Source organism: Xiphias gladius, chromosome 16 (assembly GCF_016859285.1).
Source record: "Xiphias gladius isolate SHS-SW01 ecotype Sanya breed wild chromosome 16, ASM1685928v1, whole genome shotgun sequence".
Lineage (NCBI taxonomy): Eukaryota > Metazoa > Chordata > Actinopteri > Istiophoriformes > Xiphiidae > Xiphias > Xiphias gladius.
Genome location: NC_053415.1, coordinates 16,654,398 through 16,786,062, shown reverse-complemented (window position 1 = coordinate 16,786,062; position 131,665 = coordinate 16,654,398). Strand labels below are relative to the sequence as shown.

General features: G+C 41.1%; 7 protein-coding genes across 10 annotated transcripts in view; 4 read left to right on the top strand and 3 right to left on the bottom strand.

The window, feature by feature from the left end:
• Window positions 1–10,094: 10,094 nt before the first annotated feature.
• casq2 (calsequestrin 2) lies at window positions 10,095–15,351 on the top strand. The gene is made up of 11 exons (XM_040149501.1): window positions 10,095–10,633; window positions 12,174–12,258; window positions 12,417–12,517; window positions 12,633–12,744; window positions 13,256–13,329; window positions 13,406–13,536; window positions 13,672–13,717; window positions 13,820–13,874; window positions 14,456–14,556; window positions 14,751–14,825; window positions 14,922–15,351. The coding sequence occupies exons 1-11, from the start codon at window positions 10,397–10,399 to the stop codon at window positions 15,180–15,182; spliced, it is 1,278 nt and encodes a 425-aa protein (XP_040005435.1). The 5' UTR covers window positions 10,095–10,396; the 3' UTR covers window positions 15,183–15,351.
• A 2,468-nt stretch (window positions 15,352–17,819) lies between these two features.
• LOC120801516 (vang-like protein 1) lies at window positions 17,820–34,021 on the bottom strand. Of its 4 annotated transcripts, none has more exons than XM_040148620.1 (9): window positions 33,951–34,021; window positions 32,768–32,939; window positions 29,908–29,916; window positions 26,907–27,335; window positions 25,957–26,132; window positions 25,067–25,200; window positions 21,601–21,751; window positions 20,532–20,766; window positions 17,820–19,912 (listed from the first exon to the last, which is right to left on the bottom strand). In XM_040148620.1, the coding sequence occupies exons 1-9, from the start codon at window positions 34,019–34,021 to the stop codon at window positions 19,652–19,654; spliced, it is 1,638 nt and encodes a 545-aa protein (XP_040004554.1). In that variant the 3' UTR covers window positions 17,820–19,651. The 4 variants fall into 4 exon arrangements, with proteins under 4 accessions (XP_040004554.1, XP_040004555.1, XP_040004551.1 ...); XM_040148621.1 differs by lacking the exon at window positions 29,908–29,916 and adding an exon at window positions 32,186–32,197 and having other exon boundaries at window positions 32,834–32,939; XM_040148617.1 differs by lacking the exon at window positions 29,908–29,916.
• Window positions 34,022–41,969: 7,948 nt separating this feature from the next.
• On the bottom strand, window positions 41,970–42,817 carry LOC120801784 (helix-loop-helix protein 2-like). The gene has a single exon (XM_040149019.1). It carries the CDS (start codon window positions 42,815–42,817, stop codon window positions 42,449–42,451), a length of 369 nt encoding a protein of 122 aa, XP_040004953.1. The 3' UTR covers window positions 41,970–42,448.
• Window positions 42,818–54,578: 11,761 nt separating this feature from the next.
• Window positions 54,579–56,101, top strand: LOC120801106 (ribosyldihydronicotinamide dehydrogenase [quinone]-like). Its single transcript, XM_040147649.1, has 6 exons — window positions 54,579–54,713; window positions 54,875–55,039; window positions 55,126–55,256; window positions 55,353–55,466; window positions 55,548–55,649; window positions 55,729–56,101. Exons 1-6 carry the CDS (start codon window positions 54,710–54,712, stop codon window positions 56,026–56,028), a joined length of 816 nt encoding a protein of 271 aa, XP_040003583.1. The 5' UTR covers window positions 54,579–54,709; the 3' UTR covers window positions 56,029–56,101.
• A 9,284-nt stretch (window positions 56,102–65,385) lies between these two features.
• On the top strand, window positions 65,386–71,180 carry ackr3a (atypical chemokine receptor 3a). Its single transcript, XM_040147659.1, has 2 exons — window positions 65,386–65,500; window positions 68,583–71,180. The coding sequence occupies exon 2, from the start codon at window positions 68,652–68,654 to the stop codon at window positions 69,780–69,782; it is 1,131 nt and encodes a 376-aa protein (XP_040003593.1). The 5' UTR covers window positions 65,386–65,500; window positions 68,583–68,651; the 3' UTR covers window positions 69,783–71,180.
• Window positions 71,181–94,738: 23,558 nt separating this feature from the next.
• Window positions 94,739–98,934, top strand: rpe (ribulose-5-phosphate-3-epimerase). The gene is made up of 6 exons (XM_040147626.1): window positions 94,739–94,920; window positions 95,308–95,387; window positions 95,522–95,661; window positions 96,837–96,971; window positions 98,035–98,121; window positions 98,221–98,934. Exons 1-6 carry the CDS (start codon window positions 94,799–94,801, stop codon window positions 98,341–98,343), a joined length of 687 nt encoding a protein of 228 aa, XP_040003560.1. The 5' UTR covers window positions 94,739–94,798; the 3' UTR covers window positions 98,344–98,934.
• A 7,666-nt stretch (window positions 98,935–106,600) lies between these two features.
• Window positions 106,601–131,665, bottom strand: part of igsf3 (immunoglobulin superfamily, member 3) — a 72,569-nt gene continuing 47,504 nt past the window's right edge. Inside the window, exons 6-10 of the mRNA XM_040148978.1 lie at window positions 129,263–129,670; window positions 125,424–125,849; window positions 113,113–113,523; window positions 110,808–111,254; window positions 106,601–110,114 (exon numbers count right to left, since the gene is read on the bottom strand). Coding sequence (XP_040004912.1) covers window positions 109,864–110,114; window positions 110,808–111,254; window positions 113,113–113,523; window positions 125,424–125,849; window positions 129,263–129,670 — 1,943 coding nt within the window. The 3' untranslated portion in view covers window positions 106,601–109,863. The remainder of the gene's footprint in view (window positions 110,115–110,807; window positions 111,255–113,112; window positions 113,524–125,423; window positions 125,850–129,262; window positions 129,671–131,665) is intronic.

Sequence of the window (131,665 nt, the reverse complement as noted above, 5' to 3'; positions counted from 1 at the left end):
TTGTCAGTGTGACCTGTAACACCTGGTTTTCCTCCTGTGAAAAGTCAAAATGTCTGGCATAAAAAAGGTTTACTAATGTCATTTAGGAACAGCCATTATCTTTTAAGTTCAAATAAACATTATTACTTTAGTTTATTTACCTGTTACTGCCCTCTTTGGACATTTATGAATCTTGCAGTCTATGCTCTTGACTTTAACGAATAGTTTCACATTATATAGCTCTTTAGATACTAAGCGGGGGGACGGACGACAAGTTGTGGTTTTACAGGTAGTTGGGTGTGAACTAGACTTCAGAGAACATAAAATAAGGCATTAATTATCATCATTATACATGTACATGAATCACAGAAGTAGCTTGTGTGTGTTTAATACGAACTATGAGACTTTAAAAATGTGGAAGAGAGGTAAAGGTTGTAGGTACAGTATATCTCTATTTTGGGACACAGTCCTATCAATGGTTCGAGACCTCATCTGGTGGCACCTAAATGCTATAGAGGCTGCTCTTGAGCACAGCCTTTCTTGCATGCAGGGATTTCCTGGAAAATAGGACGTTACGTCTCAAAATCCTTTCCTGTTGACCGCATGTGAGTGTGGGCTGGTGGTTCACCTAAGCAGTTCTGTCTTGTATTGGGGGCCAATATGATGCGCAGGTTGGATTTGAAGACCATTATTGATACAGTTTAATTCTGCTAACTATGCTGTTAATACCAGCCATTTGGAGAAGTTGTAGAAGTCAGTTTTGGTATTGTATCAGGGTTTTACCTGTCAAAGGGCATGCCGCTCTGTTAGACATGCAGCTACCGTTGTTATACCGGTGATGTGGATCCATGTTCCACGAAAAGTAAACAGACAGCATTTAAGATCCAACCATCATCCACCTCAGGGAATTTTATAATGAGCATATTGATAATTGGAGGTGCTTGTCAGTCAGCTCACTTGGTGAAGTCTGTGTTTCAAAACATAACCTGCATATCTTTGCATTTCCACGCAGATGCCTGTCAATGTCTGGCCTGTAGAGGAAGTCCAGAGGATGTCCTCAGAAACCTTCCAGGACCCCAGCACTTTGCATCTACAAAAATCATTAGAGATTAGAGTGATCAGTGAATATTGATGCACAGTATAATTGAGTAGTACTATAGAAAACTGAATGTTTGGTTTGGTGTATTCCTATTAATTAAAAATTATCTTACAAATATCATTGCATTTAAAGTACTATATCATGGTTATTAAGTGTGCTTTGCAAAATACATATTACATATAAAAATCTATCTATATATCTGCTTTTTTGTTTGTTTTCCAACATGGCTAACAACTTTTGGGGATTTTCTGACCCAAGCCAAGGGGCCCCTGGTTAATCATCCATTCTGAAAGTTTAAAAACATCACTGTTATTCATTCTTATTGGGGTGACAACGGAAGCAGCCATGTAGGGAATGCGGTGTGAACTTTCAAATATACAGCAAACACATAGTCAATGCATTCCTGTCATTCCCCATGCACAGCCCCAACTAAACTATGGCAGCATGCCTGGGATTCTGGCATTAATCCATGGAATAGGGCTTCAATGGCAAAAGGAAATATTTACCTCCTTTAGTCATAACAGCAGGAAGAATAGTGTCTAGGGCTGCGACATGATTAATTTAATCAATGAGGCGTTCACCAGCGAGGCCTTTTCCTTTCTTTCTGTGTCAAACTGACCATTGACAACGACATTCTTGATCAGTGACAAATCAACAACGTGGCAGCTTGAGTGTCAAGTGTAAACTGCTGAAAGAGTTTGTCGATATGGAATTATTGATATGACGCAGAAAGAAGTGCAGATTAGTTTATATGTAAAGAAGCAAACCTTATCAAGAGTTATCATTCTTGTAAGTCATAATCAAAGTAGACTAAAACAATCCTTATCACTCTTCTGTGATAAGAAGAGTAATAAAATGGAACTATGAACTCATTGCGACAGAAAATAGGTGACGGTGGAAAGATTTAAGGCGGGAGAGAGGGAGACAGTGACGGCTCAGGTTGAAAGTTGAAAATGTAATGTTTCAAACCTTCTAGTAGTCTTGGTTAACCCCTACAGGGCCTGAATTTAATTCTCCTTCCACTATGTTTTGCAGTTTCCCGGGAGAAGTATTTTTCTCGGAGAAGTTTCTTCATATAGAATCATGATATATTGCTGATGAATGATCAATAGTAGTGTTACCATGCTAGTGGCAATGTAATTAAGGTTCATATTAGAAAGAGCATAATTATGCAGACATGTTGGTGATCTTGGTCAGGTCAAAAATGACAACATATTTGACCAGATCCGAATCAAAATGTAGTCTCCTTAACACTAACCGCTACAAATTGATGGCGTCACTACCTCTTTATTAAATAAAGCCTTCCTGCTGAGTTGTGGTGTCTTCACAAAAATGAATCATCATGTATCACGTTACCAATGTGTGATACAATTTTTCTGGACCTAAGGCAAATGTGACCGTTCCTTTGCACTCTGGTTAAACAGATGAATCAGCCTGCAATGTTGAAGTGTTCAGTACATGAATGAATGAATCTTCAACATTTCAAATTGAAGTGGCTACTGATTCTCCGTTGTTACTGACTGAATCTGTATCTTTTAGCTTTTATTTTACCATAGGTCCCTTCTCTGGTGACTCAGCTGTGATACACAGTACGAAAGCCACAGTAACAACTGGATAGGCACTCAGTGGAGCGCATACCTCCGCCAAGGCCAATGTCAAACAACATAGACCGGACTTCAGATAAAAAAATTCAAATTCATGGTAAATTATCCAGATCTGCTCTAAAATGTAATGGGTTCTTCCCTGGCTCATGCCCCATCCCTCCACCGAGTTCGGTGCAAATTGGTTCAGTACTTTTTGTGTAATCCTGCTGACAAATAAACCAACAAACAAACCAACAAACACACAGGGGTGAAAACATAACCTCCTTGGCGGAGGTAATTGTGATGTGATAACTCGCGAATGGTTGGCTAAGCTATTAATGTCACGTACAGTGTTTGTAGAGGCCTAGTTTTGTACTGGACTGAACGAAACAGCTTGACCCAGTAAAAGACGTAACATACTACTAAACTGAAGCCAGGATCAGCACTAAACGTTGCGGTGGTATGAGTGGTGATGTGTTTACTTACTGTTGTACTACTGACGTGCAGTTGAAGGTGGATGCAATAACTTAATTTAGAAAATTAAACAAAAGTATACAGTCAGTAACTAACAAATCTGAATGAAATGATTTGAATCAACAAAGTGATTCATAATTTAACACTTTACTGCATTGCTGTCTACCAGATTATCTATTTTTTTGATACTACTACTGGGCACACTAAAATCTAGCCTTTTTAAACTCTTCGCACAACTTTAACAAATTAATGGCAGACAAACTGTTGATCCGCAGTTCAGCCTACTGTGACGTGTCTTTGTGATATTGATTGAATTATTGATTTAGAGACTTAAAACTAATGTAATTAGCTGTTAACAAAACAAAAATTTTGTGTCTTTGTGTCTCAGCTAACATGCACTTGGCTGTAGGCCCATGTTTTGTGCCTTTAGCATGGGTCGAGAGATTTGCAGAGGCGGCGCATGGGGAAAAAAAATTCTATGCTAAGCATAACTGAGCCAGCTAAAATCCACTAACTAGTGCTACCACAAATACCAGGAAGTGTTTTGTTTTGAGCCAAGTTGTAGTCAAAACATGAAGTGGCTTTGGATTTATCTGTGTCACTGTGGCCACTCACAATATGGCCTCACAAAGAAGAAAGTTCAACGTAGCACAATGTGCGCTGATTAATTCTTTTGTGATCTCTGTTTTGAACATGCATAACAGATTCATCCAGGTTTGTCAATTCCAGAAAGTGTGTGGAAAAGTACTGCTGTATTGTCTCCCAACTGAAAACCAAACAGAAGCGAGAGATATGGAGGAGGATTCCCATCGCAAGCAAGTTGCTACATGTGATATTATCACTGAATTGAAAAATAGATTAATCATTTGTACATTTGTATGTTGAATGTTGAAAGCGTCACATCCTGGAAGACATAAATCGTTTGTCATTATTTTTCAATCTGGATTTATGGCCGGATGGCTGACTATTGTGGCCAACCAACTGAAAACTCATCGAAGTCGTAATTGCACTCATTTGCATAAATAAAGACGCTGACTCCTGTGACTCGCGGAACACTGATTTATGAATGGAATAACCTCAGTGTTCCACAAACACACAAATATGCACATGAACAAAAACAACAGAAGTAAAAGACCATGCTTTGCATTAGTGTGTTACTGCCTGTGTGTGTGTGTGTGTGTGTGTGTGTGTGTGTGTGTGTGTGTGTGCGTGTCTGCTTGTGAAAACCTGCATTTCAGACTTTATGTAACATTCGAACCTAGCAGGGGGTTTATGGTTCACTGGCTCCGGTGGCACTGCCCTCTTTTGCATATGTCAGTCTCGCCTTGGGGTTGCCGTCGCTGTTCTGGTCCATTCTCTCACCCCTGATGTTCAATCCAGCCAGTCTTGTGATGAAGTCAGATGGCCGTTGGTTATTTCTGTCACTGCTTTGCTGTGCTTAGCTTGTTAACACCAAGGGGAGGTTGTACTTCACAACATTCCCAACATTTTTGAAGCACTTTGAATTTACTCTAGTATTTGCATCATATCAAGCATTTCAGGCAGACCACTGAAGTCCCGCTTGTATTGGCTGATTGGCATCAGCTGTTTGCGATGTTTCACAATAATTGGCTCACTCACAGCTGTGGTTTACAGCGTGGACATTATAACCTTGCACTTATAACTCTTAATCGGCTGATTATGCTCATGCTAACACTGTTCACTGCTGCAGCTCCTTCCACCTTCCCAACCTCCTCCTTATGTGGTATTTGGTATTGTTAATATAACTAAGATTTAGTGTTCACGTATGTATCTATTGCGGTGGATTAGCTCTCTCAGCAGAATCCGCACTGCTCCTCACGGATTCATTTAAACAGCAGAGCCTTTTCTGTCAAATCTAACTCTCTAACCATTTGTTGAATGTACAAATTGCATCACCTGCAAATATAATGATGAAGTCTCCAGTTGGACATCCATCTGAAATAGTGTGACCTAAATAGATTAACAGGTACCATTTTTAGGTAAACGTGAAGATATGCATTTAGTGCAAACTAATCTGGCTTTGATGCATTATTCAGTAGTATAAGAAGGCACCCTTTAGTGAGGGTGAGCTTGACCCCCTACTTGTACAAAATTCCATTTATTAACAACATATATATAACAGCAGACTTTATGATTTAAAAGTCTTTATTAATGCTTTATTAACATTCATAGCAGCAGACTAGATTGCTTATTAAGAATTGAAAACCCATGAAAATGTATTAATGGACCACCACTATATAGAGCTGCGTTATTACCAAATAGAAAGGTTAAACACCTGCCGAGGTATTAGTACAACCTGGTAACCCGAACCTTATTCTCATTGGTATCTTATAACTGATCCATTAAACAGTAGTAAGTATTGAAAACGGTACTGAATAATGATTCAAGGCTGGAAAGCAAGAATGCGATACTTTTTTGTGTGATTTTATGTCATCAATAATACAGAGAAATATAGCAAAGCTGTTTTGCTTGATACAGTATCCCTCTCTATTGTGAAAAGCAACCAATGTTCTGGTCCCCTGCTGTCACTTCATTTCAACACATGTTGTGTCGTAACATGCATTCATCACACTGAGCCAACACATAAATTCCTGTTGATTTGAAAAAAACACTAAATTGTGAAACATCTGATCACTGAGATGTCACATTATCAAGATGTGCAGATGCTGAAAACTGATCAGAGGTTGAGAGAAACAGCAGTGGAGGAGACTTGTTTGCACTTTGAATTTTTGACTATGCAAAATCTCCCTATTTACACATGGAAATTCTATTTGCATAAGACACCAGCTTGTAGGTTTTGCATGAGGAGAGCCCTGTATTTGCAATGTAGATGACATTCCGTTTATTTCCGTATGATTTTCATTTATTTTACAAAGTATAAATTTATTTACCCAGAACAATTTATACAATTTGCAAGACATATTGCACATAAATGTTATCAGATTATAGTCTTGTTTCCCCTTCTTCTACTTCTGTCCTCTGTCTCTTTCTTCCTAGGCTGTGGAAATGTACCAGTTTACATTCAGTTCCACTTTTGTGTGTGTGTATGTGTGCATCTGTCTCTTTGTATTCGCACTCTTACTTACTGTTCCGTTTTTCTCGTTTCACTTTACAGAGAGAAAAGTCAGCACAACGTCCACCCGCTGGCACTGCATAGCAAGACATAAATGATCAGAGGTGGTGGGAGTCATCCTCTCCAGCAGTGTGGCTCTGGGGGGGGGGAAACGCTGCCCCTTCAAATGCAGGATCCAGTTTTAAACATTCTTGTCAACAAACAGATACCACGCTGAAGTGTCCTCGACCAAGACAACGGAGCTTTAACGACTCCAGGGTGCTGACAGTGATACCTTACATTGCCTTAATTGAAGACCCCATTCCAATTCCTTACTTTACATAATAGCACACATTTGATTTTTTACAGAACAGGAAGACAAACGATGTGGATTTGATAATTTGATAATGAAGCAATCATTGACATATTTCATTGAAAAAAATGCAAGTGCATGTGTGTGCATGACCCAAAAATGTGTAGCATTAGACTGCTATCTTTTGGAGAGCTACAGTAAAATTACCACAGACCGGTAGTCAATGCGCCCTTGTATTGGGCTCCCTCTGTGTGGACAGGTTCGGAATTACAAGTGAATAAACACACTAGCCAGCCACCCTGAAACCAGGCAGGTCAGTCTTTAATTATTCCATTCCCTGCCCTTTATTTCTTGCTGTGTAAGTGTGTGTATGCATGTGTGTGGGCGATACTGACTTCCAGCACTCCTTTTTCTTTATCAACTGGAGGTGATATCGGCATATTGTATGCATAACATTTTGAAGGTCATGCCGAAGTATCTTTCCCTCTCACACATACACGCAAACTCAAAACCCACTGTTCAGCCAAGCAGAAAGGTTAAAAAAGTAAACAACATATGAGCAGTGGTTGACTGTGCTCAGCAGCCAGCTAATGATTTTGCAGCTTACTCTAACCAGCCGACTTTGTTTTGGTCTTTTCCCACTCTGAGGTTTCCTGATCTCCTGACAAATTCCATGATGTGGTCTTCGAAAAGCTGGCAGAAGGTTGGTGCAGTATGGAAAGGCTGCTGTTCCTTTTTCTCTTGGTCTTCATATGGTTGGCCGTAGAATTGTGCTTGAGTTGGTGGATAAAACATGAACTAAATCACAATGGTGCAATGATAGTTGATGATAATGAAATCAATCTGGGCACTGATAACATGGCCTTTCGGAGTTGTATTATTTTTTGTATGTTGCTTTAATGCCTTGCATATAACAGTTCTAATTGCCAGGCCTCTTTTACAGCTGCAAAATGTTCCCAATCTGTATTCGGACCAACAGGACCCACGTTTGTAGCAGTGTTTACCGTGGTCACTAAATTACAGCAGAGTTTAAAGGCCATAAAAACCTATTTTCTTAATCAGTTTATTACTGTGAACGACGGCTTCCTACATGTATACAAAACTTTCTGCCAAAGTTAGAAGAGTTTTGTTTATTCCACATAAGAAATGTGTATGTGTTTTTTTCTGTGCTTTTCTCATTGGTTTGACTGGGATTGGTTGAAAAAGGAGATATCACTGTACTTCAATGCACCAATCACAATTCAGCAACATTTAAATCAAAATCGGAGGCAGTTGTGGGGTTTTTTGCTGAAGTAACCGGGCCACCATCTATCAACTCTGATGAAACCACACCTGCACAGTACTGATGAAGCAAATTAGCTGAGTTTCCAGTGTTAAATTCTTAATAGATAATGAATAAAGAACACCTAAGTATGTTCTCTTAACTTTAAATGTGATTGTTGCTTATTTAGTTATGAGTGTTTTATGTTGTAGAGAAGTACTTACAATGTGAAACCAAGTTTTCAGGAGACTTAAGACTTTTCCCAGTAAAATGTTTAAATATTTGTTTACCCCATTTGGGGTAATTTCTTTAAAATTGCCATTTACATTATAGGTATCTGGTGAAATTACTTTTGATAAAAAATGTGTTTAAATCAGCTTTTTCCTCTCTTTCTTCTTATACAGCTGTGGAACTGAATTTGCACAAGTTTAAGTTCTGTAGTTGTATTTATAGAATTTGGATACAATACACTCAGTTTGATTTATAGACAAGTACAATTTGCCTTAAACTTTCAAAATAGCAGGAAACCATCCTTTGTTTTCCCTCCCACTAGATGAGTGCCTCGGATTGGTCCAACCTGACCCTTCACCTGGAGGAGTCTCTGACCAGTGCTTTGGGTCGCTATCTTGACAAGTGGAGGCGTAATGCGACAGCTGCAGCCAACGCTTTAGACAAGACAATGGCTGAGGAGAACGTCAGGGATGTCGTCGGGTATCTGGCGGTCATGATTGGCTTGTTTGCCTTCATCGTTGTAGCCATCTTGGTGAGCACGGTCAAATCCAAGAGGAGGGAGCACTCTAATGACCCCTACCACCAATACATCAAGGAAGACTGGACTGCTCAGTTACAGCAGAGTGAAGTTATTGCTAACTTTGCAGCATGATAATGTGCATAGACACTGTAACTCACAGAAAATCATCATTATCATCAGTTACAGAAGTAGCAGGGCAAATATACTGTATGTCTTTTCAATTGCAGTGAATGTGGCACATGCTGGTCAAACTTGTAATCAGAATAATAAAGTCAAATCGATTTTGTATATTTAACTTGTGGTTTAGCTCTATCTTTAATCCATTACCAAAAATAATACATTAGGAAAATGTTTTTTGTTCCCTCACAACCATGAACTGAACACCACCCATCTCATTCCAAAAGTGTTCATTTCAATCGATATTAAACTGCATGTTATTTAACATGATTAATTAGATGTATATATATGTTGAAGTTGTTACAGGATATTGTTAAATGCAAGATGTAAAGATTATGGTATTGTTGATGTTTAGGCTTGGTCTCTTTTTTGTTTGTTTGTTGTAAGTAGGTATGGTCACAATTACAATGCTTTTTACTTTCAATCATTTATCTATCATTATTTTTACTTAACTGCTCACTTGCTAAATAGCCTTCATGCAGTCTCAATCGCAACATCGGTGTTCAGGTGTCACAATTGCCTTGTCCCAGGCAACTGACCCATCGTAAGCCTGTAGTTTATTGGTTATAGGCCATTTTCACAGGAGATGCTTTTGACATGTCCCAGCAGGAAAAGCACAGGAAAGAATGATGGAATTAATAATGGCTGAATTCCATTTAGCTGCTTCAGATTCAGGGTCCTGGTGTTGTGACTCGGCAGCTCATACATGGTTCTACCTGCAGTGGGCGGCAGAGACCCTATCAGAAGCTGCCAGGGAACTATTGTATTGTACTTGTATTGTGAGAGCGGAGATGGAGACTACAGAGGGAGGTAAAAATAGAGGTTCAGCTGCTGCTGTTCTGTCAGCAGTGTAGAAATGTTGTGTGTGGCCATTAAATATAAAAGTATATGAAGAGGAAGAAAGCAAAAAGTATTATTATTATAGTGGGTGGGATAGCACATCGCACATGCTAAACTCATAAGACCACATCTGCAGGACAACCATTACAGACAGATTATTTGAATTGCCCTTTGCACACCTATTGGCAGATTGTCTCATGAGCTGCCACTTAAAATACACCACCATTTTTTACTCTAGCACCAAACCATGCATCCACTTAACCTTGGTCCTCATTAAACAACTCAAAATAACTGCACCCCCAAATCTTTGGGGCTCAACTCTCTCCTCCCTCATCGCTGACTCCCTCAGAGAGACATCACAGGGATAAAGAACTGTAACTCACTATTAAAACCCCCACTGCTGCCCTCTACTATCTCTCTTTCGGACTTGCCATTTTATTTTTAGCATTCAAACAACTGGTCTCCTAAAAATGGGCCTGTTCTGCATGCGTAGCGGGAGAGGAGCGCTGCTATGTATGGTCTCCACCCCCCCCAAGTACCTCACAGGCCCGACAGTGCTCCTGTTTCGCCTTTGTGTCTGCAGAGAGAGGGAGTGAAGGAGTGATCACACTGGGAGAAGGAGTTGTTGGGTCCTGAAGATGCTTTAGAAATTGGATTTCTGTGGACAGCTTGAGATGCTTGAGAACTGCCACTCACGGACCACTTTTTAAGTCTAAAACTTTCTGCAGCATTTTCTACTCTGCGCTCCCTTTTCACAGGGCTTAGGTGACCTTTCTGGTTGTCCAGTTTTATATTTTGAAACTAAACCATACTCTGACTTTTCGGGGTGTGTGGTAGGTCTGGACCATGCTTTCCTTGTGGTTGTTCCTACTCCCTTGCCTGAGCCTTGTGCGTCTGGCCCCGGCTGAAAAAGGCCTGGAGTTCCCACAGTATGACGGCAAAGACCGCGTCCTAGACATCAATGACAAGAACTACAAGAAAGCCTTGAAAAAGTACAGCATGCTTTGCCTGTTCTACCACGAGCCTCTACCAGACAGCAAGGAGCTACAAAAGCAACACCAGATGACTGAGTTGGTGCTGGAGGTAAAGTATTAAGAAGATGAAAAACAAAATAGGGAGTAGATAGAGAAAAAATGCAGGGAGAGGAAGAGAGGGAGAAGAGCAGGAATACAAAACAAATAGGTTGGGTGGCAGTGGATTCCTCAAGGTCAATGTGTAAGTGTATATACTCTATGAATGCACAGTAGTCTAGTGAGATGCAGTGCTGTCACTTAAGATTATTCTAGCCTACTTCGATGTGCGCGTTAGTCCCGTAAAATGTATGAGGCTAGTTCTCCCTTTGGCTCTCCTCTGCTCGCAGAAATAGGCCAAGAGCTCATGTGTTTTATGTTTTCGAGCTATATATGTGAAGGGCACAACTGCCTTCTCCTCTACTGTGGCTAAGCAGCTGGATACACATGTAATTGATAGATTAAATGGATCTCTCTGTATGAATCCCATACTGTAGGAAAAAGTGTGCCCTGTCTCATGTTACACATGGCTGAGGGTGTGTTGCTCTTTGATCCACTTAACGTAATCTGAGCCCAGTTGTGCAGTCCTGAGATTAGCTTCACTTATTTTACACAGCACAGGTGGGCCATGTTACTATAGAGTCAGGCATCCATGTACAGTAACCATGTACAAAGAATAGTCTATTGCACGTTAGTGACTGCTAGTGTGACGTGAGCAGATACAGTTTACAACATATTTGCTACTTTGTCCAAAATATCTACAATTTTCTGGTGTTATTATTATTTTTTTTTTGCAGTCTTACAACCAGTTTGAGCTCTGTTTACTTTGTCTTTGTTAATTGGTGTTAAAAAAAACTTAAATGTGCCCTGTGAACTTTATAAGATATAATTCAGACAGATCATGCATTGTTTGTTAACAGTTTTCTTCTTCGCTGCCACTGCTACATTTGTTGATGAATTACCGCCACCTACCGTAGATCAGTGGGATAGCGTGAAAACCGATGGCAGCGCACATGTGCTCTGCGTGTTCACACGTGCGCATGATTGTCCCCATAAACAATGCAAACAAAATGGGAATCAGCTTGTAAAACCATTGCCACAGAGGGCTACGGGTTGTCAAAAACTCCACTGGGCACCTTGAACTGTATTGGTCCATAGCTTTTCCCAATGCACTGAAGACAGCAAAGTAATGCTAAGACAAACAAACTTGATCCATTTGCTTGAGAATCATTTGTGGCAGCAGAGTCCCAATCTCACTCAGCTCACCTACTGTACTTCATAGAACAACTGCCAGAATAATTATATTATACTCTCTGGTTATATTTAGAACAGTCTGGGGCAGCTTGGGCACCTCTGTCAGTTTGCCAACTATGGTATTATTTTTTTTCCCCCTAAGACCATACCCAACACAATTCAATTTCTCACAAAGGCAGCTTCAATGAATATCTTAACTGAACTGCGAGTTTTATATCTGACAAAGTCTATTGAACTTTACGTTTATGTTTATTTAGTTTACGGAATAATTTTCTGTTTGGCTTGTTTCTTTGCATGTTTTGTGTTCAGTGCTGTTCCTACCATTTACTCCCACAATGATCTTTCTCTTTTGGCTGCAGCTTGTAGCTCAGGTTATGGAAGAGAAGGAAATTGGGTTTGGAATGGTTGACTCCAACAAAGATGCAAAGGTGGCGAAGAAACTGGGTGAGTATTTGAATACAACATAACCTTTACTTAGCCTCCTATATCTGATTGGGATTTGGAAGTCATAGCCTTAATCACAGTTATTTAGTCAAGGGTCAAATAACTCTAGGAACACTCTTTAAATGTATGCAATGATATCTAATCTCCTTCAATCACAGGTTTGGAAGAGGAAGGCAGTGTATATGTTTTTAAGGCCGATCGAGTGATCGAGTTTGACGGCTTGCTCTCTGCTAACACCCTGGTGGAGTTTTTGTTGGATGTGAGTAGACTGATTTAAGGGCAGATTCCCAGCTGCTAGCGCTATGCAACACCAGCCTTGCCAGAGTTACAAGCTTACCCCAGAACTTTTCTCTCCTCTTTCTGTCTGTCTCTAGCTACTGGAGGATCCGGTGGAGGTGATAGGAAATGCTCTGGAATTGAGAGCTTTTGATAGGCTGGAGGAAGACATCCGACTCATCGGTTATTTCAAGAGCGAAGACTCTGAGCGTGAGTGTGTGAGGCTGTCAGCATGAATGATATGTTTGTAAGATGTGTATGTTTTTTATTGTCTGGACCCAGCTCACTATCTTGTTAGATGGGTCTATGGTGGGCTATCTGTGGCGCTTGCCCCTCATTATAGCATGAGTGCATTTTACCCCCCTTATCTCAGTGGATTTACAGATCCATTTTTACCGGTGCCGCACACACAGCTGCCACTGCCTCGTCCCTTCTCACATGCTTTGGAAGAACTGAGTATAGAGTAGTTTACTTGTGGTGATGAGCCGCAGCTACGTCCCATCTGACCAACTGTGGGAGCATAATGTAGAGGTCAAAGTTCAGCTATTTCCGCTCCCTGATGTGCAAATGTCATGTATACAACAGCCAAAGAAAGCACAAACAGATGTTTGATCAAGAAAACAGGAGCAAAACAAAATGCTGTTGTGCACAAGATAACAGAGCATAATAACACTGTACTCTACACAAGTCCTTTTTCCTCCCTGTTCTCTTATATTCTCAGACTATGAAGCATTTAAAGAAGCTGCGGAGCAGTTCCAGCCCTACATTAAATTCTTTGCCACATTTGAGAAATCCGTAAGTAACAAACAAACACACCATTCAGTCAACGGACTCATCATTATTCTTGAATGATCTGTCATTGTTGCTTCAGGTGGCCAAGGAGCTGACGCTGAAGCTGAACGAGGTGGATTTCTATGAACCCTTCATGGAGGAGCCCGTCACCATCCCAGGCAAACCTCACTCTGAGGAGGATCTGGTGGAATTCATAACTGAACACAGACGGTAATCAAAGAGCAACGTTGAAATAATACTCTAACAAATGTGAATTTAATCAACTTCTTTGTCACCTTTAAAAAATATTGGGGTCTGTTGTACAAACACATAACGTAACTGCCAATGTCTTTTCTGTGCCACCAGGCCAACTCTGAGAAAGCTGCGTGCAGAAGATATGTTTGAGACCTGGGTGAGCGATGACCACCATGTTGCAGAGGCAACATCTTTAAATTTAGTTTTTCCTGGCACTTAACAGTAATCTCACATTTATGTTTCTCTTTCGTTTTCTCAGGAGGATGATATCGAGGGCATCCACATTGTGGCTTTTGCAGAGGAGGAGGATCCTGGTAAGAGCCTGTTATATGTTATACCACACTTTTTTTGTTTTTGGAGGGGGTGAGGAGCATGAACCTGGAGAACATATTTGCTTTAGACAATGGAGTTTTACTTGTAACTGTTGTGTCTTGATGCTCAATCAATCTATCAGTCAAACTTTGTATACCACATTTCACACATATTAGAGATGTATTAGACAATACAAGTAAACAGTAAAACATTTGGAGGCTAAAGGCAAATGTAAAACTGATGAAAGTGAAATAATGAAAAGACAATAAAAATATATAACAAATAAAACAACTGAACATTTTAAATGAAAAAAAAAAATGCCCATGAAATATCCTAATCAAAAGCTAAGCTAAAGAGTTAGGGTTTCAGTTTTCCATTAAAGATGGATACTTTTGACCGCTCTCAGGTCTTCAGGCTGGTGCAAAACCATACAATGCGCCTATTCACGTCGTTGCTGAGTCTCTGCTCATGGCCAAGAAGTTGTCATGCTGGATATAATGCGTTCTCTTCTTATGGTCCTAGTCAACCCTCAGCTAGCAGGGTTTTGAATCACTTGATGTTGTGTGCTAATACTTTCTTCCAGATGGCTTTGAGTTCTTGGAGATCCTGAAGGAGGTGGCCAGGGACAACACTCACCTACCTGACCTCAGCATCGTCTGGATTGACCCTGATGACTTTCCCCTGGTGAGCTGTCACACCTCTAGGTTTAGACAGGCACAGAGGCGGGCAGACGAGAATGCAGTGAAACATGAAACCAAACCCTGCAAATAAACATTTAGCTCAGAAGCCGCAGAGCTAATGTTATCTGCTTTTTTTTCATCTGTTTTTTTGTTGTTGTTTGTTTGTTTGTTGGTTTTTTTTTCGCCGACTCTCTTCAGCTGATCCCCTACTGGGAGAAGACCTTCAAGGTGGACCTGTTCAGACCACAGATCGGAGTGGTCAATGTTACAGATGTAAGTCCATGACAACCTGACAACCTTTTTGACATGACATGATTGTTGTGTTGAGTTTCTCCCGATGCTGTTTGACTGCTGCGTGTTTGTGAGCAGGCCGACAGCGTGTGGATGGAGATGGAAGATGAGGAGGATCTGCCCAGTGCTCAGGAGCTGGAGGACTGGATTGAAGATGTGCTCTCTGGCAAAGTCAACACTGAGGATGATGATGATGAAGATGATGAAGATGATGATGATGATGATGATGATGATGATGATGATGATGATGAAGAGGAGGATGATGATGAAGAGGACGATGATAATGAAGAGGATGATGACGACGATGACGACGATGATGATGATGATGATGATGAGTAATTAAGGAGAATAATAAATCTTGACTCCTCAGTCTTTACTCTTCAAGCTGAGTTGAACATGGACTTCAAACAAATGTAAAGTAACTTTTCACTAAGAAATACTACTTTAAAATTTGTACTGAATATGTGCCTGATACTGATAATGATAATAATAATAATAATAATAATAATAATAATAATAATAATAATAATAATAATAATAATAATAATAATAATGATAGTAATAATAATAATAATAATAATGATAATAATAATAATTATGACAAGTCTATTTAATATCCAAAAATATCATTTTTTGACAGTGTAAATAAGCCTGGAATGGGTTTTGGGATTAAAAATTAAAAAATACATATATTAAAATGTCTGGACCAGACATTTACCTCACATTACATGACATTCATTTATATCTATAAATGACTGTTCATAATAAAGCACTGTCGATGTCAACAATCATGTCAACAAATTAATTTCTTCTTTTGATCCAGTACACTGTGAAAGCCTAAGTCCTCAATTAGAAACACTACTTACTCCAACTGTGGAACAGTAAGTAGATTAAAACTTGAATACGAAGTAATAGTAATTAAGTATATTTACATAAATACTGTACTTTTACTGTACAATTACTGCACAATTTTGAGTATTTTCATTTAATACTACCTTATACCTCTACTCCACTACATTTCAGAAGGAAATAATATTGCACTTGTACTCCACTACATTCATTTACATGTTATTTTTCCGATTCAAGGTTTTACATAAAAACATATAATTAAAATACAATACAATGTAGTGTAGTGTTAAAAACTAAACCAGTGGTTTCTAACATTTTTGACATGTGGCCTCTTACGGGAAAAAAAAACAATGTCTGATGTAGGTTCCTTGTCAAGATAAGAGAAAAGTCCAAAATATGAAAAAAAGTTTGTGTGGCAGAACTTTCTTGTCCTTGTCTCTTATCCCATTAATCATCTCACAACCCCTCTATGTCATATCTGTCAGAAAAAGTAGTTTTATTTGTATCCTTCGTCTGTACTTTTACTTACATAAAATGTAGAATACGGGACTTTTACTTTGGGAGTATCTTCACGTTGTTGTATTGGTAATTTTACTTGAGTAAAGGATCTGAGTACTTCTTCCACCACTGAGCGACACTTTCGAAATGTTGTTATCTGTTCAGTCAAATAAGTTGTGGGCCATTGCCCTCAGTGTCTATCAACCAAACTGGGTGGTAAATAAGTGTTTCCAGTTTCCTCCATCCTCCTTTCAGGTAATATGACTTAAGCTGTAATGTTTGGTGTAAAGGTACATTTTCTGCCCAGGGGCATTACAGCTTTGAAATCGTAAAGCCACATACTTACACTCCCTGTTATCAGTAGCAAACCTCTAATCTCGTCTTTCATCTCTCACTACTTCACCTGTCTTCATCAGGTTTATTTCTCACCTGAATTAATGGGGCAGGCAGCAGCTGCACAGGGAGATCGTATTGTCATCACACTATTGGACTGATGCAGGAAAGCTAATTTGAATGCTAATTCCTCATGTTTCTCTTCCTCTGCATTCCTGCACTTTTACTGTGCTTTTCTCCTGTGACTCATTGTTTGCTCCTCGTCTCTCTCTGCACACAGTCAAAGAAAACACAATCTACAATGACAAGGGAGGTTTCCTGATCCATTTGTGGGTGGCAGGCTTTACATATGCATTCACACAGACCTGCAACTAACTCGGTGTTTGGTTAACTGCTTTGAAAAAGTATCACAAGGAACCAAATATATCATACTGGGAAATTAAAAGCATCAGAATCAGCCTCAACAGAAACCTGCATTAAGCCTAATCTTTAATTTTTCACTCCAGCTTTGGAAAGAATCGAGTTTTAGAGCCTAAATTATTGTAATTTATTATATAGATGTGATCTTCTCTCTAACTGTTAGAAAGTCACAACTGCAGGAACATTACTGATCAATATTATCAAAACACACTTTATTTAAAATAAAGTGCAAGTGATGTAAAGTGAATTGTGTTAATTATGGCAAACACTGTAGCTGACAGCTGCATGACACAAACTGTGTAGTGTAAGAAATATTCATGTTCTTTTCACTGTTAATATCATCAAATTTGCAATCCATGCTTGTTTTGTCTTAAACCCCAACACAATTACTTAAATTTAGTGTATTCACAGACAAAATATGTGAGAAAACCCTAAATACTCACCTTTCTGCTGAATAAAAAATACAAAATTAATCCAGTTGAAAAACTCTAACGAGAATTAAACATGTAAAGAAATAAAAGGAAATATATTTCCTATTTCTATATGATCAGAATAATAAAAAATCAATATAACTATAGGCCTAAATGTAGTTAACTCATAGCTAGCTACAAATATAGCTATCCAAGTAATAGTTATCATCACCTAGCCACTGCAAAATGTAGTTAGGCTAGAGTTCTAGTTTGTAACAGTGAAACTACTTTCTGAATGCCACTGAAATACCAGACCAGACTTCTAAAAACTGACCATTCGTTGTACTAATAAAAGACAGGGGTTGAAAAGCTTATCTATCACATTACATAAAAAAACAACAATAATCAAATACCTTGAAAAGGGCAATACAAATATTTATTTTCTACAAATGTGACTTTGACACAGCTGCTATGATTTTACATTTTCCGTTGTATAAAAGAAGACAGGGACAACTTAAAACTCATGACTCGTCAGCTGCATGACATTTGGGAAAGCAGTATCTTTTCTTAATTATGTTCCCTTCTTTCTCCTTTCCCCTCTTTCTCTCTCTCTCACCTATACACACACACGCGCGCGCGCACACACACACACACACAGAAGCACACTTAAAAACTTCACATGTATACTGAGCAGATCCTAGATATGTATAACTGCGGCACATGTGTAGTCAATAAGTATTTACAACCACCAACAGTCCTAAACAGCCCTAAACAAAACTACACTGTAAGTGACCACAGCAACACTTTTGTGAATATAAATTTACAACATAACATGCCTCTCACACACAGAAGATCTAAAAATCGTGATCAACTACTCATAGAAATTAACAGTTTGATTGACGCAGGAAAGTTCCTGTACCGGTGTTGGTAGATAGGTGGCAGTAGTGTGACACTTGGGTGTCCACAGACAGAATACTGACAGCAGAAATACTGACACTGGGTTGAGCTAACTTACACTACATAATTCATTTGTAACACTTGTTTAAACACTTGCCAGCATGGGCTAAGTGCCCATTAATTTTAGATAGGGATTTTATTTCAGAGAGAAAGCCAAAGCTTTTGAAACAGCTTCTGAAATCTGGGTTTGACTATTCATATATTTGATGCATTGTCTTATGCAGCTGAGAACCTCATGGCTCGGTATGTTTCACTTGTGAATCACAGGATTTATGGCACACAGAGAGGTGCTGTAATAATCCGCCCTCTTCACGGTGAGTTAAGATCCAATTCAGGGGCATATGTTCTGCAACTAAACAGCAAAAAGGCGTCAGTTTTAACATGGGATATAAAAATGTCATATCGCATGAACCTCAAAGCCGTCCAAACATTATGTCCCCCTGCTGGCTTACAAAAAGATCAGTGTACACTGCACACACCTAACTGTAAAAACGCAAACATAATGACTAGTCAGATGTGTTCGTTCACAATCTATTGGCTAGGCCGTCTGTGTTCAGCTGTGCTGTGGTTGGCATTTAGCCCAAGAGATTCCAGTGACATTTACAAACATGTCTTCAGCTATTTACAGTCCAGTTATCTCCACAAATACAGCACTGACAGACAAGCTAAAAAAAACAACAAAAAAACCCCCAAATCATTCAAACCAAGCACAATTTTGATATAGAAGTGTGGAGGGATACAGTATATTCACATATAAATACTGTACAAACATCTGTAATACAGGACAGTTAAATAATCATTGCTAAGACTGAAAAAGAGCAGTTTTGGTGAAAAGGGTTCAGTTTATGTTAAATGTCCTGGTCACTATAGTAACGCTAAGGAGGAAGGGGAGACAGGTTGAGACAGACCCCAGATGTACAGTATATTATACTCAGCACACACACACACACACACACACACACACACACACACACACACTTTTGCATCCTAAATCACACATTCCTCCTAAACCATGAACTCTCCCACGCAGGCACACACTGGCACATGCAAATAAAGGAAGAAGAACATATGTGAGGGTCATCTGAAGTGCATAGAGGAGTACCTGAACTGTGTTCTGCAAATGTCAGGACAGAGAAATCCAAGCATATTCCCTCATATTTTCTGTCTTTTATTGTCTTTAATGTCTCCCGGGACATTGACAAGGACACAAAGATACTCTATGTGAGAAAATAACAAACTCAAGTACAAAAAACGGTACAAAAAGCTATTTTTGAAAAATTCGGTCAGATAATTGTAACAGTCCTGCAAGTCCAGATCAGCAGCACTGGTCCACTGGGTCTGTTAAACTGAAGTTTCTGATTGAAGCAGCAGTATAAACTTATGAGACTTGGGGTCGATGTACTCCTCAGTCAGTCGGATGTAAGGGATGTTCTTGACGGTAACAGCTAGGCTAAAGTCGAGACACTTCAGCAGGAACTCTGTCCCTTCCTTTATGCCGCTGGTGACAGAAGCCTCACTGACCAAAGTCCACTGATCAGCCATCCAGCGCTCAGGCCCGTACTGCAGGGTCGGACCGGGGGCCAGGTAGGCCTCAAGGAAGGCCTGGCCACACACACAAACAGCCAATGATTCTCCAATATTCACCAAGAAAATCATTTTTCAACAGCATGACATAAAGAAGTTTACTTTAAATCTACTGAATGATTTACAGGGTGTTTCCAGTTCATTACACCTTGGGTGGGTCTTATTTGCTTAGTTTTGCCACCATTCTTAATTGCAAAAACAACATGATTAACTACAATGTTAACTGTTGAGATCTGAGAACATGGCAACAGCACTAAACAGCAGTTAGACGAGGCAAGAAACACAAGTTGCCAGATGCTGATGTTGCTCGAGGAAGAGTGTTAAGCTGATAATGTGTTGCAAGAAAAAAATAGCTCCAGATCAAAGCCTTCTGTGTGTTCTTCATGCCACTGTCTATGCACTGTTTGTGCAAAAATATCTAGTGTATAAAGTTTATCACCTCTCTACATGTAACAGCTCCCATTCTCTTTTTCTGTGAACCCCCACGTTAGTCAAAATCATTTCAAAGCGAAAAACTTAACTGGAATTTATCCTTAAGGTCTGAGGAACACTGACTTTTGTGGTCTGAAATATTAACAACTCCACCATTCTTATGCGAATTTCAGCTATGATAACAAACATTAAAAGCCAAGCTGACCTTAGGGCTCATGTTATTGACGAGGCAGAAAGCCAGGTGCTTCTGGATGCTCTCCATGCTGTGGCAGTGCTGCCTCCTGGTGGTGCGGAGGTACTTCTGCAGGGCACGGGCCATAGAGGGAAATATGGCCAGAGCTGCTTCACGCACATCCATAATGTCAGAGGGGGTTGCACGCTCATCCTCTTTCTTCATCCGGCGGACATGAGTGAAGGCCTCTTCTACAGCCACCACCAGCCTGACGAAGAAGGAGCTTACTGTCAGCTCTCGAGCTTACAGCTTTTAATCCATACTGTTCAATAAGCAATACATACCACATGTCCCAGTGCAACTGTTAAGCCCTTTCCAGGCATTTGAGCAATACATACTATAGCTGGCTTTGCCCATCATCTGTTAAAGTAATGGCTTCTTGTCATTCAGATATCGGTGTCCATAAATATTTCTTACAGCTTTATTCAGACATGCACACACACACTTGGAATCTTCAAATTAAAAAAAATAAAAAAAAAATCATTTTAATCATATAAGATAGTGAATTCTGCTGCCTATTTTGTAATATCCAACAGTGCACGAACGTAGAGTGATAACATAACATAACATGTTAGGTTCTCTTGTATGTAAAGATTTTTGCTGAATATTTATTAACTAATGCAGTTGTGCACAAATGAAAATATAAAAATATAAGGAAATCCAATTATTATTGTACAAAGAAATTTTTTCAGTTCTTTTGGGGAAAGACCATTTTCTGACATGAGAAACACTGGGTTGTTTATTGTATTTCCTGCCAATTTCATTTGCTTTGTGCATAAGAGATGATCATTAAACGATAAATGTACAGTGCTACCGAGGCAAAATAAAGTCACAATCGTGCAGTGCTGGAGGAGTTACAGAAATGCTAGAAAGACTGTTGTCTTGACTTGTTTGTGAAAGCGACTCCTTAGCTTATTCAGACATAGACTGACATGCAAAATTGCAGTCACATTTACAGTATGTCCCGAGGTGCATGTCTGATAGAGTCTATGGATCATTAATTCACCCTCTGACATGCTGTAATTTCTTCCATGTGACTCACCTGGCTCTACGCTTGCGGACCCTTCTCTCGTAGTCTGCCTCTTCGTAGTACAGCTCATTGTGGGCACTGTCTTTGCGTTTGGTGGCAGCTGTAACCATCGCCCGTGACTGATTCCCATTACCAGGCTGAGCCCCCGCTGTGCTCCCCGGGGCTGCACCGAAAGCAGGGGACAGAGGCAAATTGGTAATATCAGTTGGAGCTGGAGGAAGGGGTCCCTGACCCCACCAGACTCTGATTAATGGGCTGTATCTCAATCTGAATCATGGAAGGAAAAGGTCAGATTGGAGGAGAGCTAAGATCTCACACATCACTGGAGGTGTATGACAACTGTAAATCAACCTAGTTGGTCGGCATTGTGCCCATTTACATACCCTACAGACTTTTGACAAAGATTTGAGGGCTCTCTGTGTTAATCTTCGTAACTTATCTAGGGCATCCCGCCAGATCGTGTGTCTCAGTCACAGGGCATGTTAATTATAGCACTGAGAAAAGATGCGACTTCCACTGGAAGCATCCACATTTTTCGACAGATAGTCTGAAGCAGAAACCTTTTCATTGGGTGTGTTGGGGGCGGGGTGGATTAAATATTCATCATTTTACACTTCAAAGGCCATAGTTCTTGTCTGATCTGTGAATTTACTGATTTGTGTGACAAACCCATATAACTAATGGAGCTTGGACAGCAGTTTATTACAGTTCCTGGTATTTCATAGTGGGGGAGTAGGATCTGGTCCATATTCGTGAAGATAAGCACAGTTTGGGGGAGGCTATAGAGAGTAATCGCTGCAGGTCAGGTAAGGATATAAATCATTAATAATCTAATCTGCATATGTGTGTGTGTGCAGGTGAGAATGAGACATTGAGTCTAGTAATAAAATATGGATGAAAACCCTCCTAGTGGACCCTGTGGAAAGAATGCCATCAGACAATATGCAAGGGGAGCATTGTAAATATTTTGAAATATGCTGAAAATATGGGTAAGCACTAGCCTCTTTAACTTCCTGGCCTACATATTCATGCTATGAGAGGAGTGACTGTTGATGACTGTGAATGAGAAATGGGGGGGGGGGGCAGTTGAAGTGAGAGAAAAAGGATATAAAGAAGGGGGAAGAAAAAAAAGCGAGAGTGAGCCAAGCTCGAGACGGGCTAAGCGGGAGGAAGGAGAGATGCTGGAGTATGTGAGAAATGAGCGTTACTCTGATGAATTATTTAAGGCCTGAAATTCCACAGACCTCTAGAGGCCTTCTGCTGCACTTTGATAGGGGAGGGGTGGGGTGAATGTTAGGTGCTATGAGGACACCCTAACCCATACTGCACCCCTGCCATAGATCATCAAATCCACTGGGCTGTGTGGATGGGGGATTGATGGGTGGTGGTGAGCTGAGGACCATTTTAACTGCAGGAAAGGGTGCAATACCGGCATGTGGCATTACAGGATGTGCGTATGTGGCTGCAGGGAGGCAATATATCAAGAGCATTGTAGCACCACAGTTGGAGTATGTGTGTGCACTGTGCAGTAGAGTGCTTTCTGCAGATGCAATATATACATAATGTCGGGGACGGAGGCTTTAGAGTGCGGTAAAGATGGAGTCAACTGAACCGTGAAATTAGCAGCTTCCTATGATAAAGTGCTGTGTAGAGTGATGCTTAGGACTTTTATCTGTACTTACTGTCCAAAAGGTATGTTCTCAGTTTGTTTCTAAAAGCTGCTCATGGAAGACATGAAGATGGAAAAAAAAAAACAACAACATCACAACAAGAAAGCAGAAGGAGCAGGAAACATAGTAAACCAGGGGCTGGTTTCACAAAGAAAGACTGACTGTGGCTTAGATCTAACTAATAATCAGACGTCAGATAAGTGTCTAAATTTATCCATGGCACAAAGCTGTGCAGGTAGGACTTATTTGCCGTGGATTCTGGGTAAGTTAAGGGTGCAGAACAGCTGCATCAAACCACCCTGCTCCTTTCACTCCACTAAAAAATGTTTGCCCCCTGGAAGAGTTCAACAGCTCCGAGGACATTTTACGGGGAAAATTCAGTGAAGAGTGTCACAATACAAATCCGATGGCAAATCTCTTTGCAGCGCAGACCTGTAGCAGATCCGAGACGCTGTGGCTTCTTAATGTGGCAGGGCTCAGTGCTTGTGCTAACACATCAGTCAGGCTCAGGATAGTTTTCTTGGGGAAACAGGATCAACGATGTCCTTCACTGCTGTATATCTCCAACAGATTACTATGGTCACTAAAAGCATTTCCCCTTCTCATTGCTAAATCCACAACACTGTTAACGAACCAGTCATCCGATGCCACTGGTTAGCCGGTGTCGTTGAGTGTTACCATGGAAACACTGGTTAGCAGGTGTCATTGAGTGTTACCATGGAAACACTGGTTAGCAGGTGTTGTGAAAGTATAACTAGTATGAATCATTTGTTATCATTTATGTTTTGAGGTTATTATGGAATATAAGGGAAAATGATTATTCCCTTTGAACAGATGTGTCTAATATGACCTACATGATGTTACGATGTTTGGGCTGCCATTGGGAAAAACGAAATACAAAGAAACCTCATAATAAAGGGAGTTAAGCCTGGAGGGAGTTGAAACCTCTTCCCTGTGTACTTGTGATCTGAGAATGTTGAAAGTATTCATCTGCCCAACAAGAGGATACGTATCTGTAGCAGTTTAAGGATGATTTTTGACATGTGGTGACTTACGAGGCACAAGAGAAGAACAACGAAGTCTTAAGTCAAGAAAAAGCCAGTACCAAGTAAGGCCTGGTCAACATGACATCTTGTGTCTGAACGCCTGCGCATCTTGTGCTACTTACATTTAGAGTGTGTTAGGCTCCAAACACTATAGTAACTGAGGTCAAAAGGATCACGCTTTCATAGGGGAGGATGCATGTCACATAGTCCAATGTAAAAGTTAATGCATGACTCTTGTGCGTTGGTCAGTATTATATTTTTTTTGGGCAAGTAGCCGATCATGTTAGGTTTCTTTGTCTTCAAGAAAATGATAAATTGTGTCTGGTCCTTTTGCTCGATGAGAGATACTCCCCTTGGGCCCAAGGTGGTAGGTTACTTTTACAATGTACTTATTTTTCCTCAACCATCAGTGTTTGTGTCTTTATTTCATCCAGAGTGCTTTTCTCTAAACAGAGCAAGTCTTCCCGTATCAGTGTCACCGACTGTTACCATGGAAACATAGTTCTTAGTTCTGAGTTAGCCTGGGGACAAGGTGGCTAAGTGTTTAAAGGCTTAAGCTAAGTCTGGCTTTATTTTTGTGAAACTGTCTAACTTGCATTAGACTAATCTAGAAGCAAACTTAAGACTGGTCTAACACTACAGACTAGTCTAAAACATCTTTGTGAAACTGGTCCCTGGGAACCCATGAAGGACTTTGAGGGACATCACCTAAAAAGTTAAAAAATATAGGAGGAAGTGATTGGGACAGATGAGGCGACTAACCGTCTACGTTGTAGACCTTTAACCCAGCCAGGTGTTTGGCAGCACGGTGCTTCGCGGCAGAGAGAAGTGCTGGGTTATGGAGTGGAAAATCTCTGTAGTAATACTCCAAAATGGACAGAGCAGCCCTCTGAATGCTGTGCAAAACGAGAGAAGGACAGAGAGACAGAAACTCAGAGACAGTAGGAATATGATTTACATTATGGCTGACATATATTATGAATAATGCCCTTGAATCCATTAAATAGTGAGTCTTTAGACGAACAAGACGTTCTGTTGATTCTTTTGATCTTTTTTTTTTGCCTGATAAAGCAGCTGATATTGATGCAGCAGAACCAGAGATACTGTCTTTTTTCTTTCGATGTGTACTTAGTCCGTCTCTGCCTCCTGAACAGGTCTTCACACCAAGAAGAAGACTGTAAATTAGAAACTAATTATGTTTTTAGCCGCATGACACAGACTTTTATCTAATTACCAATGTTGTCTCCTTGTCCGTTCGTAGTCACACACTTGTCCAGAGCAGAAACAAAGTAAGACAGCCATAGGATGAGTGCCTGTGTCCGGCACTTTCTCATCCCTCCCCCCAGACTCTTAGAATAGCACGCCTTGAGCAAACTACATGAGGAGGTTGATGCGTAACTCAATTACTGCCTGTGCCAATCTTCCCTGTGGACATGGGTCTCCAATTACACACATACTTCAGCATGGTAGAGTGTAATGACTGTGACCAAGTGCCACTGTGTGTATCTCAATGTGTACTGTACACAGAGGTTATATCCACATGTAACATTGTTAAGGCTTATTTTATATCTTCGGCTTTCTTGGGTTTCGTTAGGAACTGCATAAATAGATTACACATAGACAAGGTCATTAAAGCGAATGAGCATGCATACCTGAGCTGTCCTATGTTGTAGTGACGTGTCTCTCCGTCTGTTGAGCGGATAACACACACGCTGTAGCAGGGCTGGAGCTGGCGGAGCTCTAGCAGCACCACGGCCAGGTAGTGGACAAACAGCTGGGAGTCCACGAGGGACACGGCAAACTGGACGATACCGTGGTAGTCCTCATCCTGCTTAGACCACATCACATGTTTAATGACACATTCACTTTGGTTGGACGAAAATGTCTTCTTTTATTTTATTTCACCTGAATTTAACCAGGAAAGTGTCACGGAGATGAAAAATTTTCCCTGTTATCAAAACAGTCATGGGTGAGATAGGAAGCGATAACAGCAGTTACATGCAAAAAAAATAAACAAAACATTTATAATAAATTGAACATATAAAAGATTGTATTGTAGAAAAAACCTAAAAGGCCACTTTAAAAACAATCCAAGAGCTATCTAAAATGGTGTTTAAAAAAGTCCTCTTATGAATTACACTCTTATTTGTATCAAAAGTCCTTTTAATGTAGGCTACACACTGCACAATGCACGATTTTGCTATACATATTAACTAGTGTCTACGAATGAAAGTCATAATAAATATCTTTTCCCTTAGCTTAATGACGACCATTTGTTAGCTCAAATAAGAAGAGATAACATAAAAATGATCATACAATAGCCCCAGAGAGTGACAGATTCTAATTGGTTGTGAATTTTTTTTCAGATAACTACACAGCTCTGATGGACCAGCCTCACCATTGTTTAAAATGAATCCCTTCAACTTTTGAATGTACTCTAAAATTACAACAAAAAAAACCCAAAATTTAAAACCTGGAATGGCAGTAACATGAAACAAATACCTAAAAAATAAAAACGTAAAAAATGACAGAGTACATGTAATCTTTATAGCCATAAAAAATACTTTTGTATAACTCTATAATAGCACATTCTCAAACCCACCTGTGCATCCAGGATCCTGACCCCATAGAAGAGCCAATAGGACATGGTGAGCAGGAGTGTGAGTGTGGTGAGGAATGCACGGTACACACACACCCTGGGCAGGCTGGCGCGGCCTGATCGGAGAAACAGGGCCCAAATGGCCACCAGGAGGATTAGGAGCTTGAAGGAGATGGAGAGGAAGAGGCCCTCGCAGGCCGCACCACAAGCCTGCAGTCTGTCGGGCCACATTGCAGCTGGAAGGAGCAGGAAGACCAGGGGTGTGGCCAGCACCAGCAGCCCCACGCACGAGCCCACAGCTAGGGGAAGATAGCGACGGAAGCCTTGGGTCCGGTCCTGTATCCCCTTCCCCAGTCCAACCACTTCCTCCTGTGAAACACTCAGCTCTGAGGTGCCTGTCACTGCGGTGGTGGTTTCTCCCCAGTTATCATCCTGAAAGGGGAAGTAGAAAAGAAAGATGAAGGAAAGATGTGCTTTTGTGATGTCAATGTTGGCACTTAAAGGGTCAGTTCACTTAATTTGAAATCGAAACAAAACAAACAAAAAAACCTGATTTTTGAGTCTTTTAAAGCTGCATCAACTGATTTTTTTTTTTGAAAAGTTGTGAACTTTGTCTGTATGTCTTTTGTTGCTGGGGAGGTAGCATACAGTAGGTTCACCAGAACTTTTTTCTAAGAAAAACAACTATTTCTCTCCGCTGGAGACTGATGAGAACAGACTTTGTGGTCCAGAATACCCAAACAGGGAGCTGAAAGCTGCTAAAATGCTCTGTAGAGCTGAGGGGAACTGCAGATTTTGGTGATAATTTTCTGTGGAATTGTTTCTATTGGCGACACCTTTCACATTTCATATAGTCTTTTAGTCCACTGGCACTAAAACACTGCTAAGTGGAGCTTTAAATGCCTTTTTTAATGCTGTGAGCACCCCAGAAAAAGAAAATCTGTTCACCTCTTTTGTTTTTGGTTAGAGGAGGAAATCTGAGACAGATATCTCAAAACCTAGGCAAATAAAACACCATTAAAATAACTAAAACCAGAATAAAATTCACAAGAAACTGGCAAATCAACTGGTAAATATAAACCTAAAACGGACAACAATGCTTCAATTTTCCTATTTTACTCCCTTCTATGCATGAGAAAGCCAGATGCACCCCGCACATTCTTCATGCTATTTAGAGACATTTTCTTGGAGTTTTGCCTCATTATGACAAGCCTTCAAAGTCCCATTGAAGTAATATGGGATGACAGGATGGGATCTGCAGTAATGCTCAATTTGGCAGGAAGCTGCACATGCCGACATATGAAGGTACACACACACACAGACACACACGCATACACACACTGAATCACAACAACAAAAGCTCAAGCTTTCCAGGCCCATCATTGCAAATTAGAGTCACAGTTTTGTTCTCCCTTGCCAGTGGGGTCATTTAAAGCATAAATCTTTCCAACAAAGAAACGAGGGAGAATAAATTAATGACGAGTCTGTTCTGAGGAGCCATTTATTTTTTTAGGCGCCTGTCATCAATTCATGTAATTAGCCATTCATTGTCCCCAGGAGTGTCACTGTATTGTATGTATCTCCAGCTACAACGAATGACAGGAGTAGCAGCTGCAGAGAGAGGGATGAGGGATAAAAAAATGACAAGCTGAACACACGTGTGGACACGTACACCTAAGCCTGTCAGTCGGTAAAGCCTAATACTCAAGCCATGTGGGCCTGAGTATCTGATGAACCTGCAGGGAAACAACAGTGACATTAGTTTTCACTTGTCTGTATCCCGATGTAAACTGTGCCATTTCAGGCTATTTAGAAGTTAATATGAAGTTTGTCTGATTGAGTGAGCCCTGCTGCTATTTGTGGAACAAGAAATATGAAATCAACGTTGTGTTTGCATATTTCCAATCAGGAAAATGCAAATTAAACATAAATATAAATTCCACCCTCCATTACTGCTCACAGCCAATTAACGGAGCCAGGCTCTAGCGCGGGATGCCAACAGGAGCCAAAAGATGAATGAGCATGAGAAGAGGAGATGCAGGAAAAGGGAGAGAGGGGGATGGCAGTGGTGAAGGCGCAAGTCTGTCTGCCAGAGTAATGTATGATACCGGAGGTCAGCTTAGTTAAGTGTAACGTCAGCTCCATTTACTGCTCGGCCTCCTTTTTATTCAGCTCCCCTTTTTATTCAGCTCCTTTTCTCTCTTAAGCCAAGTGTCGTCAACAGGGTCCCAACCTTTAGAACAGGATCTGTGAACTGTCATGTGATCTGTGCCATTCCACACTTCAACAGATGCTGAATAGTCCTTTTAAAAACAAAAAGCCGGCTAAATTTGGAAATAAATTCCTTTTCTCTCCACACTAAGCTGAGCTTTTTTGTCACTCAAAATCTAAATAAATCTGAAATTGCTCCCCTTGGCTTTTTGTGCGGAAGGGATATAACAAAGCTTTTAGAAAATTAGGATCTAATTATGCTCAGACACAGTTGGGCACTATTTGGCAGCAAAATTAATGTAAGTAGTATTTTCAGTTGCCTCTGTCCTCCCATGATCACTCATTTTAAACATCAATTTAACCAATCACATGGCACAGGTGTAGTCATTAAGCCTGCATTCACAACCATTCCTCAAGATGACTTTCTAAATCACAAGTTAGGGGCTCACGCCGCAGGGCAGCAGCGTAGCTGAATTGACTTTGGCAGTATTAAACGAAACGGCTCATCATTTTGAGAAATATGCCTCTTCACTTCATTGGTGAGATTTCGATGAGAAGATTGATATCACACTTACGGCTGTACGATAAATACGAAGCTGGAGCCAGCAGCCCGTAGCTTAGCTTTGCCAGAATGGAGAACAGGGGAAAACAGTTTGGCACCTCTAAGGCTCACTATTTAACGCATTATATCTCCTTTGTTTTATTTGTGCAAAAACCAAAGTGTAAAAACGGCAATTTGTGTTTTATAGGTGGTTTTGTGTGGGAGTTTTTCATGGCTGGGTGCAGTGACTACCTGGAGTCTCTGCTGGTTGTCTGGCAACTAAACTAACCTGAGTTTATATTGAACAGATAGATACAGTCTGAGACAATCTGCTCATCTAGCGCTCGGCAAGAAAGCCTATAAGCATATTTCCCAACACGTCAAATAATTCCTCTAAAGCACAGAGAGCAGGAGGGAACGCTTCATAGGTTTAACTAGCTCAGACTCGGCAGAGAAACCAGACTTGCTGTGCCACTCCTCACCTGATGTTGGCCATGAGGCACCGTTTTATTGTTCATGGACTGAAAGAGGAGGAAGACGAGGATATATTTGATTTTGTTTTATTATCGTTTTAGTATGGTTGCAGATGTTTACTAAAGCAACCTCAAAACAGTAGTGTGGATGCTTCTCCTTTGCACATGTAAAAGGCCGCCTTCCAAATCAGCTAGCCTAGTGTGCCTTGCTCTTAAATAAATTTCAACTACAAATTTTATACAGTTCACTTAAACATATGCACCAAAATAGTTCATAGTGTGCGTCAGCCTCCATTTAGGTGCAGTCTGAATATTTCAGTCTCCACACAATCTCTCTGCCAAAGCGCTTACACAGACAAGGTTTCACTCTACTGTCTCATTTAGTGGAACAGTGTATCACTGACTGAGCTAATACACTGCTAAAACCAGCCATTAAAACCCAGTGGATTACTCCCCGAGATTAATGCTACACTAATCAGACCTAATCTCCATATACAGTAAAGTGAAGAGAAAGTGTAAATAACTGAGCGGGAATGAAGCAGAGAAGAGTTACAGGAGAGAGAGAGAGAGAAGCATGACTGCTGCCTGCTTGCTTGGCAGTCTTTTCATCTGGCAGAGGGTGAATATGGATTATGGTTAGGCCTGTTCCACTGTCACAAAGCACAACACAACAACATACTGATTAGCCCTGCTCCCAGATACTCACACATAAACACAGCCAACCGTCCGCCAGCCACAAAACACAATGGCTAAGCCCCACTGGCCTAGGGGGGAGGTTGGAATGACACTTCCATGTTGGTTTGTGTGCGCTGGTGTTGGTGAGGGTATTAGTGTCATTGTGTGTGTGTGTATTTTAGCTGGAATGAGTCTTAGGGCCTGTGAGACAAAACCACTGAAAAAACGTCTGACAGGTTTGCTTCAGTGTACTCCATTCCTTTGATGCTGGGGGTTGTGTTTACCTCAAATTACAAGCTGTTGGTGTGTTAGCTGCAAGTAGGTGTGTCTCCATCTTTATGAAGAAACGGGAAAGGAGGAAAGTGTGAAACGATAAAACAAGAGTCTGTGCTTCTCGCCATACGCTCAGGTGTTGCTAGAGCTAACATTGTGAGGAAATTGAAGCTGCTGCCTTCTGGCACAAAGTCAGAGCATCTAAGTCTCACAAAGCAGCATGGACAATCACAGTAACAGATTTGGCGCTCTCTGTATGACTCACACACACACACAGAAGCCGTGGTCCAAGAGCATATCCTTATGTCATAGGCATGCATGTAAACATGGAGAATTATTCATATCAGCTTTCCTCAATGTGCCATTTGGCTGGATGTTGAGGCTAATCTCAGTCTGTGGAGCCGGTTAGTGCACTGGAGCCGGTTAGTGTTTCAAACAGAGCTGCTCCAAAAAAGCACTGGCTGGGGTGAACTCCGGTGATGGTGGTGACGGTAGTGGTGGTGCCGATGTGCCATTTGGACACATTTGTCTGGAGGGCTAATGCAATACAATGGCAGATTACCTTACACTGCCGACAATGGACGTAAGCTACGATCTGACAATCACGTGACAGCGTGGAATGTGGCTGCTCAGAGAGAAGGGGGTGCTGAGGAGAGACGGCAAAATAGGTCAGACCTCTTTGAAAATGTTAGAAAAGTCTGGCTGAAGACATGTCCAAATCCTAATCACGTTAAATAACACTATCGGGTTTGGGGAAGTACACGTTCTGCAGGCAGCTCGTACTCAGCCACTTCACATGCACACACTTCTCTATTTTTCTTACACACAAACTAACAGTGCATACACAAAGATAAAATGCTCTCTTCTTTCTATAGATTTCAAGTAGGTCAGAGAGCCTGTGAAGGCAGCCTCAGGCAGAGTTCTCTCTAAAGAAGAATATCTATAACTCTTTTTTTCCTCCTCTAGATGTCTTTTTGCTTCTCACTTAGCTTTCTTTAACTTCAAGTGCAAGTTACCTGGTCCCCTGCATCGAAAAGAGTAGTCTGAGATTTTGGGAAATACACTTATTCACTTTCCTGTTAAGAGTTGCATGAGAAGACTGATACAACTTTCATATCTGTCTACTGCATATGAAGCTTGAACCAGAAGACAGTTAGCTTATCTTAGGGCCAGAGAGTGAGACTCTTCTCATCTACTGCTTGCTTTCTTGGCAAGAACTATTTCTTTAAACAATGATCAAACTACTTAAAACCTATTTTGCTTGCAGAGCTCAGCAAAATCAGTTTTATGGGATGACTGGTACCAATTTGCCCTGCTTTAAAGCTATCAAGCATGACAGTTATACCCAGTATCACACACACACGCATACACACAGCATTGTCCGTACACATCCGTCCAGGCATACAAGAGGGATGCTAATCCTCTGACCGATTTGATCCCTTGTCAACACTGTTAGTATGCGTCAGGCGCTGTGGCAATGGGTGGCCAGCTGTGTGGGGACGAGTTTATAAGGTCATGGTTCGGAGTTCATAGCTGGATTACTGGGCCTTCTGATTTACTCTAAAGGAATGTCATTCCTACAGAGACTGTTTGAAAGTATGCTTCTCAAAAACACAGCCTGCACTCATTCTCAGGTTATACACTTTTTGTGTTACTCCAGTCTGCACTTTAACCGACTTCAGTATCAATACCTGGGCTTCATCTCCATGATCTGCTGCCGTTGTGGGTTCTCCGGGCAGCGGCTCTCCGTTGTGAACAGGGGAGTCCTGGGATGGCGTGTCAGGGGGGTTGATGATGACGGACCTCTCAGAGCGACTGCTGTCTTTACTGCTGCTGGCCTTGTGCCGCTCACGGCTTCGATCCCTGGAAAACAAACACATGAACACACACACAATGAACACAAAGTATGGTACAACAGGAATATAAACACATAAACATAAGGTCGGAAACGTATACTAATGTACTCAAATATTCATTATTGATTAGTGTGGACATTATTTTCTTGATTAATTGTTTTGACTATCAAATGTTGGGAAAAACGTTAAGAATGCCACACAATTTGCTAAAGCCCAAGTTGAAGTGGGAGTTCAAATCTCCTGTTTTGTTTAAGAATCCATATCCAACCAAAATTCAGGTTACTTTTTTATTTTATTCACATACTGTATGTCAGACAAAATCCGAAAATTCTCAGATTTGAACCAGCAAATGTGGATATTTGATTAATTGTTTAAATCTTGTTTGACGCTGAGATGCCAAAAAAAAATCTCTAGATCCAGCTTGTGAAAATGTGTTGCTATTTTATGTCTATGAAAAGCTGAATAGTGGGTTTTTTACTGCTTGCTTAACAAGACATCACCTTAGACTCAGGTCATTGTGATTGGCAGTTTTTATTATTTCCCAACATTTTATAGACCAAATGATTCATCAAAAAATCAAGAAAGTAATGGACAGATTGAAAATGATGGAAATGGTGGAAAGGGAGGGCAATGAATATTCCGACAGACAATCGCAGGAGTGAGGAATGGACATGACGGGAATCAAATGATTCTCTCATTTGCAGAGTAGACAGAGTAAATCATTGAAATAGGTTAGAGCCACTCATCTGTGACGACCCTAATCCATGTGCTCTTTCTGTCTCAATCTCTAGCATCCTCCTGCTCTGTCTCTCTCTTAGTCTCTCATCTCATTTATTTCGCTAAATCCAACATGTGGCCCGCCCGTACTTAAGGCAAACACAACAAACTCAACGTGCACCAAAGGCATTCCAATAAAAATGCCGTAGCAAGGGCTGGCGTAGCAAGGGAGGTATAGACAAGGTACAGTGGAGAAGCAGACAGTCAGTTTGATTGAAAGGCAGACAAACAGGAAACATACCCATGTCGGTTTGATCTCCCGGAGCGGCTGGAGTGATAGGAGTAGCCCGAGTGGGTCGACTCAGTGTCCATTCCGGCGCAGTTCAGAGGCAGTGATTGGCCACGGGGATGAGGAGAGACTCGTCGTGTGGCAGAGAGGGTAAGTTGGCAGCAATGCTCCGGAGGAGGAATGGGTTGCTATAGAGACGAGCCTCAGGAATCCACGACGACTGACTACTAACCCAGAGAACCGCTTTAGTAGCCACATTGACCTAAGAGATGGAGAGACAGAGGGTAAGAGAGGGAGGTTGACTTCAAAGCTTGCTTCGACTAGCAAATAATGCATTAGATATCATAGCCAGGCTAGCAGGCGATGATGCATTAGTGTACAGCATCGTGCTGATTCTTATCATTCAATGCATTTCCAAGGAGAACAGAATGACCACTGATCTAAATATCAGCGTAACCACCCATTTTTATTATACTGTACTGTAGGGCTGGTAGGGAAGGTAGACATTGCACATGAAATTATCAATCATTAATGTATGGACCAGGCAGGTTGATTTTTGTCTACCTCTGTATGCTTGTTCCTGTCTACAGCTATAAGATGGATAATGGGTGGATAATCTTCAGTGTCCCCAGACTCGGTTCTGAACTTGGCAAAACTACATATTCCTTCCTCACAAGACAAACTTTATTTGGCCTTCATACCAGAATGTAACTGTTTTAAATGGACAAGCTCTCACTTTCCTTAACACCTCTTTAATTAACGATGTCTGTTTTTCTGACTTTGTCTTAATCCTGCCATTTTGGCCAGGCCTCTCTTGTAAACGGAATAATACATCTCGAGAGACTTCCAGGTTAAATATAGGGTAAATAAAAAGTGAAAAAAATACAACTCTTAGTCGAGAAAACTATACGACTACGGACATATGCGCTGTAGAAGCTTTAGGGAGACAATAGAGGCCAGTGCAACCAGTTTCAACTAGCGCTATTAGATGATGTGACAGGAAATGTGTGTCAAAATATTTGAAACAATATATCACCTATTTTTACAAGATCCTTGATAGCCAGGGCTGCAGCCTGGATTTTAGAAATTCCATGTAAATGTTCTTTATGATTTGGAAGGCTAAAAACAGTGGACTGAACTCACTTATAATATGCCCTGCATGTGTACATTTTTAATTTCACATGTGAATTATTCCCCGTATTAAACCCTACAAATTTACAAAAAAAGTAAATAAAAATAAAATAGAATGAAATAAACAAACATTCTCAGTTCCCTCGGTGACCGCTATGGCCCGGTTCATAAAATAAAAATCTAACAAAATATGGTTCAAATTCTGAGGTTTATATCTATTTGAACTACCTCTCAGTCCTGTTGTTATGAAGTTGGACTGAAACTACCAGACTCACTTCCTGGGCCTTAATGTATGCTGTGGGATGCATGAGGATGGTTTAGCGCTTCACCACGCATGACCATTCATTTAGACCTCAATCTACACCCTGTCAACCTGCCAATCACCATCCCCGGCACAGTCTCATTTCACTAACTCGGATTATTCTCCCCCTCATTGTTTACGGGGCTATTTGTTATCTCTGCAGCCAATGGTGCATATAAACACTAAAATAGCCCGCTCAGCACTTTAGGATGTGAATCCCCACAGCGGCGTTGAAATCATGCTCTGGAAATGATGGTTAGAAGAAGACAATGCAATGTAGCTGATTTCCATTAAGATGATATGAACGTTTTTTTCTTTCCTTCCATTACCCATCATGGAAAATGTGGCTGGTGCATATGTGAAACCACAGATTTTCCATTAAAGATTGTCATATAATGCATATAAATGATGTATTAACATTGCCACTACCTATAGTATTACTTATGTCAGACAGACGTGAGAATTTGTATTATCTCACAGACCTGTGGCATTCCAGGTGTAAAATGATGCGGTTGACAGAAAGCACAATTTCTCTGACAGTGAACATGACTATCATTCTCCACTGATGCAGTTGCTTGTGCTATTAAACGCAGGGGAGCATGATGTTGAAGAAGACAGGGCTGTAGATACGCAGGACTTCAATAAATAATGCACTTGAACACACTAGAACATACCGCTAGCGGCATCAAAGCTGACGTTGGAGCATCAAATTTTAAACACAAACCAGAATTTTGACAGAGCACAGTCATATCGCTCATCTCTTACCCACATCTGGAGCGTCCACTGTTGCCTTGGCAACATGGGAGGCAGGAGGCCCCATCTAGCAGCAATAATCAATCAACCCTGCCGAGAGTAAATTTGCTTGATACACTTATGTGTGTGTGTGTGTGTGAGTGAGAGAGTGAGGGCAGGGGTGGGGGGGCACAGGGAGAGGGCACAAAGAGCAAACAATGGCTTCTCATCACACCCAGCACCCGTACGGTTAAATGAATAAGCCTATGATTTGAATAAAAGCCTTTAACCCCCTGAGTGCTGATCTCTGAACGCGTGGCAGTGGTATGTGGGCCAAGAGGATCCCCCTGAGAAGCCACTCATCCACGAGACGAGCATGAAGAGGCATGGTGAACCAGGCCATGTGGAAAATAGCTGCCACAGGGTAAGAAAAACTATCAGTTACAAACCAACAGATAACTATGAATAAAGCATGTGGAAATAACATCGTGTGTCAGAGATATGTGGCTGCCCGTTCACTGTGAGTGGGTCCATCCAAAAAAATTCAGTATTCCCAAATTCAGTGAGGGAGTCTGTGTAGAAAATATATTCTCTGGTGAATCGTAGTTGCATCGCTGTAGACCGTTCTGGTTGGCTGCACCGATAAGAGATTCACGGGGGCAGGAAGTGACACTAATGTAAAACAAACACTCATTAACGTGTTTGCTTAGCGGATGGAGGTTCTTGCGCAGTGGGAGCTACTGTAATTACACATGGTCAGACTCAGATGTACAGGCTCCTGTCGTATTATGGAGTCATTTTTTCAGTTTTTTTCCACAGAGAAAAGATAAACCGACTGCACTAATGCAACAAATATATGAGTCTCTATGGGGAGAGGTGTGGCATTTGAGATTCCGACAAAGTGCGATGCAGTGTTGGCACCCTAAATGACACAGATGACTCTCATAGCTCATCTAGAGCACATGCTTAGGCCTGGTTACCATGGCATCTGTGCCGTCCCTTACACCCATTAGCCCTCATGCCTTCCCTTCCCTCCTTCATGTGCGCCCTGCCCTGGTGGCATTATGCCAAAATCTGCCAGATGCAGCAGCTGTCCGTCTGTTGTATTATTTCCTTTATGGGTTGTTTCAAAATTAAAATAAACTTCAAACTTCCCATCTACTGCACAAAATATACAATAGAGTATATTGTTAGGGCAACTAATGAATTTTCATTATCGATTAAACTGCTGATATTTTCTAAACGAACCTTTTGGTCAATAAAATGTCAGAGAACAGAACAAAATGGCCATCGCTGTCCCGCGAACCCAAGGTGACGTCTTCAAATTGCTTGTTCTGTCCAACCAATGTCCATAAATGTCAAAATTGTTGCCAATTCATTTTCTGTTGATTGACTAATCAATTAATTGAATAATCATTTCAGCTATATGTTATTTTTCTGTAATTTTACCATAAAACACATCCTTTGATAGCAACAAATGAAACCTACTATAATGCACTCACACACATACACACACGTAACACGGTAAGCTGGGCGAAACCTCTTTGAAATAGAACAAGGGTTGACACAATGATCGCCAATATTATCACTAGTGATAGCAATCTCCAATTCCATCATGGCCTCCAGATAACCAAAAGGAACAGCTACTGAATAACCTATTATAGCATCGCTGATTGACTGAAATAACTTAAACCGAGACAAGGGCCCAAAGACATGAAACCCACATGGAAACAGACATTTAGAACATTTTCTTTTTTTTTTTTTTACCTTTTTCATTGAACTCACCACTAGGACATATGATGTAATTAGGAACCTGTTACCTATGTGTCTTCCTTTCATTGTCTGCTGTGACAATCTGACATTCGATTCTTGGAGCAAACATATTTGTTTGGTGTGTGCGGAGAGCAAACCTGTGACCTTTGAGTGACTGGATAGTCTCAGCCAGTCCCACCCTGCCGCTCTTATACACACACACACACACACACACACACACACACACACACACACACACACACACACACACACACACACACACACATTCATGCACGCCCACAGAGTAAGAGGAGAAAGTTGAGACCTGACACAGTTCTCTGGAATGCAAACTTAGTCGCCTCTGATCCGCTCATGTGGAACTAAGTAAAAGTACAGTAGAGGGAGAGGGAGCGAGGTGATGCTGGGTGGGAGGGTTGTGGAAGAGATACCTCGGTGCATTCCTACCTTAAGAGCAGTGTCTCAGTGTCTGTAAATACACCACCGTACTCTACTCTAGAATGGCTCATGCTTTATACCGTGCTATCCAAGCTTGGCGGGATCCTAATGCTGCAGCCTAAAGGGTGCTGAGGGGTAGCTCCATTTCTCATTGCACTTGTGACACACTGCCCTGCCAGCGAGAAAACGTCGTTTAAAAGAGAACAATAACTAAAGCATTGCCAACAACACTTTCTTTTGATCATTCATGGCGAGAATAGCTTCCAGGGGATGACTCACCCATTGAGGGGGTTCCCATACCACAGCATCCTTCAGCCTCTGTACACAGGACCTATCAGCACTGTTCAATAATACATGGCTGTAGGTGCTGCACGGTTTCACTGCAGCATCATGCCTCTGAGTGATACAGGGGGAGACAGTTTCAGAGGAGACACGTGAAGCGGCTTCGGTCGTAGTAGCGCCTCATCCAGCTGAGCACAGGCAGCTGCTGCTGATGGCGACGCACACCATCACCCTGCAGCTGTAGCCTGATCCGAAACGCCCTTTATTTTATAGGCTCCTGAGTCTGAGAGAGCGAAGGGATGATGATGTTACCTCTCTATTACACAGCTGCAGTTTCGGTTACAATAGATCTCGTTTCAGCCTCAATCCCCGAAGCCCATTAACCACAGTGGGCTATATAAACTACTATCACCTCAAATAATGCATGCATTCTGTTGGTTCAGTCTATCAATTTACACATACGAGGTAGAGGAGCAGATCAAATAAAAAAAAAAAAAAAAAGCAAAACTACAAGGTTCACCTCCACATGAATATGGGTTAGGAGGACCACAGGCTTAGGGCTACATCTGTCTGGTTGCAAGGAAACCATTTTTTTCCACGACGACAGCATTGAACTTCATCAGTAATTCTTGCGTGGGGTTGTGTCTCAGGCTTTTGGCCAGGATACGCACGGTGTAATGAACACACAAAATCCCGATTATCAGTTCATTAAACCTACCTTTCTCTCGGATGTATGTCATGATCCCTCACTCGCGTCTCGGTGTGAGTCTGTCGCCGCCGCGCTGCCGCCGCTGCTGCTGTGAGGCGCGCCTGTACCGTTCTGCGAGGCAGCTCCCTCATACGAGCCTGGCAATCGTGATAGAGCAGGAGCCGAGAGGGGAAGGCGGCGTGGAGGTACAATACACTCCCGAGTGCGCCAGAAGGATTACTTTCAGCTGCAGCCCACAAGAGGTCGTGCTTCACGGTCGTAAGCAGAAGCGTCAACGCGGTGAACTTGGTTCCGTTTGACCGGTAACGTTTCAAATGCCGGTCCCTTCAAAAGTATGTCTTGACTGTTACTTGACTTGCATGTTTGACCCTCGCTGTGCAAACTGGTGTGTGTGTGTGTGTGTGCACTGCAGGCTGTGTCCACATGAATCTGCAGAAAGAGGACATTGAATCACTATTTTGGAAGCCAATGCTGGTCCAATGTGCAACTTAGGGGGGTGATGTGAAGAATGGGAGCCTCCACCTACAGTGGGGGAGTGGACCTTTCATTCTGCCATGAAAAATTTTTGATCATTGTGCACATTAACAAACACTGCGGGGAAAAAGGAGTACGTGTGTTTTTAAGAATTTGTAAGAACTTTATCAGACTTCTTTTGCTCAGCCACAAACTATTGTGCAAAACAGAGAATGTCCTAAGTGGATCTTAAAGCTTGTGATGTTTGATTACATAATAATCCACCCAGAGCCATTCAGTAACCTAAACTAAAATCTCAGCAGGTAGCTTGTAAGAAAACTATTGAGCACCTGTAGGGCTTTGTTACAAACCAGGCAAAGCTGGAAACTTCCCGAGCCCCCCACACCCCCATTTCACTGATAAGGGCTCTAAGGTGGATCTTGCTTAAATACCTGATCATGATGTCCTTTGTTGTGTGTTTAAATCCAGCTTTAACACCTTCGTTGTTTTCCGCCGATACTATGCTTGAAAGGTCAATATTCCTCAATTAATTTGTGTGTGATCATATTAACACACACACAATAGGGCCACATAATATACTGGCATAGAAATACAAGAGAGTGGGAGGAATTTTTTCTCCCAGGAGAAAAAGGCCAAGAAAGACCATAGTGGTAACAGGTTGCAAGAAAAAAAAAACAAAGAGAACAGTTCAAGAAATGTTTGCCACATTTTATTTACTGTCTGCAGCAAGAAGAATGACAAAAACAGCAGTGATAATGATATTATTAATTCACGAAATAGCTGTGTTGAGTTTTAAAGTTCATTCTTGACCCTGAAAACAGCAGCTGACTAAACAATTTCACCTCAAGGTCCATTTAGTAGCTGTCCTGTCTGAGCACTTCTTTCTTACCCTTTCTAAATTTCACGTGATATGATTGAAAGGACCAGAACAGCGACTAAATGCAAATAAAGCAGTGTTTTCAATGAATAAAGGCACAAAAAAAACATGTAAAAATAAATAACCAACCCTTACCCAAACCCGGGCTTAGAAAGTTATGGGCACCTGAGACACCAGGTGAAATCAAACAATTATTTTGCACAATGAAAAAAGAAAAAGAAAGCCACACAACATGCAGTCATGATGCCCATACAAGCAAGATTCCCTCCAAAATATGTACCAGTGATATAGAAAAATGGATATGAACTTCCTACAGTTAAAATTTCCTCTGTGAAACTCCATCAGAGGGCAGTGTTGCTCCTTCCAAACACAAGTCTGACAATTCTTTATCAAATTGAAGAAGGACGTCTGGAATAACATCAAAGCACAGCTCCAGACCTGTTCACACATGAAAGTAAATTTAACTTCAAGAAAAAAAATCGAGTCTAATTTCCAGACATCGTGGTGTGTGACAGAGCTGTATGCAGACTGTTCCAGCGTAGTTTTAGTAGTTTACCCATATTTGCTAAAACTATACAGAAAATTAATATGTATGAGCTTTATAACATTTCCTGCCCCATTTATCTTAAAATATGTTGTTAGGTTTGGCCTCTATCTCTCTAGTCCCCAACATACCTATTGTAACCAGTGTGTAGACCAGTGTGTGGTGTGGGTAATGTGCAGTGTGCAGTGTGTGGACAAAGGGCTGTCACTCTTACTGCTGGAGTGGACATGAACAATACCCAGAGCCCCTTGGGCCACATTACACCGCAGAGGCTCACATAAAGGGATGAGAGAGGGAGCGCAGACAGCCTCTGACTAATGGAGAGAAAAAGCAAAGGGACGAACAGGAGTTCACATTCACAGCCTGATCTCATACATATCTTTTGGTAATGTGGAAAGACAGGGCAGTGTGTCAAAATACTGAGAAAAACCTCAAATGTTCAATGATTGATAGATTGATTGATTTGACTGTCGACTATTTATGTTCAGTTTAACTAAATTAAATGATTAAGGGAGTAGGCCAGTCGCATTAAACATTATTGATGGCAAAAAAAAAAAAAAATAAAAAAATCAAATTACTTGCAAAAGGCTTTCAGAAGACGCATTTTAAGCTGAAACATAAAAAGGTCTTATAATCAGATTTTGCCCTTGCAAACCCATATGGCTTCAGAGATATAGTAATATACTATAACTGGGATCAAAACAGCAACAAAGAGGGTTCTTAATTATTTTAAGCTGCCACAGTTTATTTTCAACATAAAGATTTCAAATACAATTTCAGCTGCAGCTGAATCCATCGTAATGACAGCACACGAAAGACTTTTCTTTTGGGTAATTGAAATAAATATACTTACAAAATTGGTGCAAAAAGGGAATCTAAGTCACAACAGAGAAGCATTGCTATGTTTTAGTGGTTTGGCTACACAAATATCAGAAATATCTCCATTCTTTCCATCGTTTTGATGACGGACAGCAAGCCTACAGCAGTCCTGCAGCTGTTTCCCATGGTGAAAAGTCAATGGGATATTCCCATAACAATCCTTAGGGTGCACAGGAGGCCACAGTTTGTCTGTACTGTTTGGGGCAAATTCATTGGTTCGATGTAACCCTAGAACCCCACACATGCAGGGTCTCCCTCAGATCTTGTATCAGCAGGCTTCACGGTTGCTTCCGGAAATCCTTCACCTGTCGCGTCTGGTTACACACAGTCATCCTGCCTCGGGCCCTCCTCCAGCTGGAGCCCAAGTTGCGGCTTAAACATCCAGCACGTGGTCGAGGTAGGAGATGTAACAAATCGCGAGTCGTAGGATCTCAATCTTGGACAACTTTTTGTCCGGGGGGATCGTTGGGAGCAGCTTCCTCAGCTCCGCAAAGGCCACGTTGAAGGCCACCACGCGGATCCGCTCCCGGGTGGCGTGCGCGGATCGATACTTAGCCGTCGCGCGCCTCCTCCGCCTCTTCTCCTCCCTGCTGGGCGCGGGCACGTGCACGGAGCGCGCCTTGCCCTCTCCACCCGCGGGCTCGGCCGTCACGGACCCGCACTGGACATCGTCCAGGTAGGTCCCTGTGTCCGTCTGTCCCCAGGGCAGCACGGGCTCGTGCTGGTCAGGACTGAGCATCATGCCCCCGTCCTCGCGCTGCAAACTTCCTGAGACCAGTAGAAGTCAGTAAAAATACATCCACAGACGTTTGGAAATCATTGTTTTAACTTTATGAGCAAGTGCCAGGAATTGAGACGCAAATAATGACGCGATATTATAAGGCAAATCATTTTTTTGCAGCACATTTCATACATGCCAACCCATTCACTTTGCATTGAAAACCTGGCGTAGATCCTATCTCTGTAGTATTATTTTAGGAACACTGTTAATTTTTCTGTTCTATATCTCCGCTTTTCTTAGCGGTCAGATTTGGGTTCCTTGTTGGCAAAAGGATGTGGTGGACCCGTGCTGCCGCCCTGTGACGGAACTGCGTGGCCGCGACCCAGGTGCCGAAACGTTATCATCCCTGCACAAACAAATACGACCTATCGAACCATGTAGTGAAAATCATGGATGTTTAAAATCCGACTTTGGGGTCTTAAGACAATGGAATCAAAAGGTCGAAGCAAAAGGCACTGGAAAAGAGAACATTATATCCTGCCCAGAGAAAGAATTAATCTACAATGGAAATGAATGAAATTGTATTATTATTATTTTATTTATTCATGTATTTTTTTGGCATTTCTCTATTTGTTTCAAGTAAAACGTTTTTCAACAACAAATTATCGACTCGCAATATCTTTCTTTTCTGCGCTGAGCTTGTTATTTATCAGGTCAGCTCCGAGCAGAAGGAGTAGCTCGACGGCTCAGTTCTGTATCCTTTTTTTTTTTTTTTTTTTCCTGTTTGAATGTCGCTATGGTTCAGCATAACAAAACTTCTGAACAATCGCTTGCGATCAGCTGAGCCCGTGCGGAACAGACCAAACCTCCGAAACTGCGCCGCAGAGCAGCTCATTGAGCGGAATCACCGTTTGGCCGACGGGCGGGATAAGTAAACAACATGAAATCGGAGCTCACCTTGCGCATCCAAAGAACCAGAACCAGGACAAGCTGATTCAAAATGTCACATATTAAAGCTGCACCAACAAACAGTCAGCGCAGGGAGGTAAAGTTTTCTCCCTCCATGCCTCCATGCCGTCCCGGTTTCGATTCGTTTAAGTCGAGTTAAAGAGCTGAAAGCAGGACCTGGGCTCGGGTCTGACATCGGGGCAAGCAGGCGCGGAGTCCGGCTCGTCCTCCTCCCTGTCCATCCCGCTGTCTAGTGCAGTTCAGGGAGAGACAGTTCTGGCTTGTTGCTCTGTCTTTGTCTTCCATCAAACCTCGCCTGGATGTGCGCAAGACAAGACACCCCCATCTCTCCATAAAACTGCAGCGAAGTCACGACGGGCACAGCGGGATAATGAGAGGGTGTTTATTTGTCCAAGCCTCTCCCTTCTTTCACTTTCATTCCCAGGAGACGTTCATGGGCAGATTTGGTTGTGGAGACGTTTTGTTCGGATTCTTATAGTTTGGAGTGCACTTGACGTGAAACTACCCCCCCCCACACACACACTGGCGCCATATCTTATACAAGCAAAATCTTGCTTGTCTAAACAGAAAGAAAATCGAGCCAAATGTGTCTCAAAGTCCCAAAAACTCTCCTCCTTCGGGAGCAGACTGAAACATCTGCTGTGCCCTGTCCATTCAAACTTGGAAAACACAAACGAAGCGGACGAAGCTCGTTGTGTCCCTCGTTTCATGGGAGATTGGGTCACATCTGCGTAAGTGGAGCCTACGCGGCGATAGCTGGGCATCTGTAAACCACAGTGCGCAACACTTGGTTAGGTCACGAGCTGTAACGTTTCGCCAGAGAGAGGTGCCGGTTTATGGGGATCGGTAAGGGAAAGGCAGTCTGTGTGGGGAATGAAGGGAACTGTAAAACTGCTCATTTATCCATGCAAGAAAAAAAAAAATTGGACACCAACTTTAATAAAGATTGCTCTATCCTTTGCCATGAAAGCCGACCATAAAATAATATATAGCCTAACATTGTGGACCGGTTTGTGTTTTTGTAGTCTGCCCTGTATGGTTAAATGTGGTGGTTGTAGCATTGTGGCTCTGGCATTTTGAACGGCTCATCTCTTAGAGGGAAATGTCAGAACTAATCATTACTAACATAATCATTGCAAGTAAATCACAAAAAGGGCCTCCACCTCCGTGACGATGGTGGAAAATGTTACCTCAGACACTGTCAGAGATGGCACCATAAATGCTCAGTTGGGATCATGTGTTATTATTGAGAAGGCCTTGGCATGTGGCCAACATCATTATCACTCTCTCCAAACCCGCCATGTGACCATTTCTTTCTTGCCATTTGGGAAATGGCCTGGACACGCCGCTCATCACAGGGAGAACGATGCGTCCTGTGATGAAGATGGTTTCTCAGAATTGTGAGGTTAGTAAACATTAATATTTGCGTTTGATTGATTCGAATATGTCAGGAATGTAAATTGCCTCAAATGCTCATTTCATTTAATTACATTTCCACCTAACATAATATCACATTTACTCTCAAACTATCAACATCATATGTACTGTACATACATAATTTTGAAAAAAAGTAGGTACAACAATTATGAAAAAGAGACAAATCCCTGTTTCAAAATAGAGACCATACTCAAGGGAGAGCTAATGAGAAAAGTTTTGCTCTGTGGTACGGTTTATAGCCATTCTGTTAAATTGCCAGTCTCAGTTGAGGGTCTGAAGGTGTGATGTTGACATGATCATGAGTGTGTGTGTAGTGAATGTAGTGTGTGTTTTGCTGTAACCCAGCTGTCTGCAGTAATTGCAGAACAGACACCCTGAACACCGTGAAAAAAAAAAAAAAAAAATCTAAATGAAAAACTGGAATGGAACAAACCATGAGACCATGCCAGAGGGTTGTACCATTACAGTTCAAAGCAATTATCTCTTGTGGTACTGTCTTCTGTCTGCCTAACAGCGGGTTTTATCACACACATTACATACATCATCAAATATCTCACATTCTGTATAAGAAGTATATCATCTTTATGATGATGATTCTGGCCCTCTGCTGCAAGTATAGTATGGTTGATCTGAAAATGTCCTTTTTCTGTCCCTCAGAACATTAAGCAGTTAAACACATCATCTGTACACACACATATATATATACATACATACATATATATTATAGTCATGCACATCTTACATGTAATTACCATTTTTATCGTCTAACAAACAGCACCTTCCATTTACAAACATGCAGCAGGCTGTTTGAAATGTCAGCACAGGGACAGCTCCTGGTGCTGAAATGAGTCCAAATGAAAACAAACAAGCAAAACAAGGAAACTTTAAATTTAAAGTAAACTATGTTAAGTGTCAATGTTTAATCCTTAATCTAAAAAACAATTTTACTTGTTCATTATGTCACCAAAAGAGATTTTTGTCTTATTGGGCCAATCTTCATCTTTTTTTTACATTTTAAAGGCCCCGGAGATGCCAAAAGTCAAGCATGGCTAACTCGGACACATTGCCATTTTAATCAATGTTGATTAATGTGGACTGTCTCTGGTGCATATATGCATAAAACAAACAACTAGTTTAAAGGTTATGTTATTGTCTTACTAAAACATTGTTGCAAAGAGGATGGCAGCCTGACCAATGTAAAAAAAAAAAAAAAGAGTAAGAAATACACATACAGTATGTGTTCTTCTTTTTCTACTTTATTTATCTGCCTTTCATTTGAAGAGTTTTGAGAGATGTCTTTTTTGTCTAGAGGTGCCATCTTTGACTGGAGCCTATCTTCACAATAGTACTAATGAATAGATAATGGCTGATCAATTCACATTTGTAAGAACTTTAACTGTGTACTGCAGATCTGGGATTAACTGGGCTTCTGCATCAAACCCCTGGCCAGGCCTAACATTAAAGCAATGCCAGGATGATTTAAGCATTGACCAAATGATCTAATGACCTTTTTCCCCCACTTGCATTAAAATATTTAAATTAAGTATTTAAAAAAAAACAATTGGACTCCCAATGAACAGTCCTCAAAAAACAACCATTTCATTTCAGTAGAATCTCCGATGACCATAGCAACAATGACTTTTGGGTTCTTTGCCTTGTGCTACACTCCACCTGATATTGCTTGTGTCCTCTCCCTCCCCCTTTCTACACCCATTCTCCTGGGTTTAACTCCTCATCTGTCTCAGTCTGGACACCATCTGTTTAAAGGCCAGAGCCACAAACCTCACATTTCCATCTCCTCCTCCTCGTCTGTTCATGCATACACATGTGCATTTGTTGGTATTAAATGAGATGCCTTTAATTGTGAACCCGTCTTCCCAGGGTTCTTAGCTGACACACAGTCCAAGGCTGAAACAATTTGACGCTAATCTACTAGAGAACAGAAAATTCATCAATTTTAATAACTGATTAATCATTTAACATCAAACAAAAATGGTAAGCATTGCCTGGTTTTAGGCTGTCAAACACGAAGATTTGCCATTTTTCTCTGTTTTGTATCATTTTAAAATGAGATACTTTTGGCTTTTGGACCTTTTGATTTGACAAAACAAGCAACTGGAGATCATCACCTGGGGCTCAGGGAACACATGAGGTCCTTTTTTGTTCAGTATTTTCTTTTCATTTCAAGACTTAATGGCTGATTGATTAATTGAAAAAAATTATCACCAGATTATACAACAATGGAAATAATTATTGCAGCCCTGATACAATCAGTCATTTTTAATCTCAACAAATGCATTATTCATGGAACTGTAATTTGAGATGAATGCCTTTGTTACTCACATTATTTTCTGTGTGTGCCTCATCCTACTTGAATAATGAATTAAAGAAAATATAGTTCAGAGTCAGATTTTTTTTTAGTCGTCTCCATATTTTAAAAAAAAAATTTAAAACATGACATTTTTACTCATTAAAAACAAAATAAAACAAAGCAATCTACCTTACTAAGAAACAACGCAAGCAAAAAATATAATATAAAAAAAAAAAAAAAACATATAAAATAAAAAAAAAAAAAAAAAACAAAAAAAAAATAAAATTAGAATTAGTGCATACAGTATGTGCAACCCACAGAAAGATCTTACTGTAAGGTTCAAGATAGAAGAAGAAACAAAAAATTTTTTAAAAAAAAAAAAGAAAAGAAGAGCATGACGTACGCCATTTTATAAATTTTCAATTCATAACTGTGACCAGTAAACTGAAACTTTAAAAAAAAAATCTTGATGTATGTAAATATGTAATATAATGGAAATGTTTTCTAGTCGTCTAGTTGAATATGAGTGAGTTTCTGAAAAAAAAAAAAAAAAAAAAAGAAAAGTATCTGAGAGCTCTTGCTTGCAATTCATTCTTCTGAACATGAACAAGCATGTTTGAAAAACGTGTATCTTATCTATTGACAGCAGTGTATATCTTCTAAAAAGAGGAGCAGATGGGTCTTGTCTGTTAGAATATGAAATTGTTCTCAAAAACCTCTTCTGAATTACCAGTAATTTGGTAAGATATGATGGATATGTTGCAGCCCAAACAATATTGAAGTAATTAATATAGGGAAATATGAGACTATAATAAAGAGTGAAACGAGAAGAAGGATGGAACAAAGAACAAACTCTTCTCAGTATACCAAGCAACTTCATTGAACTCTTGCACACACATTCAATATGATTTTTCCAATTGGATTTTTCATCTACAATTATTCCTAAGAATGTTGTATATGGCTCTTGGAAAATTTCCGTTCAATTTATAAATATTTAAGGTTCATCTTTGGAGTAGGATTTGTTTTTGTTACTAAAGATCATGAAGTAACATTTATTGACATTGAGAGTAGGCTTATTCAGTTGAAACCATTTACAAACAGCAGGCAATTCATCTCTTACACACTCTCGGGGTTTTGAAGTCATCGTTTGAGGCTATAAGATCAGTGTCATCTGCAAATAAAATAGGGAGAAGATTTTCACAGGTCAAAAATAATAAAGGGCAGAGAAACGAATCCTGGGGTACCCCTAAAACTATTTTTAACTTCTTAGATATGCAACCATTAATTCATACAAATTGTTCTCTCTCATTTAAATAGTTAACAAACCATTTGAGAGCAACATCCTGCACGCCATATTTATTAAGTTTGGAAATACAAGTTTTATGATTGACAGTATCAGATGCTTTGGTCAAATCTAAAATGACACCAAGTACAACTTTTTGTCATCTAAAGCAGAAGAAATATTGTTCACAAGCTGCAGATGTGCTAGTTCAGTGCTGCATTGTCTCACCTCTCCTCCTCTCCTCCACTCCCCTTTTCCTCCTCACCGCTGTAACCATGGTGACAAAGCTGATCGATAAGATATCTGATTCCAAATCAGGAGAAACAAAATATGCCAGCAGATGGTAACCAGATGGGGAGAGAAACTGAGGGAGGGCATGGGAGAAGTAGAAAAAAAAAAAAAATAAAATTAAACTACTTCAGCATTTGCATTTAAAGTGCCTGATTTTATGGTAACACATGAGAGTTACATATGAAGATACAGAATGTATGACAGAATTACCAAACCATGAACTGGTTTGTTATGAAAGCTGTGGTCTGTGCCATGAAGAAAAAGTCTTCCATTACCTTTAAGTTATGGCTATCGACAGCGCGATATCATCCTGTGACATTCTGCATTTGGTTGTATATAGTGTGTTTCACATTCTTGTCATACAGTTATACTGTACATTACCTTTACTCAAGTCAACTATACATTTTATTGTAGGTCACAGAAATAATGGAGTTTGTAGTAACTTTATTTGAAAGATGCACTCACCGATTTTGTAGTTTTCAGTTGTTACACTTCCAATTAAGTTCTTCCATCTGACATAACCTGGGATTTTTTAATCAGTGTACAGCAGGTCAGTTAAACATAAAAAAATGTAGTTTATCGGCAGACAAGTTAGTGTCTAAACATATGGTATATTAAGGAATAACGTTTCCAATTATAAAGTAAGAGCTGAATTAGCTAAAATAAAACAGTTTCTGACCGTTCCCTTTGAGTAGTGCCAAATTACTTATTTTTGTCAGGAAACTTTTAAGAAATTAGAGGGAAACTTTTTTGGGAAATACTTGTCATCCCCTTGTCGTCTGTTCATTGACAACAAAGCAAACAATCTATCCAGTCACTCAAACTACTTTTTATACAGTTTTCATTCTAATCTGGCGCTTGGTTCAGTTTTGCTTTCAGGCCTGTGCACAAATTCCCAACTGACTGAAAATGAAAGAACAAGTCTGAGGAAGAAGATGAGGCAGTAGACAGACCCTTAACACAATATAATTGAAACAGAAAAGCTTAAATGGAAAAGTGGAGTAGATGGATTTGTTGCACACCTGAGAATTTCACTGGGAAATGCCTGTGTGATGTTTTAAGTGAAGTGTTAAAATTCAAGTGTTATCTCCTTCAAAGTTAAAAGCAGCTACTTCATTTTGTTGTTTATTCTAAGTACTTAAATAAGACTTCTTTTCAACCACTCCAATAAGAAAGACGTTACAGAGGACACCTGTTTCTAACTCCTCTGGGGCAGTTGATGGACAGCGGAGAGCCGTAAGACATGTTCATGTGACAGAGATAAAGTGGGGGATTTTCACTTCACTCAGAGCATTTACTCTGGAAGCAACGACTCTTATCTCAACACATGCTTGTGCTAGAACATTGAATAAATACGCAGGAGGTTCGTCTGTCATTCACTCCATTAATAATATCACTCAAGGTCAACTGCTGGATGCTGTCATAGTTCAATGAACATCACTTCACCGCGCTGCCTTCAGGGGTAGGGAGGGCATGGGAGAGGAAACCCTACTTGGCTGACAAACCAGTAATGAGTGACTTGTTATCCCGATGAGGACAGAAGTGAAGAAAAGAATGAGAAGAAATAGATGAATGAGATTATAATATGTTGCGTTCACTGGTCCACTGAAGTATAGCAGAAGTATAGCAGTTATGATGTATGTTAATTTTCAAACTGAAGTTATAAAATGTAAAAAGGAGACATCAGAAAAGGACAAAAGGGCCCTCGACAAAACGTCAAAACTGCAATGGCAGGGATCATTTAAAATGACTTTTTTTGTTTGTTTTTACTTTGTGTCCTCCATGGCAGGATGGAGGACACAAAGTAATCAAAGTCACAAGGTTGTGCCACAAAATTTATATAGATTCTTGAATTCAACTTTGAAAATGCACAATATCAATTAGGCTTAATTTGCTTTACTTTTTGCTTTCTTTTATGTTACTCGCAACATGAAGTATGTACCGCTCCTTATATTGGAATTGTCTGTTGCCACTTGATAGCGATGGCAAACCCTTATTGCCCCTTTATAACTGAACCGAGGACAGTTTATTGGTCTGATATAACACCAACCAGGAATGCAAACTGATTGAAATGCCTGTCACAAGTCATACTAAAATGTAATACACACAGACACAGACTGTCTTTGACCACAACAATACACAAGGTATTGTGACATGTTGATATTAATCCAAATGGAGACTAGCACATACTGTGTAAAATGTGTGAGGAAGTGAAAGTGGGAGAAAGATGAGTGCACTTTCCTCTCTTGAGGCTTGCATTGTTCTCCACCGTTATAGTATACCAGAATAAATATCTACGATATGGAAAGAAAATGTTGTCTTTGTTTTTTCTCAAAATATTTTTTCATTATTATTATCATTATACTTTTTTTTTTTTCTGTGTGATTTTGAGAGAACCCAAAACTGTGTCATTGGGGATGTTTTCAGTGTTAGTTTCACTTTTCCACCAATTCTGCAGAATGAAAATTAACAGAAAATGAGCATGAACAAATGCATATCAGGTTAAAGAGGTTTTCATATGCTTGGCTATGTACTGTATGCTCCATATCTGAAGAAGCAACCAGTGATGTAACATTCACTCACCAACATTCTCAGGTTTGTAAGCCAACACCAGATGTACGGTACCTTTTTCTGGCCACTTCTGTTTCATTAGAAAATCACAACAGCTGCTTCTGGATTAGAGAGGAAACCATAGAAGCAGCTGTTTGATATAACTTAATAAAAACTGGGCTCCTGCCAGATATGAATCAAATGTTTAGCCAATCACAAACTCTTATTACATCGTCCAACTCCAAATGTTGTATGAATATCCAACAATGGTGCAGGTGCTACGATGTCAAAGGGATGAGAAATGGTGATTTCCTCGTTGCAAGTGATGCAACATGGCTTTCTACTGGTGTAAGCTGCTCTCTAGAGGATTTATTGTGTACTATAAAATATTCATAGTACACAAGTTATTTCTTATAATTTAACCTCAGTCACACATAATTTAGCTAGTCCGATGCTGATAATAAATTTACCATTAAGTGGTGATAATATGTCTGTTAAAAAGTACTTTTTGTTACTTGTGTTTTTGCTCCTTTTATTGGAGAATCCGTATGTGTTTGATCACTTTATGATACTGAAACATAAGAGGAAGGGCCCTGTTCGGCAAAGATAATTAAAATTTTGAAAGAGGGCTCTGCAAGGCTTAAACTTTTTCTGGCTGCCTTGATTTGAATTACTTATAACTTGTACCTCTGCCAGGCAGTACTGCTAAGACTGTGCCAAAACTATCAGGAAGTACAGTAAATCCTGGTGCTCTGTTTACTTATAGTCATTCCAGTGATTAGATCAGTGACATTAATCCATTAAAGGTTGCAGTTTGCATGCTTTACAGTGGTTCTATTCTGCCGATATATAGCCAAAATTCATGAGTCACCATCTGGATGGCTATTACTCACTTTGGCCTTATCCTCCCAGCGCAATGACAGAAATTCACAGCGTAATTAAACCATAAAATGCATCAAATTAATCTCTGGACTGGAGGAGAACCCCGTTACTGTCGCCATCTAGTGGTAAACAGTAGGATGGAGGATGGGACGATGAGGCCCTTGACGCAAATGCAAACCCATCTTGCCTCTTCTCCAGTGATAAAATTTTAATCTGCTATAGCATCTGAACTTCACCATTGTGTTTATGCTCGAGATGAAAGGGGTACGTCTAAATCCTGTCCAAAGATTCCTGCCACAGCAGATCCAAGATCCATGACATCCCGCTCAGAAGATATTATACCACAAACTACAAGACAAACATATTATAGCAAATCGTCAGAGGAAATTTTCATGTAGGTCTTCTGCCGCCTTGATATACACTCTGCAGCTGTAGGAAAAAAATAAACAAAAGTCAAACAGAAATAATTACTGGATCACAAGTGGTAACCTTACCAGCAAAAAAGAAGAAAATGGGACATCTGTAATTTTCTTTTTCCAACCAAAAATGTTAATAACAGCCACTTCAATCAGAATTTGGGACTGGCAGGCCCATGGGTAGGATACTATATTTATATTTAAATTTCCCCCTCTTTTAATTTTGTAGCTTCTGGAGATTGTTGCCACTTATCCTTCAGTAGTGGCAATATACAATATATTAAGGGCCAAATTGCTGTATTTTCTCAAATTGGCCACATGATGGCACCGCAGGTTTTATTTTAATATCATTATCGAGCATCACTGTAAAGTAAAACATGCTGAAAACCTCTGTAATTGTGTGTCTGTATCTTTTATAAATCCACGTGTAAGCTATAAATTATGTGTTAGTGGTAATATGTGAAGGAAATCCTAAATGTGGGCTGCAGATGTTCTTTTTATGTTTTGTGTCAAAATCTGGAGGTCTGAATAAAACCTGTGAACCAGACTACAAGCCTTGAGAAGCAAACACCATATAACTGACACATGTGGAAAAAATTGTGAAACATACTTGTGAGCACATATAATGTTGCAACAAAACAGTCTGGGATCATGTAGCTGAATACATCACGTAAATCATGAAAACATACCTCCTAGCAAAACACATGAACCCTTCACGTCATAACAGGGCGAACACAGCCAGAGACTCTGTATGGGGCACAATGAACACCAACTTACTAGTGTGGTGATGCCGTAAAAACAGAGAGGCCGCAGAGATGAAAAGAGTCTGCCTTATAAACACCAGAATGCCTCATTATCTTAAATTTGAACAAGCCATGCAGTAGTTTGAAAAATACCTGCCAACCCTTAAAACTAAAATCAATCTCAATAAGTGAGAAAAAGAAGAGACATTGGAAGAAAGTTGACAAAGTGTATCCATATGTCTCATTCGTGTGGTGTCCTTGCATGCGTGTGGGCCTACGTGCTAATGCATAGCATTTGTTCATCAATTTTAGGAGCGATTTTGGTCACAGATGTGTGCCAGCTCATGTCTGCCTTTGATGCCCTTTGCTGAGTCTATTTTTTTTTTTTTTTTTTTTTTTTTTAGTGGGCAACATTCGTGAGTGCACTCGACCACAGGCAAGTGTTTCTTTATAGGAGGGTAACATAAAGGAAAACAGAGCTGGAAACCAGTAACAGCAGAGTGAGAGGTTCACTCAACCACATCTGTTTGGATGTGGTTTAAAGACATCAAGAGTGGCACACAGTTTTAAAGCATCTTTTACACAGAGAAAAGGACAGACCTGCATGCCCTCAGATATCCACCCACAGATACTGTAGAAATGACACAAAAACCGTGGCACAGACAGACACAGACGGTCTCTTTCTAAGTAGGCTAAAGTTTATCCTGTGTTTAAAACCGGCTAATTCTGCTGCTGCCTCACTGAAAAAAATCTGCATATTCTTGGCTTTGAGTGGTACATAAATTCCACTCCTGGTTCAAAAATGCTTTCCAGTTTCAGCAAAAGATATCTGGATGAGAGCCTTCAGAGATAGTCCCACAATCTGATTGGCTGAAGATCTTGATTGCTGACTGACAGCACCTGTGAGAGTGCAAATGAGCCACAAGGCTTGGTGTATAAAAACAGCATCTTCAGTTTCACTCCTACATGAGCTTCTCTTTCCATTGATATCCAAGTGCATTCTAAAGCTGATCAGTCACAGTGTGTTTGACCATGGGTGAGTTTGCTTTTTTTGTGAGTGTGTAGTTGCTGAAAGATTTTGCAGTATTTATTAAATGTTTTGATTAAGCTTGGATCACAAATTGTATTTGTCTTTCACTTGTCCAATTGTTCCAGATGACACATCCATTATCTAATCTGTAATTCTTGGCTTGGCAGGAAAGAAAGTGTTGATTGTGTATGCCCATCAGAGCTCCGGCTCATTTAATGCTGCAGCCAGAGATGCTGCCGTAGAGGTTTTAACAGCTCAGGGCTGCACAGTGACGGTATCTGACCTCTATACTATGAAGTTTAAAGCCACTGCGACTGCTGAAGACATCACTGGTATATAAATTTCCTACTGGTATTAAAAATGTCATACATTTAACTGCTTTTTCAGCTGTACAAGAAACATTATTCTGTCTCTACAGGAGACATTAGGAACGCAGAACACTTCCGTTATGCAGAGGAGACCAAACTGGCATGGGAGGAAGGGAAACTGTCAGGTGACATCACTGAAGAACAACTTAAAATAATTGAGGCAGACCTAATCATCTTTCAGGTAGAGCCTGGGTCGGAGTAACTTTTTTATTTATTTTTTTTTTATTTTGTGCTCTACACTCTTCACATTAAAACTAACTTTAAACCCCCCCCCCAGTTCCCTTTGTACTGGTTCACTGTTCCTGCAATCATGAAGGGCTGGTTTGACCGGGTGTTCACCCTGGGCTTTGCCTACTCGCATGATAAGCGCTACAGCCTTGGAATCTTCAAGGTAAAGGATCAAACAAGAGGTTTGCATTACTGTTCTAAGGCTTCACCCCCCCCCCCAATAATTTGTTGCCTTTCTGCACAGGACAAGAAAGCCATGCTGTCCTTCACCACTGGTTCTCATGAGTCCATGTTCAGTGCAAATGGCATCAATGGAGACATGAATGTCACACTGTGGCCACTGCAGGTATTGTTTTTGCATGGATTGACTGACTCAAACATTTAACTTCAACCAACTATATAATGACACTAAATTCTCTCTACAGAATGGTATTCTGCACTACTGTGGCTTCCAGGTTCTAGCCCCTCAGATATTCTGGGCTCCATCTCACGTTCCCTCTGAGGCCTGCAACACCATGCTGGAGGCCTGGCGTACACGACTGCAAGGCCTCCTGGGAGAGAAGCCGCTTACCTTTACTCCCTTGGACTGTTTTGATCAGGAGAAGGGTTTCCAGCTGAGGCCTGAGGTGCATGAGAAACATGCTGCCAAGGAGTTTGGACTGACAGTGGGAATCCACCTGGGTAAACCCCTCCCACCTGACAGCCAGATGAAACCTGAAGTCTGAAGACGCTCAGGGTGCTTTTTGGGCTTATACCTGTCGTCAACTGACAAAATAAAATGTCTGAAATTCTAACATTGTGGTATGTGTGAGGTGGTGTTTATCCCCCCCCCCCCAAAGTTGCCCACTGCTTTGGGGACAAGGGTTTCTAGCTGACACCTAAATCCATGGAAAACATGCTAAACAAGGAGCTCGTTCTGACAGTGGGAACTTACCTAGGGAAACCAAACCTACCCAGCAGCAAGATCAAAGCTGGAGCATGTTGACTTTTTGGCTTGGCCTGTGCAATAATTGATCAATCTCTTGCTGATTGTGGAAGTTTTGACCTTTTTGTTTGGGTGAGATGAGTTAATGTCCTTGCGAGCAGTTGAGAAGTTTGAACAAATTAAACAGGTCTAAGCTGATTGTTCCCTAGCTTGTATACAGACATGCTGGCGACCAAGGAGTCTGCTTCCATGCTGGTTTAGCCTCTACACAGAAACAAAAGTGGCTAAGCACTTTTCCCAGAGAAGCAGCTTTTGTTTGTGTATGGAGGAAATGAGATTTGGGGAGGGGGGGGGGTGAGTGCACACTTAAGGAAATGGCCTTGCACTCTGATGTCCAGACCAGCCTGTGGTCATGTCATGTAGGAACATGACAGTGTGCATATTTCACAGCTGAGGTTCCACAAAGCGCCTTGTTTGTCAAGTCAGGTCTAGTTTCATAATCACCTGTCTCTGTGGCCAAAACATGTTCAGATCACATCTGTTTGTGTTTTTTCTGTCAAAAACAAGTCACTGATCTCGACTTATCCAGACATTTCCATTTCTGTTTAATACGGTGCTAAGGCTTGGGGCCTCGCAGCTCAACACTCTTACAACACGAGAGGAGTCATAGATGACAGTGTGATTAAATGTCTTCAGGAAGTACAGAAGTGTTTGAAATATGCCAATCTTTATGCACAAATTTGCTTCATCATTGTAATTACACCAACTCTGTATCAATAGACCTACGCAGTAACGTGAACAAATCTTTTATCAGTTTGAAGAGTGCTTTTTCTATATGCATCATTGTCTGAGAAACCATACTGTTGGAGTTAGAATTGCTCGAGCTGTGGGCACTGAGTGTTTATGTACGTAAGGGTTATACTATCGTATCTGATCTGGTGTCCATCCTGCTCTGCCATTGTCCATCCCAGTTCTCCCACCCTGGCTACAGGGAAGTCCATTTTTGGCTTGTTCAATGAGAGGAAGTGGGCACCGTCTTACGCCAGACATGGAATTGAGTCTCCGGAGAAGCAGTCCTGTTTTACTGAAAGCGCAAATACATTTATTTAGATAAAAAATAAAATGTTCAGAGGAAGCCTGAATGTGGAGTTTTTCAACAAAAATATAGTACAGGGTGTTTTTTTTATTTTTTTAAATTGGAATTGAGCTAAGATTGTATTAAAGGAATAGTTTGTTTTAGGAAATTTATTTACTTTCTTGCCACGAATTAGATGACAAGATTGATACTAGCCTCATGTCTGTACGGTAGCAGCAGGTTAGCTTAGCTTAACATAATGAATGGAAACGGGGAGAAACACCTAGCATGGCTCTCTTCAAGCAACAAAATACACCAAACAGGACCTGTAAGGCTCACTAAATAACACGTCATATCTTGTTTGTTTAATCTGTACAGAAATGTAAAAATAACTTTGCCCAGGCGTAGAAACTTCCTGGAGTCTCTGCAGGGTACCTGCCAACTGCTTCAGGCCAGTAAATAGTCAGACACATAAACCTCTGTAAAACAAAGTGAGGTTTTTATATTTTGTTTTTTTACAGATTAAAGAAGCAAGATATAATGTATTAATTAATGAGCTTTAAAGGTTTGGCAGATTTTGTTATCTTTGGACAGAGCCAGGCTAGCCTGTTAGCTAAGCTAACAGGCCGTTAGCAGTAATATTTAGTGTAGAGTCATGAAAGTGTTATTAACCTTCTCATCTAACTTGTGAATAGATGGGTTTCCAAAAAATGTCAAACTATTCCTTTAAAGGATTATACTAAAGTTCAAAATGTAAATGTGACAAATACAAATAACCTTAGAACTTGATACTTTAAAACTGAGGTGAGATTTGAGCGATCGATTCCAGAATGTGGTGCTGAGGCAAATGTGACTGATTGTTCTTCGTTTACTTTTGGGTGTTTTGATTGGGCCATAAATGGGTCCTAGTGTTTGCACCAGATGTCACAGGGTTAACAACAGGCCAGCCGTTAAACACTATGACCCAAGACAGGCAGGGAGAGGGAGTGAGAGAGAGAGAGCTGGTAAAATGCAGGAGAAAAGGATGTCTGCTGGGAAATGAGGCAAATTATTTATATGATCCATCCTCTCACTCTTTCAGGGGCTTCATTAAAATCCAATAAATTACATCTCAACAAAAAACCACAGCTTGTTGAACTTGGCCTGTGTGTGTCAGTAAGTCCATGTGTGCATATACATGTGGAAAGTGAGGCACAGTTGAGGGCAGTTACATTATGACTGGCAGCAGGAAAAGTCTTTAATGAAGAACTGCCGGCGTTTACCTTTATGCTTTAACTTAAGTTCCAGCTTCCCTCTTTACCTTCGTATCACAGAGTGTCCATTGTATGTTCCCAATCATTATGAAACTGAGGAATTCACTCTGACATCTGACTACAATCACCTCCCCAAACTACACCAATCACAGTAGCCTCTTAAATCAAGCTGTTGCAGTGAGAAGATAGGTTCCTACAGTCCTTGTTAAAGAGAAATATTCTGAGATTGATAGTTCAAAAAAACAAATCTTTACTCCAAGCTGACACAAACATACAGCATTGTTAAAGTAATTTTACTTGTGGGAGAATCTGCTGTTATATGGACTGCATACCTGAGACAGTAGACACAATATCTGAGGTTGATCTGCCTTTGGCATGATGGGAAATAAGGTGTTTTTATGGTTTCATTTTCTCATAAATGCAGGGCGTAAACTACTTACATGAGTATCGTGTGTTTGTGTGTGTGTGCGTGCGCGTGCGCGTGGGTAGGTGAGTGCGCACGCGTGCATCAAAGATAAATCTCTCAGGGCCTTATGCTGGTGATCACAGCCTGAACAGCTGGTTAGAAAAAATATAAAACGGGTGGACTAACAGCTGTGGAGGAACCCGATCACAAATACAGCCAAGGAGCTCTTTACAAGGTCCAAAAAAGGAGAGAAAAACATGGGTGAAAAAATAATAACAATCGCTGCCTCCTTCCTCTTTTCATGAACTTCTGCAGGATGTGTCTTTCATGCCTTGCTCTTTTCATCCTCATCTCCATCCTTCTTTTGTGTTAGTCCTCTCCTCTCACCAGTGTGAAAATGCACAGGAAACTTTTACCACAATGGAACTTTTCACACATCTTTTGCTCATTAGGGATTTGAATGTTCACTGGAGATGTATTCCCCAGGGGATTGGGCTGTAGTTTACCACGTACAAGCAGACACTTTCACAAATCGGGCTCCTGACAGGCACTTCACTCAATTCTCCTGGCAGCAACAAGGCCCAGGCAAGCCTGCACTTTGCAACATTGAAACTCATACATGGAAGGCCTGCCATCATGGTTTTGATGAATTGATGGACATAAAGCTATTGGCCTCCATTCAGTCTCTGATGTTTAGAGTGCCCGGTAGTGGGAGGCTGACGTGAGGCAGTGAAGCTATTTCATATATACAAGCAGAGGCTGAGTGTGGCTGGAAGGTTCAGGAGGGCTTTTGGTGGTTTGGTGCCTCAGAGTGACAGGGTTAAAAATGCAGTCAAACATTATGCTCCACTCTAAATCCTTTTCTATCTTGTAATGAGAAGCAGATCTCTACTATCTCCCCCGTGAGCTGCAGAGTGATGGGAGAAGCAGACACATGGTGAACACAGCACATCCTGTCCCTCACTCCTGTTTGATCCTTTGCTTCGATGTTGACTCCTCTTTTGCTTCTATCTTTGATTCAATCTTCTTTCTGGCTCCTGTTTTGTGCATCTCACTTGGATATTTTCCTTGATATAACAGTGATGTATTCCCACTGTCATGCATCGGTATAAACAATAAAGGACTACAAATGGCCTCATATGTTTTTGTCTGTGCAAACAGATGTAAGTAGAGGCTCAGGGTTAACGATGAGACTATGAAGAAAGACTAGATGAATGGGATTGCTAGCGCTGGTGCCCCTCACTAGGAGCTCCAGGCGCACAGGGCTCAACTCCAGATGCGGCCTGGGTTGCCACATCCTGGCCATAATCCCCCTGCAGTGCTGTGTTCACTTGTGTGTATGTGATCGGTGGGGAGACCATGAATGGGAACCACCTGGGACTTAGAAATATGGCTTTAAGTAATTTTCCATCACATAGACAAGATATTTACAGTATATTGCCATTTAGATCTTTTTCTATCAAAGTATCTCAGCCTTGATTCTGCTAGAATACTTACAATTTATTATTACTTATTCCATCATCTTGTTTGGATGCTGAGGAGCTGTGTTTATATCCAATTAAGCCTACTGTGTTAGATTTTCTCTCAGTGTTCAGGCTCAAACTTGTAATTTGGTTTGCAATTGAACTGTCACACTGGCCACTTTATATGGGTCTGCTCACCACTGATGCAACTTAAAAGTTTCAAACTTCTGTTAAACCATGAACTTGATCCCAGTGACTGTACGTCAACGCGGAGGCTCTCATGCATAGTGATAGGCTAGACAAGGCAACACCTACAGGTAATATAGCCGGTGAAGCTATTGCTACACACTTCCACAAAACACAACGCATTCCAGCAGCACTGAAGGTTCATTTTTCATTTAGTGTGACAGGACAATAGGGGTGAAAGTTAGCCACCTTATCTGTGAACTCTGTGTCATCAGCATGGTGAGGCACTGTGTTGTAAAGGACACATTAGGATTGTCAGGATAGGATTACTAGATTAGAGCTGCAGCCCCCAGGGAACGTAGTGAGAAGGACACCATCTCATGCAGCCTGTGGACAGATTCTGTCATTCACTAATCCATACTGGACGCTCACTGTCCCCTGGAGCAAGACGTTTCCTGAGCTATTGCCCATCTTCTGCATCATACCAATGACCTGACTCATATTAATGATCCTGGCGGGAGTGTGTGTGTGTGTGTGTGTGTGTGTGTGTGTGTGTGTGTGTGTGTGTGTGTCTGTGTGTGTGTATGTGTGTGTGTGTGCGCGCGAGAATGCAGAAAGGGTGGGGGTGAGCTGCAACCTGTAAGGCTTGGGGAAAGCAGAACTTGTTTGAGTTACTGCTGCATTCAGAGATGACAGACAAAGTTAATGGACCGTAGGAACCACGGCCGGTCATGGTCAACAGCTAAGCATGAAGGCACTGACAGATTCAGTGAAGTCAGAGAGATAGACAGAGAGAAGAGAGAGCAAAAAGAAAGCTGTTGGAGACAGAAAGAGAAAAAAAGTCTAAAGGACAAGATTTTAAAGCCACTGTATTCGATATTTTTGAATTAACAAATTACTACATGTAATGTGAAAGGTCTCACTCATAGTGATGAACCCAACTCTGCAGTTCCCCATAGGTATATAGAGCCTTTTGATGTCTTCTGGCCCATTGTTTTTGTTCACTCTGACTGCTCTCATCAGCGTTGTTTTCGGCTGCAGCAGGAAAAAGCTCAAAAAAGCCCACTCTGAGCTACCTGCCAAAAACCAAATGACAGACAGACAAAGTTAGAGACTAGCTGGTGAGCATAGGGGTGCATTAGCAGCTTAAGAGCCGGATATTTCCCTCAGGAATTTTTGGAGAGCAAACAATCCAGAACTTGAAGGACAGTAAATATTGAACATGGCCACAAACACAACTCCAAATGAATGATACTGTTGCTCCGTGTTTGCTGTATGTGTAAATACACCCTTGTTTGTTAACAAGTTGCCCATTTCATCTTAAAATTTGATTACATGTTGATACAGCTTGTTTCTGCTGCCTCCAAGTGGCCAAAATGCAGGTTTAAGAAATATGTTTGACATACCTATTCAACACAAAGCCTCTTAGTATATTCTCACTTTTTTGTATGTTTGACATCTGAGCAGTTCTCAGATTTCACTCACATTCATGGGCTGGTGTAAGAGATGCTCTGTCAATGTGAGGAATGCCTTGATTGCTACATTTCCCAACAGGGACGCACTCTTTCTGCCAAACATGCACCTGCACGGACAGATCCCCGAGAGACACAAAAGATCACCTCATCACGAGCATTAAGAATATCTGCAGTGACAAAAAACAGGCTCAAAAACCAAATCTGCATTCCCTCCCCTTCACAAGTTCCATCCACTCCTTCTGCACACTGCTTTCAGTTTAACAGACGCAGGCCCTTCTCCCCCTGAAAGATAATTGTAAATGAATAAGTAATTAAGTGAGAGATGAGTGAGGTCTGAAGAGCGGGGGATAAGGGGGACTGCAAGGGAGTAGAGACATGCATGAACCCCGGAGCAGGATGGAAGTTTACAGTTGATGGTAAAGATGTCGTTGAGAATGAGTTTGAGAGGGAGCCCCTGAATGGAGATTTGCACGAAAATAGGCCGTGTCTGTTAGATCCCCTACCGTGACATAGGGATAGACTACAATAGAAACTGCAGTCATTAGGAATAACTCTCAATCTTTCTTCCTCTGTTGATATGGCAACAGTTGCCTATTTACACATCCAGCAGACACATAGAAACATTAGCATTCCTTCTGACTCGTGTTTCTGACCCTGGACAAATTTACATCCAAAGATCAGTCTCTTTTATGCTCTCTTTTGGTCTCCGCCAACTCCAGAGGGAAATATTTGGTATTTTAGAAGCTAAAAGGTCCACTATGTTCACCAGATAGTTGCTAACTTTGTCTGTCCATTGTTTGGTGCTGGGGAGGTAGCGTACAGGTAGTTTATCAAAACTTTTTGATGAAAACAGCTTCTGGCTGTTTCTCTGACAAGAGTAGTGAGAGCGAACCAAAACAGTAAAGCTGTGGGCCGGAAAACCAAAACAATGAGCTGAAAGATACTGAAATGTTCAAGAGCTGAGCGGAACTGCAGAGTCAGGGTGATAATACTCGGTTTGTTATTCTACGAGCGACCATTTTCACATACAAGAAGTCATTTGACCAAACTATTAATAAATACAAAACACTGATTATTGCAGCTTTAAATGAATAAAAGAATTATTAAGTAAATGAAGTCATAACATATAATATCAAGTAAAAATTACTTAATTTTTACCCACTTACACTTCAGGCAAATTGTAGAAGTCAAGCAACTGTGTTACTTAATTTTTATTTCATTTCATTCAATTTCATTAATTTTTTTACACATTCAATTCAGATGGCCTTTTCTCAAACAGCACCAGATTCACACACACACACACACACACACACACACACACACACGCACACACACACACACACACACACACACACACACACACACACACACACACACACACACACACACACACACACACACACACACACACACACAAACACAGACACGTACACCCCTGCTTTTCCCAGTCTGGCTTCCCTGTGAATGAAGACTGCAGAACAGAGGTTGGCAGCAGTCTGCAGGCCTACGGATGCTTATCAGAAAGGCTTACAATCTCCCCTGATGCTCCTGATATGGAGGACAATGGATGTGCATGCGTAGTGGGAGCTCTCTTGAAAGCCTCATTGAAAACGACTTCACTACACTGCTTTTTAAAGAGGTCAGAGTAGCCTGCTGGCTGTATTTCATCACTGAATACAGAGCATACAGTCATAATAAACTGCAGTAGGGTGACCTGTACCAGTGAATGATATGTTCTTTCTAAGCAAACATGCTGGACTCACTGCACCTGGCTAAGTCAGTACTTCAATCACTCAACATGACGTCAAAGGAATTACTTTCACTTAAGCTCAATCAAAGTATCTTATCATGATTTTAGATTTCACACAAGGTTCGTCCGTGCATTCTTTAAAGAAATTCCACAGTGTCTCATTCTTTGTGTGATCCTGTCTTTGTACTGAACTTGGGGTTAATTGCCATGGTGGGAGCAGCTGCGAGGCCACCAGAGTTGCAGGTGAGCTTTCAGCTGCTTTCAGCAAACACATGAGCTTCCCACACAGTTTTATGCTGCTTCCAAAGGATGTGCCTGAAATGAAATTGAATAACGCTCTAACGACAATGAAACAACAAGTCTCATGCAGCTGATGTTGTTGTTCATGGTATCCGGACAAGCATTGCATTAATACAAGAAAAAATACACTCACACACACACATACACACACACACACACACACACACACACACACACACACACACATATATATATATATATATATATATATATATATATATATATATATATATATATATATATATATATATATATATATACCTTCGTTAAATCAGATTGTTCAAACTGATTTAATGAAGGTTTCGGCTTTGTTTGTTATTCAGAGGGTATTCTGAGTTACCTCTGTGAAACTGGATGTTGGGTTTAACCCCGTTTGTCGGTTTTGGGTGGAAGCAGACGACAGTAGAAGTGGTTTCCTGAATGTCTGCAGCTCTGGTTTCATATTTAGGTAACTGGGCAGGGCACTGCGGGGAGCACAAGGAGGTGCCCTCGTAGTATGATTTAATATGGTTAATGTGTATTGCGCATTGATATGCTATACATACTTTAAAGGGAATGTTAAGTTATATATATGTGTATAGACCTGCCCGCCATATGACAACTTACATGGGGTAACATACAGTTCAATGTTGAATGTTGCATGAAATGCTTTATAATGTAGCAGGTGTCATTATTTATTATGTATTGGCCTATGTATAGCAGTCACTAAATCGTAACAAAAATCAATGTTACAGAACATATGTGCAGCATCTAAACAGCTCCACTAGGGGTGTCACTACAAAGCTTAGAGATTTTATATAAAATGCACTATTTCTTAAGATTATGCAGGGGTACATGAAACCCCATTGCCTAAAAAGTTCAAATATTAGACGCTTTGTGTAATTCAACGATAATAACACCTGAATATTCCACTCTTCTTCTAGACACGTGTAGACCTGTGTGGCATACAAAAACTTGCATTAAGCAACATACTGTATATTTTAATGTTCCGCAATGCTGCATGGAATTGTGTATCATGTATTACATTGGTGCACGGAAAGCTGGAAGTTCAACGTGTTCTTTCCCTTTTTTTTTTTTTTCCTGCTTGGCCGAAACTCGTGAGGCTACTTGCTGTTAGTTGAACGCCTGAGGGGATGCCATGTCAATACACACTGCTGCTGGGACCAGCCTTGGAGGCGTAACTCTTGCGAGTAACTATCAGCAAGTGCAAAACAAGGAGCAGGCTCAGATTCATTTACGGAGGCGGAGGGAATCCAGCGCACAAGTTCAGTGGGGCTGAAGTTATCCATCAGTAAAAAAAAAACAAAAAACATTTGGTCTTCGAAAAGAGGAGACTTCGGAGAGGGAGGAAGAATCAAAAACAGGTAAGCTGATAAAATGAGCTCATGTGGGCATGAAAAGTGTAGTTTCTCGGCTTACTAACAACACCTTGAATACCAGAGAGATGCAGGATACCTGCGATTTAAACTGCTTACTACTTATATGAAAACATTGTTTTTAGTTTAAGGCAGAACGTTTAACAGCTTTATTAACACCTCTTAATACAGATACCAACGCGCGAAGGAATTATATACTCGTTAGATACTCAACATTGTTACTGGCATCACATAGATAGAAACAGAAGGGTCTTGTAAGAATATTTCTGTAACATTTCAGTGATTTTTTTTTTTTTTTTTTTTTGGCTCTGTCCAGCTTCCCAGCGTGGAGGTTTATTTATTTGCCTGCCCATTCAAAGACGGATTTAGGCTACTGTATACCCAGCTGAGATCTGATAAGAGCGGTTTGTTTCCAGCCTGATATAAATCAACAATGACAACAATGAGATTGCATGTATTTGCAGTCAACAGCACGCTGGGAGCTTTCGCTGGAATCATGTACTTGTGCGTAATGACGCACAAGGCAACACACAACGCTTTTAATCTACGCGGAAACATGATGTCCTCCCCTAAAAGCCAGATATTTTTATCCCACGCTAACGCCTGGCAGGGGAACCTTCCGACAAACTTGCCGCACCTGCACCATTCTTGTCGGCAGCATTAACACATGAAAATGGCCTGCCGTTTCTTTTCTTTTTATGTGTATTGAAAAAAACAAAAGATGCTTTCAGCTAATTTGTAACTGGATGCTATCAGGTTGAAAGGGATAGAAACAGAATTACACGGAGAGTGAGATACAAAGAGAGAGAGCGAGAGAGAGAGAGAGATGGGCTACAAGTGCTGTTTCTGTTATCTCATGGCCTGGGTGTTAAAAGGTTAATTAGCTTGAAGCCGATGGGGCTACCTGGCACCTCCAGGTATTTTCCATATAATATGAGGGAATTAGACAGAGACCATTGTGAGGGATTATCTCTCCATAGAAAATTCCTCCATGAGAATGAATAGCACTCTCCAGTCTGTCAAAATAATCGAAAAGAGCTAAAGAGCTTTATTACAGGCAGCGGTGGAAGAAATATATAGTCATTACCATGGAGAACCAGTGCCAAAATATGAAAATACTCCATTGCAAGTCCTGGATTTAAAGTCAAGTAAAAGTACAGCAATATTCATCAACCAAACGTATAAAAAACACAAAGTTACTCATTTGCCCCTGTTGGAAGGGGCAAGAACAAAATCTTCTATTACTGTATATGTAACTTAATATTGTAATGAACAGTTAAAAGTAATATATCAAATGGGAATTTCTGCTTTTAGCTAATCTAGTGTATTAAATAGCTGGAAAAAAGTCAAGGTAATTCATCACAGTTATGTAAAAATCATTAAAAAAACTGTAATATTTACATAAACAGTTACACTCGATAATTTGCAGTACTGCCTACAATGGCTTAGTACACCCACAGATATTACAAAGCATAGATACTGTAATATAAACTGTATGACAAAGTCTATGGCAAAGTGGATTTCATCGTTTCAGAGTATATTTTCATATCACCCAACCCTTGCCCCTGTCAATGTTAAGTGCTTTATTTAATGTTTGGTAGTTTAATCTGTAATTATTTATCTTTTTGTACAAGCTGATCGTATGTTGACATGTATACAATCTGAATCTGCAAAGTGACCACTATATAAATATAGTATTTGCCCCTGAAATGTGGTGGAGAAGAAGTATAAAGAAGCATAAAATGGGACTATTCAAGAAAAGTGAACACAGGTAGACACCAAAGTCAGACAAAAAGGACACTAGACAGCTGCACATTTTAATATATTCCAGGTGTCCATGTATATGCTTATTTTCACATTGCCTTTTTTCTTTCATCATCCTCTGTGACTTTGTGCCAATTATCTTGTGTACAGCACAAACCTCCTACACAGACAGATGTCTGGCGCGGTCACATTTCACTGCTTTCCGGCGTGCTGTGTCACCCAGTGGTCGGTGACCCTCGTTTTAATTGTGGGCCCACCATTTTGCAGGCGTCAACCCTCCCGCTGACCTCTGCACACAACTCACTCTGCGGGCGTACAAATCAGTCAGGGGCTACAGCAGAGTAGAGTCACTCGTGTTCCGGTTTTGATCTATCACCTTTCACCTCTGAGCTCTCACATTGGCAGGCGGCCAGTTAGAGGAGCTGAGAGAGACATCACAGGAAAATAAAATAAAATAAATGTGAAGACAAGGCAGATACAGCCACGCCATGCAGGGCTGGACATTTCATTGGCCCTACGCTCAAAAGGTTACTGGCATGCCAAGCTGTTCCAGACTACTACCTCTGTGATCCCGCATAGTGGTTCAGTCACCTTACCCTGAGCGTATCTGCACTCTGCTTTTGAAACTGTGCGCATATGTTCATGTATTATTACAGTCAGATGTTGTGAAATGACATATTCAAGGTTATAAGTAGCCTTTTCTTTGATCATCTGGGTGCTGAGAGCTCTGCTCTCACCTTCTCCCTGCTTGCCTCAAGAGAAGAAGGGAAACATGGCATTTTTTTCCCTACTATAACAAGTGTGTCAAGGGAAAACATTCTTTAAAGTGGCATAAGGTTTCCCACCCTGGCCAACACTTTATCTTGGAATGCCTGAAACGCTCTGAAAATACACCCTGTTTGGATTTCTCGATCCCATTTCCGTATGTCTAATCTGCACTTTGTGCTAGTGAAGCTAATGTAAACATTTATTGTACTGCCCCCTGACTGAACATCAGTCACAGACAACTCCTTCAGTTCTGACGTGACAAGAGAACCTCTATTAACTCATAAAGCAGTGTTTTAACAGTTAACCACATTAAGATTCCCCAGGATCTGGTGGCATACCACAAGTAGCTTTATGTTTTATTAGCTCATGTAGTTTGAGTCCACATGGGTAAAATAAGTCATGCTCTATGCGATAGAAAATTGTTTTTTAAATATGATCCCAGAAGGTTAAATGAAAGACCTTAGCATTTAGCTGTTGGATCTTTTTCCAGATAAATGTATGTCGCAAGAGATGATGAGTTAATTTCTTGTTTTTGCAGGATCTATCCCAGTCAGTGGTTGTGTGTGTTACCTCCCAGTGATCTGTGGTCCTCTCCCAGCCCTGAAGAATGAGTCTGAGCACCAGTGAGCTGGAGGACCTGTGGGAGTCGTTGGGGAACCTCAACTTCTCCGAAACCTTTAGCAACATATCAAGTGTGGATGCAATGGTGTGTGCCACGACGTTCAACCGCAGCGCTCTGCTCTACTCCATGTGTGTCCTCTACACTTTTATCTTCATCGTCGGTCTGGCTGCTAACGCTCTGGTCCTCTGGGTCAACATCCGTGCGCAAAGAGACTCCACCCCCCGCCATGAGACACACACATACATCGCCCATCTGGCAGTTGCAGATCTGTGTGTGTGTGCCACTCTGCCCGTGTGGTTGAGCTCGCTGGCCCAGTATGGCCACTGGCCTTTCGGTGAAGTGGCGTGTAAACTCACACACCTGCTGTTCTCCGTCAACCTCTTCAGCAGCATCTTCTTCCTGGCCTGCATGAGCGTGGACCGCTACCTGAGTGTGACGCAGCCCGGAGACAACGAGGGAGGCAGGAAGCTGATCCGTCGGGCAGCGTGTGTAGGCGTGTGGCTTCTGGCTCTGGTGGCTTCCTTGCCAGACACCTATTTCCTGCGCACTGTGAAGTCAACACATGGGGACACCATACTTTGCAGGCCTGTGTACCCAGAGGAAAACCCCAGGGAGTGGATGGTGGGAGTGCAGCTGAGCTTCATCCTGCTGGGCTTTGTTCTCCCCTTTCCTGTCATTGCAGTGTTTTACGCCCTGCTAGCCAGAGCTTTCACCCGCTCCTCTACTTCTTCATCATTTTCCACAGTAGAGCAGGAGCGTCGTGTGAGCCGCAGGATGATCTTGGCCTACATTGTTGTGTTCCTGGGCTGCTGGGGGCCCTACCATGCCGTCCTCCTGGCTGATGCCCTGTCCCAGCTGGGCCTGGTGCCTCTGACCTGTGGCCTGGAGAATATGATTTACGTGGCCTTACACCTCACCCAGTGCCTGTCTTTGCTCCACTGCTGTTTCAACCCCATCCTCTACAACTTCATCAACAGAAACTATCGCTATGACCTCATGAAGGCCTTCATCTTTAAATATTCCACGAGGACGGGCTTAGCGCGCCTCATCGAGGCTTCAAACATGTCTGAGACTGAGTACTCTGCTGTAGCCGTAGAAAACCCACCACAGATCTGAAACTTACAAAACCCAATGAGCATTTCTTGAACACTGTTTCTAAATCTGACAGTAATGCAATGTAAACTAATGTTACTTCTGATTTGTTCTTATCAAAATCTGTCCACTATCAGCATTATTTTTGACATTAGATGACAGAGAAAAGAGAAAAAGCCAATTCAGAATCCTTTTTATAGAAATCTGCATGAGTCCTGTAGAAAAACCTGAAGACAGGCTAATATCAACTTCGATGGACTGATTGAAAGCACTTAGAAGGCAGTTTAATTATATACAGCTAATACTGAAATCATATGAATATTGTCACTCATTTGTAAAACAGTGACTGTAAATGTGTAAAATCATTCCCTTTACTGTGTTTATAGGATTGTATTGTATATGAGTTTGTGCATGTGGCGTGCATAATCGGTCAGGCATTGAATATGGATAGTATCAGCAGAGTAATATTGTTAATCTTTTTGTACCAAGTTGTATTTATATACTTTAGAACTGTTTTGCCTTTTTTCACTTTGTAATGGAAAGTCTTCACACACTGATGTCTGCTCAGTGCTTCACTTCATGCAATGCCGCCTCATCATTTTAGCCGAGCCACTCACTGGCTCACTGTTGTAGTCCTGCTGTGTCATTATTAATCGTAACCTCATGTTGCATCATCTGAATCCTTTAGAAAAATAATATAAATCAATTTTTTAGTTGTTCCATGCGTGTTCTGTGCACCATGGCACCATTTTTGCAATACACTGCGTTTTTACAGAGAGTGAAATGAGAAATTAATACCACTCTAATCTCTGGAAAAATCCACCTCACAGCATTTCTAATTTACAGGCTTCAACTGGGACTACTGAACTTAAAGAGCATATACACGTAGCTCCCATCTTTTCTGAAATGTACTATATTGTGTAAGTTATTGCGCTGTCTCTTTGCTTTGAATTCAGTGCTAATAGTACAAAGGATACACATGTCCAAGTATGTGTCAGCAAACAGGCCACAGGTGGCTAAAACTTTTACGACCAAATAACATGAATTAATAGCTTAACTGCTCTCATGTGGGCGTCAGCTGTGGTGTTCAAAAACCAAGTGTTTATTCAGGACCAAATAACAAATAAAATCACTTCAATACTTTAGAGTTGTGTGTGTGTGTGTGTGTGTGTGTGTGTGTGTGTGTGTGTGTGTGTGCGCGACATAACGTGAGACCTAGAGATGACATTTTATGTGTCATAAACATTGTGTTATAAGGTTTACTTACTGTTTATTGTAGGAAACAACATATTCTTTTGAATTTCTGACATAGAGCACATTGTGTCATGTCATCGGTTACACATGGACGCTTTTACGTTGAAAAGATTTCATGTTGCGATTAGAGAAACTGGAGACAAGTACAGAGCCATTCCTTTGGTGGGCTATTGTAATGTGTAACGTGTTTTTTTATACATTAAATATAGATAAAATGTTTCATTGTAGTGATTTCTTTGGTTCACATCAAAATAATCTCACAATTTAATGCCCTTCATGCCTCGAGATCCCTGAAATACTGTTAACTTTTTTTTTTTTTTAACTGAGAAGGTTCAGTGAAATGTGTTTCAGAAAAGCTTTTACTGCTCCATCAAGACTTAGTTAAAAACACATCAGTAACATTTTCTGTGGTTTATCCCAGCTTTCATACTTGGATACCGAACTCAAAATAAGTAATGGTTCAAAAAAAAAAAAAAAAAAAAATTTCAACTATTGTCACATTAACTGTCTTTCAGACAGGAAATAAAGAAACAGATGTTGCTAAATTAACATATAAGGAACATGCTGAACAGGCTCTTATGACAATTAGGGTCAGATGTTAAGGTTGATTGATTGAACAGTTTGTTGCTTTCATTACAAAAATACCATTAGATTTATGACATGTTTCCTCATTTCGAGAGACAAGAGTGAAAGGGAAACAGTTTACATGTATCTCCCTTAAAGGTATCAATATGCCCCCAACAACTCATACATTTGTGGCATTGCTGCCTCACCTGCACCTTCAGCTGTGTTCATGCAGAACCGTAACATGGGGAGACGAAAACTCATCAGTGTTTTGACCTGCTCTCCTGTGGAAGAGGGATAACACCCTGTCACTGTTATCTTCAGGATATATGAAAACACTCCACCCTGCCTTCTTGCAATCAGCTGCCAGATGTGAGTTAATCATTGTCTTCTGCTCATTGGCAGCTCTTCCTCCTTTTCCCATAGCATGATGAACTAAATGGGTAAGACCATTTTGGTGGCCAAGGACCACACCACTGTGTTTAGATAGTAGGTTGTAATTATTTCCCATGACATTTTTCACTTTTTCTTGTTTGTATGCCTCCTCTTGATAATTTTGGACATGCACATGACTTTCCCACCACAACACCTTCCATTGTTTCTAACTTTTCACCCCTTGCCTACAGATTTCCAGTGTCTTCACCCCCCTTTTTCAGTATCTGGTAACGCCACTGTCGGTCTGAAAGAATGTGCTGGAGGTTTGTATTGGCAAGTGAGGGGCAGCTCAGCACTTCTTTGCTGAACCACTGGTGCAGGCAGGCCAGGATTTCCAAAGGTCAAACCAAGTGAGTGATCTGCTAATGACACCCTCCCAGCTTCCTTCCTCCCTACTGACACTTCCTTGATCTTTGATCTAGCAGTGCTCCTGGTGTGTGGTGGTCACCTCTGCCCCAACCAGGGCATCCCTCTTCTTTCTCCACTCATCTGACCTGAACCCTGTCATTATCATCCTGATGTTGTAGCCTGCTGATGGCTTTCTCCAGGTCAGTGAACCTCCACTAACTAACTCAATAATTAAGATGCAATGTGATAAATTAAACTGCTTTGTAGTAGCTGGAAGGTGGAACACAGATGTTTTAATTTAAATATTTACTTTTGCTTTTGAAAAACGAGGGCTGAATTAAACCTGGGCCAAATTTTTGGCCCCTGGGCCAATTGAGCTGAGGGTCTCTATTAAGCCCCACATTTTCCTGCATGTTAATATGTTTACAAATTACTTTTACAAGGCTTAAAGATTAGGTACAAAAGGAGTTATATTAATCAATAAAATAAATCAACACAATGGGGCCTTTGGAGCCCTCAAGAATCTGAACTCTCAAGGAAGTAAGTTTTCATTATAATTCCAGATGAGGTGCTATACTGTATTTCAGACCAAATCCCATTGCATTATTCCAAACTATCCCACCCATACAGTAGATGTTCAGGTGCTGCCGTCATGTCTGAATTACAATCAGCGTCAAGAGAGTCTAAGCACGCTCCTGCTGCTCCACCACTCAGTTGCCTGTGTTTAATTTGGCAGGCACATATGCTGTAAAGTGTTTTAGTTCCTTTACACTTTGCCAGTTATGATTTTCTTTTGATTCTCTTCTGTTCCCACTATAAGTTGCTTACACAGGATGTGTCAAACTTACTTCTGAGCCAGTCCTCACTAAACTGTGGGTAAAATGTAAAACCAGCTAAACAGTAGCTCTGAAAGGTTCTCCTCATAACATTCTACTTCTAAGACACGGTCGCAACTGTTTGCAGTTTTCTTCTGTCACTAGCCGTAATGCGTACAGTACTATATATCCGTTTTCTCCAAACCAAAGGAGAGATTTACAGCAAAATATATGACATTGAAAAAAATAAAACAGTGGTTCAAAACTGGGTAATGAAATCATCTGATGAGTTGTAGTCTAATCTCTAATAGGGCTGTTTATTATAGTTTGATTAATAAGCGTAGGTAATGGACCATAGATTAACTCGATTAAGGGAGTGTTGCTTTACAGCACGATGTAGTGCAAATGTACTGAGCACACTCATATTATATTCACACAGACACTACAAGACTTTGTGGTTGTAAATGGAAGTTACATTATTTCTGGCCCATTTCCAGGCATTTAGAATAAGTTAAATTCCCGGTCAAGTCTGTGCTTGCTTCGCTCAGTCTGTCAGGAATTCAACGTGAGGACTTATAGGGAATAAAGGGTCTTGAATTATTAATGGAGTCAAATGGGAAAGCAGCAGCTGCTTGTGCTCACAGGGAGTTTTTAAGGTGTGATTATAAGTAAAGTCAGAGTATAGAGTTAGTTTAGCGTGACTCCACTCCTGTCAGGAGAGGAGGACAAGTGCTATGCCCAGATGTTGGACAGATGTTCAAAACATTACAGTTAAAAGACCATCCAACCTGAATTTGGATCAAACAACACCAATGGCACACGTCAATTTAAAAAGTCACGGCTTATTTAACCTTCCAAGCACAGGCCTGATAACATTAAGTTGAGGGCACATTCTTTTTGTGTACTGGAATACATCAACAGAATCTGAGGTCTAAGCTGGAATTTATGTTGCTGTGTTCAGGACTAATGATGATACTCTAAGGGTCTTTGAGAGCAGATAGCCCATGCACCCCATATTTTTGGTTTCGGACAAGGGGAAACAGAGCAAAAAGTCCTGCAGCTTTGGGACCTGAAAGGGGATTCATATAAACTGTTTTTAAAGGGACAGGTCAAGCAAACTAGACAAAAACATGTTTTTTCACTTACCTATTTATTTGTCCAGGTTGTGAGATATCTGTCTCAGAGATTTCTGCGTCCACTCCGATATAATGGAAGTGAATCAAATTTCAGTGTGGATACAATGGGTTATATGGGACATTGTTTTTGGAAGAAGTTGCCCGTTGAATTCTTTTTAAAGTATTCTTTCATTGCTCTTAGCACCACTAACAAAATTATTTTCATGTCCATTATATTAGGTGTGGAGGCAGAGGCAAAAAAAAAGAGTCTCAAATCCCGGACAAAAAAAACCAAATCTATCTGCATGGCTAAATACCACCAGCAGTAAATGAGAAAATATCATTTTTTGTATACTTGGTGAATGACTCTTTATGACTGGAAAGAATTATTAGGAGAATCAAATTGAAGAGAGCATTCTCAAAACAGCAAAGTTGCATGCCACAAGACCAAAACAAAGAGCTGAGTGATAATTCTTGGTGGGCTCATCACAGACTGTAACTCTTTTCACAATACACATTGTCATTTTTTCTATAGATAATAAAAAATACCGATCAGTGCAGCTTTAAAGGTATTATGGCTTTCAAACAATGATTCCCAAAAGAATACCAGTACATTTTCTCTTAAAAAGTATAAATATGTTCGGCTAAAAAACCACAAAACACTAGCTCTCTGGTTGTTACAGGCCCAGATAGTCACATTGCTTGGCTGAGTTGCTCCACTGTGGACTGCACCTTTTTCTCTTATTTATGGTCCAAACAAAGATTAGACACAGAGTGTTTGAAAACTAAGCTTCACTTGTACCCTGAATAATGGGTTGTGATGTTCTTTGTTGTTGCCTACCACACCATGCCTGTTAATGTTCAACCCCTCATAAGCCATCCCATGTCTTATTATTAGCGTGAAAGCTCTAATCTCTTCCAGGTCCACAAATGTAACTGTATGGGCAGGAAACACATGGCTGTGGAGGCTTGCTATTTGCTGGGGTGATTTATACCAAGCTATGAACCCAGCGTTTAGACAACACCTAATTCATCCTGCACGCCGTCGGCTTTAAGAGCTGAGCCTGATGTGCAACTTTAAAGTTCATCCACCACTCGATCAGCTCAGCCGCACGCCCGTGTCAGAGCCAATGATGAAACTTCAAAGATGTGTCAGAGAAGAGGAGGCAGCTGCTTTACGGCTTACGGAGGCACACAAATCCATACAAACCATTTGGCTGGGTTATTATATGCATATCTGTCAAACATTTTATAAGCACCCAGTAATGTGTTTGGAGTCATGATGAAGTTGATTATAAGTTCCTGTAAAAAAATCATGTTATTTATATTTAACCATTGTTTATTTAAATAAACTGTCTTCATATCTTTTCATGTTAAGTGTTTTATGTCTCTGGTGTGAAGATAATGAGAATGGATTATACGACATAACATCATAACACGAAGAACTTGTGCTACACCCAAAGAACTGCGATATGCTATGTGCAAAAATCATGCTTGAGTACACAGTTTGGTCATGTCTATTATAGTGCTTCACTCCATCAAATCTCCCTTTTTCCTAGATGCATAATGAATGACTTACCCACAGCACTTTGAGACTGACTCTAGGTAATAATAGCTTATTTTGACTCCAAAGAGAGAATGAAAGAATGAAGGTGTTGACACACTTTTATCTCAACTGACAGGATGTGTGAACAGTGACAGCTAAAATCAAAAGTAGGATATATGAGCCTCCCTGAAATGACAAAAAAAAAACTTTTGGCTGCGGGTGATGTTTTGTCTGTGACAGTGTTTGAGCAAACGAATGTCTTACTTTGGTTCCTGTCCGGGGTCAGACTGTGGCATTCCACTGGAAAAGCAAGCCCATTTATTCAGACAAAAGCAGGGTGTCTCAGTTAAGTCAACATGACATCACTGCACCAGAACCCAGTTTTATAAGGTTCATAAACGTTCAGTTGCGTCCTTATTCTTTCTATTTTGTATGAAATGCTAAACTCATAAGATTTTACCTAAAAAGCAGACTTCGAGAGACTTAACTTAACTTAAAATATTACACTAATCTATGTTATTTTTTCTGCAGCACTGGAGCATGAATCTTTACAACTAAGGCAAAAACATGGAAATCCCCCAAACTAGAGTTACCAGCTTTTGTCTTTGCAAATCAATACAGTGCACACAATAGCAATTCTGTTTTCCTTCATTCTGATGTTCTCATTACAATCACTGAACATTGCTAACCCAAGATGACATGTAATTTTTTAACACATGCCAATACCTACTCATTCACCACAGGATATAAAACTACATACGTAGAGTGTACTGCATGTTGCCAAAAATGTAATTCATCTTATTTGAGTTGGAAATTATTAAATGTCATTAGAATACCTGAATTCTTGCACATACTTCTTGTAAAGCAATATCCCCAAGTGAGTCCTCTCCCACAAAAATCATGGTGGAAACCAAAAAAAAAGAGATGGTATGAATTAATAATTGTACGTTAATGGCATATACTCATTCTCTACACCTACTGACTCCATTACGGGCTCAGGGGTGAGCCTACGTGATTCTTGTATAATGCCCTGTGGAAGCCAGTGACAGTTCTTCAGTTCATACAAGTTTTTTCTAGTGTTGGAAGGGTTACATTTATGTTAGGTAACAAAAGCACTTTTGTCTAAGTTAGGAAAAGATTGTGGCAAGTAAAGTAGAGTAAAAGCTCTGTGTCTGGTGCGTCGAAACACTTTTGACTTTTTCAGTATTTAAAAAGATCATGGTTTTTCACTAACCTTAATGAAAAGCTGTGAGTGTGTAAACATAGCCATTAAAAAACTGAATCATCATAGTTGCGACGCAAGAGCAGATATTAAAGAAAAAACTAATGAAATACTGTGTGTTGTCAGTGAAGATTTTACTTACACATTCAGTACCATTTAGGGACTTCATCAAGCAAATAGGTTGATTATGTATTAATGTATCACTCCATTTTTTTACCCATCAGCTATTCACATTGTTCATCACAGACTCTCCATTGTTTATACAGAAGTTCAGTTCAACAGTTATTGTCACTGATGATGTGTCAGTGTTTATGTCTGTCTGTCACCAAAAAGAAAAGAAAAACATTTCTGTCTTTTTCCACTCTCTCCTTCTTTTTTCTTCTTTTCTGGATAGCAGGACAGAGAGACACTGCAAGGTATCAGTTTACAGGGAGTTTCTCTCACCATCAATGACACACACACACACACACACACACACACACACAATTCAAACCCTGAGGTGAGTCTGTATGTCATTCAGTAACCACCTCAGAGTGTCTTGGCTCTCGTCATCCTCAATATCACCCCAGCTGTTCCCCCCACAGGACTGAAACTTCCCCTGTTTCCCTGGAACTCACTCAAGTTTTCCTCCATTATGTTGTTTGTTTTAGGTTCACCGTAGCTCAAGCAGCCTGCGATGCACATCATTCAACATGAGCATCAGCACCCACACATACAACATGAACTACATTTGATATTGTTTCCACTATAGACCAACTTCGATTCCGACTCTGAAACTTCTGTAACTCATTGTGGCTGAGGTTTGCACCAGTTGGCCTCAATACAATAACCTCATTACCCAACTGTTTCTGTAATCCTGTAATCTCTGTGTATAAAAAAGTTTCCTCGCCACTGTTTTCCTAAGCTTGGTTTCACAGGGCTCAATAAACTTTTGTGTGGTCTGACAAATGAGTTTGTAAAACAGCTCCTGAGAAATAAAACAAAATCGCAGCTAGATGAATAGGGGAGGAAGTTGTAGTTTCCGGGTGGGGTTGAGGGTGGTTTAGGGTGGGGAAACTGAGAGCTGACACACCTAATGTCTGTGTGTGTGTGACACCAAATCTCAGCATTCACTCACACAATTGACCAAATGAAAACATGCCACGCATTGTATTCCCCCTCTGGCCCTTAGTTATGAATAGAATATTTTCAGAAGCTGGACGCAGGGTTCGTCCTCTCCTGCCCCCTTTTCACCTCTGCTGTGGTTTTGAGTCGCCCCCGTGTATCAATTACTAGTTTTATTTGCTTCAGGACATCATCGTTGTCACAGCTGCAGCTATTTCATTGTTCCAAAACAAAGATTTTGAAACAGAGAGCTGTAGGAGAAACACTAAAATAGCTAATGTAGCAATTGACATCACCTAGTGTCACTACAGAAGGCCATTAATCTGTAATGTGGTAGAGATGTGATAAATCATTGTGGTTCCTTCAACAGTATACAGAACTCAGCAAAAAGGATTTTTCATTGTGTAAGTTTATTTTACATTAATGTTACTAAACAGATACGCAGTGGCTCAACAAATTCAAGCTATTTTTTTGTAAGGTAAGAGAAAATTACTGGCATTAGCCAGGTGCAAGACAAAGATTTATTCAACACTAAGAAATGGATAAATGACCCAAGCTGGCAGTTTCTTTTGTGACATGTCATCTCATTGAATCAAAATGTATGGTCTTGTGCAATTAAGGTACCATAGTAACATGAAACATCAAAGGGCCCTAATTTGGGGCTTGGAGCCAAAAAAAAAGAAATGCCAGAAAGATTACAGGAAAGATGGAGGGAATGAGCAATAGAGGGAATGTACATCTTGTGTGTCTGAATTTCTAATTTGAGTGGAAACTCCCTTAATGAAAATTAAGACCCTTTTGAAAAAAGAAAAGGTAAAACATGAAAGAAAGAAAAATTACAGAGGAACAATCTTTTTTTTGTGCACTTTCATTTTGAGGTCTTTTGATTTGCTTGTCACAGATGAAGATGAAGCATGTCCTTCTTACACTGGGCTTGGTTTGAAATGCAAACATCCAAATAAAGATTTGTTTTCAAACTAGATCTCACACTAAAACTTACATACAGGTGCAAAGTAAGCTAATTCACCCTACCCCTTACTTATTTCTTTTAGCCATGCTACTGGCGTGGCTCTATTTGATGGCAATGATCTGTATGATAGTGGGTCCACAACTTCGGCCCAGACTGAAATATCTGAACAACTATTGGGTGAATGAAATTTTTTACATTCATGGTCCCCAAAGGATGAATTCTAATGACTTTGCTGATCTCTTGGCTTTTCCTCTAGCCCAACCATGAGGTTGACATTTGTGATTTAGAACGGAATGCCTTAACAACTAGCTATTGGATGAAATTCTGTGAAACTTTGTACACAAATTCATGTCCCCCATCAGGATGAATTGTAATAACTTTGATGATCACCTGATTTTTCATTTAGCACCGTCATCAGGTAAAAGTTTTAATTTGTCTAATACTTTGGTTCACGACCAAATACCTGCAAAGCTAATGACATTCCCAATAGCTTTAGCTATACTTTGTGTTTAGCGCAAATTAGTGGATGATCGCACACTAAAACGCTAAACCAAGATGATGATCATGGTAAACATTAGACCTGCTTAGCATCAGCATGTTAGCATTGTCATTTTAACCATGTTATTGTCAGCATGTCGATGTTAGCATTTAGCTTGATGCGCCACTGTGCCTAAGTGCAGCCTCACAGACTCTCAGTCATGTTTTAACACTGATCTTATGGGGGTTTTACAGCTAAAAACTTCTTAAAAGTTGCCAAATATTCTTCTTCAGGAAAAATCACGGATGAAGGGGACTAGACAGAAGAAAAAATGTATCAGTATAACAATGATGAAATTAAGATGAATGTTACAGCAGTCACCTGCGTGAAACAAAGACTGATTGTTTTACTTTAGGCAGAAGTATTCTCAAAGGACAGACAGGTTTCATCAAGAATCACATTTTTGCTTTCCAAGCATCATACATTTCACCAGATGAAAAATGGTAAAGTTCTCTGAATTTGTCCGTCTGGTCTGTAAACTCTACCTGTGGTTTAGATTGATGGATGAACATTTTCCTTGAGGTCGATATGTCACAAGTGAAGGCTGCAACCCAAACTGGGCTCTCCATCCTGGCATATGGTTTGTAATTCTATAGGAGAAGTGGGGAGGTTTGAACAAACACAAGTTTAAGGGAGGAGGTGTGCGTAGGCGTGTTTCACTGCTCTCTGCATTAAATAGCTTTCCTTCACGTCTGTCACCTTGTAATCAATAATGCTAGAATAACACCTGAAACACAACAGCCATCATTAAGCTGTCATTCATTCGCACTCAAACTTATCCACACATGCATACAAACTCAGAACCTTCCATCATCCATAACTGCGCTGCACACTGCAGCTCTGGAGCTTCCAGGCATCATCCATCACCTCGGCCCACCAGAGGGGGTCCATGGCCAGGACACACACACAGGCAACTAACCTGATCCACACCAGGCCACAGACTGGACACACACAGACCACCTCTAAGGGTGGACAAATACAAACATACATAAAACACAGGTATCCCGTGGGGATACACAGGTGGCCTTTTTCATTGCTCCAAGCTTTAAAAATATGTCACCTCCTCTCTGTCATTACACTGTGTAAATACTTTCAGTCCTTAATCCACATTCTTAATTAAATCCTTCCACATTTTCCCTCTACTTTCCACCCAGTCTCACCAGACTCTTGCCCTCCTCCTGCTTCTCCTGCTGCGCAGATTATGTTTGCAGTACAGTGTATAAATAGTGCTGAGTAGGTGGCCTTGTAATGAAAAAACAGATATACAGATATCAAAGGCTCAGCCCCTTTCCTTCAAATTCAACACGCATTAATCACGACTTGTGTTTAACAGATGTGTCTGAGTGGATGTGTGCGCTGAATTTCTGCATATTTGCAGCATGTCCCCGTGCAAGCCTGTCTGGAAATGTGCGTGCATGTGCTGCTAGCTGAGAACATATGGCACCACAGTTTACACTTACTAATAAAAGAAGCTTCAGGTAGGCTTGAGGGATGTTTAAACGAATAGTTCAGTCCACTCATGGATTTGTGCTTCCCTGCAACACTCCAGCCTGTTTCATTCAGAGGCTGAGGTGTAGTGACTGAAAAAAATGAGAATGTAACTCAATACAGAGGTAAAGGTGTTCATGACACGCGGTCCACAGTAACATGATCAACTCTGCTCTTCCATTAGCATCAGTCATTGGACTCTTAGTGTACTTTAGTGTATGTTTAGGTCCGTTTAGTCCCCCTTCCCTAAACCTATTCCCATGACCTGGTTCTTCTCAAATGGCAGAGTGCATGTTCTTATCTTGCTGAAAGAACAGCCTTATTTAGTCTCACAAGTGTTATAAAAAGTTTTAGTTTTAAGAATCAGGTTTGCTCTGAAGGACAAACTTGAGGGTCATTCTATAGTGGCTACTGAGTAGGGCTGTGGTTTTTGCTTTTCCAAATTAATTTAATTTATGCAACTGTCTGTTTGTTTCATCGGCTTTAACACTCAGTACCATATTAACTATGTATTCTTGTGGATTTATCATGCTCTGTTCTTTGTTCTGGAGCGTACAGCTGTACAGGCTATAGTTGAGTTTCAAAAAAATACAAGGGCAAAAGTTTTAGCTTTAACTGGGATTTGCTTATAAACCATTCCAGGTGCTATTAAAGCCCTTTAGCTCAAAACGAAGGAGAAGTCTGCCACCTTCAGCTCTCACTTCTTCAGAAAGCCTTTTACAAAACGAGTCCTGTCTTCTATATTACCACCAGGGCTTGAAGAAGGCTCTAACTCTTCTTTGGTGAAAAAAAAGATTGATAAGGGTATGAGCTCGCATCTGGGTGTATGCCTGTTGGAGTTTTAGCATGATGAAGGTGAGGTAAAGGGGTTGACATTTTGAGCTCAGGACTAAGGAACGGCTGTGGAACCGGTGGTCTTCAGCACTACCTCATTTATTTCCCTGTCAAGGAGTCAGTGGAGTCCTGACATAGCTGCCATGTGCTGCCTGAAGAAAACTCAGTCCTCCGAGCAGTTAGAGAATCCGGTGTACTAAGTATCATTATTCTAAGATAATAAAGTAATAAAATTATCACATGAACAACATCATTTATGATTTATAAACTTTTGCCTGGTTACATCGTGTTTTGTGATTTAGTTTTTTTCTAGTCCTCCAGAATTCGGTCACAGTCGAGCCACAGAGTGACAATTGCAGCTTTAAATGTCTTAACTTGAATGTTGTGGTGATGAAAGTGGTGTCATGGATTGGTGGTAGGGTGTCACTCTACTGGGACACATTACTGACATGTAAAATAGCAGCAGTAGTGTGCACACAACCCAAACCAGCTTCTGGAGCAGGATAAAGTAAAAACTTTAGAGGTAAAAGGATACCACTACAGTCAAAGGAGAGTCATAACATTGCTCAAACACATGCAGGCCTCACAGAGGATTTATATGAAATATATACAGTATTCGTTGATTTGTGACATCTGACAGTATGTGGAAAGCTGCCTTGAGACCTTTAAACTTACAATAACAGATTTTTGGCCACCTGGGGGCAGTGGAAACAAGCTATAAACACACCATTGACATTTACCCTTTAAGTTGATATGGCGTTCGTGCTGGCAAACAGTTGCTTATTTAAATGTCCATTAAGTATACTGAGCTACGTTGGCATTCGTATGGGCCCATGTTTCTGGTGACATGATGAATGCAGGTCCAGTATTCACTCTCCTTTTAGCCCTGTTTTTGGTCTCTACCAAATCCTGAAAGAAATATCTGGCTCTATAGCAACTTAATGCTCCCCTATGTTCATCAGCAACACTTGCCCAGTGCAGGCAAAATGGTTTGTTTTATTGGAGGAAGCAAAGAAAAAGCTCAATAGAGCTGAGGAGAACTGCAGAGTGACCCCTTCCACATACACAAAGTCATTTGATCCATTGTTAATCTAAAAATATTGATTATAACTGCTTTAAAGAGTCATTTTTTGTAAAGTGATGAGTTATTAGGTCATCAAATGATTCAATTAATCTTTCCAAGCAGTACAATAATATGCAGCAATGATAGCAGGAAAGCTGTGGGGCACAGAGGGAAGCTATCACAGTGTCCACTCTAACCTGCAAAAACATCTGGACATGATATCTACCACTGCTTCTCAAGAATGACGCAGAGGGAACAATCAAGAGCCCCACCCTTGAAACCCATGTCTCAATTTTCCTGATCTTTGCCATCACTGAATATGCCAGAACCTCATGGAAGATTTCACACAACTTTATGCTGTCAAGGTGATATTGATTATAGTCTATGTTTACCCATAAATCACTCAGGAAACACAGCTTGGTGACAGCTCTGGAAGGAATGATGAAAATTAGCCCCTGATGGTAACAAGCTGCTATTTGCAAAAAAAAAAAAAAATTCCAGCACAGAACATGTAAATGTTGCCAAGGTAATGACATGAATCACTCTTTGTTTTGAAGATTGACAAGATTCACAATGTAATTCCTTTGTCTGTGAGTAAAATGAAACTCCCACTGGTCACTACCATAATCTTCACAACAGCTATAATCTTCCTTTATATATTCATGGTTTTGTTGAACATCATATTCTGCCTTTGTATTACACAAAGGATTCAACAGAGATCCAAGTCCAATGTGAAACAAACCCACAGAGTAACACAAAAGGACACACACACACATACATACCTTACTGTTGGACCATGCTGACCAAGTTTGGACCATTATGTCTAGTCATTTTGAGAAAACAAAAATGAAATACAACATTTTTATTTAAGATCTCCTTTCATGGTATAACTGCAAAACTGTTTAATTTTTTTTTTTTTTAAATGTCAAGAGGGGACTTGCAACCCTGGCTGATTTCACTTGGTTTTCATTTCTTGGAGCTTTTGACTCTTTTCTCTGGACACTGGATTTCAAAGTTTAGTGAGCGTCCCTTGACCCTTGACCTCAAAATGTCTCCTCAGCGCTTGAGCCAATTGGTTAGGACCATTTGAGCGGTGTGTTTTTGACCTTTTGTGTCCGTCCTTTGGAAGTCAAACATCAAAGTTCATTAAGTTACCTGAGGCCCACAACCTAAAATTAAAAAAAAAAAAGAAATCCTCCAATACACTGGGCCATTTGGTCAGACTCTTGTTAGCTGTGTTTTTTAGACCCTTTGAGTCCTCACTTTGGATGTTGGACTTCCAAGCAGTCCTCTAACATGCTGAGCTGTTTACTTAAGGACTGTTTCACTCTCTTTTTTAGAGCTTTTGACTCATTCCTTTGGGGACTGTTCAAAGGAAAAGCTAGGACCGGCTTTGGTCACGGTGGCCAAGTGGAAAGGCAACTTGTTGTACTTTGAAATCTTGAACCCTGAGGAACGACTCAAAGGCTATGAGAAATAGAGTAAACATAGCTGGTAAGATAGCTCAGGGAATAAGAGGAATGTTCTATAGCATTAGGATTGTGGGTTGGATCCTTTTGTGGTACCTTGAATTTTGAAGTCTACAGGAATTAATCAAAATCTCTAAAAAAGAGTGCTCAAACATCTCTGCTCAAGTAGCTAGGTAAGTAAAAGGACTACTCTGGAATTTTGAAGTCCTGAGTTCAATCCTCACACTCTGCGGCGAATATTTTAGTCCAGCTCCAAAAGTAAACATTCAAAGGCTTTAGAAAAAAAGGTCAGTAGTTTGGCCAAATAGCTCCTGGTGTTAGAGGACAATTACTTGGAACGTATGAGGTTTTGAATTCAATCCTTATGAGGCTCAGTTAACTATGAATTCCAATACCCAAAGTCAAAACTGAAAAGTGTTCAGAGATAAGCTTCCAATGTGAAGGTAACTTGGTAGTGTGATGAGTTTGTTTGTGACCATAACATGCCAGTGGTAAAGTTTCTGGTTTGAATCCTGCCCGATGCAGAGGGTGAGGGAGGAGGCTCTTTATGTAGCACTGGATCACTGCACCACTGCTGCCCACCACTGCTGCTTGGGCTTTGGTCTGCGTGGGCATGGCCTGTAGGCCCAAGCCCAAGTCCTGCACTGTGTCTCTGCACCACACACTGATGAATGTGTGTGTGTATGTGAAAAATAAAGATGCTCTTTCAGATTCCAGATTTGGTGTGGTTGAACTTTCCCTCACCTCCAGAGAGCGGGCCAGGGGAAATTCCTGCCAGGGATCCATGAATGCCTTAATACCACAGGAATGCAAAAGTCAAATTTACATGACTGTCATGACAGCTACAGACATGGAGGAATATAATCAAGATCATACCAAGCACCATTGTGGATGTTACTGTTTGTTCTTATTCATTACTGGAAAGTAATCAATAAGAACAAACAGAAGACATACCAGCACACTGTGTTTTTTTGGCTTTATCACATTGTTACATTAAGACTTAAATTTGTAAAGGTATGTTGTAGCATTCAGGTCTTTAAGGAATCATTACAGAATGTGTGTGGTCTTTTAATAAGACTTGCATTATGTTAATATATGTGGAAACATAAAAACAAAATGGAAATAATATCAATCTTAACATCTAAATTCCTTGTAAAAGAGCAAACAAGCATTTTTCCAAAACAAAAGAGTGTTTCTTTGGAAAAAAATAATTCCATAAGGAATGTTCCAGTATTCTAAGTTCAAATAAGGCTAAATTATAACATTAGTACTGAATTTTGTATTGCATTTACAATTTTTGCAGATGTCTACTTTTTTTTCATATTAAATTAAAGGAATAGTTAGACATTTGGGAAAATATGCTTATTCCCTTTCTTGCCGAAAGTTAGATGAGAAGATCGATACAGCTCTCATGTCTGTATGGTAAATATGGATGTTATAGCAGGATCTAGCAGCTGGTTAGCTTAGTTCAGCATCAAGACTGGAAACAGGGGGAAACAGGTAGCCTGGCTCTGTCCAAAGGTAGAAAAAATTCCCCCAGCTCTAAAGTTCTAAATAATAATATTTATTGCATAAGGAAGATTCAAATAATTTCAATTAAAAGAAGGATAAAATGTAAAATTAAACTACTGTCATTTTGTATTGCATTTACATTTTTGACAAATGCCTAATTGTATGCAATATTTTAAATAAAAATACACAGTAGTTTTTTGTTTTGTTTTTTTGACAATGTTATTAATATTTTCTTTGCAGCCCACAATTTAAAATATATATTAGAAAACCAACTGTGCTGACACAAGCGGTTGGCAAAAAGAAAAGTTAATCTTAAACTTACATGGTTACTCATGTAATGAAATCAGTGACCCACAGGACTGGTGTTTTTACTCAAGGGAAATCCACCCTAACGAACCATTAAAAGCTTTCATTTTTCAGTGCTTGACCTTGCATAACTGAGTGAAGGAACACCCTGTCACAGCCTGAAAAACAACATTGATTTGTTACTGCTGAACTTCATTACTGGGTGTATCTTTTTCAAAAGTGCCAGCATTTCTATTTGTCTCTCAGATAGTTTCTGCATTAGTGAGAAAAAGATTTGTGAAGGCTCGTGTGGATTTGTGGAATTCCCTATCGCGGCTCCATTCCTGTTGATGGAGTAGCTCGTGAAATCTGTTGGCAGAGGGCCCACTGATCCTTCCTTCCCAGTTGTGATCCATAATTCTTCTACTCTATTCTCCTCTCTCAGTGCAATGGGATGTTTCCAGACAAAGCAGATAAAACACAAGTACCTTCCTCTATGGAGTTGTTCTCCAGTGTTCTTCACTCAGGCTTCAGGAAACCAACAGGGGCATGGTTAAATGCTCTAACTATACCGGAAATCCATTATTTTCTTGCCATGGCGCTAACGTAGCGCTAACTCCAATACCATTTTAATGCAGTGCTATGCATTTGCAATAACTTGTACGCTATCAGTATAGCTGATTTTTTACAGTCCCACTTCTCTCATCTGATGAGCAGAGCAGTGTAGTGGAGTCCATTATTAGCTGCTATACATGCTGGCTATCTGCCAGGCCCCTCTGGTAAGCCACTCAAAGAGGCCAGCGCCAGCCAAAGCCAGAAGCATTCCCATGCCAAACAAAAACACATCAGTAAAGTCAATATTAGCCCTTTATGCTGCCAAACAGCTGCAGGAAAAGCAGAATAAAAGAAGAGCAAATAACTCAAAGGATATCTAAAGGCTAAATCAAAGCACTTGGATAGTAGGAATGGTGGTAAAGCACTCTCAAAGGTCTGTTCCTCGAGGGGGCTGTAACCCATCACACTCCTGCTCTCACTTCCGTTCTCTGTGTGAGGTTAATTGGACAGTGGGACTGTGTTGGGATTGGTATATAAGTCTTTGCAGTAATTCACATGGGCTTTTTTTTAATGCAATGTGCAATTTTCCCCTTAACGGGAATGAAGACTCAGAAGGTGTATAGAGTTTAACAGAAATCCATGCTGTGATATTCTTGCAGTGACAGTCACAATAAAATAGTTGTTTATTGCATTTTAAGAGTTATCTTTGTGACATTTCGTAGAATAATTTTGGAGTGTCCCTCTGATTTCTGAATGCACAGATAGTAAAAGTGATACGGATTGCGCTGTCATTTTTTTGATTTAATAAACAGCAGGGATAGAACAATACCTCGGTGTGTCATGTTGCATGGCTTTATGACATTATGAAATATTGAGAATTTGAGAACTTTTGGAAGGATGTGCCTCCTCTTGGCTGAATTGCGCGCTCTTGCAACAGAGATCTTGATGTCAGTGAGATTGCCTGGATCCATAAAGGTTATAATAAACAAAGGTGAATCTGGAGAGAAAGCCACTACCCTTTTATTTTGAAAACCTGACATTTAGTGATGATGGTTGAAGTGCCTGAGTGTTAGATGCATCAGAAATACCCTGGCATTAAGGGACATTATCTGCATCTGATGACTCATCTGCCCATCTCATAAAGATACAAAAGCAAACAACAAGACAAGAAGGAGTAAAGTACATTATCAGATACTCTAAGAGCACATTTTTTGGGACTTGTTGGAGTTTTCTGTTGTTTCCCTTTTAGTATCAACCTTTAGTTGCGCTACCAATACACCTGCACTCACACACTCACTCACTCACGACTGCAGATAGATAAGGTGTAATTACTAACATTCCTGCTAAGGTTTCATTGCTTGCGTCAGAAGTTCAGGACAGTCATTTCAGCTCTGTAAGATCCTGAACACCTCCTCAGTAAATACTCATGCTTGACCATTTGTTTCCTCTCCTCAGTGTTGTAAGACTTTGTGATGTTGTTACCATCGTCCTGCAACTTTTTTTTAGCATAGATTTTTTTCCTGTGCCAGTTGAACCGACATTACGTTTGAATTGATTTGTAATTAATATGTATATAACTGCATCTGTGTGCATCCCAGTTACTTTTCTTGCAGTGTGCCGCAGTTGAAATCCCTAAATGGTTCTTCGCAGAGGACAAGGATTTTGGAGAATTTTTTGATACCATTTGTCTCTTTAGCACTCTCCACAGTGGGTTCAACAGCTGCTGGAAACACCAAATGGGGTAAAGATTCAGACTCCTATTGGAGTTATGTGATAGTGTCTCACTTTCTTTCACAACAACTGTATTTTCTCCAAAAGAGATGGACCCTCAGTGCCTAAGAGTTTCCAACATGATCTTTGTTGCCACAGCTGAGTAACGCTCAGCAGTTGACGTTCATGTTGTATTCTTAGCACTACAAGCATTTAATACTCTTCCCAGCACAGGAGAATATCGTCATGATCCACAGTTCAGCCTTCATATGAATATGAAGAGCAGCGTGGTCTTACTTTCAGATTTGTTGCCAGAAGACTTAACATAAGACTGTGTGTGTATCATATGCATGTTTGTTTGAACGTTATTGGTGCAAAAAAGTAATCCATTATTTCCCAGGGAAATTATTAGAGCATAGCGTGGAGTTTGGTTGATAGCTATCCAGCTACTTAGCACAGAGCAAAAGGTACCAAATAGAGGATTACACCAGTCTGAATAAAAAAATGAATAAAAATTCAAATATATATATATATATTATATAAAAAAATCTCTCTGATCTCAGAAAGCTGTTTTATTAGAAACGGATTTCCCATTTTCATAAAGCAAACCCCTGCACTCCAAGAGTACATGTTGTGAGAAAATATTAAAGCAGTCCCCTGCATCCACAATCTTCAAATATTAAAGATTAAATCAAGTGGATTAGATTTTCTATGTAGTCAGGAGGTAAACTTTGCCCCAATAAACCTACTCAGTGGGTTACAGGTCTTAAAACACAAAATTTATTCTTAATAAATCTATGTTTCTTATTCTTTCATAACCCCATACTGTCATTTTGAAATGATGCCAGTGCCCCTGTGGTTCAATTTCTGGCCTTTTGAAGTGACACTTTGTCCACCATAAAGCAGTAAATTATGACAGGGCGAAGGGCCCATTTCTCCCTAGAGGGTGTTTTCAAGGCAATTACTGTTAAATGCTGGCCAGTGTGCCGTGGTCAGGGTACATAAGCTGAGGTCATGTCAGAGAATACGCACCATGACATGAACTGATTTAATGCTGTTTAAATAACCGACAAGAAGCTGATTATGCTGATGACACTTGCAGATGTGGACATGTAGCAGACATCTTACCACATAATAATGTTAATATTAAAGAACCTCTCCACTGATTTCAGACTTTATTTTAGGTACTTCTAATTGGATGACATAAGATATCTCACATACACTAAAAAAAGCCCAAATCCTGCAGCTGCAACTGCAGGTCAAGCAGCATGAGGCAAAAACCGTAGCTTTAGTTTTCCTGGTTCCAGAGTCTCTGTTTTAAGTGGTTCCTGAGGACCACGATGGGTCTTTGTGGCTACTGTATTACCTGTGAGTGCATCACTGTAATGAGAAGCCTTTCTACAACATCCAGTGAGCATTTACAAGCTGACAGACAAGGCTGAGCACTTTCAAAACAGGCCTTGAAAAGTAAAATTATATTATATTGAATTTATTGATTTCTTGCATTTTCTTCTTGTCTTGCTTTCCTAACATACCTACCTGATTGAACCACTGCTCCATAGGTTACAGTTTACAGGATGTAGAGGCATTCCTACCGTGCCTATTCCTAATCCTTCTTCTCAATCTACACGGATTTCCTATCATCAAATACTGAGCATCCATAGTGAAGGTACACACACAAACATCCCCCACCACGGAAGGAATAACAAACCATTCTAGCATTAATCTAGCAGAGGGAAATAGCACCCATCGACCATCAAAAGACGCTGGTTTATCGCTATCTGTTTGCACAGGAGGCTGGAGTCAACTGGGGGCAGGAAGCAGGAGGAAAGCTTCAATCAAGATAATACATGAAAAGTTTAGAGTTGTACCAAGTTCTCAATAATCAACCACTGCACAAAAAAAAAAAAAAAAAAACAACACCACTGTCTCCGTTCCTGTTCGTGCATTCTGTTGCAGAGGTTAAGGGCCACATAGAACCAACTTATCCAGGGCTACAGCTCACACACTGCTGAATGCAAATGTATGCCTCTTGAAGAGCACTTAAAGCCCACACACAGGAATTCTTTCCTATTTGGAACAAACCATTTCCCCTGCAGATAAGCAGTTGCAATATGGCAGGTTGTTTTTCAGTACGTTTTCAAGTAGGTTCTTCTTTGGAACTAAGCAGGCCATTGATTGACCAGATAATTAATTCATAGTTGGCATATGATGCACTTCAAAAAACTGTTAAACAAGTTCAAACAGGTTTAATACACACTGCTGTGTAGCTGCTAATTAGCTACCAATAAAGTCTAAATCTAAATCTCCAGGGGCACAATTGAAAGTGCCGATGAAGCCATATGACAGCTTAGTGAAAAAGTGCCAAAACCTCGTGGGAACACCCTGAGGTGAAAAAACAAATATAATTTAAAAGAATACTCTCACTGAAAAACATACAAGCGCAATAAGTGCAGTAGAAGTTCAACTTGAAACTCCTACAAATGGGAACAGCTAATACAAATGAAAATGAACACAGACTAATTTAGTAGACTGGGAATGGAACTGATTAGGCTTCAACTTTTATCAGCATCAGCTCACACTTGTGCCAAAGTGTGGATGACAAGACATTTTTTATTTGACTTCACACATGACTGAGATGCAGGGACACACGTAACAATAAAATCTTTTATCCTCAAGCTCATTAGTATCAGTAACATTAGCAACGGCGTATATTTCAAAAGCCTTGAAGAAGCATACACACGCTTTTGGATTTTGATCATCCAAATTAATTCTTAAAGTTTTGTCATTAAATCCGTGAAGGGGCTCACCCTCTGTCACTTCAATGTAAAGTAAATAAGATGAAACGGTATCACAAAATGCTTCTATGCTTTTTTATATACTGTAATGTGCAGTATTTACAAAGAAGAATTTATACAACTCGGAATAATGCAATACTTGACAGTGCATGATAACATGAGCATTATATATATTTTGAGAATAATTAAGGTTTTGTTTGCAATTCATATGACTGCTTTTTGAAAACTCTTCTAATTCTCTTTCTGTACATATCAATTTCATCAGGAAACCATGTGAATATTTTTGACAGTAAAGTGCTGGTATAGGTTATTCTGGGGCGTATTTAAACTGAGGATATGGCAGCGATGTGCGATAGAGAACAGCCGGATAGCATCTTGAAAATGATTGCTGAACTGTTCCTCCTCCACTAAACCAAAAAAGGGTGACTTTAATGGGGACCTCCAGTAAACAGAAGCCCAGGGTTGACTGAAATTATGTGAATAAGCTGTGTGCAGTAAAGGTGATGAATGTGTCTTAGTGTTGGCTGCAGGAAAAATAATAAACCCTGTTAAAGATCAAACACAAATACATCAACCAGGTTGGGTAATGCACCAGTCTGGTGGAAACAGACTATCTAACCACCCCTTAAATTTCCATTTTGCTCAAAATATTGTCCCAACTACCTTTGTTAAAAAGACAACTGTCACTGAATGAGCAGCAGTGAAACTTCCTTGGCCCCCTCTCCCATTGACCCTGCTCTCAGGAATCAGAGGGACACTTTCTACAGAGAGGTACCATGACAGACTTTTGTATGGACCGACGTATAAAACTCAGCCCTTTGCAGCTATGGCACAGGTCCACAAAATCACCGTCAAAGCCTGAAGCCTTTTTACTACCTTCTTCAGAGACTCTTGAGGCCCCAGTTCTCTGTGATGCCAACTTACTCAACCCCACTCAAAAATCTCATATATCATATCTCCCTGTCTGCCAGAGAATGCCATGCTACCAGTGTTTCCATCATTGCCACAGTAACGCGAGATGTTGGCAAAACTCATAAATGTCAGATTTTGTTTAGCCAATCTTGGTATACAGTATGAGCGAGGCCCTTTGTGGCCCTCAGCAGAGTGCTGCAGAGAGGCTTTTTTTAAACTTCAGCCCTCTGCTCCTTATAAATCCAATCACCTCACACACTCATATGAAAAACATTCATACCACTTCCGTGGACTGTATCCAAGATGATGATGCTGACACACAAATCATACACAGAATAACTCTGGATGTGTAGTAAAGATACCGCAAAAATGATCTCTGAAGAGCAATAATGACACTAAACTATAGGAGATAAAATACCATAATGTATAAATTATGCAGATATTATGAGACATCTGGGACTAATTAAAACTCCCATATTTAATTATCTGGAGGCTGCCCACAGAAACTTGAGTCCGCTAACCATGAATATGAAATCACATGATCAAACGGATATGACATCACAGTCATAACATGATTGAATGTAATTAGATTATTCAGGACAAACATGTTTTGTAAAAGTATTTTATAAAATTTAAATATTTTTTAAATTGGAAGCCTATTTTTGTGTTTTGTCTGTTTAATCATTTGTTCATTTTTAAGTTGGTGTCAGGTAACATATGGTACATTAAAGGCTGTTCTAATGGTAATAGTGCTGCTTATCTTCTCCACTTATGTAGGAGGCTTACCATCTTTGAGGAATAGATTTCTCATCGGTCCTTGTCAGACAGTAGCCCTGCATGCTAACCTGTTCTCCATCCAGCTCCAACAAACTGCTTGAATCAACAGACCCCTATTTTTTTTAAAGCCCATACAACTTTTATATCATTAAAGCCTGTGTCCTCACCCACCATCTGTGGAAAAGTTTTCCTCTGAGCCCATCAAACTATCTATCTCACGCATACTTTAAGTAATGATATCACAAAATGACAAAGACAGATGGAGAAAGGTGGCTGACAAGAATAGCTCTGTGAAATCTCACAGAGAGGCATTAAAACATGAGATCATTGGCCAAACACTGAGAGAAAGTAAAGGCAGAAAGCATTCTGGATTATGTGAATTGAGAAAGGATTCAAAAGATGTGGCAATTTTTTGCCCTTTACACCACTTAGTACACTGTGTCCCACATTACTACTCAGTGTCTCCTACTAAACACAATACGCTGATTACAAAAACGTGTTCCATATTACTCAACAAAGCATCCTATTACTGAAATTGACCCAAAAGAAATTTTGGGTTTTGGATGAGGCTCACAGAACTGTCTTCTACGATTTCTCAGAAAATGCCTTTTTCATTATTCTTTTTCAGAGTAGAAGTAAAAGACAAGAATTGAAGTTTCGCAAGAATATTTTGCAGCTAATAGTTCTGTTGCAGAAGACAAAAAACATTATTCACACAGGTTTTGCATCAGTAGTCTCCTCCATCAGCACCCGGCCATTCAAATTAAATCCTCTGTGTAGGGCTGTGTAGAGACACAGACAGTATGTGAATGACAGCTCATTACCCGTATGAGCCATGCGCCATCTAGTGTTGAAAAATAGGCGTTGTCTTATTTTGAAGGCGGAAGTGTGCCTCCAGAACATGGGCCAGAGAGTTATCAAGCTACCCACTGATACCCAGCGTAATACCGGAGGTGCGTTCAAAGTTGCCTTCAAAATAAGACTTTTCGGGCCCGCACGAAAAGTAAGTTCAAAGTGCGAACAGGAGAAGATATGTTATGTGATATAATATTTGTTATAATAATAATAATAATAATAATCATTATATATTATTATTATAACAAATATTATAAAAAATATTCAATGAAATTACTTGTTATATGTGAATATAGTAGTTATGATGGTAAATTGGCAAAAAACGATGCAGAAAATTATTACTTAATCACTATTTTTTTTTTACATGTTTTTTCCTTATACTTACATGCTTGTTTCGCGGCTGGATGATATATCATTTCATTCTAGCCCTGATTATTATTTTTATCATTATCATTATTAGATTTCTTTTTTAAAGCAAGGAGTATAAAGAGGTGATAGCATACAACGACAGCCACTTAATTAACGACAACTGCATCAAAAGGCAGTCACGAATTTATTTATATATCCCATAGACTGTATTTGATCCATCACAGCCTGTTTCACTGTAGAGGTTACGCCATACAACCACCTTTAGGGTAAGCCTGCCATTTTCTGGGAACAATTTTTACTTGCTACTTGTCAGCATTTCTGCTGTATCTTAAATGCCTACAATTTTGTTAGTGAGCTGTTAAGAAAAACGTTTTGCGGCAACTTGTGGCTTTTACTTTGAAAGGTTATCGGCGGATTTTGTACGTTATCTTGTAGTTACCTTGGCCTAGTGTTAGCTGCCTGGCTGCATGCGGACAGTAACAGCAGCAACAGCAGCAACAGCATGGCTTACAGTGCGAAGATTGGTCCGTCCATCCTGAGCAGCGACCTGTCCTGTCTGGGCAGCGAGTGTGTGCGGATGATGGAGTGCGGGGCAGATTACCTGCACCTCGACGTTATGGACGGGTCAGTTTTATCAGCACTTAGTTAAGTAAACTAGCATGCTGGCGACTATCAAGCCGCTTGGAAGTTCATTGCGAGTAGAGCTCGAGTTGGCTAACATCAACAAGCTAAGTTAGCTTGCCAGAAGTTAAGCTGGGGGGGAGCCGATGTCTATGTAACTGGATTTATCTGGTTTAAGTGTGTCACTGAAGAGGGTTTCCAAACCTCAGGAGGTCAAAAATTATACTGTGCTCCAAGTCTTACAAGACCTCTTCCCACTGCTTGTTTAGGGTTTACACATTTTTATCTTCCTCTAAGCTTACGTAAGGTGTTACTTTGCCGCTTTTTATGCAAGATGGGAATGTTACTCAAGAACTGCTAGTTAATTGTCAGATTTGGTTCCTTTTAAAGGCATTTTGTCCCCAACATCACATTTGGCCATCCCATGGTAGAGTGCTTAAGGAAGTCAGTAGGCCAAGACCCTTTCTTTGGTGAGAAATAAAAACACCCTCACATACACTGTAGTAGACTATACAAACCTTAACCCCATTATCCCATTGAATTGAATCATGAATGCCTCTGCTGTGTGGTGGTATACAGTATTGTGACAGTGTTGATGTTGCAGACATGCACATGATGGTGTCTCGGCCGGAGCAATGGGTGAAGCCCATGGCTGCAGCAGGAGCCAACCAGTACACATTCCACATTGAGGCCACCACCAACCCTGGAAACCTCATCAAGGAGATAAAAGAGAGTGGCATGAAGGTGAGAGAACGACTCTGCACCGCAAGAGGCAGAACTGAAGTCCAGCTGCAGAGTGTGTTAAGTAAAATGTCACTAATTAAGAAAATAAACCTGGGAGGGTGATCTTCATGGACTGGATATCAAGGCACAGCCATGGTGAGAGGAATGTCCAGTTTAGGGGCTCAGAGCTGCGTCTCTGCTATTTGCAGGTGACGTGGTTCTAGTGGCTTCATCAGACCGTGACCTTTAGCATACATTGGGGCGGTCCGCAGGTGAGTGTGACGCGGCCAGGTCAAGGGTCAGCACCTCCATGTTTGAGGACATGGTTCTCTGTCCGAAAACGGTGCATTTGCTCTCTTTGGGTTGGGACTGAGTTTCTGCCCCAAGTGAGGGTGTTTAAGTATCTCGGGGTCATTTACACGGTTAAGGGTAGGATGGAACGGGAGATTGATAGGTGGATCGGTGTGGCTTCAGTGGTAAAGAGGGCGTTGTACTTGACCGTTGTGGTTAAGAGGCAAAGCTTTCGATTTACCAGTCGATTTTCGTTCCGACCTTCAAATATGGTCATGGGCTGTGGATAATGACCCAAAGAATGAGATCATGGATACATGCGGCTGAAATGAGTTTACTCGGTGGGTGGCTGGGCTCAGCCTTAGAGATAGGGTAAGGAGACATCCGCGGAGAGCTCGGAGTAGAGCCATAGCTTGTTTCCATCGAAAGCAGCCAGTTGAGTGGGTTTGGGCATCTGATTAGGATGCCTCCTGGGTACCTTCCACTGGAGGTCTTCGGGGTACGTCCAACTGGTAGGAGATCCCGGGGTAGACCCAGAACACACTGGAGAGATTATAAATCTCCTCTGGGCTGGGAATGCCTTGGGATCCCCCAGAAGGAGCTGGAAAATGTTGCTGGGGAGAGGAACGTCTGAGCTGCCTTGCTTAACCTGTGGCCACTGCGACAAGACCCGATAAGCGGCATAAGATGGATGGATGGATGAATGTATAATGGATCATTAGATGTATTTAAGAAACCACTTGTTAGAAAGGCTTGTCTGAAAAGACTTTTAGATAAATGCATATTGGTATTTGTACAAGCTGATATTGATAGGAAAATTTGAAATATTAATTTCACATACAAATGTAATTTCTGAGGCCACTGTTTTTAGGACAACTCATATTAACATAGTGTAAATGTTGTAGGTGGGTTTGGCCATAAAACCGGGTACAACGGTTGAAGAGCTTGCTCCTTGGGCCAACCTCATCGACATGGCTCTGGTCATGACTGTCGAACCTGGCTTTGGAGGACAGAAATTCATGGAGGACATGATGCCCAAGGTAAAAGCAAACTGCAGGTAGAGGAAAAAAATAACCATAAGCACAACCACCGCACAAACTGAGTTTCAAAGCTTACAATAGAGTAAATCAGCTGCTCATCTGCATCATTGAAATCACATCAAATATGGAAGTATTTGGCTTTTCTCTAATGTATAATATACCCCAAAATTTACAAGCAAAAGAGCAAACACCAAATGTCTAGCGCACCGACAAAAATACAACAGTTTGTACAGTTTACCACACCTAAACTGGCAACATAATAAACATGCCATTGCATTTATGGAGAAAACAACAAGGTGACCTTTGTGACTAAAAGAAATAAACTACTACCCAGTTCTCTTTGAGCCACTGCAATTACAGATGCATGTCTCATTCAATGCATCTTATTTAGTTTCTGTCAGGGGAGGACAAAGAATTTAGTAGCCTGGTAGGTGATTCGCAACCAAGGTATGATGTGCCAAGCAGAGCTCCCTTAAGTCAAAGTGACTGTGGGATAGAACAGACAAGTTGTATGAACAATTATATATCTCAACAAGATGATTATTATGTACCTGTTTCTCACAGGAGATGTGTGTAAAATGAAAGACTAATTATAGTTTCTTACGCAAGTCTGCCAAACTTTAAAATTACAGGCTAAAATGACATAAGTTTCAGGTAAAGTTTCACTTTCACAATGATGTGAGACTCGAGTTCCATAAACATTTGTGCTGAGGCACAGAAATACACAAAATTATATTACACCAGTACTAAATAAAAACAAGTTTCAGTTTCAGTGCTATCTTCCCCCTCTCGCCTTCTCATTGTCTGGCTCGCTGTGTTTCTCTTTTCAGAACAAATGGGGAATTCTGTTGGATGTTGTATCATTTTCTATAACTGCTCACAGCCCGGATAGAAGCATCTGTTTACCAAAACACGGTAGTTTTTGTCTGACTAGCGTTCCAGTAGGACATTTTGTGCTTTAATCTGGAGCACTGTGTCTCCTTGCAATCCTGCTAATATCTGAAAATTGTGTTGGAGAAAATGGTGTTGGGCAGGTTTCGAAACTCTTTGTTTTTGTTACCAGGTGAGCTGGCTGCGGAGTCAGTTCCCTTCGTTAGACATTGAAGTAGATGGAGGGGTCGGCCCTGACAGCATTCACAAGTGTGCAGAGGTAAGGACTACAAATAGTAAAGCTTATTCAAATAATCACCTTAAACACTCTTAATTTTGAGGTTCTCTTATACTGTGTGTATTCTCATATTTGCTCCAGGCAGGCGCCAACATGATAGTGTCAGGCAGCGCTGTGATCGGCAGCGACGACCCTCGTTCTGTCATCGCTCTTCTGCGTACTGTGGTGGCCGAAGCAATCCAGAAACGCTCGCTGGACCGCTGAGATGTCCTCCTTGTGGAGATCCCCACGGTCACACTTTACCTGCCTGTACAAGCAAGACACCACAGCAGCCAGTGGAACAGGCTCAATACGGACATTTTCTGGGGTAGAGGTCGGGGGTCACAGTCGGAGGAGGAGGCTTCTGTGGAGGCGTGAGCTGATGGCCAAATCTGAATCACTTCGGTGTGAGTGAAGCTCCATCTTGCCTCTACAAAACTGTTTGAACTTCATCCTGTCCTGCTACAGTCTCTCCTCTCTGAACAGTTAAGTCAAAGTGAGGCACATCATTTCGAGAATGGAGCTGAGGTTTCGCTGATTTCACATCTGTAAACATTCCTGAATATTGTTTTGACTTCTACTATAAGGTGCAAGTATAAATTAATTATGGAAACTACATGGCCCAAGGAGTTTTGCAAATAATTATTTTGACTTCCATCTGAAATCATGTTTCATACATCATAAAACTGTTTTGCTCTTTTGCTCTATTTTTCAAATGGACCATTCACAAACTTCTTGCTGTACTACTGAGCAAAATTATTGTACCCTACTAAATTCCATGAGATTTGGTTTTGCAGATTAAAAAGACTCAAGTGACGTGATGTGTGTATTAATTGCAGTTTGACCTTGAATGTGGTTCATACCAAATTTGAAAACAAAGTTGGTTAATGGTAGCATGCCAGTGTTACAGGCTACTGCTGGTTCTGACTGGATGTGATAGACCGATTATCTATTGACATTAAATAATCTTGATAATAATATCCAGTGTAAGGATGCATGTTTGAAAATAAGGTATACAGTATTTAGTAAGAATGACAAACAAACCTGCCTAATTTTAGACATTCTTACATTTATTCAGTCGGTAAATTTCAAAAAGTGTAACTACAAGCTGGATAGATAGATTTAAGAAAACAGTAAACATGAATAATATGTTATCTGCATATACACTCACCGGGCACTTTAGTAGGAACACCATACTAATGCTGGGTAGTTCCTCCCTTTGCTATCAAAACAGCCTCGGTTCTTCGTGGCATTGATTCATCAAGATGTTGGAAACTTTCCTTTGAGACACGGGTCCATGTTGACATGACTGTATCACATCATTTCTGCACATTCATGCAGCTCTTCTCCCGTTCTACCACATCCCAAAGGCATTCTACTGGATTCAGATCTGGTAACTGGGGAGGCCACTGAAGTACAATGAACTCACTGACGTGGTGCATCATCATGCTGGAAGTAGCCATTAGAAGTTGGTAAATTGTGGCCATAAAGGGATGCACATGGTCAGCAACAATACTCAGATTGTGGCATTCAAAGAATGATTGATTGGTATTAAGGGGCCAAAAGTGTGCCAAGAAAACATTCCCCACACCATTACACCACCATCCTGGACGACTGACATAAAGGCAGGTTGGATCCATGGATTCATGCTGTTGATGCTAAATTCTGACCCCACCATCTGCGTGCTTCAGCGGAAAATCCAGATTCATCAGACCAGGCTACGTTGTTCCAGTCTTCAACTGTCCAGTTTTGGTGAGTCTGTGCCAAGTGAAGCCTCAGATTTCTGTTCTTGGCTGGTCTTCTGCTGTTGTAGCCCATCTGTCTCAAGGTTGGATGTGCTGTGCATTCTGGGATGCTTCTCTGCTCACCACAGTAGTAAAGAGTGGTTATCTGAGTTACCGTAGCCTTCTGCCGGCTCCAAGCAGTCTGGCCAATGTCCTCTGATCTCTCTCTGTAACATTTTTTTTATACTTCTAGCCCACAACATCAGAGGTAAATATTGCACATCTTACTTGATTACATTTATTTGTAATCTACATAGTAATAATATAGTTACTAGTTACTCTGCAGATTAAGATTTTATATAGAAAACATGGTGATCTTTTAAAATATGATGCATAGTTGTAGATTAAACTACCCAGCAGTATGAAAAGTAGTCAAAATTGCATCCACCTCAATCAAATACAACCGTAGAAGATTATTTAAACATTAATTTATATGTAGTAATAATTCAATAATCTTCAATAATTAGCTACTTTAATTTTAAGACTAGATATGTTTCACTGTTCCTTCTACTTAAGTTTTACGATTTTGAATATTGTACTTTTACTTATAACAGAATTAAACATTAATTTATATGTAGTAATAATTCAATAATCTTCAATAATTAGCTACTTTAATTTTAAGACTAGATATGTTTCACTGTTCCTTCTACTTAAGTTTTACGATTTTGAATATTGTACTTTTACTTATAACAGAATATTTTTGCATTATGGTTTTGCTACTTGTACTGAAGTAAAGGAGCTGAATGACGCTTCCAACACTGCTAAAATGTGTGCTGTATGAACCGGGCTGTGTTGCAGACTTTTAGCACAGTTTCCTTTTTCATACACTAGGTGGCGAATTTGGACTAAAACCCAAAATAGGGGGATTCCCAGTCAGAGTAAGCGATCATATAATTAAATGGTAAGCATGGACAAATATTCTACACAGTTTTAGACTTTAAAAACACAGTGCCGTAATCTATGATGCATTCAGCCTCCATGATGTAAACAGTGCCACTCACAGTGCAGCAGAGAATTGGCGACAGAATGAGTGCTGCTGAAGAGTGGTTCTCTGCTGAGAAAATGGTTTTTCCCTAATAATTAAAACTAAACCGTCCTGTCTGGCTATGTGCATAATTACAATGCTGTTTTACATGTTTCCCCTTTTCTCGCAAACTTTTACCACCCAGTTTCATTCATTTATATCAAAACATTCATAAACTTGTGTTGTTACTAGTCAAGTGAATCCCATGCAGTACGGGTGCCACTGAGCATTTAGTTGGAAGAGGGAGAACTGCAAGTTTGTGAGCGGGTTGTGTTTTGAGGAATCAATATGCCGGACAGGGATGCGGAATCCTCTTCCTGACGACACCCAGGAAGACTAAAGACATGTCTACAGTGTCTCTCATCTCTATGTCTGCTGAAAGGATCCTTCGTGTCAAGGAGAATCACACATGACATACTTCAAACTGCAAGCAGCTCGCTTTCAATAATGCAGCACATGTCTTGGAGGCAATTCACAGACCGTTGAAATATTAATGCCTAAAATCTGTATTTTCATTTCAGCGTGACATATAATTCCGATAATGTCATCATTTCTGCACATTGGGCCGTTGAATATGTTTACAATTGGGTTCATATTCAGTATATGCATGTGGCAAGAGAGTTCGTGTATGATACATGCATTTGTACATCATGAGCAAATCTCCTGTGACCGATTTCTGTTCTAATAGATGATGACAAGCGTTTTGTATGCCAGTGTCACTGCTGCCTCGCACAGACAGGGACACAATTCAGTGTGCGGGAGTAGTCAGCACCTACACATGCTGCACACTCCTTAAGACACGTTGGAGTCTCATTATCTGCTAATTGACAGTTTCTTCACTCTCCAGATTATCTTGCAGTGTTTACTCTACATTTGTTGATTTAAAAGAAAAAAATTATAAATGGAAAGAGAGAGAGAGAGATGTGAGCAGCAGCAATCATGACAATGAAATAACACACATGCACACACACACACACACACACACCTGCTCTGATGCCACGACAACCATATCTGCAAGTACTGTCATTTGTGGTTAAAAGCAGTAATGGATAGGGGAGGGCAGGAAAACAGAGCAGAACGGTCAGAGATCCATAAGCACTTGGCCTTTCCTCACTGGTCACGTGAATAGTCTACATCTTTCACAGCCTGTCACTGGGTGTGTACATAAGAAAACATTGCGATCATACACACGTTCAGGGAAAGGTAGAAAGAGAGGGAGAAGGCAGATATTGAAAGTCCAGATAAGAGTTTCAACCAAAAATGAGTCAGACAGCCATCATGTAGAGCTTTTGATCTTCAGAGCACTGCCTTGAGGGATTGTCTCAGTCCCTGGCAGAGGTGCGTGCAGACTTAAACAGAGTACCACAGAGCGTACAACCACAGAGTAAAGCCGGGCAGATCACCATACAGCAGTTCCCTCCAGAGGCCGTCTTGATAGACCGCAGGGGCTACTTCTCACCCACAGCAACAAACACCACCACTGGGAGCAGCTACAACCAGTTTGAACAGTGTAAAATTCACATCGGCAATTTATACACCAGGGTCTCAGTGAGCATTTTGATACCAGTACTCTTACTGATTTTCGTGATCATGAGAGATGAATCACTGGATAAAGAACCCTTGTATTATATGCAGTCAATATATTCATTGGGCTCATCCAAAGATACTGAATTAGCGGTCCCAGGGGAACGTGGTTTTCATGATTCTTCTCTTTTTTTCTTCTCTTGCCCTTTCCATCTATTTTGATCTATCTGTTCCCTGCTGCATTGTCTTTGCCTCCATGATTCAACCTTCCCCCTATCTGGAATCATTATATAGTCGAATCATATCTTTCTGCTTCTCCCCTCGTCTTCAGCACTAAAGGCACATGAGTGAACTCGCCGTGCCTGCTCCTGCTCATTCATAATTACTTGGCATCCCACAGGAGGACAACATGCACATCGCTGATTAGCTCGCTGTTGTCGCCGCCTTTACTTATGCATAAAGGCCTCATCTGATTGAGTGTGTAGAATCTTATTAACAATTAAAAAACAACTTGCTTGGAATAACATTACAAATGATCTCTTTGCTCTTCCCTGCAGCAAGGTGGTTGACTATACAGAATATAGACTGCCAGGAAATTTTGTACATATATCCACAGCACCCAGAGAATGTTTCCTAAAGACTTAAGTGTAACCCCACTATGAGGTTCACATTTGTGACTATAAATTAAACTATTGGATTGAAATGGCAAGTTTTAATACCTGGGTACACAGTCAACATTTTACCGTACCTGCTAAACATCAGCATATTAACATTATCATTGGGAGCACTTTAGCTTGCTGGCGTTAGTTCTAGCAACACTTTGCCTAAGGAGAACCCTACAGAGCCGATAACATGGCTGTATGCTGGTCTTGTTTTAAAAGGCTTCAGGACTAGTATCTTCCCTCCATCCACTCTTGTTCACAGAAGCTACATGTTAAACTACCTCTTCTCCCAAAGACGGTTAAAAGTCCCAGATGTTTTGACCAAGCTTGAGATTAGCTTTAGTAGGAAAGGTCAAGAAGAAATGGTGTTGGCTAAACTTTCCTGAGGAATGATAACTCATGCTAGGTCGATCCACCTATCAGCTATTAAATGTTTATTTAAGTTCTCAATAAAACAAATAAAAAAATGAATGCCTGGATCAGTTAATTAGCTCCTCATCTGAATCGCCAGGCTTTCGCAGGGCCCCAGAGACTAGAGAGACTAAATGCAGATGTCCCAGGGGAAGTTGCCTTAGTAGCAAACTTAGCATCAGTTTACTAAATCTTAGACAGAGCCAGTGGTAGTACACACACAATTTTAGCGTCTATGAATTATGGATGAGATGACAGTTTTCCAAAGTGTGTGTTTGTAAATTTGTGCATGTTTTTAATTCATAATAAATGGTGTGGGACCATCAGTGTTTTTCTTGTTTGGATGTCAGTTCGTATCGTGTGTTTTGAGCTGCTTGTGAATCGTGATTTGCCTTGAGTTTCCATGATAATTATCAACAAACTCTGACATTTTTTCCAGTAAACAGCTTTAACTAACAGGCCCTTAATACAATTATTGATTTTTTTTAATCACAGCATAATTTACACAGATCACACTGTCCTAGAGATTACTGACTGCTGTTGGTTCATCAATAGCAAATTATAATGCGATTTTTTGTAGTCAAGGTGGTACATCTGTTCTCCTTCTGCTTTTATTGCTCACTTACATTGCCCCTGTACTTTAAATATCGAGAGGAAAACCAGCGCACTACTTTGAAATGTTACAGTTCATGTATTAACAGGATTTTTCCGTTCTTACTGACTCACACTTACGTCGCCGAGTCGTACCACACAAAAGTGAGTGAACCAAGCTGTGTACAGGCCTCAGCAGAGTTAATTTTGTAGATCTGCCTCCGTTACACCTTCAACCTCTGCTGAGCATTGTGTGGTTAATACATCTTGTTTTTTGTACACAAGCAAATATTCCCTGGCTTTTTTTCTCTGTCCTTGGCACGATACATCCAAGCTCACCACAGTGAAAGTGGGAGAAGACATGTCCTGTCTTTGTATTCACTTCGGTGCTACCTCCCTCACTGGTAATAAATCATAATCTATTTGCATGACTGCTGTCCTGCTGCTCTGGATCGTTAAGTACTGTTTGCCCTCTGGTGTCTGCATCCTCAGCCAGGACTATTGGATTTGTGAGTGATGCTTATTTTTATGCAAAACAGATCTTTCCTCATAGGGCGTGCACTTGACAAAATGGAGACAGAACAAAAATCAGGGAAAAAGTGGAACAGGGAGATAGTGCTCAAAGGGGGAGGATTTGGTGCTTCGGCATCCTGTGAAGTTGTGACGGCGCTGGCTGGCAATAACATCAGCAGTATCAGGGTGCCTGCTATCAGTTCTAGCAGCATAAAATAGATCTTTGAGTGTGGGGGCCCTTTCATTCAAGATAGATTGCTTTGTCAAGAGTTGACCAAAAGCTCTTGCAGGGGAACCTGCACGCATCACAGAATCCAAAAAAACATTCCAGTGACTCCACAAGCAAACACCAAACTATGATTTTTCTTGCAGTGAATACTGTTTTCCCTTAATGTCATCATGATTTATGGAATGGGTGGCAGCATTCATTCTTGGCTTCATTGGATGTGTGTGCATCAATATGAGTTAATATGAATTCATGGGAGAAGGAGTCAGAGAGAAGTTTATGAATGGCATTGACTGGTAGAAGACAGCAGTTTACAGCTTGGGAGGTATGTGTATATGCGAGAGGGAGAAGGGAAGGAAGAGTGAGCGAGTCCATCTGCATTGGTTATGAGTTATGAATGGTGAAATGTGATTTGCAGAGGCTGTCAAAAAGTGCCTGGTTAACTTGCAGGAGGCCCCCGAAGCATCATTTATCCTCTGACTTGCTGACCCAATCCTTCTCTCTCCTTCACTCAAAAAGACACAAATACACACCGAAACTAAACTGAACATGCAGAGTAAATAAACCCTCACATTGTCGAGGTGCTCAGAGGTTAAAATCCCACGCCGACTCAACAAGACCCTCCTGCCTGCAGGGCATTAACCTTGAGTTTACGGATAAAGCAGAATTAGATGGCTGGGAAAGGTGTTGATAGTATTTTAGTACATCATGGTTGTTGTGAGAAAACTGGATCAATATGTTGTTTTAAATACTGCAAAGTGCATATGGTTGAAAAGAAAAAAGGAAGATGCACTGAATGTATTTTATTGCAATAAACTGACAATAGCAAAGTGCCTTTTTAACGGTCACGATGGCAACTATTAGATAGAATAACAAAAGAAAAGAAAATAAACAAACCATGGTCATATAAAAATACATCACTGAAAATAAAACATCACTGGCTGAACTGAAAACATCACCACAAACTATTTTACACCTAAATCTGGAGCCAGCACACAGCCGATACATGCAGCCCTCAAAATGCAGCTACAACACTGTCAAAACGTCTGAAGGAATCTTGGTAGGCAGCAATGGATGATACTAATATTATAACTACAAAACAAAAAAAAATACATTTCCGAGTTCGTGTACAGCTCCAATGATGGTGGCAGCACTGTGACATCACACACCACAACCATGCCCTACACTTCCTGGCTCAAGTGTAGAAAGATTAAATGAGCTGAATTTTGAATGAATTAGGTCTTGTATTATGTGATTTACACAGTAAAGCTGAAGCAGCTGTTCTGTGGTACCATTTACTCAACCCACAACTCAAGGACTGTTCAAGATGTTTAAAAAGCAATTCCTCACCCAACAAACAAGCTCCTGTATTTTTATTTTTATTTTTTTTGCTTACGAAAAACTGCAGTCAGCATCATACTAGCATTTACTGCCTATGCAAGTCAATAAGATATGCAACCATTACTGTCAAATCTTATAAGACCTTTCCTACAGCTCCATCAATTATTCTTGGCGATACTGGGACCTGAAAATGCACATAATGGCTTTCCTGCTGTTTTGATGGATAGACACACACACACACACACACACACACACACACACATATATATATCCACACACACACACACACACACACACACACACACACACACATATATATATCCACACACACACACACACACACACACACATATATATATCCACACACACACACACACACACACACACACACACACACACACACACACACACACACACACACACACACACACACACACACACACACACACACACACACACCTTTGACTTGCACTAGCATCGCCTTCAATAACAAAGAGGATTCTTCCATCGTAAGGCTGTTTACGATGGAAAAGGAGAGGTAGTTCCAATGCTGAATATTGCAACTTAATGAGGTATCATTACGACAAACAAGGTCTTTGTTAGCCAAACAGCATGTGAGAGAAAAACTAGATTTACAGTATTTACACAGAAAATCAGGAGGACAATTAGATCACACGATGTAAAAAAGAAACTTGACTATTTACAAATGTACTTTCCCATGAACAATCACAACATTGTACATATTCCTATCATTGTGCATTTTTCAGAAATGTGATTATATACTGTATGTACTGTATATATATATATGCCCTGGAAAGACTATTAGTCACTTTTACGAATATAGTGGATAATGATTTAGGGTCATGTGTTCTCTTAATTGTACTAGGACTTGTCATATCTTTTTTTTCCCTCACATGGTTGTGAGTAAGACTTGTAGTTGAAATGTTGCCTCATCAACTCCTTGGGAGCTTGCAATATTCAGTGTGTGGACTACTCGTCTTTTCTCATTGTATACTGCTCTTGTCTGGCACCTTGTAACTGACCGACCTTGCACAGTAACCAAATTCTTTGCTAAATATTATCAATTCACATCAAGATCTCTTTATGAAAACACTTGTAAACACTTGGTTAATGAGTAGAAAGGCAGCTCAAAGAAAAGGGCCATCAAGGACCTTTTCTTTGAAGGCATTGATCAATTTAGTTGTAGCTGAATTTGCTGCACATGCATCACATTTCTAAACTCCCCTGAATACATAGCACCAGCTCTTCTCCACCTAAAATTGTGCAGTCAACTTGAAATGGACTGGTTAACTTGAAAAACAGTGAAGGAAGTTGAAACTCAGAACTCGGTGGCTTGTGTCAGTCTCGGCTATGTACCTTTTGGCTTTTTATGACATAAATCCGTTTAATATAGTGCTGCATAAAAGCAAAGCATTAAAAGGACAAGTATGAGCAATAATATCAAACACAATCTCCACAACACCCATTCTTGAAATAGATTACTTCACAGGTTCAAAGGGTATCATTGGCAGTCAAATATTGTAAATGAAGAAGGGCTGGGCTTTGTGTTGACTCTTGGCTCAGGAAGTCGGGGGGGGGGGTTTGGGCACTGCTCTGTCACACAAACACAACGCTCAGAAAGTTCAAAGTTTACAAAACATCAAAATTTCCTCCTGCAATATTGTCATGCAATATACATGTTGACACGATTGAGACAACAATGTCAAGTTTTTCAAGAGTTTTCATGTCCGGTCTGGCAGTGAAAGGGTTAGGCCCAGGTCGGGTACAGGATTTCTCACCTCTCCTGGCAGTCGCATTCCAGGGAAGGTGACACAGATTTTCAACCCTTCTGCCTTGCGTCAGGGGAGCTGAGGAGATACGCCTTCAGCTAGAATCCATGATTAGAAGACGCTTGAACAGTTCAGTTTCAGCCGTCTTTGATCAAACATCCTACCTAGGTGTTACATCACATTTCACTAAATAAACGCGACTCAAGCAAAAAGCATTAAGTGAATCAATTTTTGTGACTTGTCTGTTCAACTACTGTACATGTAGAGCCACAGTAAATTCCATTATAGATATAGGTATACAGTGTTTTGACACTGACCAAACGTGACAATCTGGTATGAAATGCTACAGACTGCAATACGCAGGACAAATCTAGCATTTCTACATCTACCACATTGCCAACACACAGGCTATTGACATAATCTGCTTGGTGCAGTTGCCTGGCAACACAAGCAGCACAGTTTTTAGAGAATTTCAAAGCAAAAAGAAAATCTTACAAAGCTATGCAAAGTAGTATAAAACAATAAATAGAAAAAATCTTTAAAATAAAGTCAAACATTTGCCCACACCCATCAATTTGTTTTCTTATAATGTGCAGATTACATTTTTAGAGTGTTTTACTACACATCACATTAGTAACCTTCAGCGTGGCTCTTAACGAATCAAGTCTTTTTTTAAACGAATGTGCATCTTTTGAGCTTCTGATATCTTTTAAAGACAGGGCGACAGAGTGGTTCTACTGGGCAACTTAAAGAAATGTGCAAGAATTTAATTTTAGTCAGTCACTCCCACTGTGCAATTTAAGGGAGGGACAATTCAACTGATTTAACATGAGTGTAAGAATTGACCTTTTGCCCACAAGGACCATAAAACCACAGCAGGAGGTAAGCAGACGTATTTACAATCTGCCTAAGAACCAATAAGCCCCCCCCCCTTAAAACATCGTATATTGGCTGCAGAGGACAGCGTGGAAATAAGGAGGACTTGGCACTGAAAAAAATCCCTTGTGTTAAAGTACGTATATCCTCAGCGGGAGAGAGCTGTTCATTTATTCTCCATCATTTCCGACCTCCCTCCCTCTCTTTCGCTTGCTGTCTCTTTTCGGAGAGGAGGAGGATAAGAAGAGAAGAGCAGAGCAGTCTCTCACTAAGGCCAGAGTGTCTGGCAGTGTTTAAGTGGCGCACCAGGACCTGGCTCTGTCTGCCAAGGCAAATTCATTGTGGAGGCAGGTGGGCCAACACACATACACACATCCTCACTTAGGACACAGACTTGTGTGTCCTTGCCTTTGTCTCTATGCAGGCTGGAAACCAAGTCATCAGCTACAGAGTCAGTGTGCGCAGAGCATCTCTATGGCAACCAACATAGTGGGCCAGGCTGTGGCTGCTCTTGGATCAGTGAAGACTTTTTTTGGCATCCGCTCAGTGCCGGAGTTGATTATAGAGTTCCTTCTCTTAAATGTTCTTCCCCGGATTGGCCAATGATCTCATGTGCGCAGTTTTTTTTCTTTTGAAAAATAGACAAATATTCAGAGTAATAAAAATCAAAATGCAGCTATGAGATTAAGTTTCACAGAAAACAAAACAATGAGAGAGGCTCATGATACTCTCTTGCCCTTCAATTTTCACTCACACAATTAATTGTGCTAAAATGGCACACTCATTGTAGTCCACACATCCACACACACCCAAACACACACAGTTGTTAACATAAAACAGGCAGCCACCAGGGTAGGAATTTTTAAACTGATCAACTGATTGACTAATTCAACACAGCAGTGAACGACAGTAAGGTTCTGAAGGTGGAGTCCAGATCTGCTCCCTGGCATTGTGTTGGTTGGATCCGCAGTGTGTGTGGGAGACAGGAGGGTAGGACCCTCGCTTAGTCAACAGAGCCGGGGTGCAGGCTCAGTGCTGGTGGGTCCAAACAGGTGGGAGAGTAACTGAGGTGAGGTTCCTTAATCCACAGGAGGGGGGCGCCGTTCTTGCCTTCCTGGCTCTTGCTGCTGTTGCGGCTCTTGTAGCGCACCAGCAGCACGGCGATGAGGAGGACGCCGAAGATGGGGAAGGGGTAAAAGAAGACGAAGTAGAAGAGGGAGTCGTTGGAGCACACCACTGACTGGAGGGTGGACACTGTTGAGAGAGAATAAACAAGTTTAAAGTTTTTCACAGATGCAAACACATTTTTGAAAAAGCCATCCTTGGTGTGGTCCTGAAGAAAATGGTCTCTGAAAAATGGATTATGATGGAATGAAATGGGCTGTTTGCTTGAATTCTAGTCTGGATTTTATGACTTTTAGCATGTCGAACGCACTTCTTACAGCTATAAATGATCTTCATTTAGTTTTTGACACTGGTGAAGGAATCTATTTGAAGTCTTTAGATCACAGCACTGCTTTTGACACATTAGTTGCTTTTCTTTAATGCTCAACAGTGGGTGGGCATCTCTGACTTTGCTTTTAACTGGGGTTGTTCTCATCTTCCAAATAAATGTTGTGACTGGGGGGGCCAGATCATCTAAGGCAGGGATGACATACAGAGAATCTGAGAGCTCCTTAATTGGACTATTAATATTCTCGGTAAATGTACTGTAACAAAGCTGATATATTAGGATTGGGCAATATGACAGAATATAGTGTGAGACAATACATTCCAAGGAGCAGGAGTAAAATTAAATGCTATCCTGCTATCTGAAGAACCTCTTTGGTCTTCAATTGCCAGTTTAATATAAAAAGACAGCCACTGAACCAAGTATTGCTTTGTCACAGTGTTAATTTTCATCTACATTCAGGGAAACTTAAAGGATTTAGATAATTAAGGAATTACCTTGTTGCAGCACACTAACGATAGTGTACCCAGAGTTATTGGTGGCCAGGCGGTACCATGCATTGCGGGGGTTGAGTAGCCATTCCTCTACGTGGCAGTAGTATCGACCTGCGTCTGTTGGCCGGGCTCCTTGAATGGTCAGGCTGTACTGGTCAGAGGCCATCCTCTCAAACTGCAGGCGGGAATTAGGCCCCGCCTCCTCTCTGGGGCTGCAGTTTCCATTTCCAAAAACGGCATCATGGCCGATGGAGAACACACACTCCCGCTCCCTTTCGTCCTCACCCGGCTGGTCCTCACTGCCCTCGTCTTCGGCGTGCTCCACATACCAGGACACTGAGAAGCGGGAGTCTCGGGACGACTGGGAAGGAATGCTACAGCCCAATCGGATTGAACCAGACTCTTCCACTGTCACATTTGACTCCATCTCCTCTACCTGCAGTCGAACCTCTGTAGAGGCCCAAGAAGATAAGGGAAAGAGAGAAAACGGTGGGCGCAGAAAAAGTGGATAAGTATTGAAATATAAAGTATTGTCTCAGAGCACAAGTCACAAAGTTCACTCAAAGTAGCATTAACGGCTGCTTTTCCATAATGTATTTGAACTAGAACTGAAACAATTAGACAAGTAATTAATAAGTGGATCAGAAATTAAATCATTTGATAACTGATAGTTAATTTGAGTCAAAGATCACAAACATTTTCTGGTTTTCTTTGTCTTATATAATAAGTAATATAAAAGTGTCAGCTTGGCCTGTGGTGGGGATTCTACACTGTTTTCTGACATTTCACAAACAGAATAATTATTCAAGAAAGTAATGAGCAGGTTCAGTGAAAATTCAAATAACTGTTAATTGCAGCCTTAATGAACTTTAAATAACACCACAAAAACAGCACATGGTCATGCTTATTCTTAGCAAGGTTAGGTCCTATCCCAAGGCTAGTATGTCTGTCTGTATAGGTATGTGACAGCCCTTCAGGGGTGGTACAATGACCCACTTCCACTGCAGTTAAAAAAAAAAAAAAAAAAATGGCAGTAAAGACCTGGACGGCTTGGGCTCCTCTTGCACACATTTTGGAACAGTCTTCTTGTTAAAGCAAAATGAGAAGCAGAAAGGACAGCAGGAGAGCAGGAAAAAAAGGGCCAGTGCTGGCACACATCTCCCCTAATCTTTCCTTTTGACAGGGAGATTTCTGGATGACTTCCTAGGTGAATACATTTTTTAGCACCTTAATGAATATCCATGATGTTTATACTGCATATTCTATTTATCTTTTGGACATGTTTACTTATCATTAAAAGTTAAAAAATCTATATGGTTATGAATAATATACTTTACCTTCCTGATTGCTTAGTAATAACCCAGGCCCCTTGTAAGCTTTCACAAACAACCACAACTTTTTAACTTTTGAATCTAAGTTGAAACTAATGCCCTATACAAAAAAGCCTAATATAAGGTGCACATACAGTATGTATGTTGCAGATCTCCGTGTTTGTATGTGTGCTGTAACTTCAGTAATTGTGGGAACAGTGTCAGCTTCATAAAATTAAGGCGTTTACCTTGCCTTACTAGCTTACGACCAGACATTTGGATCCTCACGTTCTAGCTGGACTGATGCCATACCAAGGATTTCACTCTGCAATTATAAACAGGACACCTGGCAGAAGAACACTGCTCTTGGAGATGTCAGAAAAAAGTCACCTTCAGCTGTTGTGTGGAACAGAGTCGTACAAAAATAAGGAACTGTCAAGGATGGATGAGTTGTTATTATTTATTTGCCTTTGAGGGCATGTAGTTTCATTGTACAGGAATTGAAGGAAGGTTGTGGTAAAAGAGCAATGACAAATTTAGTCAAGGAGAGAAGATAATATGGGGTGGAGTGTACTTGAGATAACTGCCGTAAGGTGGGATGTCGGTCTGGGTGGCAGGAGGTACATCATGGCTTAGAGTATTTTGGACGTTTTTGAGTACTGGACATGAGGATTAGGTTCTGCATCTGAGCCAGGCTTTGCCCTACAGCGTGGCATATGACAGCTGGCATGATTTCAGCCCATTTTTTTTGCCACCTGAGCTCTGCCCAGGGCAGGTGTAAGGTCATCAGAGCGAGACGGCCTTGAGGCCTTAGGCAATGTATGGTGTGGGAGCCAAATGTGAGGGGAAAACGATTTGGAAGAGGGATTGGCTTAACAATGTTCAACTGATCTAAAGCAGGACATTATGCGGGGCTAAAGTGGCAGCTGCTACTTCCTTGCAGTGGGAATAAATGAGCGTTTTGTTAGAGAGAGCAGTAGTTTTGACCGATTGCTCACCTGGCTGTCTGACCAGAACCTGCGTGAACCCTGAGGACTCCCGGGAGAGTCGATACCAGGCTCCATCTGGGTCGCTCAGCCACTCTTCCACCAGGCAGTAGTACGTCCCAGAATCACTGCTCTCTGCCCTGTTTAGCGTCAGCACATAGAAACGGGGGGACAGCCTCTCGGACTGCACACGACGTCGCAGTCTCTCCTCATCTGCGTACGCGCCATATTCAAAGGCCCCCGAGCGTTCAATTCTCAGCAGGAGCTCATCGGCTTCTGACCCTGTCGCGCGCCTCACATACCACAGCACAGCGTGCTGGGAGTCCTGGCTGGTCTGTGAGGTGATGGAGCAATTGATCCTGACACGACTGTCCTCTGGGTACACCTGAGACTGGTTGGTCTTTTGCACTCGTAGCTTACTCTCTGAAAAGAATTAAGGGAGGGGGGGTTTAGGAGGGAAAGAGAAAGAACAGACAGTCATTCCTTTGGGTGCAGGAAAATGTGAGCACTGGTGACAGGTACACAATGCAATTTCTGTTTCTATGACAGACGACCTGTAGCTGGATTTATTTCTGGTGGCAGCAGGGCAGGAAAAGATAGTGGTGCGTGGGTGGGTACAGCAGGTGACAAAGAGAAAGAAAGAAATATGAGGGAAAGGAGGTGGAAATGTCAGGCAAATCAAAGCTGAGGGGATGGGAGGTTTGTTGGTATCAAGGTAGAAATGTAAGATAAGATGCAGAACAGCAGAAGAGACAAGATTGAAGGAGAGGGAGTATGTTCTGAGGTAAGTTACAAGACAAGAGCAGGGCAGGGGGTCTGTCAGTCTGCCAGAAAAAGAAGGAAGGCGACAGAAGAAGGAATGCATTTATAAAGTCAAGCAAGGACGGGAAAGAAAGAAGATAGGAAAGGGAAGAGACGATAGAGAGATGTGACTGAGACGTCAGGAAGGAGCTGAGGCTGCCCTGAGTGCTTTGACAGGATTGGTTACAGTGACATCGGTTGTGGGATAGGATTAGCTGCAGGTACATCAGGTATGACCGAGACCAGAGCCCTGCTGACAAATGCTTGGGGGGAGGATTATTACAGCACATAGCATGTAGAAAACACACACCAACACAACAAAAAACACACACACACAAACAAACACACACACAAACACACTAACGCACCAACACACGCACAACCACAACCACACCCACACCCACACACACACACACACACACACACACACACACACACACACACACACAAAACACAGAGACAGAGAGAAAAAAAGAATTCACACCTTACAATTCTTAAGCAAAACACTGGAGTGCAATATAAATTATTCTTTGTTGTAATAAGACCTGCTGTAAATCAGGTACATTGATATTATATGACAAATTAGGACAACTGCTTCAAGCTACTTCAACAATCCTAATCACAGGGGTATTTACCTGCACTCAAACAAATACCATGCAGCTTGAATAAATGTCAAATAGTTCCAGGTACATATGTATTTCTAAATTGCATTTTCCAGCCTTTTTCACTGGAATTTGACAGATTCAACACAGACCATAGCTATCATCAGCTATAACCATCTTTAACCTCAACCACAACTATCTGATTGGTAGCACTTTCTAGTGTTGGCACACAGACAGTAATCCAAGAGTTTACTGATTGAACACAATTTGGGGAAACAAATTCCCTTAATTGATCTCAGCGGCAGACATGTAAGTAATATGTCATTTTTCCATCTCTTCCCATCATTCCCCACTATTTCTGGATCAGGGGACCCGATGTTGGCCATAATTGTCTAAATAACACACTTATCAGGTGATTTGTTAATACACATGACAATGAGTAACTACAGGGGAAACTTTTTTTTTATGTTAATATGTGCCAAAAAGCTCTCCAAATGCCGTTTTCATTGTAATTTATAGTACATAGATTTAGAGAGACAAACTTCCAATTTGAAAAAACAGAAGTTGAACTGTTTGACACATATTAAAATCAGTTATTAAGTCAGGTATTTTCATTTTTCACTAGAAATAGGGATTACGCTATAGACTGAAATGTATCCATAGCACAGAGTATCAGAAACTGTCAACTGAAAAAACAAAGGTTTCCTTGAAAAACATTTTTTTATTAGCATTCATATTGTTTTTTATCCTCACTGTAAGGTATAAAAAAATATATAAATGATGCTTTGGTATTGTAGCAGCACAAAAACAATAACCAACACTAATCAGGAATATTATTTTTTAATAATATGGTTTTGTTAAGCTGCAAAATACATGTGACAACTTTTTGAAAATGTATGTGTTTTCTGTTTACTGACATAAATCTGACCCTGTATGACATGCTCAATCTTCTATGTGTCTCTTGCATTTTTAAACAGCCCCCTGTATCTCCCGTTTCAGCCTTCTAGCTCAGGCTAAGCTCCATTATGACTGACTGACTGACTGATGGACTGCCTAGGGTCACAGCCATCTGCACAATTAACCTCACCCTTATCCACTGATTGCAGACCATGCTCACATGGTAGCTTTTTGTGATTCTGCACGATTAACATTATACATATTGTATGTGGCCTGCACGTTTGGTTGCATTCAAAAGATGCATGGCTACAAGGCATCGCCAGACCACCCTGTTGTGCAGCGGCATTTGAAGCTAGCATCTCAAATTAGTCATCATCATGCCTCGGTACCCACTAGAGACTTGGTAGGAAGCCTGACAATCTCCCCATCCGGAATTACTGCCGAGCCCTGCGGAATTCTGGCAATCATTTTTTTTGCAGGAGAATTACCTCCAAACCTCCTGAAGTGGAACCATGCAGGATTGGATTGGCACAGGACAAAGCCATTCTCTGCCATTCCCATTTGAAGTTTGAATCCGCAACTAGGAGAAAAACTGGGGGCCGAAAGCCTGTTGCCGTACATCAGTGCTTACAGAAATGCTTTTTCAAAGCTAGAATTGGCTAATTATCCAAGCCTTATTAGGTAGCATCATGAGCTATTACAAGTTATTATAACTAAGCACTCACTCAAGCAAAGAAGGAGAGACAAATAAAATGGAAGAGCAGTGAGCAGAAAAGCAGAAGAGAAACAAAGGGAAGAGAAATACTGTCTTTTTTTTGTCCCAGAACAACCTTAAAGTCTTCACTCCCTCCAGAATCCTCTTGCTGAGAAATGTCTCAGAGTCCAGCCTGTGACATCCTCTGACACATGTCCATTCCCACAGTGACATTTCTTCCTTCAGCTGCAGCCATCCTACAACAGTTAGATCAGTGCATCTGCTTACGCAAGTATTAGAAAACGGGCGAAATACTTTATATGATGTGTGCACAGTATGCAGTGTTTCTGTACATGTGGTATCGAAGAGGGCAGATTCATCGTGTTGTGGGAGTAGACTCGACATAAGGAGTCAGATTTATCATACATCGCCAACAAGGCCGCTCATCATGTATGTGCAGTCCCTTAACAGCAAGAGCCTTTCTGTGTTCTTGGGTGTCAGCAAGGCTGTCAATACCTATTTTTAGTTGTGGTCACATGTTCTTTGCTACTGTGTTTTTTTAATGAGCCTCAAGGGGTGCATCCACAAAGTAAGACAAATACGTAATTGGAAACACATGTTCTCACTGCTCTGCATTAGTTCATGTGCCAGTCAAAACTGGTCTCAGACAGAGTTAAAGTGCATGCCCTCATTTTATATTAAGCACCATCCTTAAACTCTTAATTTCTCCTATTGTTTGTTTTGATGAATTTATTTTCTTCTCTGGAAAAACTTTATAATCAGGCAGAAGACAAAACTCATAATATTTTTGGAGTTAACCTTAAGCATAAATGTTGATATTTTCTCAAAACTCTTCACCTGCCTCTGCGGTTTCCAAGGTAACCCTGTCTCCGTGAAAAACGTGGCATAGCTAAGATACCTTTAAGGACCCCTCTGATCTTATCTTCCAGTATCTTCCTTTTGTTAACACCAGGCCTGACTGAATAAAATGTAATTAAAAATGTCTGATTCTCTGCAAAATGTGTAAATAATATCTTATTGGGCAGAATGGAGATGTAATGATATGCGCTGTATCCAGACAGAGTGCATCTTACCCCACAACTATCTCAGCCCCACTGGAGGTACTTGTGTTTCAGCAGTTTGCTGGGCATGTACCGTCATTATGGTGCACACAGATACACACAAAACTGCACAATACAGTCACTAATTGGCTCATTGAACCCTTGTCTCACCCCTTTTCCATATGTGCCCAATTTGTCTGTTTAATAGCTACAAGAAACTGCAGAGCTGAGACAAAACTGTCTTTATTCTTTTTATTTATCAGTCGAGGTAAGTACACAGAGACTACAAACTGCTCAGTTTTGATAAGGAAGAAAGATAGCAAAGTGCACCCAAAACCCCAAGAGCTGCACTGCACAACTGTTGTTTATGAAGCAGAGCAGATGAAAACAAGTTTGAGTCCAGTAGGAGGAGAAGTGTACGGCTAAGGATGCTACTGTGGCATGCCAGCGCAGTCTAACCACAGTTTGTAACAAAATTTTATGATAACTTCAAAGGAGCTAGGAAAGTGCCTGGCCAAGTGTTCAGAGGAGGAGAATATAGCCCGATATTGTAAATGAGAGAACATCATCCTTTAGTCTTTGGCTATGGAGGAAATTCCATTCATTTTCCATTTCCGTCTTATGCCGCTGCTCCAGGTGAAATCTTTTTATACAAGACAGGATCTAAATGTTAAGGTTGAAATGTCTGCTTCTCCCTCTCATTTCCCTTTCATCACAGTTGTTGCTTTGACCACTCATCACCTCTTTCCTCCCTTCTGTGTCTCTATGATCTATGTCCCTCCTGATCAAATTCTGTCTAACCACCTAACACTAATATGAATATTCAGCAGCCTATCCTGTGGGTTAATGAATATTAATGAGGCATAACTGAAATGCAAACACCAGAGGTGCTGGTGGGATCTCTGCCTAACATTGTTGCTCTTTTTAGATATTGTCTAATATTCACTTAATGACCACTGAGCCGACAACCTAGCCACTGGGCCACAGATGTGATGCTTCCACTTAGCTGAAGGAAGGCAGAGTGGACAACAGACAGGGAGAAAGAGACATAAAAAGAAAAGAGGATTGAATAAAATGGAAAATGTGGACACAGAGAGAGGGATGAGATTTTTTAAAGAAGACGGGATGAGAGAAAAATTGGAGAGTTAAGGGATATATCACCAAACTGAACAGATATTCACAAGCACCTAACAACAGAGAGCAGAGGAAAGCAAGTGAGTGTGCAGAGGGAGGGGGAGAGAGACTGGAGAAGATGAGAGAGATGTAAAAGACAGAAAGTGAGAACATGCTCCTAGGGGGATTTTGAAAAGCAGCAGGCAGTCTCTCCAGCTCCAGAGGACTTACAGTAATGGCTGCCTGCTCCGCCTTTAGCATTAGCATTAGCACAGCCCTGGGGTAATCCACGGCCAGAACCACGAGCATGTCAGGACTGAGGGCTTTAGACACGCCCTGATCCCCTGCAGAACAGCTCACTTTGGCTTTGTGCTCCTTGCCAGCCTCTGCAACACTACACAGTCATACACATAAACACACAACATGCTGCACACCCCCTGGCCCGTCTGGACCTCTGCCCCAGGGGGCACAGATCAGAGCAAGCTGCTAGTTTGAAGCAATGAGGGATGGGGTTTTTCCTGACAGAAAAGTGGCTCATCTGCCAAACTGGGATCCTAATTTCTATGCTAATGACCGCAATGTATCTGTGATCCCATTGTGTCAGAGGGATATTACCACTCCTCATCCCTCCCCTTTCCAGCTCCCCCTCTACAATATCATTAGGACCGGGCTAATTATGGGGATCTGTGCACGTTAAAAGCAGCCTTGAACACACTCAGACAGAGCCCAACACGCACACACACAACCTCCACCCATATAATTTCTATTCTCCACCAATGGTACGAACACAGTGATGCAGTGACGATACTTTCCCTCTTCCTTCCTGCCTGTCTGGAAGAGTGATTGCTGGTCGCGGGCTGGCCCGACGGGAAACCGGATGCTCAAGAGGGGGGTAAGACAGGGGGTCAGGGCAGGGGAACTCAGGGAGATTAATAGCCCAAAAGAGGCTGGCACAGATAGGAGAGCATAAAGACATATCATTTTAAGCCTTGTGCCTGTCTGGATGTCTGTGTGTGTTTGAATGGTCTCCCAACAAGCATAAAACACATTATGCTCATTAAACCACAGAGACCAGTTGTTATTCAGTTAGTTCAGGTTAGAGAATAGCAAGTGTGTGTACTGTATGTGTGTCTATTCAGGAGGCGGCACTGCTGAGCTTCCCCTGATCTACTCCTTCTATTAGCCACTGATTTACATGGGGAGCAACAGCACTATAGCTAGCTCTGAGTTACGACTTCAATTACATCAGCAGCAGGGCACACAAACGCACACACTCCACCAATGGTACGAACACAGTGATGCAGTGACGATATTTCCTCTTCCTTCCTGCCTGTCTGGAAGAGTGATTGCTGGTCGCGGGCTGGCCTGACGGGAAACCGGATGCTCAAGAGGGGGTAAGACAGGGTCAGGGCAGGGAACTCAGGAGATTAATAGCCCAAAAGAGGCTGGCACAGATAGGAGAGCATAAAGACATATCATTTTAAGCCTTGTGCCTGTCTGGATGTCTGTGTGTGTTTGAATGGTCTCCCAACAAGCATAAAACACATTATGCTCATTAAACCACAGAGACCAGTTGTTATTCAGTTAGTTCAGGTTAGAGAATAGCAAGTGTGTGTACTGTATGTGTGTCTATTCAGGAGGCGGCACTGCTGAGCTTCCCCTGATCTACTCCTTCTATTAGCCACTGATTTACATGGGGAGCAACAGCACTATAGCTAGCTCTGAGTTACGACTTCAATTACATCAGCAGCAGGGCACACAAACGCACACACACGCACACTCGCGCGCACGCGCGCACACACACAAAAGGTGCTTAAGAGAGATGGAGGGACACAACACAGAGAATCTCATTGTGTCTGCAGATTGGGCTGAACAAGGAAATGAGGCCTAGATTGGATTGGATTTGACAGAAAAATGTGCCTGTGTTCTTGCATGAGAGAGAGTGGGTTTGAGGGTTCGCTCCCGTGAGGAAGACAACATGTAGGGAAGGAGCCTGACCTTGAATGTCTGAAACAGAAGTGATTAATCAAAAACCTTTTATGAAATTATTTTCTGTTTCAGTGCACCCCTCAAAGGCTCTTCATTTATCATCCATTATGACCCTGTGTGTTAATGTGTGTGTGTGCAACAGACAGACAGACAAGTGCACTCCGATTATTTGTACATGCAACATATAAACTGTACGTAGGAGAGGCTGGTGATGCGTTGCAGACATGCAAGCAACCCCATGCACAGAGTTCTGCCTCAAGTGAGCTTGTGGGCAAACCTTAACTATGTCCACTGCAGCTGAACAGGGCACACCACAGATTTAGAAGCTTGTCACCAGCAATAAGTCTGTGACAAAGCAGCTATTGTGTGCACATAAACAGAGTTGCCATATCCTTATTATTCATGAAATACTGACAATTGCAAAAAAGCTATTTGAAGAAAAATGTAAACATAACGGAGAGAATTATGAGGATGAGGAGGGAAGGGGGGAATTATAAAATATTGAAAAATCACAAGAGTGAGAAAGAAGCTAGGGGCATTCGTGGTAGGAAACATGCAGTTAAGTGGGAGTGAAGGGGAAAGAAGACATTAAAAGAGACTTATGGGGAGAGTGCAAACAAAATGTTGAAAGACAGAGATAAAGCGGCAGGGCGACATGCCAGGCCTTAATGAAGATAGACAGCTCCCCATCCATACCCCGATTAGAAGGAATCTCCAATCACCGCAGTGATGCCAACACTATCAATAACAGCTAGGTGGCGAGTACTTCATTGGCATGAAACGAGAGCAAATGCAGCATCTGCAATGCCAGCCCATATTAAATGGGAAGATACCCTCAAGTACAATCTCAAGAGATAGAGAGAGATAGAAAGAGATAGAGATAGAAGACGAGGCAGGACATGATAAAGTAGGAGAAAGTGGGAGGCATATATTCTGTAACTCAAAGTGCAACCACAAGAGAGCAAAACAAGAGAAGAGGATAAGAATAAGCAAAACAAAACAAAAAAAGGCATCCATTCCTGCGTCGTGATGTTTGATCATGTGAGTGCAAGGTAGCCAGGCAAGCGTAGGTGTGTGAGGAGAAATGATGAAAAACTCTAAGTGGGACACCCCCCCCCCCCATCATCACCATCATCATTCTAGCTCAGCCAATAACCAGACGGTCTTAATATACTGCTCCTCATGCCAGACACACACGCACAAACGTGCACATGCACACACTGAAATGATGAGAAAAAATGTATTGAACTCCCAAAACCATCATCAATCTAAACTCCGGTTCCATTAGGGAAGATTCAGCATAATTAGTTTTGCGTGTTTTCAGTGTGTGTCTATGTGTGTGTGTGTGTGTGTGTGTGTGTGTGTGTGTGTGTGTGTGTGTGTGTGTGTGTGTGTGTGTGTGTCGGAGAGATGAAGAGTGTGTTTTTGTGTGTTTGCGTGTGTGTAGTTTGAGTTATGACTAGATGATATTAGATTGTGTTGTAGAAACTGAGGCTTCCTTGGCGATCTGCCATGCTGAACATGTGTTTGCCATTATTACGTTTCAGAATCAGACAAAGAGAAAACTCAAATCAGGTGTCATCTAATATTACTGCCACTGTATGTGGATACCTTGTATTTATGTTATTTTTGTGTGTTTGTAGAGATCCTCTACTGTGAGGGATAATATTGAATCATGTTCTACCAAAAGATAATAACACTTTTGCTCTGGGAGGTAACCCCCGCCCCCTCCCTGTGTATCCATGTACTGCAGGCTTGTGTGTAAATATGAGCATGATGTTTTTGTGCTCCTGTGTATGGGTCTCTGCACGAAGCCTATAGTGGACAGTTCAAGCCCAACTACTGCGCAGGGTTGCCGTTAAAATGAACATTAAAATACTGTATGTGTGTGTGAGTGTGTGTGAGTGTGTGTATGTGTGTGTGCAGATATAGCGGTGAACTCTTCTCATATGACCCAGGGGATTTGGACACATGCAGAGTGCTGCTAATGCAATCTGGAACAGGAAGTAGGTCTGGGCTGGGCTACAGGCACCTCACTCATTTGACGAAACATCACGTTGACCGGCTGACTGCTTCTGTTCTGTCCAGCTTTTATCTACATCCAACTTTTCTCTTATGCTGATATAAGATGCGTGGAAGTTGGATCAAGAGCGCTATTTCTGATGCTGGCTTCCACTTTCCACTTTTGAAGTTCTACAATAATTTAATGAGGAGTGTCATTTCGCATTTGCAGACCTTCTCATGTTAGGCACACACACGCGTCTTTCTTCTGAATACAAGATGGTGGTGTAATGGACCATCAGAAAGCGGAGAGAAACAGTTTGGCTGTTGTGTCGCTGGGTATCAGGGGTGAGGTAGGCTTCTGCATATTATGCATAGTAATCATATGAAAGCTCTCAGAGGCACATCACAAGAAACACAGCTGCAGGGGCATTCATGCAAGAAGTTAGACATGCCCACACGTATGTTATGTGCACACATCATGCTGGTGATGCAGTCTTATGCATACTGAGCAGGTACCTCTAGAAGCATGATTTAAAGTCTCTCAATCATGTATCTGGTCAGATGCTGAGTTTGCTCACACCTCATTAAACACACTCCCCTTTATCCCACTTCTTTGAGAGAGGAACTGAAAATGCCAGCCACTAATTTAGCCAGGAGTGGTTAACATTTAGGAAAACAGAGGGGGGAAAGCAGATGGGGAGGAGAGGCATGATGCAGAGAGAGACGTCCTATATTCTGACAAATGAATCATCAGTTTAAATGAAGGTCTGACAGAAAAAAAACAAAAAACAACAAAAAAAAACAAACAAACAAAAAAAAACAAACACAGGAGGCCAAGAAGATGAACATGGCATGACAAGGGCTGAACTGAGCCTCAGCAGGCAGGGAGATAAAGGAATAACTCACTCACCCTCCCTTGTGAAATAATACCCTTACACACAGAATGATTGCACTGTTACGGTTACTGATTGGCTTTCAGTCTGAAACTGATCACATCGTCACGATTACTGATGGCATTACCAAGGTAACTGATCACTTTGTCACGGAGATGCTGCTAGAGACGAGAGTGGGAGGAGGACCCAGGATTTGTTCCCATTCAAAATGTCTCTTAGTTTGGGGGGGCTATGTGTGTCTTCAGTTTTTTGTGGCTAAATAAAGTAAACTGCACATGCGGGGAAGGTAAATGAGCATTCAGGATGATAAGTCGATTTTGAAATAACTTCTGAAGGGCCTGGGGACACTCTGTGTTCTGCATGAATGGTTAGGGTCAGATCACAGTCAGTCAAGCAAGTAAAGCACTGTCTCTGCACTGTGGTGCTTCTGCGTGTGTGTGTGTGTGTGTGTTTACATCAGTTTACATTTTTGTGTGTATCAATGACAGCGGGGAAAGAGAGACGGTCAATACTATACTATAGGTGTGACCACATTTCCCTGGCTTACTTTGAAAGTGTTATTGACGACCACTGTCTGCTCAATACAGCATCTTCCTTTTCCTCACCTGAACATGGAAGGGGCTTGCAGGCAGGCAAAAACACAAGTCTGCACCTATATTTACATTACAAACAAACACTTGGTATGTCAGAAGATGCTGAATGATTGCTGATCTTATTAACAAGTTTAAAACCTACTTCTCATCACACCCACACACCTTGCTCTAATGGGATCCAACAAATCTGGACCCCACTGTTACTTCCAGTACCACAGTGCTTTGCTGGACAGCTTTGAAAGCCACACTACAACGGTGGGTTTTTTTTTTATCAGCAGGATGAGTACTTGCCTCAGGCACCTTCACCTGAATAAATGAAGTATCATACTGTTGAGGCACACCACACTGGGATAAACTGGGCCAGTGTGTGTTCATGTGACTGTGTGTGGTTTTGTTGTTTGTGTTCAGCCACTAATTGGGCTGTGTCTGAATGGGTTTTTCTGTGTGTGTGTGTGTGTGTGTGTGTGTGTGTGTGTGTGTGTGTGTGTGTGTGTGTGTGTGTGTGTGTGTGTGTTTACATCAGTTTACATTTTTGTGTGTATCAATGACAGCGGGGAAAGAGAGACGGTCAATACTATACTATAGGTGTGACCACATTTCCCTGGCTTACTTTGAAAGTGTTATTGACGACCACTGTCTGCTCAATACAGCATCTTCCTTTTCCTCACCTGAACATGGAAGGGGCTTGCAGGCAGGCAAAAACACAAGTCTGCACCTATATTTACATTACAAACAAACACTTGGTATGTCAGAAGATGCTGAATGATTGCTGATCTTATTAACAAGTTTAAAACCTACTTCTCATCACACCCACACACCTTGCTCTAATGGGATCCAACAAATCTGGACCCCACTGTTACTTCCAGTACCACAGTGCTTTGCTGGACAGCTTTGAAAGCCACACTACAACGGTAGGTTTTTTTTATCAGCAGGATGAGTACTTGCCTCAGGCACCTTCACCTGAATAAATGAAGTATCATACTGTTGAGGCACACCACACTGGGATAAACTGGGCCAGTGTGTGTTCATGTGACTGTGTGTGGTTTTGTTGTTTGTGTTCAGCCACTAATTGGGCTGTGTCTGAATGGGTTTTTCTGTGTGTGTGTGTGTGTGTGTGTGTGTGTGTGTGTGTGTGTGTGTGTGTGTGTGTGTGTGTGTGTGTGCGCGCGTGTGCTCGCGTGTGCTCGCGTGTGTGTTTGTGCGTGCGTGTGCGTGGGGAGCACAGAGGGCCAATGAAGGCAGCACAGACAGTTTAATGCCTCTGCTGAGGAAAAAGGTTCAAGGACAGATCGCTCACTCGCTTTCTCACACTTTCTCACTCTCTGTCTCCACCCTTTTTCTTCCCTCTCTCCCTCGTCTTTCACTCAGTTTTGTCTTCCTGTGGGATATTTAGCTATCTTTTCACTGCCCTCCATTAGGAGACTCCACCCTGCCTTGCATGCACAGACACACACACGCGCACCCACGTCCGCACACACTCCAATTAGTGGCTAAACCAGAGACTAAGAACAATTAGAGCAGGCAGAAATCCTCTAAGCGTAGAATCCACGCTATGTGTATCTGTATGAGTGTGTGTGACTGTGTGTCTGAATTTTTGTTTATTCCTGTTTGTGTGCTGGTCTGTGTCTGTCCCAATTAGGTGTGTGTCTGCCTGGCAAGCAGTCATGTGGCTTTACCTGGCTGTAGGACACTGATGCCAAGCAGGTTGGAAGTGCGGTTGGCTACTCTGCTCCAGCTGTTGTCGTAGTTTCTCCTCCAAAGGATGGCGGTGCACTGGTACTTGCCCGCTTCACGGCGCCCTGCCCGGGTCACTGACAGACGGAAGTTGGTGTTGGAGTGGGAGCGGTCCACTGTAGTGCGGGTACCCAGCCCCAGTAACTGCTCCCCCCACTGCAGCGTGCCCTCACGGGTGAAAGTCACCAGGTCTTTGAACTCTCCCTGATCCTCATCATCAGCTTCTGTGCCAGCGGGCTTGAATCTCCAGGTGACAGAAGTGGGGACACGGGGGTTGTGACGGGGCTTGACCAGGCACAGGAGGTCAAATGAGTCTCCAAAGGTTACAGATGGTGTCCGTGATGAGGCCGACACCATGAAGGAGGACTCTAGATGGTAAAAGAAGGGGAGAGAGGATGTTATGATGACACACACAATGATGAACCCCTCAAACATAGAGTACTGCTGATTGCATAATAGTAGTAAACCACAACTTGGGTGTGTGATTGATTCTGTTCTCTAAAAGCTTTAAGTTCAGCAAATGATGTGGAGGTTCATAATCGTTTACGGGAAGGAACTTTTCTTTTAAGCATGGCTGCCAAGAGGAACAAAGCCCCCTGCTGGAACAGATACAGACAGGATTTACTTAAAGGGGACCTATTATGCTCATTTCCAGCTCTATATTTTTAATCTGGGACTCCATTAGACTAGCTTTGCATGATTCACAGTTCAGTCTCTGACGGAAACTGGCAATATTAGCTCAGGCCTTCTGAAGAGGCCGCCTTGAAAGCCCACTTTCTTCTGACTGTCCGAACATTTGGAAGCTTGCCCAGGGGCAGCGTACCCACTGTATGCACTGCCTCATCCTCTTACCGGTGTGGAGGTTCTAAAGGCAAACTGTAAAACTAAGTTACTAGTAACTAAAACTAAGTAACATAACATAATTGATTGGAAATGGAAACTTCTCAAATCCATCTGTACACGTTCAAGCTCAAATCCGATCCAGAATATGAGAGTGGACAGCATGAACATCTGCAGGAACAGAGATTACATCAGGAAACATCTGTTCAGTAAATATTATGCACATTATCTGCTTATTGTGTGACATAACGGCAAATTTAGTCTTTCAATCACAATCCGTATATACATTTTTTTCTATATATGCCCCTGTTAAATAGTTGTACGTGCGGGAAATGTGCTAAAACGCCAACTGAAGTGGAACCTAGCGTTCAGAGCAATCTGAGGCCTGAGCTTTTGTCTAACAGGGAGTACTTTTAAATTTTGTTTACCTCATCATTTCAAACTATGGCCATATTCAATATGAACATCCAACATTGTAACAGTATATATGACAGAAAATAAGGAAAAGCATAATAGGTCCCCCTTAAAGGGCACCAAATTATTTATTGGTAGAGCAGTTCTCAAACTTGACAAGCATTTTCTTCCATCATAATGGCCTAAGTGCCTAAAAACAGCCATTTAGCTTATGCACGTGCATGTGTATGTATGTACTAAGCTGTGCTTGTGTGTAAGTATGAGGTTGTGTGCTTGACTGTGAGAGTGCACCTCAAAATTAATGGTGATGCAACAAAGAAAACCCAGGGGAGAGATTTCTGCTAAGCGCCGATGTTCGATCTACGCCCAGCTCCTTGCCAAGTCTAAACTATCCTCATTAAGCTAAAAACATTCACCCAACTCCATATATAGTATTATTGCCAAGATACATCTACACTGGAAAGCAAGGGAGACAAAAGAGAGAGAGGGAGAGAGAGATAAGACTAGATAAAGATAAATCCCTTTTATCTGCGGCCGTTCAATAAGCCGGCCCTGCTGCGCCTATTTCGGGACATTTCACTGAATGTGAATGATTGAGCTCGAATATGAGAAAGACAGCCCTACACAGATAAAAAAAGAAAGTGGGAGGTAGAATGGATAGATGTTGATGAAGTCTGATTTTTGCCAGATCAGATAATTCATTTCCTTGAGACTTTGCAGATTTCTCCATTATGTTCTTGTCAACAGCCCCTTCACTTTCTCTCCGTCCCTCACCCTCTGTCTTCATCTGACAGCCATCATCCCCGGTGTCCTTCAGGGTGTGTAATCAATGGCTTTCTGTCCAGACTTGGCTACTGCTGGGACAGCCGCCTGGGACCATAATTCTCTAATACACAATAACTCTCTCCTCTCACTCTATCTCTCATCTCCTGGTGCCCCTCGTCCATCCATCCACTGTCTGCCTGCTTCTTCAACACAAAAGAGGATTTCACGCCAATCCATTTTCCCATACAACTGTCTTTCTGTTTGTGTGAATAAACATGAATGCATTTGTTTCCTTCACTATACAAATTGTGTTTGGTGGAGTGGGAGAGTGTGTCTATAAGTGTCAGATACATTCTGGTGTGTGTGTGTATATAGTATATATAGAGTTCTCACTTGTACACACTTTGCCATCCCAGACATCCTGAGGCCCTGTTAAGCCAATCTGCTGGAAAGAGGACTCTACCGAGCACATTTGTCTTCACCGGGGCAACAAAAACACAAGATTCCTGGAGGGCATCCCTCTCTCACCACCTCAAGGTCTTGTCAGTGAGCAGAGGGAATCCATAAAGGATGAAGCCATGAACTACATTAAGGTTCAGTGATCATATATAATATGTTTAGCGTCAGCTCGTTGTGTGTTTCACTAAGAGGACAGGTCAGTGTGAAGCCTAATCTAGGCACAGAATGAAACTGGAGCTCAAATTTCGCTTTTTTTATTTATTAGTTACAAGGACTAAAGAAGCAAGGCAAGAGTTGTAGATGAAAAGAAAGCTGAAACACATGAAAAAAAAAAAAGAGCAAGTGCTCGATCTGCATGGCAGGTTTAGGTCCAATAATATTGCATTCGGAAGCTATAGTGAGAAAAATGAGGACCAAAACAAATCTGAAACAAAGTGAAACACACACATTGACCGTCACACAACAGCGCACATTTAGAAAATCCTTTGATCAACAAGCAGGGAGGAGAAGGAGAGGAGATGTCGAGGATTGTAACTGAAGAGAGACGAGCAGCTTTGGACTTCTTTTCCCTGATTTGCATAATACGTCCCTTGTTCCTCAAACTAATGTTTCTGTTGTTGCCTGAATTTAACAAATGGCCACTTAAAAACTGACATCTCTTCTCTGCAGCACCGCTGTGTGTTGCTGCAGGGAGCTAATCCGTTGGTTTTGTGTGTGTGTGTGTGTGTGTGTGTGTGTGTGTGTGTGTGTGTATGTATTGAGCCTAGTGATCCCGGCCTGCCAGCTCTTCATTGCTCCGCTCCAGTGGCTTCCTCAGCCTGTACGGAGGATGTTAAGCTTAACTCGGCACTGACAGAGGAGATCCACAGACTGTGAAACACATTGCCGCTGCATTTCCATTCTAATAATTCTGGCTAATCCATATGGGTGTGTGCGAGTGTGTGCGTGCGTCTATGATGGGTGTCACAGAAGCACTGCTCTTGACGTGTGGCAGGTGGTGAGAGAGAGGGAGAGTGTGTGCGTGTTTGTGTGTGTGTGTGTGTGTGTGTTTGTGTCATAATAGCTCTTTTCCCTGGGTGGTGCATGAATAAACCATGGTTTATTCCACTATGTGGACTGCATGTTCTGACTGAGCAGTCTTTAGCAAATCACAAATCATATGTATCTCTTTCATTTGGTGTGCATGTGTGCATACACACTGTCTAGTCTTTTCTTGTCTTGTCTTGAGTGTTCACATGCTTTACTGACTCGGAGATATTAGAATATACACAATATTAGGGTTAATTAGGCTGAAATAACTTACCAACAGTCTTGACAGTGACTGTCTTGGTGGCTGACTTCTCTCCTATCTTCTCCCAGTTTAGCTCTGGTTCAGTGCCGGTCTGAAGCCAATCAGTGGCTGTGCAGCGGTACTGACCCTCATCCCCAGGTAAGGCATTGTACAGGGAAAGAGAGAATGTATCGGCTCGCACCTTCTCCACACGTATCTCCCCGTAACTGGAGCGCTCTCTGTAGGCGGGGCTGTGCCAAATCGTGCCATCCCGATACACAGAGGCCACCTCCTGGGCCGGTCCAGTTGCCTGCTTGTCTGTCAACTGCCAGACAACAGACAGGGGACCTGTAGTGGACTGGACTGAGCAGGTCAACTGGATCGCGTCGCCCTCTAGGACTTCTGAGGAGTTACTGGACAACGACACCGTGATGTTGCTCTCTGAGAGGGAAAAGCAAAGAGAGATAGACAACGAGGTGAGCATGAGAAGTATATATCTGAGACAGAATGCATAAGGACAGATGGGGAAAGAGTTAGAAAAAGTTCCTCAAATTCTCAATTTCCTCTCAAGCTGAATCTCACAGACAACAAAAATAAGACTCTCTGTGTTAAAACATTTGGAGAGTGCAGGAGGCCAGGGGCAATCAAAAAAATTGTTGAGCCTGTTCGCAGGAGTTAAACACAATCCTGTGCAAGTGCTCTGCAGGTGTGTATGTAAGAGTTTGTGTGGGAGGACAATAGTGTAGTTTGTAACTGGCCTTGGGCACATCAGAGTGACAGCCAGAGAAGAGGCCCTGGTGAGTTTCTGTATGTGGATTGAGATTCTCTTTCTGAACACTGTGTAGCTTGTTGACCAAGTCCAAATGGGCAATAGTAAAGAAGACTGGGGATCTCATGGCTCAGCAAAACTTCAGAATAAGAGGAGGATAAAAGTCTTTACTGGCTCTGCTGCTCGGGTTTTTCTGCTTTATCTTGACTCTCATCACTTCAGCGTCCATCAAACATTAAGGAGATGTGGTTGACCGAAAAGCTCTCTTAGTCCTTTGGGGCCAACACTGCTGTCTCTTGGGAGTGTGGCTCAAGGTTTCTCCTTTTTTTTTACCCCTCCCCTGAGGCCAAGCTCTGCTGCTTCCCTCTCAGCTTGCTGGTCCTCCTAATAAGCATGAGCTCTCTGTGAATATGGAATAAACTTGCTTCTTACTTCTATCATTCTCAAATGAACAAAGGGAAAAACCTTCATCCTTTTCTTGTTCCTCTCTGTCTTTAATTTTAAACAGCTCCATAGTTTTTCCACAGCTACAAATGTTCTATCATTTTTTGATACTGAGATGTGAAGAGAAGATTGTTAGACAGTTATAAATGTAGATACATACATCCTCCCTCCATTAAAATTGTCTAGTTTCTGGACAGCTTTCTGTTACTCTAACTTTCCTTTTTGGTTCTCTTTGAACATTAATTCTTGATTTTGTTTTACATTTTCCCCACTAGCTGCTCTGACTTTTTTTTTGAACTACAGAAAGCATTTTCTCCCCATTTTTCAGTACAGCCCCTCGCTTTTTTCTTTACTATTGGTCTTGTCATTTCTATCTGTATGGTAGAGATTCAGTGGGGCATGTAAGCTCTCTCTCTCTTTTTCATTGCAAAGGTAAACTCATCCATCAACGCTGATATATCATATCAAATTTGGAATTTGTTTACCTTTGTTTTTTTGCTGTGACGTTTGCCTGACTCCTCAACTTTAACCCCTGTCGCACCCCATTACAGACTCTCACCCAATTCCCACAATTAGAGTGATGAAACTGTGCGTGTGTGTGTGTGTCTGTGTGTGTGTGTGTGTGTATGCAGGTAAGAGAAGGCAGACATGGGTGGCCAGTTTGTGCATGATATAAATGCTGCCTCACCGCTACTGCTGTGTTTCATGGAAGTTCTGCTCCAATAACCATGGCTATTATACTGTGTAAACACTATAAACATCTTTTATAGGGCATTAAGGTCTTTTGTTGGAAAAACAAAAACTCCCATACAGAGAGGTTCCCAGGAGAGTGCTGCAGGCTTGGGGCCATTGTTTTGGGCTGATTTAGCAGAGGGTGCAGAGCGGTCAGGATAAGGTAACGTTGGCTGCTTGAGAGCAGATACTACTCTGTGGTTATTATGCTTTATTATACTGGTAGCAGCTGGCTCCATACACTATTCCAGTCCTGGGAGACATGGAGGTATAAAGAGAAGAGGGGATGGAGGACATGACCCGAACTGATGGAAGTGAGTTTTCCTGCTGTCGCTTACAGCAATCTCAGTGACAGATGAGAGGATTGTCAGGTTTGACTGTAAACTTGCATCAATCAGCTGCAAGCCTGACACAACCCCACCAGCCAATCTTGCTTAACCCATCTGAGGAGAACTGCCCCAACAGAGCACATTAATTTAGCCTAGGGAACC

Excerpts from the sequence above, each read along its gene's own strand:
- casq2 (XM_040149501.1), top strand. The coding sequence starts at position 10,397 with ATGCTTTCCTTGTGGTTGTTCCTACTCCCTTGCCTGAGCCTTGTGCGT. Across the intron at positions 12,745-13,255 it reads CAAGAGCGAAGACTCTGAGC|ACTATGAAGCATTTAAAGAA; the intron begins GTGAGTGTGTGA and ends TTATATTCTCAG. Across the intron at positions 13,537-13,671 it reads TTCATAACTGAACACAGACG|GCCAACTCTGAGAAAGCTGC; the intron begins GTAATCAAAGAG and ends CTGTGCCACCAG.
- LOC120801516 (XM_040148620.1), bottom strand. The coding sequence starts at position 34,021 with ATGGACACTGAGTCGACCCACTCGGGCTACTCCTATCACTCCAGCCGC. Across the intron at positions 32,940-33,950 it reads GGGAGATCAAACCGACATGG|GGATCGAAGCCGTGAGCGGC; the intron begins GTATGTTTCCTG and ends TTTGTTTTCCAG. Across the intron at positions 25,201-25,956 it reads TACAACATAGGACAGCTCAG|CATTCAGAGGGCTGCTCTGT; the intron begins GTATGCATGCTC and ends CGTTTTGCACAG.
- LOC120801784 (XM_040149019.1), bottom strand. The coding sequence starts at position 42,817 with ATGATGCTCAGTCCTGACCAGCACGAGCCCGTGCTGCCCTGGGGACAG.
- LOC120801106 (XM_040147649.1), top strand. Across the intron at positions 55,467-55,547 it reads ACAGCCTTGGAATCTTCAAG|GACAAGAAAGCCATGCTGTC; the intron begins GTAAAGGATCAA and ends CTTTCTGCACAG. Across the intron at positions 55,650-55,728 it reads TCACACTGTGGCCACTGCAG|AATGGTATTCTGCACTACTG; the intron begins GTATTGTTTTTG and ends TTCTCTCTACAG.
- ackr3a (XM_040147659.1), top strand. The coding sequence starts at position 68,652 with ATGAGTCTGAGCACCAGTGAGCTGGAGGACCTGTGGGAGTCGTTGGGG.
- rpe (XM_040147626.1), top strand. The coding sequence starts at position 94,799 with ATGGCTTACAGTGCGAAGATTGGTCCGTCCATCCTGAGCAGCGACCTG. Across the intron at positions 95,388-95,521 it reads AGGCCAAGACCCTTTCTTTG|ACATGCACATGATGGTGTCT; the intron begins GTGAGAAATAAA and ends TTGATGTTGCAG. Across the intron at positions 95,662-96,836 it reads TAAAAGAGAGTGGCATGAAG|GTGGGTTTGGCCATAAAACC; the intron begins GTGAGAGAACGA and ends TAAATGTTGTAG.